At 36.6% G+C, this 117,311-nt stretch overlaps 1 protein-coding gene and 2 long non-coding RNA genes across 3 annotated transcripts; 1 reads left to right on the top strand and 2 right to left on the bottom strand.

Moving 5' to 3' along the window:
- Positions 1-4,847: 4,847 nt before the first annotated feature.
- On the bottom strand, positions 4,848-66,190 carry ALG13 (ALG13 UDP-N-acetylglucosaminyltransferase subunit). Its single transcript, XM_032475822.1, is given in 29 exon segments — positions 4,848-5,786; positions 8,454-8,634; positions 10,911-10,951; positions 14,519-14,707; positions 21,386-21,551; positions 22,910-22,981; positions 26,467-26,522; positions 26,619-26,651; positions 28,821-28,941; positions 29,317-29,473; positions 29,665-29,778; positions 30,214-30,460; positions 31,207-31,334; positions 32,366-32,466; positions 32,801-32,865; positions 34,273-34,381; positions 35,383-35,458; positions 37,769-37,931; positions 38,133-38,214; positions 41,946-42,018; positions 43,424-43,470; positions 44,225-44,275; positions 46,349-46,432; positions 46,997-47,168; positions 47,170-47,336; positions 47,339-47,372; positions 63,832-63,970; positions 64,997-65,159; positions 66,073-66,190. Coding segments are annotated over 29 exon segments (3,378 nt in total). The 5' UTR covers positions 66,154-66,190; the 3' UTR covers positions 4,848-5,520.
- An 83-nt stretch (positions 66,191-66,273) lies between these two features.
- LOC116662039 lies at positions 66,274-80,537 on the top strand. Its single transcript, XR_004318018.1, has 4 exons — positions 66,274-66,347; positions 70,950-71,014; positions 77,798-77,943; positions 80,364-80,537. It is a non-coding gene; the product is annotated as an uncharacterized LOC116662039 (long non-coding RNA).
- Positions 80,538-114,133: 33,596 nt separating this feature from the next.
- On the bottom strand, positions 114,134-116,058 carry LOC116662154. Its single transcript, XR_004318136.1, has 3 exons — positions 115,809-116,058; positions 114,983-115,061; positions 114,134-114,266 (listed from the first exon to the last, which is right to left on the bottom strand). It is a non-coding gene; the product is annotated as an uncharacterized LOC116662154 (long non-coding RNA).
- Between the last annotated feature and the right edge of the window lie 1,253 nt (positions 116,059-117,311).

Raw genomic sequence — 117,311 nt, 5'->3', positions numbered from 1 at the left:
AGAAATATATTGCATTTCTATACACTAACAAGAAATATCAGAAAGAGAAATTAAGGAAGCAATCCCATTTACCATCACATCAAAAAGAAAAAAGATATCTAGGAATAAACATATCTAAGGAGGCAAAAAGACCTGTACTCGGAAAACTGTAAGACACTGATGAAAGAGACTGAAGACGACACAAACAGATGGAAAGATACACTGTGTTTTTGGATTGGAAGAATCAATATTGTTAAAATGACCATGTTACCCAAAGCAATCTATAGATTCAATGCAATCCCTATCAAACTGCTAATGGCATTTTTCACAGAACTAGAACAAAAGAACTGTTAAATTTGTATGGAAACACAAAAGAGCCTGAATAGCCAAAACAATCTTGAGGAGGAAGAAATGAGCTGGAAAAATCAGGATCCCTGATTTCAGACTATACTACAAAGCTATAGTAATCAAAACAGCATGGCACTAGCCCAAAAACAGACATGTAGATCAATGGAAGGGGACAGAAAGTCCAGAAACAAACCCACGTACTTATGGTCAACTAATCTATGACAAAGAGGGCAAGAATATACAATGGAGAAAAGACAGTCTCTTCAATAAGTGGTTCTGGGAAAACTGGACAGCTATATGTAAAAGAATGAAATGAGAACATTCTCTAATGCCATAAACACAAATATATTCAAAATGGATCAAAGACCTAAATGTAAAACCAGATACTATAAAATTCCTAGAGGAAAATAAACGCAGAACACTTTTTGATATAATTGCAGCAATGTTTTCTTTTGGATCCACCTCCTAGAGAATGGACATAAAAACAAAAATAAACAAATGGGAACTAATTAAACTTAAAAGCTTTTTCACAGCAAAGGAAATCGTAAACAAAATGAAAAGACAACCTACGGAATGGGAGAAAATATTTGCAAACACAGAGACTGACAAGGGATTAATTTCCAAAATATACAAGCAGTTCACACAGCTCAATATAAAAAAAAAAACCCAATCAAAAAATGGGCAGAAGACCTAAATAGACATTTCTCCAATGAAGATATATAGATGGCCAACAGGCACAAGAAAACATGCTCAACATTGCTAATTATTAGAGAAATACATATCAAAATTACAGTGAGGTATCACCTCACATTGTTCTGGATGGCCATCATCAAAAAAAGTCTACAAATAATAAGTGCTGGAGAGGGTGTGGAGAAAAAGGAACCCTCCTACGCTGTTGGTGGGAATGTAAACTGGTACAGCCACTATGGAGGACAGCATGGAGGTTCCTTAAAAAACTAAAAATAGAGTTACCGTATGATCCAGCAAACCCAATTCTGGGCATATATCTTGAAAAAAGAAAACTATAATTTGAAAAGATGCATGAACCCCAATATTCACAGCAGCACTATTTATGACAGCCAAGACATGGAAACAACCTAAATCTCCATCAACAGATGAATGGATAAAGGAAATGTGTACACACACACACACACAATGGAATACGACTCAGCCATAAACAAGAATGAAATGTCATTTGCAGCAACATAGATGGACCTAGAGATAATCATACTAAGTCAGTCAGACAAAGAAAGACAAACATCATATGATATCACTTACATATGAACCTGAAAAATGACACAAATGAACTTATTTACAAAACAGAAAGAGACTCACAGACAGAAAACAAACTTATGGTTACTAAGGGGAAGGGGCGGGGAGGGAGTTTGGGATTGGTAGATACAAATTATGTTCAGAACAGATAAACAACAAGGTTGTTCAGTGTAGCACAGGGAACTATATTCAGTGGCTTGTAACAAAAAAGAATAAAATGAAAAAGAATATATATCTGTATCTGTAACTGAATCACTATGCTGTACACCAGAAACTAATATAACATTGTAAATCAACTATACTTCAATTTTTTAAAAGTTCTTAAAAACGGTGGTGATTATTAGGGAAAAAGTGAAGTTGTAAAACCTGAAGTAGTTTACTCACCTCAATTGGTTTCAACTACATATAAATGTCATGGTTTAATATAATTTAGTTTTACAGGTAGCTAGTGAATATTCTTGAGAATTACAGAATTTTAAGAATTAGTTGCCTGTAGTACAGGTTTCCCCCAACCCCTAGAAATCTTAACAAGGGTACCTATGGACCTTATGTGACAGCGTCTCTAAAATCGTAGATGTTTATTTTCAGGATTCAAGGCAAAATGTTTAAAAACCTGAACTCTTACTAGCATAAACATTTACTCTCCAGACGGCTAGTTACCAAGGTAGTTTTTCTTTTACTATTAGAAAAATTTCAAACATAGAAGTAGATGGAATAACGAATTCAGGCTTCAACAGTTATTAACATGCAGCTAATCTTCTTTCATCTATAAACCCTAAACTCACATTATTTTGAGGTGATACAGATTTATCACGCTAAAGCAGTTTTAGTTGCACAGTAGGTAGTTACCTAAACTCAGGTCCATCCTTTCCTGAAGCTACATCTCTCCACATCCAGGCACCCCACACATTTCTGAAACTGTCTTTGATAATTGAGGCAGGAGAGAAGACAAGAATTCTAAATCAAGCTGCTCTGACTGAAATTTAACATTCTAGGTAAGATGGGGGAAACAAGAGGGTTGTCTTTTGCTGTATTAGTTCTGAATTTTTATTATAAATGGAAATGTAAATGGTTTCAAAGAGGTTTCACATAAAATGGACTAAATTTGTCCCAGATTTAGAAAAAATCTAGATTAAGTTCATGCATCATCTTCCTCCACTGGACTATTTCATTATTTATGGAGATTTATGTCTGAATTAAGTTCTGAATGTCTGGTGTTCACATAAAAAAACATGATTTGTTTGTTTATACTTTTATTTCCAAAGTGAATTAAAAGGTTGTCTTGATTATAGGCTTCAAGAAAATGAAAGATGCTTTAAATTCACAAGTCTTGAACTTCAACAGTAGAACAGATTCAATATTTTCATCTGCTCTTAATCAAGACAAAAAACCACAATCAGTTTTGAGAATAAATATATGCAGCATAAAAAAAAGAATTCTAACTGATTTTCCTCACTATGGAAAAGATTCAACTTTCTACCTTTGGTGTTCCCAGATTTATCTCAGGAAGGGAATGAAAGTAAAGAACAAACCACAGTGCCTTTATATCCTCTACCACCCAACAATTCTAAATGGATAAAATTTGGGTATAACAGCAGAGGAAAGACAGGATCTCTTCTGCAACATCAAGGGCAACAAAAGAGGTAATATGTAAAAAGTCTACCACTGTGTTCATACTATAGGTTGATTAAACATGTTAAGTCTTTGTTTTGTTTTTTTATTACCAGAAAAACCACCTCCTTTTTACCTGGAAGCTGCTTTCAAAAACCACTGCAGACTTCTGCAGCACTACAGGTTACCTTCACCCTTCCTACTCCCAAAACAATAGGAGGGTCAGGGCACACTCTTGATTACTTATTAGAAGTCTAATTTAAAGCATAAACAAGTGGACTATACTTGTATGATTTAAACAGACCATAAACTGGTAACAATTAGGTTGACCTTGGGTTTTTAACTTAATAACAAGCATCTCATTAAACTGTATTAATTAGTAATGGAAATCAAGGCAAGGCAGTAATCTACAAGTTTAAAATACAAACAAATCAACTGGAAGCCTAAGGCAAACATGCTTATCTCAAGACCACAAAACTTCCAGACCCACATTCTCAAGAAGCTAATTAGTGAACTACTGACAGCTGAAAATACAGGACAATCACTTGCCATGAGTTGTGTATAATTCAGAAATGCTAGCATATTTAAAAAATGTTGGAGAGGGATTGCTCCATGTTTCAAGCTTGACTAAAATAAACCTTTACTTAAAACATAAAGCAATTTGTAGGCTGCACAAGTTGAGAACCCAGGAAGTTAGCAGAGAAGCTAACATATTAATATACAGTTAGGCTGTTATAAAGATCAGTGCACTGTTGTCCATCTTTCTTTACTAAAGTTGTCAGATGCCAATTTGCAGAGCAACTTCTTACAATCAAGGATGCAAAAAAAGACACTACTAGTTCCATGTCTATTAATGAAGCAGAAGCCTTAACTAGAACACTGACTGATTTGAAACTCACTATTATCAATCATCTTGAGAACAATATATCGAAGACAGGATATCATCTTTGCAATGGGATTCTACTCTCTGTTCTTTCAGCTATTCAAGTAACTTGAGTCTTGAGGTCTCAAAAGGTTCTTTTTGCCTGGGGTGTAGCTAAAGGTGAGAAAGAATAGAATGCTTCACAAGAACAAATAACTTTTAAAGGAGGCAATATAAATAGGTTTTGTGGCAAAGAACACTTTTAAAATAGCTGTCTGTAGGTGAGATAGAGCAAAGCATTCATGAAGAATTACCCCTCAGAGAAGAACTGATCAATACAGAAAATCTTGTGGTCTTTGAGTAGATCAAAGGGAGAAGGGAGAAGGCAGAAAGGCTAATGAAATATGTCTCAGAAAGTCAGACTAGGCAGGTCTGGAGAGATACAAGGTAAATCCAAAAGCAAAAATTATAAGATTCAACAACTATTAGAAGTATAGAACAATGAGAAAGTAAGTCTAGATTAAAGTTTCATAAGGGAATTAACAGATTTAAAAAAAACAGAAATACAACTTAAAGGAACATTCTCAAGGGAAAATAACTAGATATGGTAATATGCATTGCAATGTGTTGAGACTAAATAACATTTCAACTGACCCTGCCAGCTCATGCTATAAATTCACATTTTTTGGCAACCAAAACACCAGGGGGGAAACATACTGGAACAATCAACAGTCTGGTACTCTTCCCTGCCATGAAAAAGCAAAAGAGAAGAAAATTTCACATTTTAGCAATTTTAAATGCTAATTTTTATTTACTGCTAACTGTGCAAAGGACATCAATTCAATACTGTGCAGTAAAAGTTACATAAATCCAATATTAAACGATAGCATATGGGATAAATCTAAATCAGAGCACCATGTGCCTTCGAAACTGATTAATATCATAGAACACAACTCAGTTCAGACAATTCCTAAATGTGAAGAGCTCTCTCATTTAATATTATTAAGTTAGTTACCCAGAAGCAAATGTTCTTGGTTTTGTTGTTTTATTTTCAAGAAAAAAGTAGAAGCTTTTCCAATTTTTCATGGTTTAATATGATGTATGACATCTGAACCAAGGAAATAGTTCTTATGATTTATTCCTTTTATCAATTGGTACCATCAGCTAATACAAAGTTGACAAGCTGGCTGACAGGAAAACAGCTGACTACAATGTGGTATGCTCAATATGGGGCTAGTTGTACATCCATCTCAATTTCCTTATTCACAACCCAACGTAATATTCCTTTAAAGTACTATTTTAAATCAAAAGATAAAATAACCTTAAAGACAAATACAATAGTAACCACTGTAACTATCTAAATCACTTAAACACTAACATAAAATACTTTTTAAAAAGCAAAACAGCAAGAAAAATGGCAGTGCAAGAATACTTAATACTGCTGCATCTTACATATTCTGAGGTACATAATGAGAAGCTGAGGGAGGTGAAGCAATATAGCCAAGTGGCCCAGGACTCATAGCACCATGAATTTGAGAAGAACCACCATATGCTGCACTGACTGGATGCCAGGGTGCAACATAAGGATAATCCGGCACAATAGGAAGGCAAGAATCAAAACCTGGCAAAGGTGGCTGCCCATAGGGATCTGACATCACTGGAAAATAGACTGCTCCATGAGGGACAGAGGCAGGGTCAGCATTTGGAAAAGTACCTGAAACAAAGAACACATACAGTACACGTCATATACAAAGATTAACTAAATATCAATATAAATGGATGTTCCTATAGGTAAAAATGAAATTTACCACTAACTATAAGAAAGATCATAGCAATTATAGCAGGAGCGCTTTAGAGATGAACATTAGTGACTAAAACAGGCTACTAAAAGATTGTATGAAAATTTCCTAATTAAAAAAATACATATGTGTGTACAACGTGTCAAATGTATTCTACCTATAGACAGCTATCTTTCTGGGATGATTTAGACTAAAATACATAAAGAAACATTCTCTGGAGTCATTCTAGTCAATTAAGTTCTTTTAAGAGTTGATCACAACTGTTATGAAATAGTTTTCCAGCATTAACACATACCATCCAGATAACCATTCTGTGTAACTTTAAGCAATTAAAAACTCAGGTGGTTTTACAGTCTAGTCTATACTTGAAGGTAAATTTCTGAAGAGCATCTTCTTTAGGACCAAACATTTAAGTGTCATCTCTTGAATGTCATTAAGATGCTAGCATAATTTTAATTTTACAGCACTTTCACTACCATGAATCAGTTTCGGTGATAACAAACGATGTTCCTACCTTATTACAGTGACTATATATTTTTTAAAAAGAGCCCTTCAAGTTAATTGGGATAACTTAAGATTAGTTCATTTTGTGAAATTAAGACAGCCATTGTCTTGTATTTACTACAGTTAAAAATAGCTCTATAAAAGGTATATGGTACACTGATACTTTAATTTTTATTTCCGTGGGCCACATCACACCACCACACGAGGGATAAGATTCTATAGTGCTAGTATTCCAAAACCATTAATATACTTTAAGAAAAGAGAGGAGAGGAAGAAAATTCACATTCCTCACGTGCACCAGGCACAGTATACTTAAACATATAAGGTCTTATTTACTTCTTATAACAACCCTGGCAAGTCATAAAATATAATATTTCCCATTTTACAGAAAATCAGGCTTAGGGAGGTTAAGTAACTTAGCCAGAATCACAACCATCAAGCAGCAGTGCTAGAATGGAAAACAGATTTGGTTAGGTTAGTCCACATCGCTTCTTCTACGTCCTGTCAATTCTAAGAAGGGTAGTCCAAGATTCCATTCTTCAAAATGCTTCCCCATCTATATTATACCGTGAACTCATAAAGAGCAACTACCCTTATGGTTTGGCATGGAGATCTCAAACTTTTTGGTCTCAGGATCCCCTTACACTCTTAAAAACTGAGGATCTCAAATAGCTTTTGTTTATGTGGGTTTTAAATACCAATATTTACCACGTTAGGAATTAAACTGAGAAAGTTAAAAATATTACTTCATGTAAAAATAAGCCTATAATGTTAGTATAAATTTTTATGAAAAATGAGTCTATTTTCAAAAAAAATTGTAAGACAAGTGGAACTGTTTTACACTTGTGTAATCTCTAATGTGTGGCTTAAGAGAAGACTGCTGGATTCTTATAACTGCTTCTGTATTTAACCTATTACGATACATTGTTTTAGTTTAAATATATGAAGGAAATCTGGCCTCATACAGATATGTAGTTGGAAAAGAGAGAAGTCTTAATAACTACCCTTTTCTAATAACTGTAGATACTTTTTGATTCTACACCAAAACTAGGTAAGTGGTAATTTCTTGGAGGTCAGTAGCAATGTGAACTTTTCATATTTTGTTAACATTAAAATCTATTGTCTTATCTTGTATTTTGGATAGATCTTTAACAGAATCATGCACAGGCAACATCATAACATTGGTAACTGATAAAGTATTAGTTCACTGGGTTATACAGATCTCCCAAATGTTGACATATTTCATTTATACAATGTAAGAAACCACATTAATAGCCCTCCACTATCTATTTTATTAGAAGAGTTAATTAAGTATTGGGAAGCTGTCAAGCTCACGGTGGCAGATAAATACTAGAATTTTGGAAAACTTGTATTTGAAAGTTAGAATTTTTATCTTTGACAAAAAATACTATCAGCTGTTTTTCTTGAAGTGATAGGCTTATGTAGTTCATTTGAGAAAATGTTTGTCAGATTCCCAAGTCTGAATAACGATAGTTGGTCTATTATTCTTTCAAGTAAAAATAGAGTTCTATGAAAAGTCAGCTAGTTCAGCTCGAAACTCAAGCTCACAAATCCTTTAAAGTTAATCATCATACGTCAGTATGCAAAGTGCTTTACGAATAGTTCCTATTTTGTTGCACAGAACATTAAGTATAATTATTCAAAGATAAAAATTTACTAAAATAAGAAATGTCTTTGATCAAACAAAAAATAAATAAAACTGGCATTTTTGGATCATGAGTATTTGGCAGTGAGGAAGACACTAATTACTAGCAGTTTGGTGCCCCTGTCTTGATTTGTGTTTAGGTGCCAGCAATTCTACCCACCACTGACTTTTGTACCCTTAATGCAAATGTAATACAGTGTAAAAGATAAATAAAATCTGTGTATTATGATAAATACTTTTAACCTCATGGATCCCTTAAAAGGGTCCCAGAGACCCCAAGAGGTCCACATACCATGCTTTAAGAAATGCTGGCTTAGTATATGGACCTAATGAAATATCTGAAGGCTATTATTAAATTACACACAATAAAATTCAATTGTCTATCTTTCAGGGAAACTCATTACATACTCACCATTTGCTGATATTTCTGACTGTGTGCCATCTTGTCTCCCCACCTCACTGTACAACTGAGGAATGGTTTGATCTACCAGAGGAGGTGGCTCAGTATAGACTGGATAATTCTCTACATGAAGGTGCTGGTGCTGCATCTGTGGCACATACACCATGGAGTGCCAGTAGCTGTGGTGATAGCACTTGGGCAAGAAGGGGAAAAAACAAACACTTTACTGTTCCCTTTTCTTAAAGCAGTACCATTCTCCACTAAAAAAAAAGTTGGGCCACGATTTTCAGATGGGGTAGCAATGACTTTTGAACTAAATAATATGACATTTAAGAAATCTATTCTTTTTTACAACTTTAAGATCTTTTGCAGCATCTGTATCTCCTATTTGAACCTAGGAATTCTTTTAAAAGATAGCATCCTAAGAAAGTTAGAAATATACACAATGATCTGCATACAAAGATGTCTTTTATAGCATTATTTTTAAAGGCAAAAAACATTTAACAACCTAAATATTCAATAATAGAAAACTGGATGAATGAATTATGATATATCCATGATGGAATACAACACAGGCAATAAAAAAATCATGCTGTCAAATATTTAAAGAAAAAGTGTCCATATTGTTTAACTTACAAGTTTCCAAAATTACATAGCATAGCCCATATTTTGTAAAATAAATAAGCTGTAAGGAAGTATATCAAAGTATACAATGGTTGTACAGGTGGTTTCAGTGTTCTTTATAATTAGTATTTTCCAGATGTACTATAATGAATGCTTTTACTTTTAATATGAGAAAATATTAGAATATCTATTCTGTGTTTCCTTGTGTTCCCATGATGTAATATGAGGTAGAATATTTTAAAATGCCTCAGCCTTGTGGAATGAATCACAATGTTTCCACATGTGACTATAATAAATAAACATAACTGAAGGGGCAAGCACTTTAAATTCTTAAAACTGGTTTTAGGGAGTATCATCTCAAAGAACAAAAACCCACTCTACTACTCTTAATACATAAATATGTGCCAGTTGAGGAAGACAGTTTTCTGGAAATATGTGCAAGGTTTTAGGGAAATCAGTGTCTTAGAAAATATGAGCTAATCTGAGTACTATTTAGGAGACTATCAAGTTTGCTATCATCTCCCAAATCTTAAGATGCATCATTTCTTTTCATGAAATATGCCACTTGCTATCTTATAAGTGTATTTCAGTGGGAAAATGATCCCTGCAAGAATAAAGTAAAAGAGTTCTTATCTGAAATCACAGATGCCTTTCAGTTATAGTAAGATATCTGTCAGTACTCCCCCTTCTACCACTTAGGGAAGTGGTGAAAATCAGTGTTTGGCAAACATCTATGAGCACATGAGTGCTTTAAAAATAATACACCTTTTTAAATGTCTTTGAATTAGTCTAATTACTTTTTGCATGAAATACAGAAATAGCTACAGAAATGTTTTAGGAAGCAGGATAAATAATCCATTTGTTATTTTGAGACAGAAAAACATAGCAAAGAGTTGGCATGTGATGTTAAAGATGGAGGCCAACAAATGCTAAGGTTGTAATATGTACAGCCCCCACTTGCAGCAACCTTTTTTTTTGAGTAAAGGTAGACTTATTTAGAGATATATCGAAAGGCAAGAGAAAGGCCACGAGGTGTTGGGGCTTGGGTGCTCAGGTTAGAGTAGAAGTAAGTACACACTCCATAGACAAAGTGCGGGCAGTCTCCAAAGAGGGAGAGAGAGAGGGCCACAGCAACTATTTTATAAAAGAAACTGAAGCACTAGTAGACTAAAGTAGAAAACCCAACCTATGTTATCTTCAGAGATATTAGACAGAAATAAGTCTCACAGTGATCGTGGGTTTTAAATCAACAGATGACTGGATAAAGAAGTTGTGGTATATTTATACAATGGAATACTATTCAGCCATAAAAACGACAACATAATGCCATTTGCAGCAACATGGATGTCCCTGGAGAATGTCATTCTAACTGAAGTAAGCCAGAAAGAGAAAAATACCATATGATATCGCTCATATGTGGAATCTAAAATAAAAAAAAAAGAAGACAAATGAACTTAAATATAAAACAGAAACAGACTCATAGACATAGAATACAAACTTGTGGTTGCCAGAGGGGAGAAGGGTGGGAAGGGACAGACTGGGAGTTCGAGATTTGTAGATACTGACAGGTATATATAGAATAGATAAACAAGTTTATACTGTATAGCACAGGGAAATATATACAAGATCTTGTGGTAGCTCATGACGAAAATATGACAAGGAATATATGTATGTTCATGTATGACTGAAAAATTGTGCTCTACACTGGAATTTGACACATTGTAAACTGACTATAACTCAATAAAATAAAATTTTAAAAAAAGAATCTGATTATGTTAATACCAAAACAAGTTATATTTTTAATATAGAGTTAGTTTATCAAAGCAATTTTTACAGGATTCTTACCTGCAATCCCAGATTGAAATAGTACTGCAAAACTTTTGTATCTAAAATTAAAAATTTTAATTTTAGTAACTAGATGACATAATCAATTAAAACTACCACTTAAAAGCTTTTCTCTTTGAGTATTAAGGTAGATAACAAATATAGTCTTCCCAATCAATACAACCCTCAATTCTACCTTATAGTAAATAACCATTTACCTACCACTATAGGTAATATCATTTTCTGATCCAAGGTTTAATCACCAAATACATATTTTATTTCTATTCTTAATATTAGGCAGATGTTACACGAATGCTACTCTGCCAACATTTAGGCAGAATCTAGTAATGGCATTTTCTTGCTTGTCTCAAGACTAAAATATACTTTAATACAAATACGCTACATATGAAATCATATTGGTCTTCAGCTAATGGAGCTACTACATAGTACAAACTAATGCTCTTCAAATGCCAAGATTAGTGATGCCTACTGAGATACTTAGCACTGTTTGAAATAATTCACCTTGTTTTTACATAACATGACTAATGTACCACCACTGGAACTCCAAAGAGAGGAGGCAATGAGCATGGTAACTCGAAACAGTTATATCCAAAGATGATAAAATTTCTTCAGACACAGAACTTAATTAAAATATTTTATAAATGAACAAAAACTAGATGAGAGAAGAGGGATAGCCTTAACACTCTAATTATATCTCTAAATGTATTTTTACTGATTAATCTGGGATCCATGTATATTCTTATACATAAGATAACTTGAGTTCCACTAAGAAACTCTCAGAAAACCCCTTTTCTTATGTTGGAGACTCTCAACACATACAAATGTATTTACTGTCACTTTAAAATACTCAGCTTGTATTTTGACTATTAGGTGGGAGTATAGCATAAAGCCTGATGCTCAAGCTAAAGAATGTGAAAAGATAATAGCAGGAAGTAAATTCACAAATGGCATGGGATTCCACCCTGTGGTATATACATACAACAAAACAAAACTTGTATACAAAATATCTATAGCAATATTATTCACAATAGCATGAATGGAAACAACCCAAATGTCCATAAATAGATAATAAACATTGTGAAATGACTATATTTCAACTAAAAAAAAGATAATAAAATATGGTATATATACACAATGGAATGTTTTTCAGCCATCAAAAAGAATACTGATACATGCTACAATACGGATGAACCTTGAAAACATTATGCTAAGTGAAAGAAGCCAGCCAGAAGACAACATATTGTGAGATTCCATCTATAGGAAATATCCAGAACAGGCAATCTACAGAGACAGAAAATAGAACAGCGGTTGCCAGGGCCAGGGAGAATGAGGAGTAACTGCTAACATGTATGGGGTTACTTTTTGGGGTGATGAAAATGTTCTGGAATTAGATAGTGGTGATGGTTGCACAAATACGTTAATACACTGAAAAGCACTGAATTATACACTTTACATGGCTGTCTTGTATGATATGTGAATTATATTTCAAGCTGTTAAAAAATGTGGCAGGTAAGGACTATAAGAACTCAAAAACTCTGAAATGCAATTAAGGGGGTGGGGTCATGAAAATGACAGGGTTTAAATAATAGGAAGTTAGATGGAAGAGTAGAGGGAGAGAGAATTCGAGTAGAATCACCATGTTAGCAAAGGCTTAGGAGTAGAAAACCAAGTGACCAGAGTTCTTGTAAAAGTACAAGAAGATAAGGTATAACTTTGGAAAAATGACCTGCAGTTTCTTATAAAACTAAACAAACATGTACTATGACTCATCAATTCACCTACTATGACCCATCAATTTCACTTCTAGGTATCTGCCCAAAGGAAATGAAAGCATATGTTCGCAAAGCCTTTTACAAGAATGTTCACAGCAGCTTTATTCATAACAGACCCAAACTAGAAAATAGCCCAAGTGTCCCTCAACGGGAGAATGGACAAACTGTAGGATATCCGTAAAAAGAAACACTACTCAGCAATAAAAGCAAACAGACTACTGACATGCAGCAACATGGAAGAATCTCAGAAACATTATGTTGAGTTTAAGAAGCCTTCCATAAAGAGTACATTCTATATGATTATTTTTACATGAAATTCTAAAACAGGTGAAACTATGGCAGAAAAAAAATCAGAACAGTGGTTTTCTCTGGAGCTAAGCAGAGAAGGGAGTAGGGAAAGACTGGGAAGGGGCATGAGGGAACTTTGTGGGGTAATGGTAATATTTTATACCTTGATGGGGATTTGGGTTACACAGGTGCATGTACTCATTTCTGAAAACTGAGCAAGTCTATATTTAAGATTTGTGCATTTCATGATATGTAAGCTTCACATCAAAAGAAAAAATAAATACCAAACTCTATTTAATGATAGGTATATGCTGAAGGTTTTATGAGGAAGAATGTTGATGTCTATAATTTACTTTGAAATGCACCAAAAAGATGGACTAATTGATGGGCAGAGAGGCAGATGGAGGAAAGGATGGAGACATATGTAGTAATCCAAGTACAGTTAAAGGTTAACGACCGAATATAGGTGGTGGATATATGACTATTCATTTTAAAATTCTAATTCCATGTGTGTTTAAACATTCTCATAATAAAATGTTGGAGAAGGCAAAATCAGCATTATGTGCCGAGTAAATCTTGGGCAGGGATAGGTAGGTGAGGGGACAGGAGTAAATGGATCAGGGTTTAGACAGTGGGTAAATTAGGTGGAAATGATACCAGATTAACAAAATGGGAAACCAAGAAGAGTCAATGTTTTGCATGGCCTAAAGAGAAGAAAGGAGGGAGATAAAGTCTAAAATAAAAGTAAGAACGCCAAGTGAAAAAGTCTAGCAAGTAGGTAGAGGCCAAAGCTAGACAGATTTAAGAATCATCTACATAAAGTTAATAATGAAGTTTTAAGGAAGAGAAAAAGAACAGAACGGAGTTGAAGATCTTGGTAACTAACTTAGGAGCTGAAAAAAACCAAAACAGAATAAAGAAGCAACTAGAAAAAAATCAAAGAAATGTTACAACAACAAAAAAGTATAAATAAGCTGCAAACAACTTTCAACTACAATTTTCTTTTGAGATACACTGCCAAACTGAGGGGTAACAAAGAACTTCCAATGGAAGGCTATTCCTTAGTTTAATTAAGGAAACAACACATGGTTTTGAAATCCAAGGCAGATCAGATCCCCAATTCCTCCCCTCAAAATCTTTTCCAATTCTTCAAAATTCAGTTGGAACCCTAAATACCAAGATTGCAACAATTTCATTCACTTGGGGTAGTCATTTAAGAAAAGGAGAAAAATTTGTTATCAACTCCTGCTTTTCAAGAAAAATAGCTGAGAAAGTAGATATCCAGTTGATAATCTTCTTCAGAGCAGATGTGTAGCTACCTAGAAAAGCAGCATAGGTCAGCTCAACCATCCATTCCTTGATTATGCAGAAGATATTCCCAGCTTTCAGTTGCTCCTTTCCTTAGTCACTTACCTAGCATTATGCTCTTAAGTCAATTTCCTTTTGGTCCCTCACCTTGTCCTCAACCAAAGAGAGATATGCTCTAAGATTTTAAAAAAAAATGCTCAGACCTAAGTAACCCTCACCGAAGTCTCAAAATCTACTTACCTTGAGGCAGATCACTGCCACTTGGATCACAGGAATAAGGTGGAGGTGGTGGTGGTAAGTTTGAAGCTTCTCCCACCTCAAGAGGAGGAGGAGGTGGTGGTGGTGGAGGAGGTGGAGGTGGTGGTGGTGGTGGTAGAGAGACAGCAGGAACAGGAGCAGAGAGGTATGGATAGGATGGTGAAGCAATCACTAAAAAAGAAACAAAACAAAGTAGCAATGCACAACTGTAACAGCTTAGAAGCAATAGATCATCTTCCATTTCTTTTGTGTTCCCAATATCAAGCAACTCTAATTCTTATGATTTGACTTAAAAACAAAAACCTAGAAGGTAAATTGCCCATATTCTCTTAGACATGTCAGTTGAAAATGAGGAGTTCATTACAGGTTATTTTTGAGTTAAGGAAATTACTTGAAATTAAAAGGAAAAAAACCAGAAGCTACAGAGGTCTGATTATCAAGATTTTGAATATCAGCTAACAGGTACCATAAAAAGTACCATGAAAGCAAAAATTTTACCTAGTTTACTACAAAGTTAAGGATGTTTTCAGCCATTTGCCAAATCACAAGATGTAGAAGCTAATAAGAGAGACTAAATTGCATAGATTATAGATTTAAGCAATTTGAAGGTTTCTACTTGGTAGCATCAGAGGAATACAGGGAGGGAACTCTAAATTGCGACAGTTCCATTTCTAAGGACATACAGAATCTAAAACAGATAGGCTAGATCAACTATCTTATCCCTTTAACTTTCTATAAGTGTTATTATAGTTTAAAAATAATACTCATTTAGGAGCTTCACAGTTTTTGACATAAGAAATTCAAATACAATTATGTTTAAGTATCAATATATTCCTCTATGATAATAAAGGAAACAATGTGGTTCCAATCTAGTGAAAATAAGTATCTCCATATATACATAGTATGCTAAATAAATTTATTAAATTTTTTGAAAGATGAATGACACAATCCTTCATGTTTAATTGAACATTTTAGCTGATTTAGAAATTCAAGCACTAAATCTTACCACTGTGTCACCTGCATTATAATTTTATCCCTGAGAAGTATAGAAAGTTTAGTCTCATTGTTCAGTAAAGGTTTAATTGAGAATTTCAGAACGCTTAGTTTAGTACAGGAACAGTCCACACAAGCTGAATTTGTTATTTTGGTAATTTAGCAAGAGGAATTTAAGGCTAAGTATTAGAAGTAATCCACATTGCTTTCATTCATCAACATAAATTCTAACAATACATTTATCTATATCCTTTATACAGTCACAGGCTAATACTAATAGGAGATCTATGTCTTAGGGTGATTTAAAACTTGATAAACAACTCTTTTAGAGTGATAAAACTGTTCTCTCATGATTGTGGTGGTGGTTACACAACTATGCACTGTCAAAACCCAGGGCACCAAAAAATGAATTTTACTGTATCTAAATTAAAACAGTAAATTTTAAACACTTACTCAAATAACTGTTTTGGAGTTTTGCCTTATGTGTAGAAATCTCTACTTTTACAGTTTTAAAAGAGTAATTTTAGAACATCTCCAAATGCTCTTTAGACTTTATGGATTTGTTGCCTATAAAATAATGGCTTCAACAAAGCTCCACTCTCACTCCTTTTAAACTGGCACTCAAATCACACCATTTTTTAAAAAGCAAACTGAGTAAGTTCAATTAGCTAAAGACAGTAGAATGTATTTATGATTATTAGGTAAAAACCTACTACTAGACATAGAGGTAGCTATGTAAGTTCTCATGGGCCTGAGAAAATCAACGGTAGAAGAAATTTGGAGGTTACTCTGTCTGAATTCACCTTCCTTTTAAAATGCATATTACAATAAGCTCCATAAGAAAAAGCTTTTAAAATCCCCAGGTGCCCTAGAGATGCATGAGCACCTAATTCGAAGATTTAACGGGGCTCTATGGGCTTAACAGGTATAGTATAGTTCAAGGGATGGACCCAGGACAATGGAAGCAAATTTTTCTAAAATATTAATGGAAACCAATGAAACACATTCAAAAAGCTTATTTCCCCCTGTCCATGTAGCTGCAGTCTGCTTCAGGACATTTCAGAAGACAACATGAATATATATAGTAAGACCCGACTTCTCTAGAGATCAAAGGGCAGGGCTGGGACTAGGGTGCAGTGAGGTGTGAAATTTAAAGGGCCACAAAATTAAAGCAACAACAGCAATAAAAACCCATGATACAGAAAGTATCAAAATTATAAAAGACAGGCTCCAAGCCTGCACTTGCATGACCCCAAAAGTGAGTGCCTCACTCACCCTAAGCCTGGCCCAGTTACTGTCTTTATTTAAAATTTTGGTACTTTGTTTTTCATGGATTTTTCTGCATTGATCTTTGTTTTTTAAATAGTTCACTGAAGTATTATTTATTTTGATCGTTGTGGGTTTTTTTGACACTCCCTTAAACCTTGCATCCCGAGCAAGTGAGCCACTAGTTCTAGCCTGGGCAAAAGCAGTCCAAAACAGTTACTAAAACCCTCAGTTAACAGGATTTAATGCCTTATGAGGACACTCATAATAAAATCAATCATGGCATCTAGTTACCTGGCAGATAGAAAGTAACTTAAAGAAGGATGGGATGGGGCTACCAGATAGACACAAGAATAACAATGGAAAACATGAGTTGTTTCATCTAGAGGACTGACAGGAATGATAAAGAGCAGCCATTACCTAGTAGAGTTATAACTGAGGTTCACAAATGACTTAACAAAAAGTAAAATGAAGGCAGTATACATTTTTAGAAATATTTATAAAAAACACAAATCTGGCATTTAAAGGATAAACTTTCAATGATTCTACATAAATGAGGCATTACAATGCTTGACTCACTTGTCACTTGTTCTTAAGCTCAGACATTTGCTGGAAGCAGACAGCTAACGTTTTCCCTTATAATTAGCACAAAGTAGTAAAACCAGGGTCTACGTTAACATTTCCAATGAAAAATGTTTATGGTGTTTAATGAATATATATATTGCATGTTTTGTTCCAGGCACTGTGATTAAGCACTTAATTTCTAAATTATAAATAAAACAGATACAGAAAACAAATCGAATGAATTATTTTCAGGTGGATGCTATCCAGGTTAAGAAAGAAAACTTTGCCAGTCATTCCAGAAAATTTCCATGCACCCCATCCCAATCATGCTCCTCTTCCTCCCACCATAATTAACTATTATCCTGACTTTCATAGTAATCACTTCTTTGTAGTTTTAAGAGTTTTGTCACCCAAATGAGCACCCCTGGACAGTTTTTTAAAGTTGATATATTGAATCTCTTTCAACCTATTGGTCCTTTCTCCATTCTTCTCATTTCAATTTTTCTTTTAAAGAATCTATACCCTTGACCTGTGGGGTTTCCCAGTCTAGAGTTGGCTGATTATATATTCATGGTGCATTTCAACAGGCTCTTGTATTTCCTGCAAATAGGCAGCTAGATCCAGAAGACTGGATCAGACTTGGGGTTGACTCCTTTGATACATCTAAAAGTAATGTCTATCTTTGCGATCTCCACAGCCATTGCTGTTTAATACTCATCAACATTCAGTAATGACTGCACAATGATTATATTCTGCCACTTCTTCTTCACTGATCAGAATACTTAAATATTTTCCCGCTACTATTCAGTTACTCAGCAGGACAGTTCATATAAGACAGGATAAATACTTGATTCTTTCACTTTATTTTCCAGTTTTCAAGAAAAGTGAACTTGTTTCCTATCATTCAATTAAGGGAATCACTTTTTTCAGTTTTATATTATACATATTTTTTCAGATTATTTTTCCATTACAGATTATTACAAGATACTGAATATAGTTCCCTGTGCTATATACAGTAAATCTTTGTTGCTTATCTATTTTATGTAGTTTGTATCTGTTAATACCAAGGGAACCAATTTTTTAAGTATCATGAGAACTTTTAAATTTAATATATTTGATATGTTCCAGTCTATTGTAATTATCATTGTTGAAGCTCAAACTGTTCCATCTTCCATCTTTGGCCAGCAGGAACCACTTCAAGATGGCTCCTGAGTCCTTCTGACATGACCCCAGTACTGTTTGATAGCTTCCCTGTTATCTGGCATGACAAGATGACCCAGGCTCATCTTGAACATCTCCTACCCAGACCTGGAACCAAACATTTCTCCAGAAAGGTGTTTGGTTTTTTTAAAGTGAGAAATGGTATTTCAATACCACAAACTGAGTGCTAAGGATCATCATTATTTCTAGCCCTTTTCAGTGGACAGAGCTAGGAAATAAACAAATTTAAAGATAAAATACCTCAAGTTCCTATTGATACTTTCAATTCAAATATGAGGCCATAAAAGCTTTTCCTTGGCCTCTTTAGTACATCTGTATTTCTTTTCTTCCATACTGAGATCCTGGTTTGCAAGGACACAGGGGATAAAACTAATATCCCATACTCACTTGTTTTAGCCAACATTACAATCTCAGAATAACAATCTGAGTATCTAAATAAAAGAACCTGTGATTATTGAAAGCATCAAAAAAAATGCTCAGCACGTGGTCTCTCAATTCTCCCATTAAAAAGAAATAGCTATACTATATGTACAGTGTCCAAACATAAGGCTTTTACATAGTATATTATCAACCTCTCAGCCCTCATTTTGTGTAGCTATGTATTTCACACTTACGATCAGGTCTTATGTTGATGTCTCTCATTGTTTTCGTGGTCTAAAAGTCAAAACACATTCTCTAATACACTGTTATCCATCTAATACAACTTTCTGTGATAGCAGAAATATTCTGTATCTTGCTGTCCCATATAGTAGACACTAGCCATATGTGGCTTTGAGCACTTGGTATGTGGTTAGTGTGAAAGAGCAACAGAAGATTTACTTCATTTAATCATAATTAATTAAAATTTACAGTGCCATATGCGGCGAGTGATTATCTTACTTCACAGCGTATCTTTGGTAGATTCTTCAGGAAGGGCTCATGTGAATAATATTCTCTGAATTCTTATACATTACCCTTTAAGCTTGAAAATCAGTTTGGATATAAAATCTTTGGTTCACACATTCTTTCATTACCTTAAACGTTACTCCATTTTCTTCTAGCATGAAGCATTGCTGTCAAAGTTCAATGATTATCATTTTATTTTTATATACTCCATAGGCTTTGTCATTTAGACAATCAAAAGACTTCCTTTTTCTTTCAAGCCTAGTCGTTTTACTAGAATATCCCAGCGCTGGTTGTTCTGGCTCAATAATCTCAGGTATGCAGAGTGCTGTTTCAGTATGTAGTTCTAAAGTTTTAATTTCAGGAAAGATTTCTGAATTATAGTTATTAGTATTTATTCTTTTCCCTTACTTTGGTTTTCTTCTTCAGGAACTTCTATTAATATCTGATATCCTTTGCCGAACTTCAGTATGTCACTTTTGAACCCTTCTCTTCATTTTCTTCATTTTCGATTTCCCCTCTTTCTTACATCTTTCCCTTGCCATATATATTTGATCATGTTCTTTATAGTTTAGTTTTCATTACCAAAATGACTTTCTTCCATTTCTAATGCTTTCCTGAGTTCAGTCAACTCATCTGAGTTTTTCTAATTCTGATTTGTTATTTTTCAATATTTTGTATTATTTTATTAATGTTTTTACCTCAGTTTGAAATAGTTGTTGGTTTGGTTATTTTAAGTTCTATTTAGCATGCACATTTCTGACATGTTTTTATCGTCTATGGGGTGTTATTCTGCTTTTTTCCCCCTTAAAACATCTTTGTATATGATTTGACCTCAGTACTTTTCTTTTGTTCATTTTTATATGAAATTTTTTTCATGAACTTTAAAATGAGGTGAAATACAAGAAAGCTCTTCTAACTTCATAGGGCTCTCTGTGGCTTTTGTGTAGTGCTTAAAAACATGACTGCTTCTAGGATTCCTTGTCTCTTTTCTCCTGAACTTTAGTCTGGACCTGCTCTCTTCCCTATTCTCATCAATTATGATTCCACTCCTAGCACTTTCTCCCCAGTGAAGAATATTATCCTAAAAAGGAGCCCTGACAGGTCAGTTTTGAGAGTTCTTAGGGGCCAAACTGTTCCAAGCTCTTCAGTCCCTTTATCATATACCCAAAGCACTCACCTAGTAGTGAAGAGGTCAGATCCTTTCCCAGTCTTAGCTGCTCCTTCCAAATTGGCTGCCCCACTTTCCAGTGAATTCTTATTAGCTCTTTTGGGGTTCTTCTGTTCTCAGGTCTATAGACAACATTCCTGATGCTTTTGTCTTCTTGCTCCCGCATAGACCCTGATAGCATGCAGGTCTTGTGACTGGTGATTTGTCCCTACCTACTTAAATTTTGGAGTTCATGGGGATACCCTGTCACCTAGTTTTGTTGTAAGCATTGTCCCTGGGTTTTGGTTTTGTTATTTCCATTTTTATTTGGGGACACACACTAAAAACCTATGCTATTGCTGCCACCACTTTCCCAGAATTCTGCTGAGAATTTCAAATTATAATTAACTCATTGGAATTCCACAATCACTTCACAAATCGGTACTATCAGTACCTCAAAGCTCATAGATAAGTTCAAAAATGTGTCCAAAATTACAGTTTGAAAAACTAGTACAAGTCCTCTAAATTGTTAATGGGGTAGCAAAATGATAGTTCTGAAATCATATCAAAGCCAAATTTGCAAGAAAAAAAATCAAAAACATGGCTCTCAAATCTCATGGATTCCTCAACTACAGAACATACTTTATTAAGTAGGTTAAACAAATTAAATACTGGAGATGAAAATAATCCTATCTAACCACTAGAACTGTTTTATGTGCATGTTCATGAATAGGAAAAGAGGCTTCCAAAGTAAGCAGTCACTAATAACCTACCTGGCCTGCCTTGTGTAAGTGGAGACACAAAGAGAGGCTGTATGGCATTCTGTGAGGAAACTGAAGCAGTACTACCAGCTTGATTAGCTGCTGCACAGTTAGGTAAGACTGGAGCTGGAACATTATTGGCACAGGAAGCTGCAATTGCTGCGGAATTTACCATCACCTGTAAGCGTGGAAGAAAGTTCAGAATTCTTAAGTTTGGTTTCTCATACAATATTAGTCTCTTATCTGATCCTAAATTTCAGGAAATATTATTTTGATAACTGAAACACTGAGAAGTCAATCTTTATGTAAACCCAATATAAGAAGATTAGGTTATTTCTTTTAGAAGACCCCAGATTACTTTGAGAGCTTAAATTTTTTCCTTTAATATTTTCCTGAAAAGTAATACATTAACATGATTCAAAACTAAAGTATGAAATTGTATGCAATGAAGTTTCCCTCCAACCCCTGTCTTTCATCTAACTAGCTCCTCCCTCCCCAAACAGGTAACCTCTGGGTTTCTTGCACCATTATCCAGAGATTTATACTATATATTTATTTTTACATACATATACATTTCTCCACACATATACACACTTTTTTTTAAACAGAAAAGGTACTTTTCTCCTTTTTTTAAAAAACTTGATGAGACTGCAATTTGTTTTTCTGATTATGCCACAGCACACACTACAGGGCTGTGCACAGAGAGATGTTCAATAAATGATAACAGCCTTCTTGAACACACTGTCCTCACTGCAGTCTCCATTTTCTTATTACCCACTGCAATGTGGCTATTACCCTCTCTGGTCCTCAGAAACTGTATTCAAAGTCACAGTGGTCTCCATAGTAACAATTGTAGTAGACTCGTGTTAGTCCTTATGCTGCTTGACCACTTGGCTGCAACTGATACTTGACTGTTCCTTGAAACATTCTCTTCCTAGGGCTCCTATAATTATATACTTTCCCGCTTTTCCTTCCTCCTTGGCTATACTTCTCCACCCATTTTCTAAAATTTGGTGATCCACAGGCTCTGTTCTAGAGGCTCTTCTCAATCTCATCCCTTCCCCAGGATGATCTTATTCATTATTCATTTATACGGTTTCGGCTACCTTTTTTTTTTTAACATTTTTTTATTGAGTTATAATCATTTTACAATGTTGTGTCAAATTCCAGTCCAGCTACCTTTTTGATGCCAGCTTCCCATTCTACAGGACAGCTTTACGTTTAAGTTTCAGTAAATGACATACACTTGACAGGTAATTTATATTAACTCACTCATTATATCAGAGGTTCAGAGTAGACTGACCATGAGTAGTCTGACACCAGCACACAGAACAGTGTCTGAAACACAGTAGATGCTCAATCAATTTGTTGACTGAATTTACTAATTACTGTGCCAGGCATCAGAAAGTACAATAATACTTAAGACAGGAATAAGCAGCTTCTCTGAAGTATGATGAAGGGCACAGAGAACAAAAAATTCACTTTCCTCTGTTTAGACCGTTGCAACTGACTGCTAAATAAAACTATAAAGATTACCTTATGGGGGTAGTTGTATGAGGTAACTGTGTCCTGAGGAGACATAGAACATGGTCTTCTATCCTGAAGAGACTTTAATGAATACAGAAATACAGTTGAATAAGGGGAAATCAAGAAACCACACAACACATCAATAAAAGATCTGCTACGTTTCAAAATCTCCTGAAATTAAGCGAAAGTGATCTATCATGAAAGTATTCAAATTCGGAAGTGACTACTACGATAACGCTCCAAAAGGTATCATTCTAGTGCCTAACTTACATGATTGTTCTTATCTCCTATCTACAGAAACCCTGATCATATCCAACTCTAGTTCCAATGCAGACACTACAGTGTAACAGAGGATTGTAATATAAACACTTTCTTAGTGGCCTCTCTTGCCTTAAAAACTTCACAATCAGTAGGGTCAGCAACAGTGTTACTAAAAGAAAGCATTCCATCTAAAGACATAGCTAGGGACAAGGATGGATAACTGGTTGGTCAGCTGCATCGTATCTAAACAGAATGTAGTATAATCCAAACACCATTCCCCTTTGGCTCAAGACCTTGTCTTTGTGAAAATAAAAATGATTTTAAAAGAATCAGAATGATGCATGACAGATTGTCATGACAGAAAAATGAACCAGCAGCAGAAATTGGTACTAATAGTAAGAATACAAGAGGGACTCAGGGGAAGTAATCACAGGAAACAAGAGGAACCACCCTGTGACAAAGATGAGCCCAATTTAACATGGGCCTAAGATTACATGTTTCTAAACTTTGTTTTCCAGTACAGCCAAAGGACCTGCCCAAATGCAAACTTTAGCCCTGGCTCAGAAGGCCCAGTGTGAATGCCAAACAATTCTAAAGAAGGATTTGGTTGAGAGTTGGGCATGGAAATAAGTAAGAATAAATGTTCATGTTTTTTAGAAAGCCCTGTGTCTGGAAATCTTTAAGTCCTGCATCTGTCCTCTTCCCTCAGAATGCTGTGAAAAAAATTAGAATCTGTATGGATTTTGTGACTGGGGAGTGGGAGTGGAGCACATCATGAAGAGATTGAAAGCTACTGGGGATGTATGATAAACTAAGTTCAGAACAAAAAGGAATGTGTGACAAGTGATATTAAAGGGACAGAAAGTGTCTATTCTTGTCATCCCTGAAGGTGAGATTTTTACTTGCTTTCTCAACTTGGGTGGCTATATCAAGAGATGGTATAAAAAGCACTGTGATATGAGAACAGTAATGACAGAGTGAAAGGAAAAACTATTTCTCTAGCAGAGGCAAGGGAAAGGAAGGAGAAATAAGGGGAAGAGAATTACAAATCAGTTTTCTTCACCTTCCTAAGATGTACTGCCTAAACAGTAAAAACAAGAATTTAGTACATTAAGCTGTCAAAGTTAAGATTAATCACAGTTAAGGAATAGAGGGTAGTCATTCAACTTCTTCACAAATATTCCAGTTCTCCTTCTGGGTACATGGTAGGTTGCTCTTCCTGGCCTCATCTAAAGTTAGGTATGGCCATGTGACTTGTTTGTCCAATAAAACATGAGCAGAAATATTGAGAGCCAGTGTTTAATTTTCCTATCTTCAGTTCCGCCAATGTGATTGTGAAAACACGTGTCCATCAGCCTGGGTCCCTGAGTGACTTTTACGGACAAAGTCCTGTTACAAACCTGCACTGCACTGAACCTGTAACATTAGCAAGAACAACTCTCCTGTGTCAAGCTGCTGGGGGATTGTTGCTGCAGCATAACCTAGCTTAATTGAAACAGCAATTGGTAACTAAAACTAGGGTGCTGCTGTAACAAAAACCTTACTTGAGAAAGAGATTATGAACTTGTAGCTCTTAGGGGAAGAGGTTTGTAAAACAGAATGTTAGTTTTTTGTTTTGATTACTGCTGGCAGAGTTTAGCAAGGTATTTTAAGACAGATGTGTATAGAAAAGTAGTTTTGGGCAGGAATGAAAGGGAACAGAATCCTTGAATACTGGGACTTATAGAGTTTGAAGAGGCAAGTGCTTCAACCCAAAACTGTAAAAGATGAAACTGATAAGTGCTTTGAACAACAAAGAGCAATTAAAATTCAGCCTCAAAGGAAGAATCAAATCATTGCTAAAATATGATTGCATTCAGATATCTCAAAGCAAGAGTAAAAATAAGGATCTAACATCCAGTGAATCCTTGCACTTGGACAAAATGACTCATGGAAAAGCGTCCAAAGGTATGGCTCTTCCATCAATGCCTGATAAGCTCAAGGTATTTGCAATCAAGTATAGAGAGAGATAGGGATAAGAATGCAAAGAGTTATAGCAAATCTAAGTAGTATATTTATTAAAAAATTGTCAGTATGGCTATTGGTACATGAAACTAGTAGGAATTAGAGAAGCAGCACAGTAAATTAATCACATAGCCAAAGAAACCACGAGCAGAACTAAAACCATCCAACTGAGATAAAACAACCCTTGGGCCCTTAATTTTCTATGAGTAAGAAGCAAGCTGAGAAAGCTCAGCTGCCAAAAAGGATTATTCTCCAATGCCTACTTCAAATATGGCCAAGGAAGGAAGTGCCTTAGAGTAATCAAGAGCCCCAGAAAACAGTGAACAAAGGAGCCTCTCCAGGGAACGGTCCCCATGCCTAGGATGGGGGCCCTCACAATGTCAGTCCTTCATGATGTCAGCATTGCTACAGGCCAGTAGTTGTTTCTCCCATTTTTCCTGGATTTGAGTGGGAATTTCTACTGCAATTTTTTTAGTCCCTGCTATACCATTGTAAATTGAGTGTATAGGGGGTAAATAACTTTGTATCTTTGGTTTTAGGCTTCCAAATCAAAAGGAACCACGTCTGAACCCAAAATAGAGAGTATTATACATTTCCCAGAATCCTTGGGCCCTGAGTTTAACTACACTGAAGGGGATTTGGGGGTTGCCTCCCTTGAGGCAGAAGTATTTTGCCTGTGGGAGGGAGTTTCCATTGACAGTTGTAGTCCTTAATGCTGTTAAACTATTTCCAACTTTTTGACTTACAGGCACAGATAAGTTAGAGTTTTCAAGTAGAATACGCTCTGGCCAAATAAAAAGAAATGGAAAAGAAAGTGATATGTGTCATCTCCAGGTAGAAGCTGTAAGAGCCAGTGCACCATTCACTACCTTTTGTTTCTTGCCTTGGCAATCATGAATGGAACTTCCATCAGCCTAAGTCCCTGAGCAGAGCCCTCCTGTTGACGTCCACTGGACATGTAGCATAACCAAGAAGTAAATTTTTGTTAAAATACTGAGATTTATGGCCTATTCGTACTGATAGAAAAATCACAAAATCCTCTAAAAAATCACCACCGCCAATGTTCAAATTTCTTCTATCAACACATATTAGGAATATCTCTGGATTAATTTCCAGAAAGGGGTGTTATCTTGGATAAGTTACTTGACTGGAGTCTCAATTTCTTCATCTACAAAATGGGAATGATGTCCTAATTATCTCATAGATCATTCTGATTTAAATACATTTATATGTATAGCTCTTAAAACAGTACCCTACTACAAAGGAGCTGTATGTGTTTGCCATTATTATTAAATACCTACCAAGTTTGCTGTAGATTCAGTTGTGCTATAAACACCTGAAGTTTCATAGTCTGGTTCTAGAGGATACAGCCAAAGTAAAAATAATGAGCATTATTTTATAGTCTGAAATTTTATAAACAATGAATATCAGATTTTATCTAGATCTCACTGACCTGAAGGATAAATATATTCTTCATGATATCCCCCTAGAAAAAACGATAGACAGAAGTGTGTTTATATAGGGCTTTTTAGCTGAGCAGAGCCAGATGGCCAGCACTTGCTTTTTCTCAAGTATTATGGATATATGTTCAAAACTAAAATGTATATACATCTTTCAGACAAGTGATTTCGGCTTTCATACTAGTAATCAGATATTAAAGCCAGAGACTGGATGTAAACAGTACAAATTTCTCCTCTGAAAATTCTCTTGGTTCTTAAGAGTTCAGGCAGAAGTGAAAAACCCAGCTGTGTCAAATTTTTTTAATCTGGCAGTACAGCATGGTAATTAAGTTCACTGGTTCTGGAGTTAGGACTGTCTAGATTTGAATCCTGATTAACTACATTAGGCAGGTTATTTAATGTTTGTGCTTAAATTTCTTCACTATAAAACAGGGATAAGAGTACCTAGCTCATAGGGGGGTGAAAAGAACATAGCACGGTGTTTGACATGTAGTAAATGGTGACTATAAAATAATCTGAGCATAACCCATAGTTTGCTTAGGTGAACACTGAAGGAATATGTCACGTCTCATCTGTTTATCAGCCTGTTTCAGGTAAATAATACATTTGACATCAGTTTGTTCTCAGAGGATGGCTTAGTGGACTGAAGTATTTTGCTTTAAGACTGCTACACCACTGAAATGCAGAGAAAGTCAACCTTCAATTAGACAGTTTTCCATAAAATAAAACCCTAAAGGTGAAAACTGGATTTGATTCTTAAACACATCACTTAATCAAGCATACATGCAGGTAACCCTTCCAAACAGCAGGATTTAAGGTGAGAACAAAGATTTGGTTACTTTGAATATGCCACTACAGGTGAACAATACATCTGAAGGTACCAATCATGCTAAAAGTAAAAGACAAAAGGGTCATGCTGAGTAAAAGAGCAGAGAGTATGTATACTTAAATTAAGCACATGCACGTACAAATTCTTCACAGATCATTCTTGTGCTAGATATTTTGTTCTCATCAAATTCTTAGAAATATCTATTTTCTTCTACATAAGTAGCAGAAAGTAGCAAGAAAATAAGGAAGTCAAGTCATTCAGACTGCCTCACACCTCCTTAATCCACCCAATACCTCCAGAATTGTTTCAGTAGGCATACATCATTTCACAGAAAAATGGTAAAAATAAGCACACTCCATGATGAGAAGCACTGTAACACTATTAAGGGCACATACATAGGCTTTAGAGTCAGATAAATCCCAATTCAAAATTTATTTCTGCCAGTCACAAAGGACCACATACTGCATGATTCCTTTTATATGAAATGTCCAGAACAGGCAAATCCATTAAGACAGAAAGCAGACTGGTGATTGCCTAGAGCTGGCGGTGTGGGTAGGGAGTGCTGGGGAGTCTAATGGGGAATGCTGCTAATGGGTACAGGGTTTCTTTTTCGGGTGATAAAAATGTTCTAAAATTTATTGTGGTGACGTATGTAACTCTGTGACTATATTAAAAACCACTGAACTGTACTTTAAACATTGAATTGTACACTTTAGGCAAGTTCTATGATATGTAAATTGTATCTAAATAAAACTGTTATAAAAAATTAAATCTCTGACACTTACCAAAGATATGACTTTGACCATGTCATTTACCCTTTGAACCCAATTTCCTCATATATAAAATAAGGATATCACATTCCTCAGAGGGATAGAATTAAGTATTACATTAAATTATAATTACTTAGTACAGTATATGGCCATTAGGACACAATGAATAGAATAATAATGTTTATAGATCAAGTAAATCTCTTTGGGCAAAGAAATTATTTCATAGCAGTCTTGTAAAATTATAGTCACATGAAAAGCCTCAAGTAGTTATACAAATGGTGAGGACAACATGAATAGTGCCTCACTAATAAGGAATAGGTATTTTCCATACTGAAATCTCACCAAATCAAAACTCACTGAAGACCCATGTGGATAGCTGAAAGTTATAACAAGGTAGTGGCCTAAAGAAATAAAAGTCTGTCCTGAAAAATATCAAGACATCTTCAAAAACCTAGTAAGCTCTGATACAAGAACTGATAACTCTTTCAAAATGAGCTACCAGAACAGACTAAGACCCCTAAACCAAAACTTTAGCCCTGATATGCTAATGCCACAACAATCACCTTAAAAAAAATATTTAACTGTAATTGACTCACCATTGTCACTCTGGCCATCAATCTCTTCTGAATTCAAAGTCTGTTTGCCTGAGCTGTGTGCTCGCCTTGCAGCACAGTATCTTGAAGTAGCAGGAACCATTGTGGAGGGCCCGCCATGATTCTGTACCAAAGAGATACATACATACACATGCAGTCCTCCCTATATAGTTAGAGAAAAAGCTATAAATATTTTAAATTTACATTAGAATCAAAAATACGTGAGGAAATAATGATCAAGAAAACAAAATTTTAGCCCATACTATCCAGGCAAAATTATTTGTCCACTTCTACCCCTCTTCTCTAAGAATAGCTTAAAAAAAAAAGTTCTATTCTCCAATTTTTAGAAGCTTTAAGGTGAAAACTTACATTTTCCAGGAAGGGCTTTTTTTTGACTGTTTGTTAAAAAGTTCAAATTTATCTACATTGCCTTTACTTAAAAAAATAAAATGAAAGAGAAAAGTAAACAGCTTTTTGAGTAAAACTTTGACCTACTTACAGGCAAAGCTGGGTAAGCAGTCTCATCCCCTTCTTCAACTTCATAAAAGGTAATAGTTTCTTCCAAGCCCCTGGGCATCTGTCCACTCTCTGGAGCAAAGCTATACTGGCACTCCTTATTCATACAATGCATCTGGCGGTGACTACGTCTAAAGGAACTTAAGTAGTTTGGGGAATGAGAAGGGGGAAGAAGATAAAATATGGTAGTAAACTGTTTCTAATTTCTAAATAACAGTTCAAACATCTCAATGTTGACACTTTTAAAAAATTTAGTCCATATATTTGATGCACAGCAATAAAGCCACACTTACACATTTTCTCTAACTTCCAACACTTAAAGTTCACTTACCGAGATCTATAGGAGAAGTTATCATAGCTCTGGCAGCACCTTTTACCTGGCCCAGGGTAAAAACCAACTTTAGCGCCCACCATGTTGTGCCTGTTTATAAAGCGAGATGCATCCCTAAGAATAAAGGGGGAAAAAAACCAGAACTCTTTACTCACTAGTGCTTCAGTAGTCAGTCTTAGTAGCTAAATAGAATTAACTTTCTAAAAATGACCAAATAGAGAGCTCTTCTATCCTCACTACTGACATTAGGCCTATCCATTCTTAAAGGATACAGTGCCATATACATGGCACTCAGCTTGCTGACATTCTATCTTATAGCATCTCTTCAACTGTTCAATATTTCCCTAGACTGTGAGACTATAAATCTTCAATAAATTTGACAAGAATTTAAGTATACATCAGTTCCATCCTTTATGCTCGCTTTAGGCAGAGATTATAAAAGAAATATAGACTATTAAAATATTTCTAAATTCTACCATAATTCTGCCCAGGAATTATTTCCAATCTCTCAACAGAGATGTACACTATATTCAGTCAGTTAAGACCTACCTGGGCATCCCATATCCCCGACCTTGTCTCTGAGATGAATGTTGAGGATGAAAATGTTCATTAGACAAAACACTGCCCGCTGTCTGTGAGTAGTGCATTGGAGGGTCATGCCCATAATGCATACTATGCTGAAGCCTGGGCGGGAGGAGGGGGTCTCCCCTGCTGTAAGCCATAGTCATATAAACCTCTTTCCCTCTAACTTTCTTGAACATCTTCTTCCGTTGCTTCATGTCCATCTCCGACATAGCTTTCAAACAAAGAAGCAAGTAAATGAGCTTCATAACCAAAGCAAAAAACCCAGTGTCTCCCACAGCACTCCCACAAATATCTAAAACTCTCAGATGTTTTCTTACGACAAACCAAATGAATACAGGGAAGGAATTTCCATACTTTCAAAGGATGTACTAGATCTTCCATTTGGAAGGGCCTAATGAGCAAGTAACTTCTGTATCAATGGACAAGTCAGCACTACCTTTAGAATAGGCAGCTTTGGTCATCAAAACATACAGTCACTCACCTATGTTACTATTATCCAAGAAATTATGCCCATTAATATCTCTTCCAATATCTCAATATCTCATTGTGTCTATGAGGTGTTTTCCTAGTTCTTTGAGAAATCTTTTCCCTTCAAGTTTTAAAGTTTAAAGTCCACTCCAACTTAACTTTATACAAAGTCCCCTAAACAGTAATTCTCAGCCAGGACAATTTTTTCCTCCCCTCCTTTGGGGCACATTTGGCATTATCTGGAGACATTTCTGGTTGTCATAACTTGGGGAAGGATGGTACTGGCATCTAGTAGATAGAAGCCAAGGATGCTGCTAAGCATCCTACAACGCACAGGATAGCACCCCACAACAAAGTATTATCCATCCCAAAATGTCAGTAGTGCCAAAGCTGAGAAACTCTACCCCTAAAGCAAGACTTACACCTTTAAAAAAAGTACAATGTAGGTAAACACAAGAAGGGGAAAATAATAAAAACCAGCATACAAACCTATTTCTGGGACATAGCCCCCGGAAATTTTCTGATAACCTCTTCCTTTCCTATTGGGCATAGCATTCCAGGCAGGAACAGGTGTCACTTGGGTAACTGGTTTTAAGTTAGCCAGTGGAACAACATGCCTTAAAATTAAAGATACCATCATAAAGCCACTGCAACACATACAAGTTTCATTCGATACAGATACCCAACTCCTCCTGCTTCATTTTCAAGTATATTCTACTAAAACTGGTTGACACTAGCTTCCCCATTGAGGTTTTCTTTTTGGGTTAGAAAACCTAAGAGTAGTTACTACAATTTCACAGCTGTTTGTAGCACATATGTTCAGGATGAGATTGTAGTAAACTAGTTTACAAATATTTGTTGCCTCTCCTTGGAGCAGGATTATATCTTCTCATCCCATTGACTTTAGGCTTAGTTATGTAACTTACTTTGGCCAATAAAATGTGAGCAGATGCTTTAAGAACCAGCATATGGTTTGTCATGTTCTCATTTTTTTCCCTTTCTATGATCATGGCAGCATATGTCTAGATAGAGCCTTTGTCAGCCTGGGTCCCCTTTGCCGACCCACTATGGACATGCTAAATGAGCAAGAAATGAACTTTGTTTCAAGCTGCTGAGAATTTTTTGGTTGTTAGGGCAGCATAACCTACTTTAATGGTTCTCAAAGTAGACCAACAGCATTAGTATCACCTGGAAACTTATGAAGTTCAAATTCTTGGGCACCACCACAAACTTACTCAATCAAACTTTGGAGATGGAGCTCATCAATCTGTATTTTAATGAGCTCTCCAGGTAACTCCAGGATATGTTAAAGTTTGAGAATGACTGGACTAGCCTATCTTGATATTGGTAGAGGTTCACTTAGAAAATCAGCTTTCCAACTATTATAAATAGTTTTGTATCATAATTCTGTTGTACTTAATAATTCTAATATGCTGGCTAGCACCTAGGATTTGGAAACTTATACATAGGTATACCGAGATTTCATACTTCAGCACATGCTTTTACAATTCAAAATAAGTCATCTTAGGTCAGTACCAGATATAACTTTGGTTCTCTTACTAGCATCCTGGTAATTCTCAATTTAATACTACAAAAAGGCACCAAGAGCCAAATACTTTTGTAATTCAACAAATTATTATATTCTTACTTTTCTGCCAATTCTTCAATGAAAACTGTTACCGAATTGTTCTCATTTCCAACTTCCTGAATGTGAGCATTATAATATCTTCCACCTGATTCCAAGCGAACCTGAAAGAGGGAAATGGACAGTAAGAATACATCTAGTCTCACATCTATTGGCAGATCTGGCTTCTGCCAAACAAAAATACCACTTCTCCCCAAATGGAGTCCAGCATCTACTTATTAAAGCAGTTGATAATCAATACTGCCAATCTGGTTCAATAGAGGCAGCACATGCTGAAAGAGCTTTACATCTATTCACAAGTTTATATATAATTAAAATCCAACACAAACATTTTTAAAAATCCCAGTATTCTGTAAATTAGTTTTGTTGAACTCATATTAATGACTAAAACCACAATCTCAGAAAAAAAATGACTGATTCTTTAAAGAAGGAACTAACCTGACACTTGTCTCCCAAATAGTACTGTCTTCCAGCATACTCCATATAATTAGATTTTTGAAGTTCTATTAAAAGAAAATGAAGATTCAAGTTCAACTGAACTAGTTCTTTTCCTGTTTTACATCATTTAATTTTCTAATTTATTTTTACCAGTGTTCTTGACAATGCTACCACTATAAGCTAAAATCTGGGGGGGAAATGTCCTAACAGGTCAGTCTATCACTCTTGATAGGTTACTTCTATGGTTAATTTAAGAAGACCTGCTAGAATAGTTTTGTGCTATAAGACAAAAATAGATGGAAATTGGAGGTTGTAATCTTAGAGTTAGTCAAATACCAATAAGGTACAATTTGAAAGTAACACACCTCAATTTTTTTAAAAAAGGAAAAAAAAAGAAGCACTATGCAGCTTTTTCAAAGCAGCCTACTATAGTTGATCACTGAACAACACAGGTTTGAACTGCATGGATCCACTCATGTAGATTTTTTTCAATAGTAGATACTACAGCACTATAAGATCCGAGGTTTGTTGAATCTGATGATGTGGAACTGCAGATACAGAGGAACTATAAATACCATGGGCTGACTACAAATTATACTGGGATTTTCGACTGCTTGGAGGGTCAGTGGACCTAACCCTCATGTTGTTCAAAGGTCAACTGTGTTTTTAATAAATTACTGTGTTCTACAAGATATTAACCTCATTCTAGATTGTTAATTATACCTATGTTTACCAAGGTTCAAGGAATTGAGTATGGAACATTCAATAAAGCCTACTTTGAAGACAGAACTTTAAGACCTAATTTGATCAACTTAGTTATCTTATAAGGAGAAACAATTACCTATCTCAAGGGTTGGCAAACTTTCTCTGTAAAGAGCCAGACAGTAAATATTTTAAACTTTGTGGGACATACAGACTCTGTTGTAACTATTCAACTCTGTAGTAAAACTTTATGGACACTGAAAATTGAATTTTATATAATTTTCATTTGTTACAATATACAGTTCTTTTCATTTTTTTCCTGCCATTTAAAAATACAAAAACCATTCTTAACTCATGGACCATACAGGTGGCAAGTCAGATTTGATTCACAGGTCATACATAGTTTGCCAATACCTGACCTATTCATTTATCAATGAGTGCAGTTAACACATTGAATTTAAGATGAACTTATTTCCATTTACAAGTTTCTGGTACTCAAAGTTATCTAAAAGTTATCTCTACACAGTCTTTGCCAAGTTGAAGTCCCAAATGAACATCAGACTCTGAAAGATCCCTCCCCACTTCTAAACCTATTAGTTTCCTCCTTTGGATTTAAATCATGTATTGAGCAGGCTAAAAAGTACCACATAAACATGTAAAAATGTTTATTATTAACAGTACTTTGAAAACATCTCTTATTTTTAGAAATTTACAAAATTATTCTCCTGGATCTGTCAGGATTCAAAAATATCCTGTTAATATTTCATTACCTTTTCTGCTGTCCAACCAAACATCAAATTCTACATTACGATAGATTTCTGGATCCAGGGCTTTGAGCACCTTATAGGGGAAGAGCATCTTTGATGGATTTTCTGGAGACTAAAACAAAAATAATCATGCTACAAACTCACCATCCTTAGCTTAAGTCTTCCTTCTAAGACGAAGGAAGAATTAAGGTTCTTTTTTTCCTTTTTTAAAACTATGTACATATATGCCTTTCCTTCTTTATTAAAACAAGAAATAAATGCCACAATAAATTTTACTGTATATATTAAAAATCAGGAGTCTAAAGAAACAATATACAACAGTCTAAAAGGTTTTAGATGGCAGAAGGGAAATACTGTCTAAAGCAGCCAATAACTCATATAAATCAATGCAACACAGATCAGGATTAAAGATTCAGCCAGGGCTATTGAGCAAGTCTCATCTTGATATGCCTACAGAGGTTCAAGTGTTTCTGTACCCTAAAGTCATCTGGAAAAATATCAAAAGTTTACTTCATTTTGGTCAAAATCTGTTACAATTTCCAAAAGAATTACCTTTTTCTTTTGCTTTCTTAGAATTTCATGATAGTCCATACTGATCCCAAATCACTAGCATTTGGGGCATATACAGAGATTGTTCTCGTAGTATTTGCCCTAATTAGCTAGTCTCAAATTCAACGCCTGCTTGATTTTAGGCCTATACAGATGGTAAAATTCCTACTGTTTCTCCAACCAGGATTATTACCTATTTTCTTTGAGTAGAATAGGGATAAGCATTATACTCTTTAGTAACAAGAAGCCTTAGCATCAGAAGACCAATTACAAACTAAATATCTCTAGGATTTGTAATATTACTTTAACTTGAAAACAATAGCTTCTGAAATTTCTCAGGTGTTCAAAGTTCACTTTGAAAAAAATTTACAATTTCATAAGAATAAAAATTCAGAGAACATTAAGCCCACATTTTACATTTTCAGACCAAGACTTTCACAAAGGAAAACATCATTTCCCCACCAACTCCATATAACTAAAATGGACCATCTGACCTTAACTAGTTTAAGTTATGATGCTGTAAGCCAAGATTATGAAAATTCTTTGCCCTAGAAAATCTCAAACCTTTGCTTCTTCTGTTCCTTGATTGTACCCTTCTGGTATATTTTCAGCATTGCAGCAGGCACCCCACTCTTCGGTCCTAATTGAAAAGATTTAGAACAAAGAGCTTTATATAAATGTACCAGCTAAGGAAAGTCTTAATGACCATACCACCATCTAGTGGCAAAGTAGCTCAGCTCTAAAAATGAAGCAAATACTTTTTCATCCCAAAATTTACATTTATGTTTCCTTTTTATAAATATGTGCTACACATACCTCCCGTGGGGACACAACTTTAAGATGGTCCTTATGAGCCCCACCTTGTGGTGGTCACACTCTTGTATGAGTCCCCTCTCCTTAAGTTTGCTTCTAACCAATAGACAAGATGTATATTACCACATTATATAATATAGGGTCTGTCTTGCTGATCTCTCTCTTGCTGACTATTAGGAAGCAAGCAGCCATGTTCACCAACCCCATGTGCCATGCCACATGGGGTTGGTGAACATGGCCAAAGGGTTACCTCTGGCTGATAGCCAGGAAAAGTCTGAAATTCTCAGTCCTTCAGCTGCAAGGAATTGAATACTACCAAGAACCACGTGAGTGGGGAAGTGGATCCTTCCCCTGTCAAAATTCCAGATGAGAACTCAATCTTGGCCAAAACTCTCATTACATTCTTGTGAGGTCCTAAGCATAAGACCCAGCGAAGCTGTGCTCAGATTCCTAACCCATATAAATTATGAGATAAGAGTGTTGTTTTAAGCTGTCAAGTTTGTGGAAATATTGTTATGCAGCAAAAGATAACTAATAAACCTTGCTTCCTATTACTCTAGTTAAGCCTCAAATTCTTTTCTTTTTTTTTTTTTTTTGCATTAACTTCTTTTTATTTATTTATTTAAATAGAGGTACTGGGGATTGAATCCAGGATGTGCATACTAAGCATGCACTGTACCACAGAGCTAAACCCAAACCCCACTACAGCCTCAAGTTCTTAAGACAGATAAGCAGTGAAGAATGAAGCAAATTCTACCTTGATATATGGTTGCCACCCGCTGCATTCCCCAGTACAGTCATCCCTTGGTATCCACAGGGAGTTGGGTCTAGGACCCCTGGCAGATACCAAATCAGATTCTCAAGCCCATTATGGTCAGCCTTCCACATTCACAAATTCCACATCCAGAATGGGAGGACCAACTGTAAGCTTTTTAAAAAACTCTCCTTATCAAAAAAAATTCTTTAATGCAAGCATTAAATATCCAAGAAATAGAACTGCAAGACAAAAGACAAGGTAACACCTGATTAGCACAAAGCCTATCTGAATTTCCAGACAGAACTAAGAATCAGGAAGAAATACAACACCTACTTTATTTTCTCAACTGCAAAGTTTCTGACTAAATCTGTTCAATAATAGCTGCTTCCTCAGAGGCCACAACGTACACTCCTAAAAAGCACAAAAGGCAGACACTCAAAAGTTCCTAAAACTCTCCTTTAGCCTGAGAGATTTTTTCCTACTAGCTGGATGTATGTGTCAAGCAACCACTCTGAACCTCAGTTACCATCTATAAAATGATAGTGCTGGTTTAGGATCAGTTTTGTTCTTAAAGTGTGGTCCATGGCCTACCTGTATCAGTATACTTGGGTGTATTTGTTTGAAAAGTAGATTCCTGGCCCCACTCTGACCTCCAATTTTTTTAAAGGAAGCCCCAAAATCTGCCTTTCTAACAAGTACCCTGAGTAATTCATATGTAAGTTTGAGAATCATGGATTAGATAGTTCTAAAGTCTCTTCTAGCAATTAAAAAACTAATTTTGGAGTCTGACTTGAGATGTGTGTCAGCAGGGGGAAACTCCCCCTCTACCCCTCTTAAGTTCTTGTGGCTGAACTAATAAAAAAAAGTGACAGAAGATAGATCAGTAGGAGAAAAAGAAACATTTGTTTAAATTGGTTTTGACTTGGACTGAATCCCCAAAGCCTGAGTATTTCACAATGTAACATATCTTTTTGGTAAAACTTCTCTTCCCCCTTTAAAAAATGTATATCCCTATACATACATACACACACACACACACACACATACATACATACATGTGAGTGTATATACAGTTGGCCCCTTCATTTTAGTAGGTTCCACATCCATAGATTCAACCAATCATGATTGGAACTGGTTGAATACGTGGATGCAGAACCCATATGAAGAGGACAGACTGCATATACTGCATTATTTTATATAAAGGACTTGAACATTGAGGATTTTGGTGTTTGCAAGAGTCCTGGAATCAATTCTCCGTGAATGCCAAGGGCTGACTATATATAAATAGTCTAAGTCATAAGCTTGCCAGTCCCTTCCACTTTCAAATGATGCACAAAAACACGATGATCTTGTAGTTGACGTCCCTTTTCCCTTTATTACCTATTCGGAGTTGAACTCCTGTAGTCAATATGGACATCCTCACTGCCAGTCACAGCATTGTTCCTATTCTTCTTGGAACCACTTCGAAACAATTCAACTGCGGTCTTCAACTCTTCTTCATCCACAACAAACACATCTTTATAGAGAATTTCATACAATACAGCTAAAGGAAAAAATGGCCAAAACTCCAATTGTCAAAATAAGAGTTTTTATAACAATGTGAAAATAGCCATAACCCAGTAAACAAATTCAATACATACCAGCAAAGTTTTAAGAGAGCTATTCATGGCGGGTCCCTCAATTTAAAGACTGGCAACAAATCATCTAAAAGCACGCTCAAAACATTTATAAAACCTTCACATACCCTGACAAATAGCTGCACTTGACTGAAATTGTTTTGAGTACACTGAATCATAATGACCATTACTTGAATAGCAGAGTAGAATCTGAAGAAAAGAAAAACACAGAACAATTAAGTGAATGTCTCACTACAATGAAATACTTGAAATTAAGTTGCTAATCAGAAACTTGTAAACTAAATGCTTTCTTAAAAAAGTGATTTTTAAATTCCAAACATAAGTGACATTACAGTATTTGTCTTTTTCTGTTCGACTTACTCCACTCAGCATTTGTCAATTATATCTCAGTAAAGTTGGGGAAAAGTGATTTTTAAAATCTAAATATAGATAAATGCAAGCTATATTTCATAAAGAGATTTTCTTAAAAGTGACTTTTAAATGTCAAGATTAAAATCACTATTAAGGCAACACTGTGAGCTTTAGTCACATTCCTGTTAATATTCCAAACAAGTACTGATTTATGAATTTGCAAAAGATGGAAACTTTTACAAACTGAGAGAGTGAATATAATAGAAAGCCTTAACAGAAGTCAAAAGACCCAGCTTAATTTCTGAAAATGGAGAAAATACGTCCAACACCCAACCCCCAAACTTAGACTATGGGGGGAGGGATTTCATTCAATTTATTCAAAATGTCATCTATTGTATTGAATAGCAATGTATCAATATGCTATATAGAAGCAATACTGCTAAAGAGACTTCTTAATGAATTAATGCACTGAGATGGCTACAAAATGAGTTTATTTCTTAACTGATTCCTTCAATCTCTAGTTTTTTCAAGTAACAATTCAAAGGCCAGGCTTACTAACCAAATTATTTCAGTAAAAATGTTTCCTGGCTCCATGTGATGAAATTTGTTTACATAATTGCTCCAAAATGTTTTTGAATTTTTGTTCAAAAACCTATGTCTTGTGTAAGGGATGTCATCTCTAGTGATTAAGTCTATTTCATCTTGGAGCCGTCTCTGATATCAGCAACCTGAGGTACCAAAGACAATTCTCTGTGATCTGTAAGAGGATGTTACCAAGGTTCCTTAGCAGAAAATTATCCTAAGCACTCTCTTTTTTCTACTTTCCTACACTACTCTGGGCTAACTTATCTCAATAAACAAGTTCTCTGATCCCAGGTCTATTACTCTTTCCTAGTCTTTTTTTTTTTTTTTTGAAATCACAATTCCAATTCTATCAGTATAATCCATTTCAAGGTACTGAAGGCAAGTGTCAAGCTAAAGTAGCTCACAATAAAGTTTAAGTTGCAAAGTTTTACCCATCCCAAGGGGTATTTGCATTGAAGAGGAGTTTATTAATCTAAAAGAACAGTGAGCAGATTTTGAGCAGAGAAGCCCTTTGTGCCTTGGACTAGAAGAACTGGAAACTCCAACTAAGAAAGGTTAATAACCAGAGGCAGTTGTTAAGGAGTAGTGAAAAGAACACAGTTAACCAGAACTGATGACTAAATAAGCAGGAAAGAAAACAAAAATGAGCATACAATTTCTCTATTTAAGTGGCAAGAAGTTCTGTTTTGATTGGAAGAGGCAAAAATAGTCATGATGGCTTTTGTGTTCCTGGTGGTGTCTCAACATAAAATAATAATTCTCTCATACATACTTGTGGGTGGTATGTCTTGGGGCAGGCAGGTGTAAAGTAGTAAACTAATGAAAAAATGAGGCAGATCTGTATTACTGATGAGGATCAGTATTTGAGAAGAACAAGTAACAATGTTAAGTATGAGCCCATCTCCATTATAAATAAATAAATAAATAAATAAATAAATAAATAAATAAATAAATAAATGCAAAGAGAGTGATATGGGATACCCACCTAAACTTAATAGTTCTTACTCTGAAGCACAAGAGATTGAAGAGCATGAATGGAAACTTGGATTTTCACTATACATTTCCAGATAGAAGTTTTATTTTGTTTCCAATGTAATTATATATTTCTATTCTTTCTAGATAGAGTAAACGGGCTAAGTGAAGATGGCAAGCTTCCAGCTGCATTCACTTTGACACTGGCTAACTATGTAAAATGCAGAGTTAAGTTAGCTAAAGAAGTAAAAGATACCAAGGCGAACATTAGGCATTTATTTCTTTGAAAATCTGCTCTAAAATATATTTTATGGAAGGCTCCTTAATAATGTTCACTGCTTTTAATAAACTCATTTTTGAAAACTCAAAACAATTCAAATATAAATCTTAGAAGCCTGAACCGATACAACTAAGTTTTAGGCAAAGCAAGATGTCACACAACAAAAGTACCCTGCTGCCACCTGGCTCTTCCATACTTAAATTTCAGTTTAAACAAACATATTCACTTCATACATTCCCAAATCAGACATATATACAGTATCCTATGCAATGCAAATACCCAACTGCTGATAAGTATTATGACTTATACATGATATTCTCATGGCTGCACACACTCAAAAGGTCTTACATTTTTGTATTCTTATCCCAATGGGTGATGTTTTTCCCTTAATTACCTCAGTAATATCTCTGTAAGATATACAAGACTCATTTGAAAATGAAGCTGTATAATTATAGAAACTAGGTGGTGGGTATATGGATGTTCACTATAGAAGTCTTATAACGTCTCTCTATATGAAAATTATCAGAATAAAATGTTGGAGAAAAAAAACCTCAACAGTAGGTTTAAAGGGTCCTGGTAAAGATCTAAATGTCTAAATCCCATCTCAGACAATGCTATATACAATTGTTAAAATACAATAGCTAACACACCTTTTCCTCAAACAATTCTGATTATGTCATATCTTTGTTTAAAAACTTTGAATGAGTGTTTAGGGGGAATTATACTAATGTCTGAATTTGCCTTGAAATACATCAAAAATTAAAATGGACTGATGAATGGAAACACAACAAAACTCCAGTATTGTGTAGTCTATATTCACTAATCAAATCACCAGGATAGGCTTTCTTTAAAAACTTTCCGGAAGAAAAACTGTATGGTGGTTGGGGGGAAGGTATAGCTCAAATGGTAGAGCGCATGCTTAACATGCATGAGCTCTTGGGTTTGATTCCCAGTACCTCTGCCAAAAAAAAAAAAAAACTAGTAATAAATAAATAGACCTAATGACCGCCCCCCAAAAAAATTTTTTAAAAAAACTTTAAAAAAAATTTTTCAAAAAAACTTTAAAAAAAATTTTTCAAGAAAAAAAAGCAAATTGGAAAAATAAAACTGTATGGTGAAGAACAATTTGTTTATCTGCTAACAGTTCTCAATCAACAAAACAATCTCCTAATATTTTCCAAGCACCTTACTAGGCAGTAGTAGCACACTGTTCCTGCACTTAAGAAACTTTCAGACTAATGAGTGAAATAGACATGAAAACAAATATAAGGTGATAAACACTATAATTACTTGGGTGATGCTAGGGGAACACAAAGGGAGGAAAGACCTCCAGGAGAGTTAGTAAAGTTTCAAAGGAAATGACATTTGAAATACAAAGGAAAAGAAAGTATGAAAGTCAGACTATCTGGAAGCATAATATACTAAGGCTGAAGGACAATGAAGCTGGAAAGGTCTGGCCCTAATCTTCTAGTCAATGAGGAGCCACTTAGGGTTTTGGGTGGTTTTTTTCTATTACAGAGAAGTGACAAGATCAGGTTTGTTCAGAAGGATAGCTAACAATACTGAGGCTGACTAACTGGAGATGAAAAGCCTGGTGGTAGAGAAGCTAGGCATTTAGACTGTACTTAATTTTTTCATTAATTAGGTAAAAAAGGATGATTTTTTAACATCCTGGTAAGCCAGCAGCATTATTCAATTTTTTATTTTAGTAAACATTCAGTTATCGTCTTACCTTGTCTTCATAGCCATTATCTGTGATGTAAGTTGGAGGCTTTCCAGGATAGCGATAAAGAATGAAATCACGACTACATAGGTATAAAACAAAGGTGGATGAGATGAGGTAATTTTGTATATGCAAGAAATAGTTATAAGAACAAATATTTGTTTTTAAACTGCCTACCTTATTCATATAAAATAACCCAAATGTTTAAGAAGATAAATATCAATTCAACATAGACAGCTAACTGCCCTTAAAGTCCTATGCATTTTTTAAATGTATCTTAATTTGGGGGGAGGAGGAGTGAAGAAGACATTGCCAATCATATGTATGTTTGTGAGTTTTGAAAGCTTCCATTTATTTAAAGCAGGAGTTGGCAAATTTTTCTGGGTAAAAGACCAGATAATAAACATTTCAGCTTTTGCAGGCCATATGGTTTACTCAGCTTTGGCTTTGTAGCCTGAAAGCAGCCATGGACAAAGCATAAACAAATGCACATGACTATGTTCCAAAAAAGCTTTATTTATGGACTTTGAAATTTTATTTTTATATAATTTTCACATGCCACAAAATATTACTCTTCTTTTGATTTATTAACCATTTAAAAACTTTTAAAAAGCATTTTTAGCCGAGAGCCATCAAAAACAGAAAGCAGGCTAATTGAAAAACTGGCCCCTGATTTAAAAGCAACAACTGATTAGCTGCCTACTCGATGACTCTTCTATATTACTTCATGCTGGATATAGTGAGAAATGAGCAGACTGCAAAACACTAATTTGAACATGTCCCCATACAAGAGAGTTCTGACTCTTATCAAGGTATATGCCATCTCACCATCCTAAGAATTGTGAAGGAATCTTACACAGATCCAACTCCTTAAATGAACAAGATTCCTCCTAGCCTCCAACCTGTATATATTATATAGCTATTTTTCAAAACCCTACAGCTTTCAGAAATGCCACTTTTGCAGTTTTAAAGATCAAGCCAAAACTTCCAAAGCAATAGAGCAGTGTTTCTCAATTTTTTTCCGATTACTGCCTCCAAAAAAAGCCTTTAAAAAAGATTTTTCTTAATTTCCCTATGAAATTTTAATACTACAGATATACTGTATATGTTTATGTACTGTGACCCTTTGAAGGACCATAAACCAATGTAATGGCTAATATTTTTCTGTCCTCAGGAACCAATTTCTACCCTCTTGGAAGTGATACTGCCCTACTTAGCATGCATGCACAAAAGGCACAGTTAAACATACAAAAATTCTAACATAAATATTCTGATTTTCTACAGAAATAATACTAGCAGTAAAGTCCTTTATTCTTCCATTCAAATGGACAAAAATGTAGACATTCTCCACCCCCAAATTATGCCATATGAGCTCTTCATTTTACATACCAATACATCAAATCTCAAATATTCCCAGTCCTAAGAGGACTATTAGAAACTTTACACACATACACACTTTCTTAAAAAAAAGAAAAGATTCCACTTACTTATAAATTAGAGAAAGAGCTCTTATTTCCAGCTGGCCAGCACTTTCCTAAACATAAATAGTACATACAAGTTTTTAAAAACATTCTGTGGTTAAGAGGCAGAAGTTTCTGCAAGTTCAATAACTTTTTTTAGATCCTTAGGACTGTTTTAAATGAATCTGTAGAAAACATTTAAATTCGCTTTGAGGCTTGGGATACTGTGACAGTTACTTAGTAACATAAACTTATTCTGAAAAAAATGGACCTAAAGACCTTCTTATTTACCTATTAAGTAACAAGGACAATAATATGGGAGATTTAAAAGGCACAATAAAAATCTAATTAGTGTAAGGACACGAAGTTAGCAGAATATTTCGTGTGTTAAGTCCAGAACTGTGGGATTAATTTAATCACATAAAATTATTTTTAATTGAGTAAGTTTATGGATCTTATTCCCACATAAATGGATAACTATGAATCAGGGAAATTGTTTGATTAAAAAAATAATTTCTTAGTAACATTAATTACTACTCCCTCCCCCATTAAAGTGAAAAGGCTTAGGCTTGTCCTGTTCCCAAGCAGTGTATGCTATTTCACTAATCTATTGATGATAAAATTGTTAAAGCACAATTCTCAATATTCAACACAGAACAGCAGGTCAGCTGCCAGCCTCTAAACTTTCGCAAGAACTATCTGATTCAACACAGCTGGCTATTTAAGAAAATAAATAAATTGGGTCTAGCTAAAGTGACACACCTGAATGAATACTTAGGTTACTATTTCAAATACCCTGAAAAGATTAAACCCCATATTTGATCTTACCTTGGGGTCTCCCAACCGTTCCAGGTATTTCTCAAAAGATCCCTCCACATACTTCAAAAATAAAACAAACTTGACTTAAACCAAATACATAGCATTACTGAAATCTGATTATACTCTGCAATATTATCCTCCAATGTGTTTTTGTTCAGCTGAACAATTATGGTATTAAATTACTACTTTGCACAGCACCTCAAGAAGATTTGCACATACATAAAAGTTTTTAGTGGAGAAAAGTTGGACGATTAAAGTATTTTAGAATTGGTCCTGGCTTATCCACATACCAGTGCATTTCATCAAACAGTATGCCTTTGAGTTTCTTTTGAAATGCCAACTTAAGTAATTTTCATAAATCAAGCAAGCACAATAATTATAGGGATATCAAATTTGACAGCAGACATGCATTTACAAAGTTAAACTGAGGCATTTTAAAGGGAATTTCATTTGTTTCAAAAAAGCACAGGGAACTTTTGGGGGTGATGAAAATGCTTTGTATCTTGACCACAGTGGCAGTTGCATAACTATATTATAGCCACACCTTAAATGCTAAGTTTAAAATGGTGAATTTTTTTGTATGTAAAATATACCTCAATAAAAACAATTAAACTTGGGGAATATATGTCTAGTTTCATGCATGCATATCACTAGATTGAAAAAAATCAATTTTTAAATTTTCTCAATCCCTTTTTTAAACTTTTCTGATGTACAATTGACATAAACTGAAATTTAAATGGCACAATCAAGTAAGTTTTGACACATCTATGCACCCATGAAACCATCACAACAATTGTGACAGTGAATATATCACCCCCATAAGTTTCCTTGTGTCCCTCTATAAGCGCACTGACCCCCAAGCAACCACTGATCTGCTGTCACTATAGATTGGTTTGTATTTTCCAGAGTTTTATATAAAGGAAATCATACAGTATGTACTTTTTTGGAGGGTCTGGCCTCTTTCACTCTGCATAATTAATCTGAGATTCATCCATGTGGTTTTAAAATTTTACACATATCTCTATTACTCAAAATGTGGTCCACAAACAACAGCAAGCATCACTCAGGAATTTAACTGCAGAAATCCTGGGCTCCAGCTCAGATCTACTGAATCCGAATTTGGTTTTTAACAATGTCCCCAGGTGATCTGTATGCACAAAAATACTTGAGATGCATGGCTTTACACCATGGTCTTGCATTTGAAGTAATTTCACAAATAATCCTTTCCCCAGGTGTGGTGAAGACTAATTAACTTCAAGATAATAAGCTTTAAAATCAAGAAGCTTTCATATAGTTTTAAAATTCACTGAAAGCTGCTGAGAAAATTAAGAGTAAACCTCGAACTGCAAGCAAATACCTATAATACAGACAAGAGAACAAATAGGTCTAGAAGGGCTAGGTGTGTTAAACACACACACACACACACACACACACACACGCCACAGGAAAGGGCACACTTCAAATTAGACCTTGATAAAAACCTCCTTTTGTTAACATGAACTCAAATACTTCAACATACACTAAGATGTCTTCTAGAAATTGTTTTAAAAAGTCAATCATTAGTGGCAGAGCTCCAATTACCAGGTTTTTTAGCATGAAGACAGCTGTAGGACTACTTTGTTTCCTTACAGTTCAGTTTTTACAAGATTCTTCCTTACAGTTCAGTTTTACAAGATTCTTCAAGTTGACTAGCTGAAGATCATTGTGCACAGAATTGAGAAAGAACAGAGGGGGTTCCCATTTGTACATATTTTTAAATATGCATTTAAAAATATTAACGTAGCCAAACCTTTCAGGTATTATGATTACTATGTTACAAAAACAGTGATATGGATAATATAAAACAGTCAAAACATAGCTAAATTTTGGGTGTTAGGGGTTTTGAGCCAGGGAAAGAGTAGTGGGAAGGATACAGATTAACTGTTTCTTAATTTTTAGTTTGAGTACAAAACAATCTAATTCTGGGAGGAGATCCAGAAGCATGCTAGCTAAGAGGAAGTCAGTTGAAAATTAAACATTTGCTACTGAGGGGAGAATGCATGATATAATATTCACATGTAGGCGCTCAAAATTCATTTCCTACCTGCTACATACTCTACGAACAACTCTCCCTTGGGTATGTATTCTACTTACAGACTCAAAAGTTTGTTGATTTTCTCTCATATATGAGACACATGCCTTCCTGATTTCCAAGTGATGGACCTGGCTGCAAAACAACTAAAAAGAAGAGAAAGACCAGCTCACTGTCAGCAGTCATTTGAAATAGAAGCTTCTAAATTAAGACTATGAACTGGACATTCAAGTCCCCCCTTATTCAGAACATATGTAGATAATTGGGAAATTAAGACCTGATCTTACTAAAGTCTGTTTTTATCATCTTTAGTGATATGGTGGAGTTATGAGTCTGTACTGCCCCTCTTTTCTACTACTTATGGGAACAGCCTATAAATTTTCCTAGGCATAAAATCTAGAGGCAGGGGCTGCTTATAAAGGATCAAGATACATTTCAAAGTTTTAACCCCATTATTTTATCTCTTACATTCCCAAGTGGCATTTAGAAAACAGAAAAGATAGCAAAGGCACAGCAATATATTTGTACTAATCAGCAAAGGCACACACCAAGCTCATAAGTAGCCGACAGACCCAGATGTTTTAAACGGGGAAAAGAAAAGGGAAATTTTTTTTGTTTTGGTGGGCTACAGGTCTTCTAGCTACAGTACTGTGCCAAGTCTCAAACTCTGAAAACTCAGTATAGGAAAGATATATTTGTTTTCCTTTTACCTGCTCCGAAATAGCCCGAAAGAGGCAAGAGGCATCCTTGGCAGTCAGCTTTCGAAACAGCCCTAAGCTGCCTAAATATTCATCCATTGATGTCTCATTCAGAGACTTCTGGCCGCAGTACTTTTTCCATCCTTTATGCATTGTGCACAGCGGGTAGAGGTGGGGAGGGAGAGAAAGGAACACAAGTGTGGCAAGAAGGAAAAAGCAGGGTGCAGGTAAGAATGGGTAGCAGTGACAGGGCTTGCTTATGCAGGTATCCGGAAAGCAGCCCAAAGTCTAGGCATGAGAAGGCAGTTGGAGTCAGCGCTGCAGAATCTTGGCACTTCTCAGGAGCAGGAGAAGCAAAGGGCTGGCTTCTCCAGGACAAGTCAGGACCCTGTGAAAAGAAGAGGAAGAGCCGATGCTCCCAGGAATAAAGAACTTGACTTGAGAAGGAGACATGGGAGGGAGAAGGTACTTGCAGAGCTAACTTGTTGGGGAAGGGTGGGATTAACCCAGCCAGCCCAAGGTTGAGAGAAGTATGCATAAGCAGCTGAGCTTTGGGACCAAAAGGAAGCTGAGTTTACAGCTTAACTCAAGGCAACTGCTGCAAGAGATTGCAAAGGGACTGCAATAAGGCTCAGGTGTGTATGATACAGGCCAGCCCACATTACATTGCTTTAAAAGCTCTGCTCGAATTTTCAAGCATTCTCTGGCCAAGTTTCCTGCTCTCTTCATAGGTTCATGGAGATGAGAGGGGGAAAAAATGGAACCTGATTTAAGTAAGCTTTTGTATTAAGACTACCTTAAAAAAAAAAACCAAAGAAAATGGGAGGAGGAGGACTTCCTTGATCTACAGGGGCAGAAGTCACAGTTCAAGCAAAGTGCCAAAGCAGTTATCTGGATATTTCAGGTCTGAGGTTTAAGTAATCTTCTCATTTAGATAAAAATAACCCTCTGCTAAGATCACAGAAATTAAATCCTTTAGTTATGCTAGTAAACACTGATACAATTCCTCAGTAATGTCTCCAAACTACTGTACAGCATTAACAAAAACAAAAATTGCATAAAGTTTGTTTCTTTGAAAATGGAAACTGAAAATTTAAACTGAAGCAGAACAAAAGGAGTATCTTAGCCACAAACTTTCTAACAAGCTAAATTTAAAATGCTGTGGCACAGCACTAGAGGGGTTGGACATGAGAGGTGGGTTTCAATGTATTATTGGGACACTTCTGGAAAAACTACTCTGAATTCTGAGAAAATCAAAGTAAACACAACTATTTTGTAAGGTTCAAAAACAGGATTGGATTGGTCACTTGCATGGTTTGATTTCACTGTCAAGTGTTACTTTTAAATGACAAAATCCAATTTATTTCTTACTTTTTGTAAGTGTTAAAAAAATTCAACAGATCGAAAGCTGGCTTTGGAGAAGCTGTAAAATTAAGCTTCTTTCAAAATTGTTTTTCTGGTATCTGTGGATCCAGTAGTAATCATGACTGCCCCCTATAGCAAAAGCATCAAGAATCAATTTTATAATTTAGGAATGAAATAAAAGCAAAGTAGAAAAATAAAATCATGACTTCCTTTAGCATGCCAATTTGAAATTACCTTGACTAATTTCTTTTTTAAAGAAATCAAAACACTGGGGAAGTTATTTCTTTTGTATAAGTTCTGAAACAGTTTGGGAAAAGGGATCACCACCTTTCTTTAAGACCACAAATTCAGTAAGAAAAATTAAGACTTATAATGGAAAAGTTAATTCATTATTGGCATTTTTTACTTGTAAAAAATATAAATTCTTCATACTTATTGCTATTTAAAATAAAATTAAGATATATAAAAGTTTAGTTAATATTAATCCATACATTTCATTTTGAGAAAGGGAACACAGGAATGGATAACTGGGAGAAGGGAGAGAGAATCAGAAAATAGGAGAAAACAGGAAACAGAGAAGAAAAATTAGACAGGAAGGCAGAGAAAGAGAAGAAAGGGAAAGTAACACACAGAGAAAACACACAGAAGGAGACGCACAGAAATATGATCAACTGATTTTTGACAAGAGTCCAAGAGCAGCTCAATAAAGAAAAGGCAGTGCTTTTATCAAATGGTGCTGGAACACTTGACATCCATATGCAAAGAAAAAAATGATCCTCAACCTATACGTCACATCTTGTACAACAATTAACTCAAAATGAATCAATGACCTAAATGTAGACCAAAGCTTTTAAAAGAAAGCATAGGAAAAAACCTTCAAGACCTTGACTTAGGAAAAAAGAACTTAGATATAATAAAAAATTGATTAAATGGACTTTATCAAAATTTAAAACTTTTGCTCTGCCAATGGCACTTAAGAGAATGAAAACACAAGCCGCAGACTGGGAGAATATATTTATGTAACATATCTGATCCCAAAAAACTCTGTATTTAAAAATATATAAAAGAACTCAGAAGTCAGTAATAAAAAAAACAACAATACAATTTAAAAATGGGCAAAGACAGAGGAAAGGATAATAAGCATGTAAGAAGACGTTTAACATCATTAGTCATTAGGAAAATGCAAATTAAATCCACAATGAGACATCACTACACACCCACTAGGATGACTATGATAAATAATATAGACAATAACAAGTGTTAGCAAGGATGTGGATAAACTGGATCCTAAAGATGCCAGATGCAAAGGGGGCATGATTCCAAAAGACATGATTCCATCTATATGAAATACACCAAAAAAGCAAATCTATAAGAGAAAACAGATTAGTGGTTGCCTGGGGTTGGGGGCGGGAATAGGTATTAACTGCAAACAGGCACAAAGAATCTTTCTGGTGGATAAAAATATTCTAAAACTGTTTTGTGGTGATGTTTGCACAACTCTGCATATTTACTAAAAATTACTGACTTGTACACTTAAAACTGGTCTTTTTAAAAGTACTTTAAAATATAGTTCGCATACCATACAATTCACTCACTTAAAAGGTCATTTCAATGGTTTAGTATATTTAGAGTTGTACATATTCATCACCACAATCAATTTTGGAACATTCTTACTACCCGAAAATGAAACCCCACATCCCGTAACCATCAACCTCTAATCTTCCTATCCCCACCAACTCCAGGCAACCACTAATTTACTTTCTGTCTCTACATTATTTGCCTATTCTGGACATTTCAAATAAATGGAATAATGCAATATATGGTCCTGTGTAACTGGCTTTTCACTTAGCCCGATGTTTTCAAGGTGCACCTATGTATCAATATTTTAATTCTTTGTATAAAGTATGTTTTATGTATCCATTCATCAGTTGACAGACATTTGGGTTGTTTCCACTTTTGCCTATTATGACTAATGCTGTTATGAACATTCACATGCAACTTTTTAAGACATTTCTATTCTCTTGGGTAGTACCTAGGAATGGAGTTGCTACCATCTGAGGAACTGTCACTGTTTTCCACAGCAGCTGCACCATTTTCATTCCCATCAGTAGTATATGAGGGTTTCCAATTCTCCACACCCTATCAACACTTACTGTCCATCTCTCAGATTATAGCCATCCTAGTGAGTATGAAGTGTTCTCTCATTATGGTTTTGTTTTGTATTTCCCTGATGGCTAATAATGTTGAGCATCTCTTCATGTGCCTATTGGTCATTTGTATATCTTTAATGAGATACCACTACATACATCTTAGAATGACTAAAATAACTTTTTTAAAGTGACAAAACTAAGTGTTGACAAGGATGCAGAACAACTGGAACACTCATATGTTGCTAGTAGGAATATAAAATAGTACAGCCAATCCGGAAAAAATAGTATAGCAGATTCTTATAAAGTTAAACACAGAGTTGCCATATGACCCAGCAACCCCACTTCTGGCTATCTATCCAAGAGAAATAAAAATTTAAGTTCACACAAAAACCTGTACATGGATATTTACAGCAGCCTTATTCATAATCATGATTCTCCCCAAAATCCAAACATCCTTCAACAGATGAATGGACAAACTGTGGTACATCCATACAATAGAATACTCATCAACAATAAAAAATAATAATAAAGAGTTATGGATACATGCAAGAACATGTATGAATCACAATGCATTGTGCTAAGTGAAAGAAGACAGATTCAAAAGGCTACCTATTGTATGAATGCATTTATATGACAAACTGGAAAAGACAAAACTATAGGAAGGAAAAACAGATCAGCTGCTGCCAGTAGTTAGATTTGCAGGGAAGGACTACAAAAGAATGGTAGGAAAGGATTTATGGGTGTGGTAGAAGTGTTCTGTCTCTTGACTGTGGTAGTGGTTACATGACTATGCATTTGTCAAAATTTATAGAACTGTACAAGAAAAAGGCTAATTTTGCTGTGTTTAAATTTTAAAATAAGTAAAATAAAAACAGTAGAAAGAACAGAATTTACAATTGAGGAGCTCACAGGACAAGACTGGAGAGAAAAATCAGGAAAATTAGAGGATCAATCCAGAAAAGCCAATATCTCACCAACAGGAGGACCAAAATGAGACTAAGAAAGTAGAGTGGAATAATGATGGTGATGATGATAACAAAAATTCTAGTGCTACAGGATATAAGTGTCTATATTTAGACTGGAAGGGTCCATGAAGTAGCCAGAACAATGAAAGCAAAAAAGATGATCAGCAATGCATATAACATTTCTGAAGTCAGGGAATAAAGAAAAGATTCTAAAGCTTTCTGAGAGGAAAAACAGGTCACATAAAAAAGATCGCACATATGAACAGCAATAAACTCAAAAGAAATAGAAGCTAGAAAACAATGAAGTTTAGTATTTGAGGGTAAATTATTTCCAGCCTTGAATTCTATACCAAGCTATCAATCAGATGAGAGTATAATTTTCAAACTTGAAAGATTAAAAACAATATACCATACTTTGTCAGAAAGCTGGTGGAGGATATCTGAAACCAAAATAAAAACGATAAACCACAGAAAAGGTGGGGCACAGAGTCCTGGAAACAGAAGATTCAACACTAGAGAGAAGCAAAAGAAATTTTTAAGATAAGATTGAAGGGGAAATCCCAGGAGGACAGACATTTAAGCAGGACTTGATAGAGAACAACCAGTTCAGATAAAAGGAAAGAGAACGCTAGCACAGACATTTCAAAGAGTAAATAATAATGAAAATCATAGATAACCTAGCATGTTTAAACATACTAGGAAAGAGGTCCACCTCTGTTGGAGAGCTTGGGAATAGTTCTATAGAACACTGATGAAAAAAAATAAACAAAAATGAGGAAAAGTTTTATAGGAAAGGAAATGTAATCAATCAACAGTTACTATATGGCACATATGTGAATACTGTACTTAAGTTATCATAACAATGTCAACACTGAAAGCAGATTTCACCAGAACTGAAAAACTACATGTTTTTAAATAATATCTGAAGACTTCCTACTGTGGAAGAAAGGGAGGGAGATAAAGTCTCTCTTCCACTGTAGGAAGTGCGTAGATGGTATTTAAATTCAAAAAATAAAAAACAAGTTAGAACATACTACTTATAAAACATAAAATAATGTAGTATTGTCACCTACAGGAAGCAGGATCAGAGGTGGAGGAATGGGACATAGAACTGCTGTTTCTTGTTATAAGCCTTGTAGTTAATATTTTATATATTTACATGTATTATCTTAAGAAATGATAAAACTTAAATTAAAAATTATTCAATAAAGTGAGCAAGAAACAGACTAATACAATAAATTGGGAAAATAAATCATATGTAGAATATTACAGCTAAAAGGGACCTCTTACTTTACAGATGAAGAAATGAGTTTCAAATAATTATAAGACTTGTCCAAGTTTTCATATTCAATTGACAATAGTACTAGAACTGGGTTCTTGCACAATTCTTATGAAGAACTGCATACCAAAGAAGAAAAGATATGAACAAAGACTCAGAGATGGTTAAGTACAAGTTATGTTCTCCAAATTAGTACAATAGGGCTTTTTAAAAAAGACCCATGGGATAATACTAGAATTCATCTTGTATATAATAGAAAGCAATTTCACAGTATTTAATACTGTCCTTTGAAATATCTATTGCACTTGAAATCCCAATTAGCTGACTATTCTTCCACAGGAAACTACTCCAATCCTGTAAACCTCTAGAACAGTGGTTCTCAAGTGAAAGGCTTTAAAAACACATACTGCTCCACACCCAGAAACTGATTCAACAGGTCTGGGGTGGGTCCCTAGGATTTACATTTTTAACAAGTTCCCAGGTGATGCAGACGCTGCTGGCCTAGGACCACACTATGGGAACCAGTGCTCTAGAACAATGTGTTCCACAAGTTATTAAATAAGTATTCCTAAGGAGAGTTTCAAGGCCAGAATTTCAGGAAACGCTGCATACTATAATACTATATTTGAGGTTCATAATGCCCATTAGCAATATTAAAGGCTCCAAGGAATGCTAAAATTAACTGTTTAACTTTGACCTGGCCTTTCCCATAAAGGGAACAAAGGTTTGGGAAAGGCCAAGTCAAAGTTAAGCAGGTAACTTTAGCATTCAAGTTACTAATAGTTTTTTTTAATGCACTATAGCTACTGGTTTCAAATTGTTTCAAAGTTTGAGAAATGTTGCTCTAGGAATTTTTCTGTGACCTAAATCTAAGGCTGTTGGAATTATTACATAAGATACTGCATGTCAAGAACTTAGCATGAAAGTGCTTAATTATTGAGTGCTGTTACCTGCTACCTACCAAATAAAGTGGTTCACTAAGAAATTATTCTTTAGTCAAAAAAAAAAAAAAAAAAAGGTTTAAGAACCAGAACAATTTCACCTAAATTCTACTGGAAATCAAGCCAAAGTTCAAATATAGCTCCCCAGAGGAGCTTTCCCCAACCCTGACGAATTTCCTCCCTTGGACATCTGAAAACAATGGAAAGAAAAATAGCCTTAAAGACTTCTTAGGCACTGTACTGTGGGTACAGAATAAAACAAATTGAAAAAAATTAAAATAACTTAAAATAATTAACATTATTTGATGTCATAAAATTGATGTGCTTTAATTTTATAACTATTTTCTATATTGTATTTCAACTTGAAAATGTGATTTAACTGTTAGAATTGTCTGTTTCTTCTTTCACTGATGAAATAGGCAAATTCTTTGTAGTACAATACGTAATACTAAATCGTTTTAATTCTAAGATAGTCTTTCATGTTTCAACCAATTAAATGAGGTTGGAATTTTTTTTAAAGCATACATTATCTGTGACATACAAGGGTATAGTTGCAAATGTATACAGTTGTAAATGTACAAAAATGATGCTTTTCCACAATAAAGGTGTTAAAAAATGATGCTTTTGAGTTACTATTTTCATTTCTGACAGACAATATGGTACCATGAAAAGAACATTATGAACTTGGTTATGCCACTTTAATCTTTCTGCAACATAGTTTCCTTATCTGTAAAATGAAGGAGATGGATGGGCTGGCTGCATGATCTCTAAGCTCTCTTTCAGGTCTAAGGAACTGTGATTCTCTGTGATTCAATTGTGGATAACAGATTTGTCCTCCCAGATGGTCAAATCTGTGATCAACAATAACCATGAAAATAGCTTGTAGGGGGATTAATCTATTGTCCTGGCAAATTGTGGGGTTGAATGGCTCACATGAAAATGAATGATAAATCTTACCTTACCAAATACAATAAACAGATCTAGATTTTTAAAGATAACAAAGTTTGTAACTATCTGTGGTGATGGATGTTAACTAAACTTATTGTGGTAATCACTTTTCACTACCTACATATACAAATCATTATGTTATACACCTTAACAATGTTACATGTCAATTATATTTCAATAAAACTGAAAAAATAATAAACACATGTGTATCACAACTTGTGATAGAACCTACTGAAAAGGCAATTCGTATTTTTAAAAAACTTAATACTAAATCATTTATTTCAATTTTTTTAGTATCAAATAACATGGGGCCAATTGAGAGAAATTGCTCTGCAACTCTATAGAACTTTTTTAAGGTCTTTCATTACTGAAAAACATGATAAACTTTTAAAAACATATTTTTAACAGCACCCTAGAACTAGAACCTGTCACTTCATGGTGAACATTTAAACAAAATTAGCAAAGCAGTATTTATGAGGAAAGGAGACACAATGGCTCTAAAACACAACTTCGCCATATGTCCCTATTCAACCTCGTCAAGTTTTAGGAAGGAGACAATAAAGACAAGAAAAAGAACTGATTTCCCAAAGTAGTGATCCTTGTTTAGATATACAAAACAGAAGAAACATTATCAAGAGCCACTTGCTTTCATTTACTTCTCTTCCCTACTTCCACCTGAAGAATTCTTATAGTATAGAATTCTATAGTATTCTAGTAAACATTATTAAAAAAGGAAAATAGTACTTTGTATAAAAATACATTGACACAGAAATACTTAAGGTTGTTTTTTGTTGTTGTTAAGATACTTGTAGTGTCTAATCAGTCCACAGACAGGGGACTGAGGAAAGGTAGAAGACTAGAACATTCTTTTGTTTTGACACACTGAACAGACCCATTCACTTAAACCTAAGTAAACTTTAATTTTCTCTGTAACCCCAGCCAAAGACTGAATATTGAATTTAAATATTTGCTTTCTGTATCATTTAGGGGTATATACTGTGAATTCTAGGAAAATATCTCTAAGCCTGTTCCTACTGCTGAAACAAAAACTCTAACCAAGAGGAAATGTATTATTTCAACATTTTTTTATTTTCAAACATGCCACACAATTGTTTTTATGTCTTAGAAATCAACTACGAGGGAAATTAGTTTTACTAATTCACAAATGGAAAAACTGAGATCCAGGAAATTATTTAGTCAAAAATTTAGGAATTTTTTAATATATTCCCCTAAATTTGGGGAATATATTATCCACCCACTTCATATTGGTAATGGAGAAACCACCATTATGTTCTGCACAAAAGGGGAAATGAACAGTAAAAAAGATGCAATATACGGCCTCTCATAGACATCATTTGAACAATGCCTATCAGTTCAGTAAATACTTTAGAAGCACACTTGACAATAAATGAGTAAATTACAACACTGTTGCTTTACCAAACAGCCCAAAGTAATATATCCTGAAATAATTACTATGAATGAAGAAAACCATTTAGTTGATCAGTTAGAAACAGTGCTACAAAAGACATTATGGGTTACAGATACTGAGTTAAAATATTAAGGTTAGTTTCAAGATGTATTGTTTGGCATGTTTTAAACTTGAGAAAAATTTATAATTTGGGTTATATTATAAAAACTGGAAAGTATTAAACTTAAATGTATTTAATCAGGGGATTTAATTATAAAGGAGTCTACTAGTTATTACCAAAATATTAATGAACAATGACCAAGGAATGAAGCTGATTTCCATCTAGGGATTCTTAACTGAGGGTGGCCTCAAGGTACCTGTAAATTCCCTGAAATTCACTGCAAAATGTGTTTATGTGTGAGTAGAGGGAGAAGCAATAGTTTTAAATATTTTGAAAGGTTCCATGACCCAAAAAAGCTTAAGAACTACTGCCTTAGAGAGCAGACAGTAGTCATGAAAATAAAATCATTATAGAATGTCAATCATAATAAATAATTTTGACCAAGATGTAGTAAAAATTCATGAAGACAATAAAGATTTAGAAGTGAAATACCAAAATAGATGGTACATGATAGTATAAAAGTCCCTCAAAATATTTTTCAAGAACATCAACATCAAGAAACATATTTTACATTCCTGTTTGAAGCTAGCTAGATTTTTTTGCCCATCTTTTATCTAGCCACCTACAAAAATCTTAAAAGACTGGAAAGAACTATACAAGATTGTGCTACAATATTCATGCAAGGAATTACCCATTTAACAAAGAATTAAATTGCATCATTTGGTGGTTATCCTAAACTTTTCCCCCATGTAATCTTTCCTGGAAAAACACTATAGCTACTGCTTTTAATAAACCTGATTCTTAACATCTTAAGTTTTTCCGAAAATCCCCAATAGCTACTGTTTTGTTTTTGTTTTTTGACAGACTCTTAAATACAACTAGGATTGAGATGTCATTCCTGTAAATGCTTGACCCTACAAATGTCACCATATAATGTGATGGTCACATCTTTCTTCCAAAAAAGAGACATACTACATACTCTGGAGTCAAGTGAAAGATGGTATGAAATGAATGTGTGCAAGATGAGTGTTTCCTAGAATCAATACCTAATCCTAATCAAGATAATGAGGAGAGTACATTACAGAAGTACATTTCTCATTTATGGAAAGCCTAATGTGTTTCAGGCAGAGGACTCAAGAATGAGTAAGACATAGTTCCTCCTCAACTATACCATAGAAGTTCCTCCAAAGCAGAAATTGTGTCCTTAGTCTTACTGATACAAAAAGTAGTTTCTTACTATGCATTTTTGTTAAAAAAAAAAAAAAAAAGCAAACAAATGGGCTTGAGACATTCAGAAGTAAAGCTAAGAGTACCTGGCAACCAATCATATATAAAGGGTTGAAGATGTAAGAGTTAAAGCCTGGAGGACTGACTAAATGGTGACACCATTAATAGAGATAAGAATCTCAGAAGAATGAAAGTAAGAAATATAATTTTAGTTTGGGGCACATGGAGTTTAGGGCGCTTAAGAGAACTAACAGACTGACATGACCAACAGGCACCCAGAAACACCATGCAGAGCTTAAATCAGAGTTGGGGGACAAAGATAGGAGACTCAATAGTAGAAATTCTAGGAATAATGAAAGTACCAAGAAAAAATATATAGAGGACCAAAAATAGGGTCTAAAACACAAATATTTAAAGAGAAAACAAAGAGCAGGTACTGGGAGAGTTTCTCCACATGGGTTTTATGAGTGGCAATCAGTATGCTTTTAAATAACAATGTAAAAACTGAAATAGGTTACCCACGGCTATCATACAATCTAAATCTCTTAGAATAGTCCCCTGATTTCAAATATATATGGTTCTCCTGTCCCCATAATTGATGGAAATACACTGGGAATTCAGTGTTTCAATTACAATTTCCAGACCATCTTTTGGATACTTAAGTAGCATAAAACTGTTTCACATTATGCTCTGAGCTCAGCTTCCTCATTTGCAAAATGGAACAACAGTAACTATTTCACAGAGTTATATTGTAAAGAGTAAATGAGTTCATATGTATAAAATGCTTTAAACAGTACCTGATACATACTAAGCAAAACAATGGATGTCAACTGTTATTTTTCATTCCCCACTCCCCCATAAAAATATGGTACTAAATGTTCAGCAGAAAGTTGCTACATAGCTATCAGAACCACCCAGTCCATACTGCTCCCTATTTCAAATAATCTGCCCATACATCCCATTTCTCAGACCTTATGCAGATTTTTGGTCATCTCTAATTTTACATTGTTAACAAATCAGAGGAGTTAAGTGTTTATACTATGATAAAGAGCCAGGAAAAATAGCTACATTACTGCTGGTCATTCCTGACATTTTTTAGTCTTGGAAAACTCTTTCTCAGACTGTCAAAGTGTACACATTTTTATATTGTCCTTTGTGTCTACATGATTTGCCTTTAGAAGCTTACAAAGCAGTACTCTTAGGGATCTAAAATCAGACACTTGATAGTGCTTTGAGATGACTACTTTTAAATGTTCCAGAACCCCACATCAAATTCAACTGTACTCTTACCTACCATCAAATCCTTCCAGCTCTTACTTTCTATCCTCCGAAATTATAAGCACGTAGTCATCTAAAATCTTTATTTCCCAAAGTCAACCTATTACTTCACATCACTTTTCATCTACTCCAACATCAATCAACTTTCTGACCTGTCCACCTCCGAACCTATCCATGATGCGAATTTCTCAAAACACTAAACTTTCACTTCCTTATTCCTGGAAATCTAAATACCTTTCAACAGAAAACTGCTAAATAAACTACACTGTACTTACTGATTGATTTCAAAAACCTGAAGCCCTGTCAAGTAATAAAACTAATTTTATTTTATTGAGCAAATGTTTTAAATAGAATTTTGATTACCATTAATTTTTTTAAGGACCAATAAGACATAAACTTGGCAATTTATCTTAGCCTCTTTGTTCATCTGCAAAATGAGTGGTTTGCACTAGGTTATTTGTAAAATTCTCTACCAGTTCCAAAAATCTACAATTCTTTTTCTTAGTCTTTATTTTTTTCAATCTAGTATCAATCCTACCCGTGGTATTTTGCTAGATTCCAAAAACTCAGGAATTACTGGTTTCTAAGTCCAAGGTAAGGTTGTCACACACTAAAGGAAAACACAACTAAATGAATTGTGAAATTCCTAAAATAAACTCTAGAAATGAACAAAACCTTCCTCGGAAGGGATTAAAGTAACTAAATACTAAGCAAATGTAAAAAAAACCAAAAAGCTTACAACACATAGTATGGTATGGTAGAAAGAGCACAGGACTGGAAGATGCTTCTAGTGGCAGCTCTGCCAAAGGCTGTTATTTCAGACAAGTTGTAACCCAGCTTTCTTCATCTGAGAAATGAGATTGGACTAGATGATCTTGAAGATTACTGCCAAATCAAAATGATTCTAAGATACCCTTTGATTTTTAAATCCCACAACTGATATAAATTTCACATAGGTGTAGTTAAGAGATGTCACTACATACAACTGACACCACTGGCTTAAGCCTCTGCTAAATGTAATGATGGAATCTGGGTTATGCATTCTTGTGGGAAGAAAGCAAATTTGGGGTCCTATACTGGTTTTTAGTTGTCTAATGTTTGAGTAGACTCTTTCATTTGTTTCTGATTCTCTACAGTTAGCCCTTCATGATATAACTAAAGACTAAGTGATCAACATAAAGTTAAAGCTACAATTTTTCTCAACTAGAGAAACAGATTTAAAAGAGATCCCAGAAGTCAAATTCTCTGTATGGATCAGAATAGGGCCTTTCCTGCAACATTAGTTTAACACCGATATACAATTATGATTATACTGCTGTGAATTCTCAGCTACGCAGATGCAGATTACTCACTTTTTAGATTATTCTCAGCAAAATTTTAATCCAAGTTGGCTTCTTCCTGCTACCCAGAGTACTTCTCAGCCACCACCTTCTACCATTAATAAGAATTTATTTTAATATTAGCCTAAGTAAAACACAATCAGGAAAATAAATCTACAAAAATATTATATAATGCATCCCAAGAAAGATGTTCAAAATAACTAACAATTGGGACAACACATTGGAAAATAAATCTTTACATTAAATGCTCTATTTTTATGAATTATATCTAAACTTTCTACCAGAAAACTATGAATACTTATAATCTAGTTTATTTTATAGGTCTTGAAACTACTTATCTTAATCAGAATTTCAGAATGCATCTATCTTGAGTTATGTGGTAAATTTCAAAACCATATATTTAGGCCATTGTACACACCAGATCACTTATTCATTTGCAAAACTAATTTTCTAAGTACTTAAACTCCTCTATGGTGCCATGGTAAATGTTTCAATACCACTGTGAGAGAAGGTCCTTAAAAAATAACAGCAAGTCCTATTGGTATAACTCCTTTTTAATTTACTCTTCTCAAACCAATAAAGCTTTGACACTGGGCAAGATTATTTTTGTCATTTTCTATTCACATTTTAAAGGAAAAAAGTGAACACACTGACTCCACTCTATTCTTCAGGATAAAAGTAGTTTCTCCAAGTACAACAGATCAATTGACTTGATAGTTAATCTTGCTAATCTTTTTAAGGTAATGACTGACCTTTTTATTTCACAGAATAGAACCCATCATTTTTGCTGGTTTTTTTTTTTTTCTAACTTGGTTCCTTCGATTATGAAGCTAACGATACTGACTCAGTTTTTTTACTATTTCATTTTTTTACTCTAAGGAACATCAAACTAACTACATTTGAGGTTTTTGTCAGTCTTCATATTTTGATTCCAAATCCATTTGGGATTTTAGGATAAAATGTGTGAATGCTCACTACTTCTTTTACTAAAATATGAAGATTAGGGGAAGATTTAAGTAATTTATGAAACTACTATTAGAATTTAGACCCAGATGCTAATATTCACACCATAAAATTTTCTATACATTCTATAGATGTAGGAAGCTTATTAATTTATATTATTCTACAAATATATACTATATAATTTGATTTAACCACATTCCAAAGGTTGAATTTGAGGGGTGTTTCTAAAGTGTTGAGAGTTTAGTGTTTATTTTTGTAATCCAACAACTTTATCCAAAAATGCAGAAAATTTTTCTGGCTGGCCAGGAGGAAAACATTTCAGTGTTGATAAGTCCATTGACTGTAACAGCCCAGGAAGCGTGCTAAAACAAAAGAAGAAAAGTATTAGGTAACATGGGAGACAATTCCATAATTCACTTGCTGCCCACTTGATGACTGAATATAACTTCCAAGAATATCGTGATGCTTCTCAAACTGTATATGTGAATTTTAATGTATTTCAATATTATAGGTATACACACTAAGAATAAAGCAATACGAAGAACACTACATGTCAATATCAATTCAACAGAGATTTTATGTCAACTGAAATATTTCAGAAATGTTATTTCATGAAAGATGTGGTCATATAGCCTTGGAATACTTCTCAGGGCTGGGCAGATACAATTTGAAGCAAAATTAACTTATGAAAACAGAATAAATAAAACCAAAAGTAACAGCTGCAAGACAAGAATAAGCTAAGAGACTACTAAGACCATGCATGAAGACTGTGAAATAACTTTTTTTGCCAGTAATTCACTATCATAAATTCATACATAATTAAGCAATGTACAATCACCATGCATGTTGGAAATAAGGTTCCAAATCACAACATGAAACTATTACTTCAGAAATTCAATTAAACCACCCACTTAAATTAGAACAGACACAACCACCCAGTCTAGATTTGGAGCAAACAAATGATATATCTAAAATGAAAATACAACCCATTATTGATTTTCTTACAGCCTTCATGTGTGTGACTTTCTTGAAATCAATAGAAAAAAAAAAAAAAGATTTCTAAAACTGTAAAAATAATAATAATAAATTAGAGACTTTTACAGCTTCCTTTTCAGCCTGAGTAAAGAATCAGGATGTGTTTATGAAATCAATATTTTCCCTCTTTTAATGTACTGACATAAAATTAAAACTGATTTAATATTTAGGATGAAAACATTCATCAAAAGTATTTGGAAAATTTGACTTGCATTAACCAAGGAAGATGAGCATTTATTCCTCTTTAAAAATGGTGTTAACACCTAACAGTCTCAACTACCCAAGGACAGATATGCCCATTATCTGAAGTCCACATAATTTTGATTATCTAGCTTCTCCCCGACTCACAAAACTTTTAAGAATAGCTTCCATATTACAAAGCCACGCCAACATTCCCTCTCCTCCATCATTATGATTAGGACACTAACAATTGCTCCTGAAACAATCAATGAATCTGCCTCCTCTCAATGACAACAGGAATGTTTGTTTTGTTCCTTGATGTATGCCAAGTGCCTAGAATAATGCCTGGCACACAGTATGTGCTCAATAAATAATGAACAAGTATTTACTGAGCACCTAAGAGACAGAAGCAGTAAAGTTAAAAGAAATGCTTATGTTCTAGCCAGTTTCTTCTCAGGTTTTTTACTTTAAAATTTCAGTTTATTTATATAACACAAAAAATATGTATTTTGTAATACTTCTATGAGGTCTTTTTTTAAAACATCAGATTAGGATAGCTTTTAAAGTCAAACAATTGGGAATTACTGACCTGACCTTTGGCAAGCTTCTAGTGTCTCAAGAAGAAATAATAGAAAACAAACCAGCAATTTTCTTCATCCTCCTATTGTGTTGATCAGTTCTTGCTGAATTCTAATATACTTCTAGAAAACAATACTCCTTACCATAAAGTAATTCCTCTGCTTAAAATGCTCCAATGGCTTCTCATTAAACATAGAAGAAAATCAGAATTCTTATATGACCTATCCCCACCTAGCTTCATCTTCCCACTATATTTTCCTTTGCTCACTACCTGCCACACTAACCTTCCCTCTGTTCCTCAAACACACCAAACTCCAAGCTCATTCCCAATTTAGGTCTTTGCAATTGCTGCTGTTCCTTCTGCCTCAGAGCTTCACATGACTGGCTCTTCCTTTTCATTCAGGTCTCAGGTCAAGTGTCATATACCCAGTCATGCCTTCCCTGACCATTCTAGTTAGTCTCCAACCCAGCTATCACATCACTCTGCCCTATCTTCTTCATAACACATTGCATCCTGTGAAATTATCTTGATTGCTTACTTATGAACTGTTTACTGTCTATCTCCCACCACTGGAACATAAGCACCATGAGAGCAGGGGCTTTATCCCATGTTTACCACTGTATCCACAACACCAAAAACAATGCCACATATTAGCTGTAGTTAAATTAATGAATAAATAAATTTAATTTAGGGATTCCAGTGGATTAACTGAAGGCAAAACCTTAATTAAAAATAAGCATATGCCTTCCTTAAATGATGAAAAATAATGAACTAAAATTATATTCTTAGAGACTTGCATACCCAGATGAACATCCATCCACACATGCACACACATTCAGATATTCACACGCAATAAAATAAGCATAGATACTGAAAGAAATACAACACAGAGATCACAAAGTGGAAGACAAATACATGAGCAGGTTTTTACAGGTGAGAAAATCAAAATGTTTGCTAAGTGGGAGAATGTAAGAGGTTAAAGAAAAGATACAGGTGGGTTAGGTAGGTGGGTAAGAATAGCTAGGGCAGAATTAAGGCAAGAGGTCAAATAATGGTCTCCAGTATACCTGCAGGTACAGTAGAAGAGATGCCCGTCTTTGTGAAGCTGCTTTGCCAATTCCAGCTGATGATTGTTCATCAACTTTTCATTTATAACCACTACAAGTGGCTTTCTTTTTTCCAGAGTCTCCAAACAGCTTCCTGCACCTACAAAAATATATCAAATTTGTTAACACAGTTTAAAAAAAGTTAAGGTGCTTCACCAGGCTTTATAGCTAGAACGCAAAAGATGAAAAACACAGTTGGCAACACTACAAACCAAGCCTTTTAATTATACATTCAAAAGGACAAAAATGGTTATCAGTTGCTCTCTAATAAATGTTATAAACCTGATGTGAAAAATACATTACCACTGCCAACAATATTATGACCTATGATTCACTGTGTCCAACCTGTTCTCTAGTAGTATGCCTTAAGTATGGGCCTTGAATTCAAACATGACCAAAGTTCAACATACTGTACATGAAACCATACTACACTTTTATTCAAACGTAAGTAGAAAGGGCAAGCCTTCAATAGTGACAGGGCCAATAAGAACTTTGACCACTCCTCAAGGGCCTGCCTATGAGGTATGATCACGACAATAGTCAAAGATAAATCTCCACTAACGTGCATATATACAATATTTGGGTCAATTTTGAAATCTAAAATCATTTAGATAGTTTAAAAGGGAGCAAGGAGACTGATTAAGTGGGCAGACAAATCGTTTTTGGGTAGAGGATACCAGCACCAGACTGTTAGCTGTCTACCACTACTGACCGGACAAGTTACTTTTTAATAGAAATATAAAAAACCTTTCAAAGCCAGTTTGTCAACAACCAATCCAACCAATTAGCAGGCTGAACATTCCTGTCTAAGCCCAGATACTAATTTCAACTGACAACTCTTTACACATGTCACTGGATAAATTATTTTGCCTCTGTGTTTAGGGTTTCTGACTGTAAAGCTGGAATTTAGTGATTCATTGGTAATCCTTCTACCACCCAGAAATTATAAATTCTCTCCATTAATATTCTCAATCGTTATACTCAGCTGGTACATTGAAATCAGTATTATATTCAAATGGACTAGTGAGTTACCCTAGTGATTTTATTTTACATCAGAAAGGTTCAAGTTTCTGTTCTTACTTACTGTCTAACAAAAACCAAACGGGGAGATTCTAAGACACTTTACCTGCGTGACTAATAACAAGATCTGCTTTCTGAAGGTCTTCTTTCAATGAATCCTTGTACCTGTAAACATCCAGAGTAAATGACTCAGTACTGAATGGTTCAGGTACCACCTTTCCTCTACCTATTTGTAGGACAAGTCGGTTGTAACCAAGGCTTTTGATTATCTGAAACGGGAAAAAAAGAAAAAGCGGGCCTTTAAACAGGTTACTGCAAAAACAGCAATAACGGCAACGACCCCCACCTTCCCCAAATAGGTGTTCACATCGAAGCACGGGCTGCCAAATAAACGAACTGGGGCCGCTTTCTATTTTTCTAAGGGCCCCTTTTTCCTCGTCTGGGCCACGACGTGGTTCCTCACTGGCCCTAAAGAAGCTAAACGCCTCGGCTCACCACGTCATGAAAGAGATGGCCTTGCAAGAACTAGATCAGGCTGACTCTGAAAAAGGCGTCGCAAACTGAGGGGAGACCAAGTAACAGCTTCGTCGCGGCCCGCGGCTGGGGACTGCGCGAACCACAAGCCCGGAGGAGAGGGCGCGCTCGGGGGATACCGCACCCCGCGGGCGCCTGCGGTGGAAGGAAGGCGCAGCGGCCTCGGCCCGAGCGCGGCGGGGCAGGGCGAGGGCGGCGCACCGAGCCGGAGCCGCCGGAGCGCGTTGACGGCGCGGCCCGAGGACAAGCCCGGGCCCGGGAGGCGCGTGGGCGCGCCGGCTCGGAGAGGCGGAGCTGCTGGGAGGAGGGGCGAAGCCGGAAGACAGAGAAGCGGAGGCGGAGAATTGGAGGGGAAAAGCCAGGAGAAAGGAGGAGCCCGAGAAAGGACGGGGAGGAGCGGCCCGAAAAGGCGGCAGGAAACGGGAACAGGAGGCGGAGGACCCTGAGGAGCGAGAGGAGGGCCCAGTCAGGCGCGGGGAGGAGCCGGCCGAGGGGCGGCAGCACCCCAGAGCGAACCGCGGGGGTATTCTTCCCGAGCACCGCGGTCAAGCAAGGTTACCGAGCTTAGCAGTCAGGCTGGCAGCAGCGAGTGAGGAGCACCGCGCGGCGAGCCCAGCCGCCGTCCGCCCGCCCGCCTCCGTCACTCACTTGCAGACTGTCGTGCGCCGATACACACGCAATGAGGTCGTCAAAGCTGGTGGTCCCTACAGTAACAAACACGCTCTTCATCTCGCGGGTTCCGCAACCCCGAATCGCAAGGGCCGGATGTGACGTGGCAAAGGCCACGGGGGCTGCCGCTGCCGCGCTCGGGCGGGAGGCGGAAGTTGGCCATTGCCGCCAGAGGGCAGCGGGAACCTGGCCTGTGTCGCCAGGGGAGGGAAGGGAGCCGAAGGCGGCTCTTAGCCTACGCGCCGAGCACTGTTGTAAGCCCTTCAAGTGTAGGAGCTCATGGGACCCTCACAGTAAGGAAGTGGGGAGTAGACAAATTTAATTCAATTCTTTCAAAAATGGTATTTAAAAAAATAGTCATGAAGTCTCACACCCTAAGTGTTGTGTTTGCATCCTTGCTTGGGTACCACAGATCTTTTAATGATATAGAAGTTTGGGATTCTTTATTGGCCACCGTATTTTGCCAAAATGCATTTGAGCGATGGTTTTACTTCGAATTTGTTGAGGACATCTGGAAAAAAAAAAAGTGCCTTTTAAAAATCGCTCATTAACCCGGGTTCTTCCAACTGTGGTTCTTAAGAAGTCACAGCCCTACAAAGTCTCTTGGAAGCTGTGGAAAAACATTATCTCCATTAGCAAGCATTGTGTGTAAAACAGGCGTTAAGGCCTAAGGTGTAGTCTACAACATTGAACCCATCCATTGAACCATTTTAAATGTAAATCTACAGTAAATTTAAATTCTAATGAACTGTAAAAGTATACATTAGCATGACTAAATACCACAGATAAGTTATACTTAGGCAGTTAAGTAAACAATTGGTGATTTCTCAAGACTCCCCTTCTTTTTCCTGCCACCACTATTAAGATCCTTCCCTGCTTTATCTTATTCTAATGTTTTCTGTTTCCTACTTAAAATCTAAGTTTAGCTAATATTTATGCTTTGCCCTGCCTGGTTACATAGAGAAGGGAAACTATGAGAATAAATTCTTTTAAACATGAAAAGGGTTGGAAGCAAATTAGGCCTAGAACATAGGCTAAAAAAAAAAACTATTAAGCCTATTTTTAAAGGGACTGTTTCTTTAAATCTTGCAGCTTGAATAATTGTCTTTTTGAGGAGTGGTATGCTGCTACCCCTTTCTTGATACCAAATTTCATGAATTAATGAAACTGCAGTTTCGTAATAACAATAAATGTAGAAAGGTCATGGTTAAATAATAAAATATATAAGCATAATATTTTGTGCATAGTAAGAGGAACAAAGTATGAATATTTATTGGAATATAAAAACAAAAAAAATTTCAAAGTATTCTGTAATTCAGAAAGACCTCTTGTTGTGTCTGTAAGATATAAATAGAAGGACTACTGTTCTGATTAGTTAATACAGAGAATAAGCACACATATAAACTGAATATTCTTAAATTCCCAGAAATTAAGACAATTGAATTTCTAATGAAACAGAATCCCTAAAACCAAATTCCCTTACCGAGTTTATGATTAATCTCTCCAAAACTTTATTCTCTTGCTTGTCTCCTCTGACTTCAAACCCTTTCTTGTCCCCTCTGACCTCAATCCTGTGCTAACTGAACACTAATCAACCAGTAAGAGAACTAAGATTGCTGTTATTGTGTATATCATCATTAAGGTATAAAACTCAGGTTGTTTTTCGAGGGCAAGATGAGCTCACAGACTCCCTAGCCATGGACTAGCTGGCCAGAGAATCCTAAACCAGAGACATCTTGACTCTTGAAGCCATGATTAAGAAATGTTAGAAGACAATGATGAATTCCAGTTCCTTTGTTCTTGCCCTTTAAAACATCCCTAACTCAAAGACAGACGTGGAGTGGATCTGAGACTTGTATCCCACTCCTTTGCTTGGAGCCCTGCAAATAAACCCTTGCTTTGCTGCAAACACCTGCTGTCAGAGTTTGGCTTTCTGTACCATGGCTCTTACTTTGTTACATTAATACTTTAACTATACTCAAGACTTTAATAAAACATCTTCTATTAATTGATCCAGAAACATTTTAAGAACCCAAGATTACATAGCTAATATAAAATTTGGGCAATTAAGTCTTTTCTCTGTTTTGTCAGTGTTAAGTATAACACAAGCATGCATTTTATTTTACTTTTGTGTGTTTTTCCTAAACTTATACAGGCTTACTGATCAAATTAACTATAATTACTCCTAAAAATGCTTACAATTATGAAAAATGTACATTCCTTTTCAACTACATTAAATCAGTGTTCTGAGAAGCTTTATTTCAGCGAGCCTGAAGATAATTTCCAAGCTCTTTATGCAACTTTTTAAAAATTGTGGACTGACATTAAATTGAGTAATTAATGGATAATTGTTGCACAGCTAGAAATGTTCTAAGTAAAATAGAATATGGAAACATTGGTTTAAACTAAGCATAATTCTAAGTTTATGTATTTTTACTTCTTATTTGAAATGCTATAGAGAAGCTATATCTTGGAGTAGCATAATGAATTTGTTCATTTTTGCCACTTTAGGAAGTTATAAATAAGGATTTTGTGAGGCTATAGAAAGTTTTGTCATGTGTATTCTTAACTCTGCTAGTCTGTTAGAAAAACTTGTATATGCCAGACAGTTCTCAATTATATCCACACTGCACTTTTCTCTTTAAAATAGAAATTAGTCACTTTAGTTAAAAGTTATAATTAGTATGAGTGGCTGAGACTCTTTAAGGAGTAACAGTGACAGAGAATTACAATATTATATGTGCTTTGCTTTTCAAGGAAAAATAATAGCTTTTTTTCCCTAAAGCGGATTTTTTTTGTTTACAGAAACATTTATATTCTTAAAAATTATTGAGAACCTCAAAGAGCTTTTGTTTATGTGGATTATAATGTTAGTTATAACTTTATATTTACCGTATTAGAGACTAAAAATGAGAAAATTTGAAAATAGTTGATTCATTGGAAAGTAGCAATGATGAGCATGTTGTATGTTAACCTAGATGAACTTTTTTTATGACGATAACTACATTTTTCATAAAAAAATTTCCTGAAAAGAATAGCATTATTTCACATTTTTGCAAATCTCTTTACTATCCGGGCTTAAAGAAGAAAGCTGGATTCTTGTATCTGCTTCTGCATTTAATCCATTGCATTATCACACATCACAGAGCCTCTAGAAAACTCCACTGTGTACTCATGAGAGGATGAGAGTCAAAAAACACATAACATCTTAATATTATTATAAAAATCATTTGACCTCACAGACCCTATAAAAGAACATGAGAGAGTATAAAGAAGAAGACAAAACTTGGAAAGTGAATTTTATTTGCCTTGGTTTATAATACTTGAGTCTGAAAAGAATCTGTGAAATATATTAAAATGTTTAAAGAATTCCCTCAGTTTAGATGGTCTTGCTTCCTTTATTTAGTAATTAATGCTTCTACCTACAATATGAAAGATTATTCTTTACCTTATGTGTAATCTGCCTAAATAGAAGAGATTCTGTGTCTTATAAGAATAATTTTCTATCATTTATCATTTCTATGTCCTTGATTATTTAAGAGGAAAACATCCATAGAACATGACTCTTCACTTACAATAGTGTTACATTGTATTTTTTCAATTGCTTTATTTGTATCGTGATTAAATAGGTAGGGAAGCATTGTTTCTCAATCACTCATAATCCTATCTAAGTGTACAAATCTCTGACAACTCAATTTTGTCTTTCCAAAATCAGTTTCTAAATTTAGAACAATTGAAATAAAGTTTTCAGGCTATATTATGTAACTAAAACTAAAGCTTTTATACATAAAACCACCAAGATTTCTCAGAGGGCCTCTGGAATCACAAAGATTTGCTCTGTCACCTTATAAAAGAGATACTGGAAATAACTAGGTTTGTTTAATGTGTTACTATAGTAAAGTTGCATAGGAAAAGTCAGATCAGAAGGGACATTCAGCCTTTCCTAAATTGAGGTTGTTTTAGTGAAATATTAGTATAAACATTTCAGAAATTGCATGCTTTATAGGAAGTCCCTGGCAATTGGTCAGTGCCCTTCCTGACAAATGTGCCCTCAATAATACTGGTTTACCTTCAAGGATAACCCTCATCAAAACTCTTATGAAATACTTATATACTGTACTCCAATGCAGAATTTCATTCTTCTCTATTATGATAGAATTGGCAATAGTATTAAATTAACTGCAGACATTAAATCTCTTAATGTTCTTGTTTTACTCCAAAGCTTATCTGAAGATTCTACTATAGGCTAGAATTTGTATCATCAGCAAAGAATAACAATCTCAGAGCCTCATGGAAAAAGATCGTACCAGGCACTTCACATAATTTCAAAGAATAGGCTTCTGAGCTGACATCATTTGATAACTTTCAGACCACACCAGGAGACTGAGGAAAGATTTCCAGGACTCTTTGTAATCCAATGAAAGGCTCAGACCCCTATAGAGCCAGATAACCAAGAAAAAAGTGCTAGACAATGCCTATGCTTCTGTAAGACACCCAGTAATCTTTTTTTTTTTTTTGCCCTTTCAAAATCTTTCACAATTTTTCATGACATATGAAACCCATGTTTTCTGATACGCACTTTAGAAGAAATATCGTACATACCTGCCCAGATAAAATAAACATAGAGCTATTTATTGCTGAGAATCTAAAGGAAATATGGAAAATAAAGTAGCATTAGTAATCCTTTTGATAAAGATGTTTTCATATAGGTTTTATACAACTGAGGATATATTTTATTTTTAAATAATTCAGAAGGAGATGGTGATAATGCATGCCATAATAATTTATTCATATTCTTTCCTATTTTTTTGTTTCTGCTCTTGCTATTTCTTCCAACTCCCCATCAATATGGTTAGCTAATCCTTCAAGATTCAGCAAAGATGAAATTTCCTCCAGGAAGCCTTTCTCTGACCCTTGTAAGGTATGTCCATTATGTACAAATACTGCTCTTTGCCTACCTCTGTCATAATTCTTGATGTTTAAATTATCTATATACTTTCTTCTTCCTCTGGACTGTAAAATCCTAAAAGGGTAGAGACCATGTCTGTCATCTATGAATTCTCAGCATTTGGTGCTATTCCTAGAACCTGCTGGTGGGCAGTGTTGCAGGTGGTAAAAGAATTTACTAGAGACAAAGAGAAGTTTAGGAGACAAAGAAAAAGTTTAATAGATATGCTGCTATAGGCAACAATGGGCTACACAGACAAGAGGTGCCTGTGTGAGCACTGAGGGTCAGTTGCTGAGGGTTTTTATAGGGAAGGGGCTGTGGACACAAAAGGATAGGGGAACAGATTTTTGATTGGCTATAAGTGAAGTAAGGGGCTTTGGTGTATGGCAACATAGTGGGATTTACAACTCCGATAAGATGGAGATAAAGGGTTAAGGCAGACCCTGTTGATGTGGAAGTTTTTTATTGTGTGTTTAGACATTACCCAGGGCAGTTAATTTTGCTAGGGCAAACACATGTCAGGAAAGGATGTACTTTATCTTCTGAAGAGTAGCAGATGGATGCCTGAGGGCTGGAAGTTTGGGGGTCACAGGGCCTTGGCAGGCACCAGTTGGCCCCACAGAACCTAGAAGATACTCAATAAATGTTTATTGAAATTGAAAGAGTTAAATTATTAGGTACAATGCTAGGCGCTATGTGGACTACAAAGATAAATAAAACAGTGCCTTTTCTATCTCAACAATAGATGGTTTTGTTCATAAGCTGATCAAAGGTTTGTGGACTTTTTTATGAATTCCTTTTTATTAATCTTCTTGAAAATCTTCATTTTATAAAAGCATCAGAGCAAAATAATTATTGTTTATAAATGACAAGACTTAAAATGGCATGATTAAAGATTTGATTACAATGCAATTGACAAGCAACTTGGATATTTCTGTGACGTACAACATTTTAAGATAATAATTAGAATTACGACTGATACCAGGACATGTCAGATTTTTAGGAATTCCATACAGAATTTGGAATATTTTAATGACCTTTATCTCTACAATATAACATAAGGTTCACCTCCAATCACTTGACAATGTTTTTCAAGTAATTTAACATACCAAATAAGCCTAATTAGTTCAACATTCCTCTCTGAGATGTCTCAGGGTTCTTTTGAAGCAAGCATCCTAGAGTTAACTGGAGGTTAAGAACTTTAGTTAAAATTTGATATTTGGGAAGTGTTAAAAATATCAAAAAGGTTTTAAAACACATGCGGTCACTATGAAACAATACTTACTCAACCAAAGTGACAATGGTTTCAAAAACAGATACAAATCACTTAGAGGCACAGAAACTCACACAATATGTTATGAAAAGTAGCACTCTAAGGAACTCTCTTAACACAGAGAATCAAAACCCAGTCTTGTATCAGCTTACTTTTAAGAACAGAATATACTTATTCATTTAAATTAAATCTAAGTTTAGTCAAACCTGACTATACACAAGACTCTTTTCTCAGGGTTCCTTCCCCATTAAACCTTCCATCACTTTCTGTATCCATATGATTTTATCCCTTAATTCTCCCATTTAGAAACAACCAACTCTAGGTAACAAAATGCAAGTTCATCCTTTATACCTTCTTTTGCTAAAAACTTGCACCCTTCATTATTTGTAGTAGCTTTAATTATGTATCTAAATTAAAAACCTTAACTCTTAAAATCCTTAATTTTCAGTGAAAACTAGGAAATAAGCAATTATGAACTATCTTTCACATTAGCATTCTGTAATTGGCAAACATAAATACCAACAATAATTTCTAAAATCATGTGCTTTCTAATAGGAAATCTCTTAGGGTGGCACCAAACATATTTATCAGTAGTCCCAAATACCTTTAGTTTTTCTGTAAAGGGAAGTCAATGTTCAGTACTTATGTTTTAATATCTTATTTATTTGGGAATGACCTAATTATTTAACAAACTCCCATCATTTAACTCAATTTAGCATAATTCTAAAATTTCAAGTTACCAAATATCTAGAGATCATGTTCAAGTAGACATTCCTAAAACATAATTAATTCTAAAGAGTTTACCCAAAAGCTCTCATCTCATTTGTATTTAATTTACTTTTGTCAGCTGAAATAAAATCACACAACATGAGAATTATGGGTTAAATTTTATTTGGGCAAAATGAGGACTATAGCCTGGGAGACAGCATCCCAGAAAGCTCTGAGAAACTGTTCCAAAGAGGCAGGGAGAAAACTCAGTATTATATTTGATTTCAGTGAAGGGGGATACCTGTAGTCAAGCACATGTTTAGACAGAGGCTTGCTGCTAGTCACAAGGAGCAGGTGTCACCGTTAATGATTTTAGTGCTTTTCTAAATATGAGGAAATGCAAGAATTGGGGTCATAAAATCTTCTCCTGAAAATATATAACTATCTGAAGACCTGTTCAGCCAGTTTTCCCAGAGCACAGAGTGCCTCATTCCTGACCTCCTTCCTGAACTCCTTTCAGGGTGTGTTGGAAGTCAGTGGCTGCAGCAGCTCATGATTTAATCCAAGCAGCATTAGATGGCAAGTGCCAACGTGATACAATCCTTGTAGAGGCAGATGGCAAGTGCCAATTTTTAGTTAGCACTTATAAGAATTTTTATCATACCAAATTATTTTTTGTTGTTGACAAATACGCAACAGATATAACAAGATCTTATTTGACTTCTATTAAACCTAGGTACAGTAAAACTAGTATACTTAATGTTGATGACTCTAAAGACATGTCTATATTAATTATATCAACGAACCTAAAGTAACCTTAATACCAGGTATTAACTTAATATTGAATATTTCCCAGTTCATGTGAACCTGAAAGTCAATTTGGCCAGCTTTTATTTTAGAAATATTTAATTTATAAATGCTTCTAAGTCAATTAAATAGAGCTCTTTGATAAATTTATATTTTCTAGAGATAGAGATATCTCATACATAAAAACAGACAAAACTAGAGATCTCATAGCTTCACTTCAAAACTTGGTTATGAATTAGGTATTACAATAAAAAGTTACTAGTTATAAATAACAGTTGGAATAAATTGAATTTGCTTGCTCCAATCACTAAGGCTTACTATTTATGAAAAAGACTTTTAAGATTTGTATTAGTCCTTGATAAAGACGATAAAGATTTGTATTAGTCCTTGATAAAGTCTGAGGAAGCCTTGCCAGCAGTTTGAGTTTAAATGCCAAAAATTTTCCTTGGTTTCAGGTTGTACTTTATTGAGCTAATTAGGCTGTCAGGTCATTGTTTGCTGTATTTACATTTCTGATTTGTAGACATTTGTAAAACAAAGATAGTTGCTTTTAGTTCTTCAAAGAACTAGACGGACACCCAAGTCCAACTTTATCTTCTTTAATTTGCTTTTCTATATCAGTGAGAAGATTTCTAAATAGTTTTATGTTCTAGAACTTTATGGTTTAATTTTATCATGCCTTCAAAAGCTTGTATAAGGCATTCAACAAGGGCCCTCTTCCTGAGTTTACAAGTTAAATCCAAAGCAAATCTCTATTATTATTTATATTAGCCTCTGAATATTAGTTTTCAGTTTTACTTTATATTGCATGGCTCAGGTAACCCTATTGGTTTTCATTAGTATGTTTAATTAATATTTCCTGAGGGGCAGATTTATGTGTCCTGTCTTATAATACCAAGCAGGGGAAGCATTCCTCAGTGAAACATGTTTATCCCATAGTATAATTAAGCAAAAGACATGTAATCATCTTGTATAAAGCCTACTTAAATATACCAATTTTTTTAAACTTATCTCAGTTCATATCTTTAATTTTAGTTTTTGTTTTAACACAGATTAGATTTTTTGGCACCTCTCCGAGGTAACATCTTAACCCAGTTAAAATGCCTGTCTATAGAAGATTCCTAAGAAGTGATTCTGATGAAATCTGATGCTGGGAAGGCTGGGGCATGGGGTGGAATATTCTAGCTTCCCAGGCTTTTCAGCACCCTTTTAATTTCTCAGTGACAGTTGGGTGTTTGCCACATCTTCAGCATAGGACCCACTTTGTACTATGTGGCTGATTTGTTCAAATTTAATTTTAGTTTTTATTAGACTCAATCAACAAATCTTATTTTTAGGAGTCCTAGAAGCTGTTCCTTCTTTTATCCCCTGTCCATTTTATCTAATTTTATATAGAAGTCTCTAGGATCCCCAAAGAGGAGTTGGAACCAAGGGACTCAGGCCCATGTCAATCTTTAAATTTGATTAATTGGTCTGTTACCTCAATTGTTGGTCAAGTATCTCAGTGTAATTTTTTTCAGCCCTGTATACATGTATTTGAAACTGGGGTACATAGAGCAGACTTGCTTGGACTTTAATGTTAGGGACCAGTAGGAAGTCCCTTTGCCCTATTTAACCTTATGTAGTGTAGTAGCAAAATCTTGTATTTTAATCCAAAACTGTCTGTTTTATTTGGCCCATTTTAAATAACCATCTAAAAATTTTGTATCCATTTAGGATAAGTGCCTTATTTTTTACCTTGTTAAGAAAAGAAAAAATCTTTAGACTTTCTCTATAGTTTTTTTCCGGTTACACAACATAATAAACAATTAATTATTCTAATATTTTTATTAGCATTTGTAAGACCCATTGAGGGGAAAGCAAGAACACAAAAAGGTTTCCCAAACTGGTTTTTCTTGTTGTTTTAAACTAAAGGAGTTCTCAGGTTAACCATTAGATATATATTTTTCCACCTTTAAATTTAGCAGATTTTTATAGGCTCCAATAAAACAGCTGTTTATAATGAGAGTGCTCTAAAATTTTACCAATTTCGAAGTTCCTCCAATTTAAAGGATCCATCATCTGGCCATCAATGATATATATATTAAACCAATAAGATGAAGAGGCTTCCCCACAAAAGAGTGAGGAGACGGAGTCACCTAAATAAGATTTAAAAGTTTACTCCCCCCAGAAAGCAAAGGCCTTCATAGTACAGGCTGATGCAATGAAGATTAAGATGGCATAAAACCTGAGAAATTTACCTGAGATTGGTACAATCAGACAAAGGATTGCTCAGAATTCCAAACTGTTTGCTTGTCTGACAAATGTACACCATATTTGCGCGCGCACACACACACACACACACACACACACACACACACACACACACACACACGCCCAGAGAAAGATCAGGTAGAATATTTACATTTCCAAGGCACAGGAAGAGAAATACAAGTTCTCCCTAGAAGGGCTTTTGTTTCTGTAAGGTCAGAATTCTGAAAGTATGTTTTTATCAGGCTGGCTTTTTTAAACTTAACTGCATACACAATAAATGAGCCCCAACTTAGTTATTTCCAGGGCGAAATTTCCTTTAATTCCCAGTTAAGTAAATACTTACAAGTTTTGTTTTGGACGTACATAAACCTGGCTGGGTTATTAGGTGGAGGCTGGCAACCTGTCGTTCCTTTTTATTTTGAAAGCTTTATTCCCCATTTTAAGGTCCGCAGAATAAAGTCACTAGTGATGATTGTGTGGTGGGCCAATGTGTTGCCTGAGATCTCAGTTCCTAGGTTTTTACCCAGAGTCAACTCAGCTCCCTCTTATGTGTCTTGGGTTCTCCCTTTGGTGGTATAAGACCACCATGGGTGCTCAAGTCGCAGAATGGCCAGTTCTTATTCACATCCATGGCAGAGAAAATTTTAATTAAAATGACTGGGTTTCCCTGTGGGGAAAGTGGCATGGCATGAGGTCTTCACCTCCACCACTCCTGAAAGTTTGTTAGTCACCTGAGAAAGCCATTGCTGGCCAGGAGGAGAGTCCCATCTTCATAGCCCGTAGGCTGTTATAAGAATTCTGCTTCATTTTGACAACTCTATTAAGGTAGTCAGTTCAAGGAAAAATGACAGGCCAGTTTTCCCCCTAATTACCCAGTCCAACTCTACTCAGTGTTCTCTTAACTGAGCAAAATATTCCCAGTCTCTCAACTGAGGATAAAACCACTCAGTGTCTAAACTGTGCAAAATCTTCCCAGTGGCATTCACTAAGGATAACCCAGGTACCTCTTCTTGAAACTAACTTTCAAGGATAACCTACTCCTCCAGAGAAGAGTTGAACACCGCCAAATAAAACTTAGGATCATCAACCAATAACAGGAAATCCTAGAACCAAGAGAGACTCACCCAAATTCATCTGGACTCTCCGAGGAGTCGGATGGGACCAAGAGGCCTCTGCTGGTACCAGGCCTCTGGATATAAGTCAAGGAAACAGAACACAGAAATAAATTTAAATATTATGAACAACAGTTTAGAGGTGGGTAAGAAATTAGAATTCTCTGACACTTTCTGAGTATGTTTAAACTATTGAAATTAAGTCCCAGAGAAGATGTTTAGCATTGCAATGCAGAGAAATTTTTTCACATGTAAGCTGGGAAGAGGACATTTGCTGCAGCACTGCATGAAATAGAAAAGAACAAACAAAAAGTATAGGAAGCAATCTAAATGTCCATAACTATGTGAGTAAAGTAACAGAACCATTTACACTTCTCTATGGGCTTCAAGGCAAAATGGAAAAAAATTTAATTCTAGAGGTAGCTGCTGATCAGGAGATAACAAAGTTGTGTCCATGATTAATTAAAATCCCCTAAAGTCAGTATCCTGGTATGAATGCTGGTCATAATGATGGGTAACTTGAATAGCTGTTAGGGTTAAAGGAGATGAAACAAAGTACAACTTCTTAAAACACTTCCTTACGTATCACTTCCTTCCCTCCAGATCACCTGTCTCAAGGGCAACACCTGAGCTTCTGCCCAAGCCCAACTCCCCTCTTCGGGAACCAGCCAATGGATGTCGCCAACACCCAGGTCTTTTGGCACAGGGGCGGGATTTCATCTCCTCTGACTTCTTCATCACACAGAAGGGTGAGGCCACAGTAGCAGGGAGTGTGAACACCATTTCTCCTGGCCTGGAAGCCCAGTGTCCAAATAGGAGGCTGCTCTGTGTCCTCCAGAGAGGGAGAGGGATGGAACCCCATCCCATCCTGCCACTTATCCGACAGGTGACTTAGGCTGGTCAGCCTGACTTGGGCATCTGTGATGTGGGACTCATGACACCTTCGTCACAGAGCTGTTCTGAGCGGTGAATGAGAAAGCTTGCCCAGAGTATATGGTGTGTGGTGGGACTTCAAGGGCCCTTTAAATGCTGGGACACAGCAGTAAGGGCTGGCTGAGCCTCAGGGCTAAGACAGGCACTGTGAAAAGTCATTCCTCGCTGTTTCTCCTAGTGAGAAGATAGATATCTTTATGAAGGAAGCAGACATCTCTTTGATATGCCTTGGGTTCAAAGTTTCAAAGACAGAGGGAGCTCTGGTTTCTTGGGTGTCTCAGAAGCTCACAAGAGCTGCTCCACATCATACCTGAGGGCTGATCCTAATCCAGTTCCCCTCGCTGGGAAGACAGGCTTGCCTTTGCCTCACCTGGTGAGCTTGGTGCGAGATGGCACCAGGGCAGCAAGGTGTGGTGCTTGCCTAACTGCTGCTCCTGGGCTGCCTCCTTCATAAAGATATCTATCTTTTTTACTGTAATAAATACCTTATAATACACGCTCTTTCAATTATACAAAATAATAAAATTGCAAAGAAATTTAAACATTCTCAGCATGCAGGAAACCTACAGGAAAGCCACTCGATTCTTAGAACAGGAACATCCAGAGGCACAGGAAGGGAGATAAGATGTTAGGGGAGCCCCTTTCAGTCTGGCAGGACACAGGTCCCCAAATTCCAAACCACATTAATTATTATCAGTATTTAAATCTCTGCTTAGTTAACTAGGAAAAAAACGTGTTACCTGACCGTGTTTCATTTTGCTTTACCCTGATTGAAAGTAGGGCTGAAGGTCTTATCATCTGAAAGGCAGTAGCATACACTCGTTAGATGAAGGGCTCAGGAGCCACAAGCCTGTGTTCAAATCTAAGCCTTACCGCTTGCTAACCCTGCGTTCGCTGAGCCTCAGTTCCCTTATGTTTAAAGTCTCATAGGTTGTGGTGAGGATGAAGCAAGTAAGTATAGGTCTAGCACTTACAACAGTGTCAGGCACTAAGGAAATCAGCAATAAATGTGAATCATTCTTATCGTGCCAAAATTGACCATTAGTGTTTCTACTGCCATTTTTATTATTGTATGGGCTTATAATGACCTTCATAATATGATGTTTGTCAAAAACCAGCAGTTTACAAGGCTGTATCTAGGATATCATCTCATAACTATTCTTTAAATCTGCACAGTTATATTTGCATAGTAAAATTTCTGAAAATAAATATTCAAATGATAACAATGTTTATCTATGAGTAATAGACTTTTAAGGGTTTCTAATGTTTTTTTCCTTTCCTGCTTTATCCATTTTTATTTATATCAAAAGTGTCTTGATTTTGGATGTGAAAAAAAATAAGAATAAATAAATACTCCTAGCCCTTTCCATAGGAAAGTGGCTCAGCATCAGAATGAGGAACATCCCTAAACTGGGAATTAGGTAGTAAGGTGATCACAGAAGGAATTCATGAATCTACCACATGACATGACAGTCCCAGCTGGGCAGCTTCAGAGACACTGCAACACCTAGAGGAAGGGCAGGGAGGTCTCTCAAATAAACCCTACATTCCACAGTCCAAAGATGTCTCCACTTCCCAGAATTTTTGTGAAGGTCATGAGATGAAAATAGTTTCACAACATGCTTCTTCCTGTTCTCTCCCAAATAAAGCCCCTTGAACGGAAACTAGGCTCATAGGATTAACCACACGGTTAGCCAAGCCCAATTTGCAACTTCTCCCTCAGGAGGAAAAGTGAAGAGTGACTAATTCATACATCCAACATTCTGGCTCTTCAGGGGCTTCCCAAGGAACTGGTTTGTGTCTCACCTGACGGGAAGCACTGACGGGGAACCAGTATACTCTGGATGCCTGGAGACCATTGAGAACAAATGAGGGATCTGTAGCCTATTGTCTGACCAGAGAACCCGCAGTACCAGGGTCCGACACCAGAGGGAGCAAGAGATTACAAATTCAGAAAAAAAAAAAGAAAAAAAAAAACCCCAACAAATCTCTCAAATTGGGAAATTATATGAAAAGTCCCAACCAAGAATACTTTATCTGACAAAACTTTCTTTCAAAAATGAAGAAATAAAGACCTTCCCAGATAAACAAAAGCTAAGGGAGTTCATCAAAATTAAACCTACCTTTAAAGAAATGCTAAAGAGAGTCCTTCAAGTTGAAACAAAAGGGTATGAGACAGCACCATATGTATTCAGTGAAACCGTATTTCAAATTTTGAATTTTGATCTTTCCCCAGGCTAGTGATAGGCAATACGACACTCTCTTGTGATGCTGGACAGCGGAAGCGAGCCATAGCGCCCAGTCAGCCACGTGATCGTGGGGTAAACAACTGATACCTTTCCAACCTTTCTGTACCCATAAGCCATTTTGCTTTTCATTTTCAGTACAGTATTCAATAAATTACATGAGATACTCAACATCTAATATAAGTGCTCTGAGTTTATTTAAAGTAGGCTAGATTTGGTAGGTTTGGTAGGTTTGGTGTATTAAATGTGTTTTCAACTTACAATAGTTTTATAATGGGTTTATCAGGACGTAACATTTATGACCAATCAAGTAGCAAGTATGACCAATGAATGAATCTAGTCCCCAGACTGAATCCTCTAAACACATACCCCACTAAGAGTCCAGGCTCTTTTGGAGAAATGGCTGATTTCAGCTCCACAGAAGGAATTGTACTATATGTGTTTGGACCAAACTCTTATACCAGAAAGTATGTCAAAAAGACTCAGAAGCCAACTTAAAGGAAGGCTCTCCCACTGGCCAAAGATAGAACAATTTCACATCAAGTAAAATAATGACTACAATGGACAAATTTACAAGCATCTATGAGTCATGATAACATTCTAAGAGAAAAGGAAAACACAAAGAAAACCAATACACTGCTCACCTTTGGAGGATCCCAGGGAAACAGCTCATTCTATTAAAGGGTGGAAATACTGCAAAAAAATTAAAAACATTTATCCTTCCCTTCCTGTGCAAACTATACCTCAGCATAACCTAACTATTGATGATGGGAAGTTCCTTTTATAGAAGAATTCTGGTTAATAAATGCAGAAGAAATTATAAAATTAGAAAATCACCTTTTTACAACCTTTAGTGACAAGCAGATCTAGGCAACTATCTTGGAGGCTGCAAAAAAACATGAGATAAAAAGCAGATGGGAAATTTTACAATGGATAAATCAGGCTGACAACACCTGAACTCAGTGATCAATTTAGTGTCAGGAGAGACACCCAAACACAATGAGCCTCCTGGTGTAAGGCCATAAGCAGTACAACACCTCATCTGAAGCATTCTTGCCAAAATGCGTGAAGTGGATCAAGCCTATAAATCTAATCGCCACTTTTACGGAAATAGGGGAGGAAGGCAGAAGAACATAAAGAACATAGTAAGGATACAGTCAGCAAAATCAGGAAAGCAAACTCCACAGGACAAAAGATGCAATTTCTTAAGCAAATAATTGGAAGCTTAAAAAAATAAGGGGACCTTTTTTGCATAAAAGACACTTAAGACTTCAGTCTTAAGACTTCAGAGAGATTATAATTAAAAACACAGTGTTGAGGGGGAAGGGATAAACTTGGAGTTTGAGATTTGCAGATACTGACTGGTATATATAAAATAGATAAACAAGTTTATACTGCATAGTACAGGGAAATATATTCAATATCTTGTAGTAGCTTACCATGAAAATGAACATGAAAATGAATATATGTATGTTCACATATGGCTGGGGCATTGTGCTGTACACCAGAAATTGACACACATTGTAAACTGACTGTGTCTCAATAAAAAAAGGAAAAAAAACACAGTGAGATACTACAGCATGCTTACCTGAACAATAAAAAGAGAAATATGGAAAAAAGCAAGTTGGCGAGGATGGGGAATATAGCCTATAAAAACCACTTTTAAAACTACTTGGTAATTCCTACTGAACTCAACATATGCAAACCCTATGATGTAGAAATGCCTCTCTTAGGTCTGTGCTCAAGACAAAGGAAAATAAATGTCTACACAAAAGCTATGCACAAGATCATTCATAGCAAAATTATTCATAATAAGTCAAAAGCTGGAAAATACCCAGATCACTATTACAGATGTATATATTGTGAAATATCCACACCATATAATACTGTACACCAATAAGAATGAATAATCTACAACTACATACAACAATAGTGTAAATCACACACACAATATGTTCACTGATAGGGGCCAGACACAAAAGAGTATATGCTATATGAGTTCAGGAATTTTTTTTTCTAATCTCCCAATTGAGTTTGGGGAAAGAGAGGAAAATCAATACCCCACTTCCTTTTATTTGAAGATACTTAGTGTCTTTTTATATTACCTGCAGGTTAACCTCAGGTAAGCACATATCCACTGAGCCCTTGAAAAGTGGTTCACCACACACAGGAACAAGGCTAGTGCCATGTCTGATGGACAGAAGACTGGGTGGGAGACAGGAGACACACTTGGCCCAAGAGCCAGACTTAACCCACTAACTCTTCGTCACCTTGGGTAAGTCACCACAGTTCCTTTGGTCTCATGTATCAGGTGGATCAGATCATCCTTGACACTGAGCCAGGGAGGCCTCAGACACAGTGCAATGTGATTCCTACCTGAAAAGTACTCTGAGATAAAAAGAACTCACCATGGAAGTCCAAATAATTATTTTAACAGCCAAGTTGTCTAGTGCACAGTAACTGTAATACTTACTACTTTTTAAAAATAATATTACCTTGTCATTTTTTGTAAATAAGTACCTTCTGTATATGGACAAATGGCTACTGAAGCATAGTCTTCACCCAAATAGATATGGCCTGGGCCTAACATCAATCACCATGGGTTGATGTATCTCAACACAAGTCTTTTTCTTTCCTAAGTATACTGGTTAAGAGTGTGGGCTCTGGACACAGACAAGGGCCAAATGTAAGATCTGCCACTTATAAATTGTGTAAATGTGACTACTTTTACTTTCCCTTACAGTCACTGGATTGGCTTCTTCTGCCCTTTTGACCTCCTGTCCTAACTTTGTCTGCCAGGCTCCACCCAAGCTCATCATCTGCTCCTGGAACAACTGGTGCCCACACAGTGAAGGGCTGCGGATGAAAAGGCCTGCTCAGGCCTGGCATCCCCTTGTAAGTAGTTCAGGACTCAGCTCAGATGTCACTTCCTAAGAAAGAGCTTCACTGACAACCCTACCTATAGTAATGTCTTACCCAACATTTGCTACTCTATTAATGTGTATAAAGCACTCATCCCCATATGGAATTACCCCACTTACTGATGTACCTGCTCATTACCAGTTTTCCCAGACTAGAATGAAAGCTTCAGGGACCCTGTCTTATTCTCTGGGCTGTGTCCTCCTGTCCCTAGTTCAGTGCCTCATGTATAAATCACTAAAAAAGTTTGAATTAAGTGAAAGAATTGTTACCTATCTGAAACACAGGAGTAGACACAGATATTAAAAGCTGAGTGTCAGGAAAAACTGAAAAAATTTCGACATCAAAAAATTCCAACTTTTAAGAACACCTTGTTGCAAATCCACAGCAGTGTTTGTCACTTGGCTGAGCTAGAACCAACTGTTGGAACCAAATTATTCAAAATGTAGACATTTCCCATCCAACATGCCTGGTTTTGATTCAGCAGACCTAGGGAGAACCCAGGAATCAGCAATTTCAATAAGCACCCCTGATGATTTTGATAAAGTGGTCCACAGACCATATTTGGAAAGATCCTGACCTAAACATGTGACATTTGTTATCATTAATTTAATGCCTACCATGCAGAGTTCTGTGATACCTGTGGTGTGTCTGTTAATGTAATTACTGGAAAGTGCACTTTTTGTTCATCCTACCTATAACTACAGATGGCCTCCCCACGTGGCATGACACGTAAACTCCACAGTAGTCCTGGGTGGTGGAGAGGACTGGGTAATGTTATCCTGTTGTATAGATGAGACTGGTGGAAGAGTGGTGACTTACCTAAAGTGTCCCTATGATGGGGCCCAATTTCTTCACTCTTGCTCCAGGAACCTGTCTACCAGAATCGACATCACACTTGCTTCTTCTCTATCAGCTCCTGCTTTGGGGCTCAGAGTCCACACCCTTCTCAGATATGGAATAGGGAGGAAAGTGAGAGGAAAGGAAAAGCACATGAAACATAGAGGATGGGGTGACGATTTGCTTGCCTGTCCCCACTCAGTTCACTTGAAGCTGTGCAGTGATGCTTTGCCCCTCCCCTAGCTCCACCACATGCAGCAGTGACACTGAAACTCTCACATCATGGACAAGTGGACTTATCCCTGCTTGTGTTACATACCCAGGTGTCCTCTCTGGTAGTCATGCTATTATGTTAATGCCAGACTACCATATTGACAAGGCAAAGTTGGAACAGGAAACTAACATTTTGAGGGCCTAATCAATGCCACACAGGATAGGTTGCTATTTTCAGACCTTTTCTCTTTCAGTCCTCAAAGCATCGCTCCGATGTGGACATCATTACTTCCTTTCTACATATTAAGTGGTACTCAGGCTCACAGAGCAAAGTATATGCTCAAAGAATCCTAAGGAGGCATCAAATGCACACAGAAGTCAATTTGAAGGGGCTAAGACAGGCCAATTCTGGGACAATTTGAGCATCAAAATACATAATGATAATAATAATAATAATCATCATCATCGTCCCTTTGAGCAAAATAGGAATCTATGAGTCATACTGATAGAAATGCTTGAATAAATCCATAAATACATAAGTCATAAGGGAGAAAGGAGAGTTCTGCCACACAGTCAAAAGCCAACTAATAAATCTAGAAGGAATAACAGAAATAGAAAAGCAACACTTGACAAATACCATAGTAACAAGTGATTCAGGCAAGATTACTTAATGAATGCTCAGTCTGCATCAAATCCCGCCATAGTCATGGAGTCACTATGGTAACCATGCTGGCCAAGGAAAGCTGGGGAAAAAAAACTACCCTGATTTGGTTCCTAATATGTGCTAGGAACTGAGCAGGACTGACAAAACACACAGTAATTAACCTCAAGTATTCCTGACAATGAAGATTCCTGGCAGCTTTAGCAATATGCAAATCCATGCAGACATACCCGCATACACATGTGCTCCCTTCTTCTTTCCCCACTCAAGATCTCAGGAATTCATTGTGGTGGAATAGCTGGGGAGTAAAAAAAGAAAAATACAACAATTTAACAGATTCAATTCTAAACACACACATAATGCTGAAAGGTACTAAGCTATTTTAGTGATGGAGATGAACTGTAGAATTGTCTCTAGGACATTTTTTCCCCCTGGTTTCAGCACATTGCCAATAACCTCTAAAAGCTGATATGGAGATATAACCATGTGCATGTTTATACATCAAGGACCTTTTCTATCCTAGAGTAAGTAGCCTAAGCTTTCAACAGCTTTCAAAAATTCCTCAATGGCTACTTTTTGACATTTGGCTGCTTGACAGTTTAGTGAAAGTTAAACACATGTAAATTACAGTTAAAAATACTGTCATTCATGATAATACCAAAACCCATGAAATACTTAGGAATAATCTCTCCACATATGTGCAAGGTTTGTACATTGAATACTATAAAACATTCCTGACAGGAATTAAAGATCTAAACAAATCAGGAGACATACCATCTTCATGTGTCAGAAGACTCAGTGTTGTAGAGACATCTATTCTACTGAAACTAATCTATAGATTCAGTGTAAACCTAATAAAAGTCCAGGCAAATATTTTTTTTAAGAAATAGACAGGCTGATTCTAAAATTCATGTTGAAGTACAAAGCACATAGACTTAAAAAACAACTCTGAAAGAGAAGAACAAAGTTGGAGGATCAAAACTACTTGATTTCAAGAGTCATAACAAACCTTCAGTAGTCAACACAGTGGTATTTACTGGCATCAAGGAAGACAAGTAGATCAATGGAAGAGAATAAGGACTCTATTTCTGGACTCAGACAACTGATTTTTGACAAAGTTGTAATGGCAATTCAGTGGAGAAAAGATAATCTTTTCAACTGATGGTGCTGGGACAAATGGATTTTCATATGCACAAATATAAACTTTGATCCATGTATTGCACCATATACAAAAGTCAGCTCCAAATGGATCATAGACCTAAATATAAAATGTAAAACTTCTGGAAGAAAACACAGGAGAAAATCATTGTGACCTTGGGTCGGGTGAAGATTTCATGGATGCAAAACCAAAACTACAGTCCATAAGTAAACAAACCAATAAGCTGGACTTCCTCAGAGTTAAAAAGTTCTACTATTCCAAAGACACTATTGAGAGAATTAAAACACAAGCCATCACTGGGAGAAAATATTTTGCAAATCATAGATCTGATAAAGGTCTTATATCCAGAATGTAGAAAATTTCACAAAGGTAAATAAGAAGAAAATAGGTACTCTAATAAATGGACAAAATATTTGAATAGATACTCCACCAAAGTAGATATACAAATGTCAAGTAAGCACACAAAAGATGCTAATCATCTTTTCTCAAATATTCAAAGTCATTGGGGAAATGTAAATGAAAACTATGAGACACCACTACACCTCTCTGAGAAAGGCCAAAATTAAAAAGACTGATCATACCAAGTCTTAGAAGGGTTATGAAGGATGGAACTCTCATACACTGCTAGTGGCAATGAAAAATGGTGCAACCACTTTGGAAAACAGTTCTTATAACATTAATCTCACATCTATCGTATGATCCAGCCATTGCACTCCTAAGCATTTATCCTAGAGGAAGAAGGTCTATGTCTAGACAAAGACTAATACATAAATGTTGATAGTAGCTTTATTTACAAGAACCCCAAATTGGAAACCACCCAAATATCCATTAATAGGTAAATGATTAAATAAATTGTGTTATATCCATATAATGGAATATTTGTCAACATTAAAAAGAAGGAAATATTTGTGCATGCAACAGATGGATAAATCCAGAAATAATTAGGTTGAAGGAAAGAAGACAGACAAAAAATACACACTGTATGATTCCACTCATATAAAATTAAAGAAAAAGAAAACTATAGTGACATAAGATCAGTGGTTGCCTGGGAATGGGGTAGGATGATGTGGAGAGGGAGGCAGGAGCTAGGTGGGAAGATAACAAAGGGGCACTAGGAAGCTTTTTGAGGTGATAGATATGTTCATTATCTGACTATAGTATTGGATTCACAGGTGCATACATATATCAAAACATTAAAGCATATACTTTAAATATGTACAGTATAGTGTATGTTAACCATACCTCAAAATATTTGAAATATATTTATATTTCATAATTCTGTGATGTAAATGATCAGTTGAAAGATTCCCACAATTATGCTCTTATAGTATTAACAGGTCTACACTATGTATTATCAAATTGGTCTATACTACATATAACCAAAATAGAAATAATCATTTGCAATGAAATATATCCAAATATTTAGGGACACTTGATGTCCATTTCCATCTGAAGTGCAGAAATAAAAAAATTACATCCTAGGAAAATAATCATAATGATATTTAAGAGTAATTTTTTAAACATTTTTATTGATTTATAATCATTTTACAACGTGTCAAATTCCAGTATAGAGCACAATTTTTCAGTTATACATGAACATATATACATTGTCACATTAAGAGTAATTTTTTTAGGGAATGAGGCTGAGTATCATTATAATAGGGTAAACTCTAGGGTAATAATTATTTTTTAAAATACTAAGTTCTAGTAACTGACATGTGGGTTCTTGTCCCTGTGAGTGGTGATCACGTTGGTGTGAGCGGTCCTCACACAGGGCACCAGTTGTGGGTTCTGTTCGTCGTGGGTTTTGTCCAGCAAAAGTCCCACCACGGAAGAACGAAATTACTGAAGACTTTATTAAGTCAAGAGAGTGAGAGGGAGCCAGAGACCAACTCCCCGAGCTCCTCCAAAGCTCTTGTATTTATTGAGAAGAGTCAAACAAAGAGTCAAAGTGAAATACGTCATAGGAATGAGTAAGGGGCATGGTATACGTGCAGGGATGCAGGTCAGCAGGTTCAGTTTGTGAAAAACAGAAACATTATAATCTTGATTTATACTTAGAGAGAAGGTTACAATATTGATAGTACAAGCAATTATTTTTAGCCTCAAACAATCATGAACAAGGTTTTCAGTGTTACTGATAATGAAAACCCAGACCACCACAGAGTCTCCATACAATGATCAGAAATCATCTAAGCGTGCGAAGCAGCCCAGCTGTTCCCAGCTAAGGGCTAAGTCAGTCTTCTGTGAGCAAGGGCAGCCTGCACTGTCCACCTACGCCTGATGAGCGAAGCATGTCCTGCCGGTTAGGGCAGGGGACGCGTTACGGTTTTCCATAAGCACAAGCAGCCCTGAATCTATGACCTCGAACTAAGCAAAGCGAGCAAAGCATGCCTCTGCTTTTTACGGCAAGGAGACAGATTGTAGCCGGTTCCTGCTAGCAAAGCAGCTTCAAGGCAACTGAGCTAAGTTCCGTAGATAAGGTGGTGACTGGTATTGAGAGTTTAGTCTTTTGTGCTTTGGGACATTTTGCTTTGAAGTAGCAGTATAATGACAAATATAGAAAGCACTGGTTTTGATTATACATTTCTTATGTGTGTACATAAAGGTGAGAATGCATAAAGGTGAGAATGATTTGGTAAAAGCAATCATTACAATATCAAAGTTTGTTTACCCAAGTTTGCACTCACACACTGACATTCTAAACTAATACTTGGAAATTCTCTGCCGCTTTAAAAAATTGCATTATGTAATGGAAAAAAACGTGGTCAGCAGAGAACAATCTAAATTACAATGTCAAATTGCTAGAAAAGCTAACAACTGCATGTTTCCACACTCATCTGAGAGATATATAGGAACTGATGATTATTATATATACAGTGAAAACAATTTAGGTATATTTATTGCAAATGCTTGTTAAAGACAGAGTAAGTTCCTTCCTCAGCTGGACAATTCATTGCTTTTTAGCAATGAAAAAAAGAAAGGCATTTCTTAGATGGGCCTCAAGGGCTACTGCAAGCATGTAGCTGCTGATGGAATGGCATTTCCACCTGCTAAACCTCTTTCCCATGATGAGATCAAAGTAGCTTCTCTACTTCTAGGCTAGTTTGTGAACCTCACAGGAACATGCTTTTGTTCAGATCTATGAACTCATTTGAACCAGGTGTCATATCCAACTAAAGATGTAAGTGTTAGGGTCTCCTGGAAGCTGCTGCCCTTGAACTTGGAGTAGAAGCTTCAGGAACCACCAGGACACAGATCCTTAGAACCTGCATCCTCACCAGCATGAGGAGCTGCACAGGGAGGGACAGATCCAGCAATCACTATGCTTTACTGCTGTAACTGTGTGCCTGGCGCATATGTCCCCTTTTGCTGAAAACAAAACACCTTCCCTCTTCAGACCACCATCATCACCAGCCACCTGAGACGACCCTTCCTATAGGTTAGGTCTGGGGAAATGAGCAATCAGACTTGCAATAAAGACCTACGATGGTAATAGCTGGTGTTGGAGGAATGAAGGGGCAGTGGACACTGGCATACACAGATGGTGCCAAATAAGCATATCCATTTTCTGAGGCCCATGTTATTACAGCTGAATAACTTGAATGGCCTTTGATACAGAAGTCCTATTTCCATTAAAAGAGTTTCAGGTGAGGATCCCCAAGGTGAAAAGGATCCCCAAGGTGATTTTGACCTGTATCCAGGTTAAGGGGCCCTAGCTGAGCAGGGCAGGTAAAGGAGCTACATGAATTCTCTGATCTGCAGGGGACAGACAGCCAATATTTATGACAATTTTTAAAAAGCAGGGGCAATGGGTAGGTTCTGCCCTTTGTTGGCTGAATTTAGTCCTCACCACAGACTTGCTAGTGAGGTGTCACTCTCCTCTCTTCACGGATGTTAATGACTCCAAGCATGCATTCCTAACCACAGAGACAGATGGCAAAGAAGAAAAAAGTCCAGGTTCCCTACTCAGCCTCTAACATGGGGAATGGGGCAGGTGTGGGGGGTGGAAGGGAAGTGGCACCTTGTGACTGCCTGGTGGAAGAAGGATTTCACTCCCCACCGGGCCTCCACCAACAGCACCCAGGTAGGAGTGGGCAGGCACCTCCTCACTGACCTCTTTGTGGCTTTCCCTGACACTGTGGAGGGGAGGAGGCCTCCTTGTCTCTGGACGGTCAGGAAAGTTCCACTCTCACTTCTGGTGACACCAGCCCAGAGAAGGGAAGGGCACCTTCCCTTCCACCAGAGAGGAGGGGAGGGGGGAGCTCGTTTTCACTGGGTGTGGGAGGAAGTCAGGCTCCCTGCGTAGTCCCCACTGACACCATGGTGGGGGCGCTCATTTCCACCAGGTGGGGGTGAAAGTCCCTCTCTCCCATGGAGTCTTCTCTGATACACCCTGAAGAGTGGGGAGGGGTGCCTGCCTGCTTACAATCAAGTGAGCATGGAGTCCTTCTTGTCTTTTCCTGTTGGCATTTTTGGGTCACTTGCTCTTCCAGCACCCAGTCTGAGATAGATGAGGCAAAAATAAAATCAAAGGAATTCACTGCGTGTCATTCTTGGGTCCCAAAGTCCCAAGCCAGTATGCCTTTTCTTCTCTCCACCTTTCAGAGTCCTATATTTGTTTTACATATAATATCCAGAGATTTTAGCTACACCTTGCAGTAGTAATAGAGAGAAATGTATCTACTCCTTCTGGTCTCCAAAATAGAAGTCCTTTCCTTCTACTTTTAATATAAGTAAATCATACCATGCCATTTAAACCTTTATGTACATTGACTTTGTCACTTAACATTATATTCTAGAGATCCCTCCACAGCCCTATGTGGAAATTTTCATCATTCTTTACACCTTAGTGTACATCTTTGTGTGTGTTTGGCACTTTATTCATCCATCACACAATTGATGAATATTCAGGTTGTTCCCATTCTTTTGCTATTCAAATAGTGCCAGAGTGAATATCTGTATCTATATTTATTATTATACCTATACCTAAAATCTTTGTGTCATTGCCAATATATCCTTAGGATACTCCTGGAAATAAGATTTGTGAGTCAAAGAGTAAAGGCATATAAAAAATTGCCAGATACTATAAAATTCCCCACCATAATGACTATATTAGTTTCCTATGACTACTATAATAAATTACCACAAAGTTGTAATTTGTGGTCACTAAACAACAGAAATATTCTTGCATAGTTCTGGAGACTAGAAGTCAAAAAGTAGTTTCAATGGGCCAAAATCAAGGTGCTGGCAGACTTAACTCCTTCCAGAGATGATAGGGGAGCCTCCTTTCTTCTTCCAGGTTTTGTTGGCTGCCTGCATTCCTTGGCTTGTAGCTCCATCAGTCCAGCCTCTGCATCCTTGGGAACATTGCCTCCTCTTCTTCTGTCTATGTCAACTCTCCCTCTGCTCCTCTCTTAAAAGGGCATTTGGGTTTGTATTTAGGGCCCATTTGGATAATCTAAAATAACCTCCCCATTTTAAGATCCTTAATGTAATCAAATCTACAAACACCTTTTTTTATATAAGGTAATATTTACCTGTTCCAGGGGTTTAGGACCTGCTATCTTTGCAGAGACTATCAAGCCTATGACAGTGATTATACACTGTATGATCCCTGTGAACATCCCTGTGGGCAGGGTGTGAAAGGACATGTTTTTCCACATCCTCACTAACTGACTGTGCTGACAAACATCTGGATCATTGCTGATCTAATACTTAAATGGTATATTATTGTAGTGTTAATTGCATCTCTCAATTAAAGCAAGTTGGAGACTTTTCATGTTTAAAGATAATTTATATATTTTTTTCTGTTAACTTTGATAGGGTTTTGTTTTTTAATGTCTTTATATTGATAAGCATTTATATTGGAGAGATATTAATGCTTAGTTAATGATGTTAGCTGCAAACATTTTTCCCCCGTGTCTTTAACTGGCTAGTATGTTTTTGCCATGCAGAGTTTCATTGCTATTTTTATGTTGTAAAATATATCAATCTTTTTCCTTAATGTGCCTGGATATTAATTTATACTTAGGAAAGTTTCCTCCCCTTCCAGATTACAGAATTCACCTATATTTTCTTCTAATACTTGTATGGATATTTCTTTTACATTTCATTCAGAACCATTTGGAATTTATCCTGTTGTAAGATAGAAAAATGGATCCCCTCTTACCTTTTTAACCTTATGGTTATCTAGCTATCTCAATTCCACTTTTTTTTTCAATTGAAATATAGTTGATTTACAATGTTGTGTTGGTTTCTGGTGTACAGCAAAGTGATTCAGTTATACGTATACATACATATTCTTTTTTCATATTCTTTTACATTATGGTTTATTACAGGATATTGAATTTAGTTCCCTGTGCTATACAGTAGGACTTTGTTGTTTATTTTATATATAGTAGTTTGTATCTGCTAATCACAAACTCCTAATTTATCCTTCCCCTCCATATACCTTTGGTAACTGTAAGTTTGTTTTCTATGTCTGTGAGTCCATTTCTGTTTTGTAAATAAGTTCATTTTTATCATATTTTAGATTCCATATATAAGTGATATCATATGATATTTGTCTTTCTTTTTCTGACTTACCTCACTTAGTATGATCTCTAGGTCCATCCGTGTTGCTGCAAATAGCATTATTTCATTCTTTTTATGGCTGAGTAATATTCCATTGTATATATGTACCAGATCTTCTTTATTCAGTCATCTATCAGTGGACATGTAGGTTGCTTCCATATCTTGGCTATTGTAAATAGTGCTGCTATGAACATTGGGGTGCACGTATCTTTTAGAATTAGAATTTTCTTCACATATATGCCCAGGAGTGGGATTGCTGGATCATATGGCAACTCTATTTTTAGTTTGTTAAGGACCCTCCATACTGTTTTCCATAGGGGTTGCACCAATTTACATTCCCACTAGCAATGTAGGAGGGTTCCCTTTTCTGCACACCCTCTCCAGCATTTATTTCAATACCACTTATTAATCCTCTATCATATCTCCACTGATTTGTAATGCTTCTTTTGTCAGAGTCCAAAATTCTATATCACTATTTTATATTGTTTCATTAATCTTTTAGTCAATTTATGAACCCATAAAATAAAAATTAAAATAATATTTTACATCTACTTACATAGAGCTTTCTATTTAACACAGAAAGACGCTAAACTTTGTCTGGAGGTTGTCAATATCCTGTACCCTGGCTATCCCCCCTACTCCCTTCCACCCAGGCTTCCAGAAAGCTCTGCCTGGTGGGTGTGGGCCACAGCCCTTCCTTACCTTCCTGCTCCACAATGTTCAAGCTGCAGTTCAGGATTCTGTCACGAGGTGGCAGCAACATACCGCCATCATCAAACCTCTCTACAAAAATAGGTCAGCTAGGAGCAAAAACCCCCCAAAAAACAGAAAGAAAAAAGCAATACCCTCCTTAAAAGGCAGCCTATGAACCTCTATGTAGAATGATTCTTAATTCTGTCCGAAAAAATCGATAGTTCTAAAAGAAGACTGTAGAAACATGTACCCCGGGACCTGAATACGATGAAACACCAGGTGGCAGCAGCACCTTAGCAGCGGGCAGGCGAAGGGCAGCGCAGGGGAGGAGGGGAAGTGACAGCGGATGACAGACAAGGGGTGTGAGAAGGACTGGGCAGCCTGTACAGATGTGGGGTAATGGAGGGCGAACGCCCTGCTCTCTGGGAGAGACCTCTCTACAGTGTGGATGCATTAACCTACACTGATTAGGGAAGAGATAGCTGAATAAAAATGATGTAAATTTGGGCTCAACAGAAATTCTGTTTCCAAATAGAATTTGTACCATAGTAAACAAACCATTTAAAGACATTTCTTACTCTTTGCAAAATGTACAATGTCACTGCTGTGTGTGGAGGGGGCTGTGTGATGGAGCTCGGGGAGGGGCAGAGCATCACTGCACAGCTTCCAGTGACCTGAGTGGGGACAGGCAAGCACATCCCCACCCCTGTCCCCTCTGTTTCGGGTGCTTTCCTCTCCTCTTTCGTCTCTATTTGATGTGCTGTCTTATCCCCTTACTCTCCTCTACAGTGAAACATCAGAGAAGGCTGTGGACAATGAGCCCCAGAAACAGGAGCTGACAGTTAAGATGCACATGTGATGATGAATCTGCTAGACAAGTTCCTGGAGCCAGTGACGAAGAGATCAGGCCCCATCACTGGGACTCTTTAGGTAAGTCACTACCCTTTCCTCCATTGTCTTCTATACAACAGGATAACAATAATGCTCCCGACCACCCAGGAGTATTGTGGAGTTTAAGTATGATCCACGTGGGAAAGCAATGCATGCTTGTTGGTAGGAGGGAAGGACCAATGCATTTTTGAGTAATTATATGAACAATGACATCCCAGAACATTGTTGGTGGGAAGGTAAAATGGTGCAGCCTGTGCGAAAAGCAATAATGTCAGTTCCTCAAAAAGATAAACATAGAATTACCGTATGATCTAGCAATTCTACTTCTGGGTTTATACCCCAAACAACTGAAAGCAGGGACTCAAACACATACCTGCACACCAATGTTCACAGCAGTATTATTTACAATAGCCAAAAGGTGGAAGCAACCCAAGTGTCTATCAACAAGATGAATGGATTTTTAAAAATGTGATATCCATGTACAGTGGAAATATTATTCAGCCTTAAATGGGAATGAAATTCTGATACGTGCTACAACACAGATGAACGTTGAAAACATTATGCTATGTGAAATAATCCAGACACAAAAGAACAACTATGAATGATTCAACTTGTGTAAGGTACCTAGAATAGGTAAATTCAGAGACAGAAAGTATAAGAGGTTACCAAGGACTGCAGGAAGAGAGGAATGGGGAGTTATTGTTTAATAGGTACAGAGTTTCTATTTCAGATGATGAAAAAGTTATAGAAATAGATAGCGGTTGCACAACACTGTAAATGAACCTAATGCTACTGAATTGTACACTTAAAATTGGTTAAAATGGTGAATTTTGTTATGTATATTTTACCACAATTAAAAAAAATAGTCCTTTCAAGGGAAAGAGGGAGGCAGGAGAGTCAGAGAAAGAGATGTGAAGACAGGTGTAGGAGAAATAGTCAGAAAAAGATTAGAAGATGCTACTGTGCTGGATTTGAAGATGGAGGCCAGAAGTCTCAAGCCAGAAGGCACCGCAAGCCTAGGCATGCAGTCGCCCGCGTGAAGCTGGAGTAGGCGAGGAAACGAATCCTCCCGTAGACTCTCCAGAAGGGATGCAGCCGAGCTGACGCCTTACTTTTCGTCCAGTAATACTTATTTTTGGACTTCTGACCTTAAGGACTAAAAGAGGATAGATCTTTGTTGTTTTAAGCCATTAAACAAAGAGCAAGGTGTGGCCAAATAATGCATTTTTGTTCATTTTGAAATTCCCTTGTTTGTTCTTTTTTGGGATTTCCTCACTTGTAAATAACTAACTCAATCTCTGGCTTGTCATTTTTAGCAGGAACCATTTTATTTCTTTTATGAGACATTTCTTCCTTAGTCCAGTCGGGCCACTATAGCAAAAATACCATAAACTGCATGGTTTATAAACAACAGAAATCTGTTTCTCATAGTTCTGGAAGCTGGAAGTCTGAGATCAGCGCGCAAACATGGTCAGGAAATGCCCTCTTCTGTGTCACAGACTTCTCATTGTAGCTCCACATGGTAGAAGAATTTCTCTGGAGTCTCTTTTGTAACAGCACTAAGCCCTTTCATGACAGCTCCGCCCTCATGACCTCATCACCCAAAGGCCCCGTCTCCTAATACCATCACCTTAGGGGGTCAGGATTTCAACATATGAATTTTGAGGGGACACAAACATTCGGACCATAGCACTTCCCATATCGACAAGTTTTAGCTTTGTTAAGTAATATTTTTATATAATTAAAATCTGTATAGGTTTTTGTTATATATATATATTTTTTACCACACAGATTTTTTTTCTAAAATATGAACTGACAAGAATTAGCCTCACTAGTAGAATTGAGCATAATTTTGTATGTGTGCTGGCCATTTTATGTTTTTGTGATTATAAAGACCATTTTCACTAAGTTCTAAATATACTTAGCATTGTTCTGATGGAACAGAATGATTTCCTCTCCATGTATCTAGAATTTTCTTTACCTTTTCTTTTTGCTAGACTACATACACACACACTCACATGTGTGCGTGTGCACTAAATGCTCCTTAGATTATGGAAAATCAGTGCCCATGATTAAAGAAAAAGTTTGATGAAGTGTCAAGAAAGGAATCAGGACCAATTCCATTTTACTGGGCATTGAACTGTGATGTACTTTTCATTGTACCAAGTTAACATGGTGGGTTTTATTCATCAAACACATGCTTGAAAGTAAAAAAAAAAACAACATAACTCAACATTCAAATCTTTTGAGGAAAAAGAAAGAGCACCACCTGTTACTTTAACTGGTCACCATCATTCCTGCAAGAGAGGAAAGGTATGCGCACTGGCAGCTCTGGGTTCATGTCCATGTATATCCATGATTAAAAGCAAGCAAGCAACAAGAGACAAGCACCACACAAACTCTGAACATCCCAGAAAGTCTCTTATTGACACAGCCCAGCTAATTTTTCTACACTTGGAGGCAATGGCTGGAGCTCAGGGGCTGCAATTTCTGAAGGTCTGGGCCAGTGGGCAGTAGGGTGCGAAGCGGCTGCTCTCAGTGGAGGTTCCCATCAGTCAAATGATACATAAATACAGATCATAAAGATTTCTGGTAAAAAATGAAAGATTCTAGACTGGAAAAGAAAAGAACAGAATGATTCTAAATGAAATGAAATACACATTTTTTAAAAAATGAAGCCATATTGATATAAAAATTATGTAAATATTTGAATTAATAATGAAATGAAAGAGAGGAGACAAATTGTCTTTAGTGAATTATTCTAAATAATATATGTAGACCCCGGCCTTTATGAGGTGAACCTAAAATCTGCCTCCCACCACTGAGGGCAGGGCAAACTTAATGATTCACTTCTAAAGAACAGAGTAGGTGAATACACAACAGTTACTATACACTGGAGAAACTCGACAAACACCACCTTAACCCAGTGATGAAGGTAACATCTCCAGTGACCCACTGATGTCACGTGGATACCATCCTCCCAGATATGATGTGACAAGACGGGCACTTCAACTGTGTGGCATTCTTTCTCCAAACCCAGAATCACAGTCTAATCACAAGAAAAAGAACAGACTATGCCTGTACTTCTCAAGACTGTCAGGGTCGTGGAAACTGTGGCAGTTCCTCAAGCAGTTAAACAGAGAGTTACCATATGACCCAGCAGTTCCACTCCTAGGTACACAACCGAGAGAAATGGCAACATATATCTACATAAACACTTGTACATGAATGTATGTAGCATCATTATTCATAAAAGCCAAAAGTGGAAACAACCCAAATGTCTACCAATTAATGAATGGATAAAGAAAATGTGGTGTATTATTTGGCAATAAAAAGAAGCACTGATATATGCTACAACATGGATGAACCTTGAAAACAGTATGCCAAGTGAAAAAAGTCAAATATCTGAAAAAATAAGTGCAATCACTGTATTAAATGCCCAGAATAGGAGAGTCCCTGGGGAGAAAGCATCTTTGGTTCCTGGGGCTGGGGATGGGCATGGGCTTTAACTGCATTCAAGCACAGTAGGACTTCTGGGGCTGAGGGAGCATCTAAAACTCCATTATGGTGATGGTTGTACAAGTCTGCACAGTTACTAAAAATCATTGGACTGTGCCCTTAAAATGTGTGGACTTTGTAAATTACATTGCAAAAAAGCTGTTAAAATATGATATTGTCCTGGTCTTGTTTTACCACAGTAACAAACCAGCCTTTTCCATACAAAAGTTTAGATGCATATTTCTACATTAGTCACGTGTTTTTTTTTATATAAATATTAATTTCTATAAAGGTGTGTCTGTATCCCAGGCCTGCTGACTCTATGTCCTTTGTTCCTCCAAGCAACACTTTCCCCCCAAAAATGTTACTTCAGGTTGTGCTTGTGTGTGAAGTTTCATTTACGTCTGATCATTTCCACATCTTCCCACAGTGGTGGTGACTTGACAGTGGGTCCACGACAAAGGCCAGGGCCTGGCCTGTGTGACATAGTGTCAGCATTACTACTTCCTCCACTCCACTGTGGCCTGTCTCATGTGACTCCAGTTTGGGGAGATTACACTGGAACTACCTTTCCAGGTGTCAGGATGGCAGGACTTCTCAAAGGGTCATATAGTTGCATCCTGTTTGCACCAACAATTTCCCTTTTAGAAGTTTACATTCAGGATGCAATTAAGGATGATGATAAGGATTTGGTTATAAAGACTGCCATCTTGATAATTCCCTAACTTCACCTCTGGGTTTGAATTTAAGAAGGGAGACCAAATGCCAAGCCACACCATGAGGGCACAGAAGGAAGCACAGGAAGGAAATGTGGCTGTCAGTGCACGTGCGTGTGTGCGTGTGCGCACACACACACACACTCATACACCAAACAGGTTCTTTTATCATAATACTAGAATTCTCCCAATACAGTTTTCTAGACTCAAAGAGGACACACTCCGCTCACCATGCAAATAGCCATGAGGAATGTGACCTTTAGCAGTGTATAGACACTGAAAAGATGCCACCCACAGTGTTAATAGGGAATATCAGAAACACTCCATGTAACGCAAGGCTGTGAGAATTAATTATTTCACATCCATAGTAATAAAAAAAAAATTTCACCTTCTAAGGTATGGAGAAGTCATTCTGGCTTATACATGAGTTAACTTGAATTTTATGCTAAAACAGCCTCTTTGTGGCCTATCAAACATACATTGTACATCTGCTTTAATTATTAAACAAAAGGGCACACTGACCAGAAGTAAAGACTGTCCATGTTATAGATATTACTATATATAAAATAGAACAACAGCAAGGTCCTACTGTATAGCACAGGGAACTATATTCATTATCTTATAATAACCTATAATGAAAAATAATCTGAAAAAGAATATGTATACATATAAATGTATAACTGAATCGCTATGCTGTATACCAGAAACTAATACAACATTGTAAATTAACAATACTTCAATAAAAAATAAAAGAATGTCCATGTTAAAGATTAAATGCCTCCCTTCCTGGGACGCCACTGCTGGTACTCCTTTGATGATAAGGCTCCCTTCCCAGCTGCCAAGGCCATATTGACTCGCTGTGTACGTGCTGACCTGTTTTTTTTTTTGAAACTTTGACATAATGTATCCCTGACTTGTTTAATGTTCTTTGTTCTGACAAGATAACAAAACTGTGCTGAAAACTATGCTTCTTTGGAGCAGTTCCTCAGGATTATCTTAGATGCTGTGTGCTGGCCTCAATTTGGCTGAAATAAAACTCTTTTCTATTCCTATGATAGATTGTTTGATCATTTTCATCAACATTATGGTGGAATTCCAGACAAGCAGCAAAAACAAGTGATAATCAAAACAATGAGGAGGGATGATGTGTTGCCTATAGGAAAAGCAATGATTCACATTATTTCTAATGTATGGAGAAAAAGGCACTTTCTTACAATGATGTTAGGAATATAAATTAGTAATAGTATTTCCAATGTTGTATTAATATAAAAGATTACATTTGCAAGATATTATAAAGAAATACAAGATAGATATATATATATATGAGCAAGGGTGTTAAGTATGCTGTTGTCTGTAACAGAAAATACGGTAACAGCGCTACATTTTCACTACTTGGGTACTGGTGAAACAGTTAGGAGCATCATATGAGGAAATACCCAGTCAATATTAAAAAATTGAAATTTAAAAAATACTTAAAATATATCATAGAAATATATTTATGTGAAAAGATGGTTATAAAAGTGCGAGAGAAGACTATAAGGATTATAAGTGGCCTTGATCCATTTTGGCTAATATAGATCTCTAGCTATTTATCCAAAGGTCTCAAAGAGTAAAAATTTTTAAATGATCTTTCAGTTCCACTCATATAAAGCTTTCTCTTCAACACAGAAGGAGGCTGCACTTTCTCAGTGTCTAAGTATTCCTGTACCCTGGGAATGCCCCCTTTCCACCTAGGCTTCCAGAAAGCTCTGCCTGGTGGGTGTGGGTCACAGCCCCGCCCACCTTTCCGCTTTCACAAGGCTCAAGCTGCAGGTTGGGCTTCTGTCACGAGGTGGCAGCAATGTACCACCATCATCAAAACTCTGCAAAAAAAGGGTCATCGTGGAGCTAAAAAAAAAAAAAAATCCACCATACCCTCCTTAAAAACCCAGCTTTTGAAACTATGTACAGAATGATTACAATTCTGTCTTTTAAAAAAATAGGTGTAAAAGAATATTGTAAAAGCATGTACTCTGGGCCTGCACATGGTGAAACACCAGGTGGCAGCAGCACCTGGGCAGTGGCCGGCGGGTGGGCGGGCGAAAGGCAGCGCAGGGGAGGAGGGGAGTGACAGAGGATGGGGCATCAGAGCGGGATCTGAACAGCTGTGTCCAGTGTCCTGGACAGAGGATGACAGACATGGGCTGTTAGAAGGACTGGACAGCCTGTTCAGAGGTGGGGTACTGGAGGATGAACGCCCAGCTCTCTGGGAGGGACCCCTTTAGAGTGTGGACAGGTCAACTAACAATGAGGAGGCAAGAGATACATGTGATATAGATTTGTGATCAACAGCAAATGGAACTGCGTTAAAAGACATGAATTTTCCAAACAGAATTGTTATCTTAGTGAACAAACTGATGACATTTATGCCCCTTTGCTACATGTACTCCTTTTCCTTACAAAAGAAAAAGAAAAATGTAGATGGCTGTCATCAGGTAGCCAGATCAAGGATGTCAGCACTGAGTCTCAGACTCAGAGAGTCAGCAAGAGGGGGAGGAATGGAGGTTCAGATGTTGGTCTAATGGGTTCAGCCAGAGTTTTATGAAATTTTTTAACCTACTGGCAGCCATCCACTTGTTCCCATCATTTTCTGGGAAATCTAAACCTGAGGTTGGAAGTCTAGCTTGGTTTGAACTGAAGATAAAGCTGTAGCTGTGGCAGTGTAAGGACTTGGGGTGACAGAGCTAGAGGAGGCAGAAATACACACATGTGCAGAGACACTTTCAATTCTACTTTTTCCTACTTCATTTTTCCATGTAACTGAATAAAATCAATGCTTTTCTGAAGTAATGAATACATGTGTACATTACTTTTCTGAATCTGTTCAAATATATTCTCCTTTCAAATTTCCATCAAAATACTTTTTCCATGAATACAGTATTTCAAACAATATATGAAAGTACATCTATAAAATGAAATCATCCTCTCTCAGTGGCGTGACTCCCACCCCCTGAGCACAGGGCTCTGTTGTCACTGAATGGTGCTGCCTCTCTAGACGTGTCCCTGAGGTGAGGGCACACGGACATGGACACTTGCACACAACCAATGTATTTTCCATAATAAGAATCACACTACTCATCTTTGCATCTTGTCATTTCCACTCAATATGATTTCTCCAGATTGATACCTGCATTTTATTAATGCTTATGGTTTTGGCATACTTCGACATGTGTACTGCTCATTTATAATTATAGCATAATGAATTTGCTCTTTAAATTGTGAGCCAATCTCTTTGTTACTAAGAGTGTATCACAAGCCAGGGATACTAACCCAGTAGCTGAGTGGTAGTTTGCAAATGACTTCTCCCTTGTTTTCACACAATTCTTAGTTTACTCTCCATTTAGAATGTGTTTTAAATCTCAGTGATATTGTGACTTGAAAACTATGCAGTTCATAATTCTAAAAATACAGTGAACAACACCCCAAGAGCAAATAAGGCAGCCCTTAGAGTTTAAATCATTCAGAGACCAGGAGGATTCAAGACAAAAAGTGAAAAACCTTAGAATAATTCCACAGTTAGCTGTTGATCCTGAAGGGGAAAAAAAAAAGTTGTTTCCCTAATTTATTTAAACTCCCTTTAAGTCAGCCCCCCGATATGAATAATGTACATCTTGAATAGCTGTTAGGATTACAGGAGATGAACTATAAAATGCATTTGCTTAAAGTAGCTCTATACATAGCACTTCCCTTCCCTTTAAATCCCCTGTTGCATCTATGCTTCTGCGCCAGTCCAGTTCAACACTTCAGCAACCAGCCAATGGATGTCGCCAACACCCAGGTCTTTTGGCACAGGGGCGGGATTTCATCTCCTCTGACTTCTTCATCACACAGAAGGGTGAGGCCACAGTAGCAGGGAGTGTGAACACCATTTCTCCTGGCCTGGAAGCCCAGTGTCCAAATAGGAGGCTGCTCTGTGTCCTCCAGAGAGGGAGAGGGATGGAACCCCATCCCATCCTGCCACTTATCCGACAGGTGACTTAGGCTGGTCAGCCTGACTTGGGCATCTGTGATGTGGGACTCATGACACCTTCGTCACAGAGCTGTTCTGAGCGGTGAATGAGAAAGCTTGCCCAGAGTATATGGTGTGTGGTGGGACTTCAAGGGCCCTTTAAATGCTGGGACACAGCAGTAAGGGCTGGCTGAGCCTCAGGGCTAAGACAGGCACTGTGAAAAGTCATTCCTCGCTGTTTCTCCTAGTGAGAAGATAGATATCTTTATGAAGGAAGCAGACATCTCTTTGATATGCCTTGGGTTCAAAGTTTCAAAGACAGAGGGAGCTCTGGTTTCTTGGGTGTCTCAGAAGCTCACAAGAGCTGCTCCACATCATACCTGAGGGCTGATCCTAATCCAGTTCCCCTCGCTGGGAAGACAGGCTTGCCTTTGCCTCACCTGGTGAGCTTGGTGCGAGATGGCACCAGGGCAGCAAGGTGTGGTGCTTGCCTAACTGCTGCTCCTGGGCTGCTCTGTATGTTAACATATTTTAAAGAAAATTCTGGTCCTGACCTGCAGTCACCATTGCAGGAGTCCTCAGGTCCTGCATCATGCAGCCACGTCACACCAGGGTTTCAGCCATCTGCTGCCTCCCTGAGAGGCAAAAATCCAAAAATGACTACCATTTCTTTGATACACAATTATCCACTCTTCCATTCACTGAGAACTAAATATATATTGAGCTCAAAACCCATACTATCCCATTAGAGGCGTGTCATTAACTAAAGTGGAAATAAGAGGGAAATACAGGAAAATTCAAGGGTTAAATCTGAGCTGATATGGCTCCTGCACAGTAACTGTTATGCTTTCAAGGAATTGAAGTTTTTGTTAAAACTCTCTTTGTATCTCTCATCCCTGTACAGTCACAGGCCTTCTCTGTCTGTCTTTTCTGTCTCTTTTTTCCTTTCTCCCCTACCCTTCAAAATCAAAATCCCAGAAAGCACCATCCGCATGCCCTGTTAACAGTCTTCACTTCCCACTGACTCCTTATCTCACTGCACTGTAGCTTCCGTCCCCACGATTGCAATGAACGTGCTCTCACCAAGGTCACAAGCCTCCTTTTTGTTACCAGATCCAGATATTTTGTATAAATACATTAACATACTGTTACTTTTAATGACAACGTAAAATATGCATCTTTGTGCAGACTGCTCCCATCCTTTAACAATCAAGCTTTGACAGTGTCCCAGGCTCGGGAGCATGAGGCCCAAGCTGTCCCGCTCCCTAGCTGTGCAGTCCCGGGCCAAGTCCTTATTCTTCCCATCCCTAAGCTTTTCATCTGTAACTGGGGATTAGCAACAGCAGTTACCTCATTTGGGTGCTGGGAACACTGAAAAACTCATACCTAAAAAGCCCTTGGCACATAATACATTTTAGCCAATTTTTAATTTCTTTTTCCCTATCTTTATTGATATTACTATCCAGTTACCATGAAAAAATAGCATTTATACTGATGTTTATTCACAATCAGCGACATTTGTGGTGTATTGTTACTGAGTGTATTAGTTTCCTCAGGTTGCCATAAAAAAAAAAATACCATGAAATTCATGGCTTAAAACAACAGAAATTTTTTCTCTTTCATTTCTGGAGACCAAAGTCTAAAAGTAGGGTGTTGGCAGGGCCATATTAGAGCAGCAAACCCCCATCTCTGCCTCGATTTTCACATGGCCTTCTACCTTGTGTGTGTGAAATCTCCCTCCCCTTTCTCTCCTAAGGACACCAGTCATTGAGTTTAAGGCCCACCCTAAATTCTGTATGTACTTATCTCGAGATTAATTACATGTGCTTGGACCATACTTCCAAATAAGGTCACAGTCACAGGTATGAGTTAAGGCTTGGACATGTCTTGTTGGGGGACATAATTCAATCCACCACAGTGATATAAGCAAGTTTAAAAAACTAAAGTGAGATCTTACCTTTCGTACAGAAGCATATGAATACAACCATACATGCATAAATACACAAATTCTCATATGAGAAAACGTTTTGGAAAATAAAATCCAGGTGAAAACATTAGCAGGGATTATCTGTGAATGCTATGTTTAGGGTATTGTTATTTCCTTTTCTATGTTTTGTATTTTTGCCTATAATAAACACGTACCACTCTTGTAAATATACAAAATAATAAAACAACTGACAAGCACAAGCAATCTCTGCTCCACCTACAGGAGAGCTAAATTTAGAACAGAAACATCCTTGGGGCACAGGCAGGAAGAGTAAGATGCTGGAGGGGCCCCTTCTACGTATAATAGGATATAATTCTCCAAATTCCAAAGCATATTGCTTACTGTCAATATCTTAAATTCCTATCTATTTAACTGGGGAAAAAGACATCGTACCTCAGTTTGATATGTTTTGCTGTGCCCTGAGGAACTGTGAGGCTGAGGGTCTTATCAGATGAGAAGCACTAGTGGACACAGGATATATGTGGGGCTCAAAGACACACAGAATTGGCTTATCACTTAGTCTTGTGATTTGCCAGCCCTGCCCTCGCTGTGCCCCCACTTCCTGATGTTTAAAGTCAAGCAAATAAACAACAAGGTCCTACTGTAGAGCACAGGGAACTATATTCAATATCTTGTAATAACCTGTAATGAAAAAGAATATGAAATATATATGTATGTGTAATTGAATCACTATGCTGTACACCAGAAACTAACACAACACTGTAAATCAAATGTACTTCAATAAAGTGAAACCAGGTGGCTGTGAAAAAAAAAAAGTTGGGCAATAATACCTCCTTCTCTCCTCATAGGCTATGGTGAGAATAAGATGGGTAAGTACAGGGTTAACACCTACAACAGTATTGGACACTGAGGGAGTCAGCAATAAATATTAATGATTCTTGGAGAGGAGGGTATAGCTCAGTGGTAGAGCACATGCTTAGCATGCACGAGGTCCTGGCTTCAATGCCCAGTACCTCCACTAAATAAATAATTAAATAAACTTAATTACCTCCTCCCCTCCACAAGAAAAAGCAAAACTAAAAAAAAACTTTAAAAAATTAATGATTCTTATCATCAATCTACCTAAATGGATCATTAGAAATTATAGGATCATTTTTATTATTATGTGAGCTTATATTGATTGGCTTGGATTGACCTAAAAATTAAGTGTTTGTCGTAAAAAAGTAGTTTACAAAACTGAAAGTAGGATTTCATCTCATTGTTATTCTTAAAAATGCATGGCTATACTTGCATAGTACAATATCTGGAGAAAAAATATAGTCAAAGGTTGACAGTTCTTCTCCATGGGAAATAGACTTTTAAGAGTTTTAATGACTTTTTTCCTTTTGTCCATTATCTATTTTTAGCTACAACAAAAGTGTCTCAGTTTTGGAAGTGCAAAATATAATAAGAATAAATAAATATCCATAGCCCTTCCCATAGGAAAGTGGATCCGTGTCGAAACGGGGAATATCTGTAATTTATTAATCTACCACATGGTACTCCACTTTGGGCAGTGTTGAGAAAATCAGAGATGCCTATAGGAACAGCAAGCACGTCTCTAAAATAAACCTTATGTTCAGCAGTCAGAGGACGTCTCCACTTCCCAGGATTTTAGTGAAGGTCATGAAATGAAAGTAGTTTCACAACATGCTTCTTTCTCTTCTCACCCAAATAAAGCCCCTTGAACTGAGAGCAAGCTCATGGATTTAACCACGCAGTTAGCCAGCAGTGAACACCACAGGGGAGGGAAAGGGTGAGGGTCGGCATGAGATCACCCAGCACCCAGCCCCACAGCATTGAGAGGGGAGAATGTTTAAACAGCAGGATTCAGGGGGGAAGTTTAGTCACAGGATCATTCAGACAAGTCCTCAGGAGTAATTACCATGTGAGAATGAAATCACCTTTAAAGTACCTTCCTTACCCAACTAAAAATAATAAAACAAAAGGAAAATACACACATGCCCAGCACTTATAACACAAAATGAGCTCAAGTTCAAAATGGGGTGCATGCCCAAACCAACTGTGAGATTTGGGTGTTGGTCAGGACACAGAGAAACTCCCTCCCTGTGATCACGTCTTCTTTTACCAGGATGGCCCAGATGAGGTTCAGGACATACAGGCCTAGATGAGCAACAGTGTGATGGAAGCTAGGAAATTAGTCCCGGACAAGGGGAAGAAGTTTCATATATCCAGGAGACACTGAAGCACTGTTTAGATCTAGCTGTTTAGATACACTGGCAAATCTAAGACTTTGAAGGCAGCAGACAGAAAGTGACTAAAAACAGTATCTGCTGATTCTGTTAATGGCTCAGGCCGCACAGAAACGAAGAAAATGGGTGTGTCCGTTTTAGAAGCTCTGAAAGGAAACACACATGGCATAACATTCATAACATATGCATTCCATTTCCACCCCTTCAAATCCAAATGATCTCTATGAGTTGTTCATATTTCAGTCACTTCTTTTGTTGGGGGAGAGCACAAAAGAGAGCATATATATATTTGTTGGAGTTTTACAGTATTACGTGTCAGATACCTTCTACTGGTTTGTACATTTCTCCTCCCAACAGATCTCACAACAGTGAGGTGGGTATCAATCTGCCATTTTATAGATGACCCACTGTAGTGTCACACACATCTACTTAGAGGCATCTTTCATTTTCCATGGGTTGTTTTTTCCCAATAAAAAGACATAATTTTTAGAAATAAGAACAAAAAGTTTCCTTTAGCAGATTACAAAAATTACTTGTTGTGTCATCCCAATGCTCTTTGAAGAATTAATGTGTATAAAAAGAATGAAAGGACATATAGGTAGGTTTCATTTCCTGCTTACTCCTCCATCTACCTCTCATTTATTTATTAAATGTGAATGAGATGTCTACTGTGTCCCAGGCACTGTAAGTCCAATTCCACGCCTACATCCCAAACCTCCCCTCTCCTGATCTGTAGACCTGGATAACTGGAGATGTCCACAGGCAGTAAGATGGATGGATGTTAGTGCCCACCCCATGGGGTGCGGAGGCATGACCTCAAAAGAACTCCATTCCGAGAAAGTTGAATCCAAGCTTCACTCTGAGTCCTGGAAACCAGGCATCTGAACAGGAAATAATGCAGTTGAGTGGGGAAAGGTTGTACTTGGGAAACTGAGGCAACTTGCAACCTATACCTCTGCACTCTTGCACAGCTCTAAGAGGCTACTACTTTCTCCTGACGAGACCTCCCTCCCAGATAGACAGAGAGTAAAGGACGAGGTAACACTTGTGTGGTTTCAGTCTTGGTTCTCTCATGGGTGCAAGCTAGAGGTTTACTTTCTCTTAGTTCTTGGCCAGGTTGTGTGATAGATCTCAGGGCTGATTTTGCAGCTGTCTTATCCCTAGGAGGGTGGTCCCTCCCATTTAGTTATCTCAGGGGTCCATCAGAGTGACATGGAGTCTCTGCTTCATTTAGAATCCCATCTCCCAATTGTGGTGCCTGGACCAAGATCCACAGGAGACAGAAAGCATGGAGACAGAGTCCTCAAAGACAAGCCCAGATCAGGTCCCTGATCTGAACATCTGAGTCTCTTGATTTAGTGGATGGTTTTTTACAGATTTCTCACAAGATGGGACCTCCCGTCTGGGTTCCTCTTATGCCCGACACCCCTTAAAATCCATCTCTTTCTCTTCTCTCACCAGTCCACAGAAGTATATCCACAGAAATTCCTCTATAATCAGCTGGTGAGAAACCATTTCCAACAATGACTAAAAATCCAGAAGGAATTAGGGAAAAGATGACGTATTCATTTTAAAACTTATATTGCAAAAGGAAAACACATAAGCAAAGTAAAATGAACAATTACAAATTGGGAAAAATATTTAGAATTTATATAGTAACAAAGGGTAATATCCTTAATATGTAGAGACCTCATGAAAAAGTGAAGGGGAAAAAACAAAAAACAAAAACACCAAGAAAGAAAAAGGAACAATAGATACTAACAGGTATTTCACCAAAAAAAGGTCCTTAAGCATGTAAAAATTGTTTAACTTAACTCAGGATAAGAGATACAAGGAAAAAAATTAACTACCTCTACTCACTAATTGGGTGGTCTATGAGGAAACGGGCTTCCCCTTCATTGCTGGAGCATACATGAAATGGTCCAACCTCTGTGGATGGGGTTTAATGTCATCTAGTAAAATTACATATGCATTTCCCTTTAGAACCAGTAATTACTCATCTAAGAATCTATCCCAGAGAAACAATGCAAAAGATAAAAAGGCACAAGGTCATTCCTTACAGAAAAATTCATAACAGTAGAGAACTAGAAACAACACAGAGTCTACCCATGGGGAGCTGGATGATCACCTAAAGTACATCTACTTCCCAGTGTTCTATGCAGGTATGGAAGCAACGAAGACTCCCTCTCTGTACTGCTGTGGAGTCATCTCCAGAATATACTGTTAGTAAAAAGATCCCAGTGCAGAAAAATGTGTAGAGCTGCTGCCGTCCAATACAATAGTCACTAGACACATGTGGCTACTTAAATTTAAATGAGCTACTTAATGCAATTAAAATTTCAGTTTCTTAGTCAAAATAGCCACATTTTAGGTGCTTAACACCCACAGATAACCTGTGGCTAGCATGTTGGACACACAGATATAGAGCATTTAATTTCTGTAGAAATTTCTACTGCACAGCACTGGTGTAGAATATGCCACCTTTTATCTATGAACAGGGGAGAAAACTAATATACTTATTGTAATTGATTATATTTTTAAAAATTGGAAGGTTAAAACTCCAGGTGATAAAAATGATAACCCATAAGATGACAGAGGAGCAGCCCAGGATGGATGATATATATTCTCATTAAAAATTTAACACATAAATAGTGACTGCAGGTACTGCAAAGGACAAGAAACAGTGATCAACCCAGTAGCAACTCTAGTCCCCAGCTTGAATTAAACACATTTCCCACCACAAGGAACAAGGTTACCTTGGAGAAATGGCTGATTCCAGGACTGAGCAGGGATTGTAGCAGATAAGTCTGAACCAAACTCTCATACCAGAACACATGTCAAAGACACAACAGCTAACCCAAAGGCTCTCTCTCACAGTTCAAAAATAGAACACTTTGAACATCAAAAATATGAATGACTGCAGTGGATTAAAACATGAAATATATAAATTTCTGAGTCATGATGACGCTCTAAAAGAAAAAGAAAAAACAAACAAAACCAACTCAACGTTCACCTTTGGAGGATCCCAGGGAAACAACTCACTCTTTTGAAAATTAGAAATACTGTGGAAGAATTAAGCATTAATCCTTCCCTTCTGTGTGGACCAGACCTCAGTGCAACCTTGTAGTTGATGAGGGGAAGTTTGTTTTATAGAAGAATTCCAGCTAATAACTAAAGAAGAAATTATGGTATTTTTCTTTCTCTTTCTGGCTTACTTCACTTAGTATGACAATCTCCACGTCCATCTATGTTGCTGCAAATAGCAGAAACTAACTACTATACATAAAAGAGAGAAACAACAAGGTCCTACTGCACAGGGAACTATATTCAATAACTTGTAATAGTCTATAATGGAACAATATGAAAAGGAATATATATATTTTATATATATATATATATATATATATATATATATATAATATCTGAATCACTATGCTGTACATCAGAGATTAACACAACATTGTAAAATGACCATACTTTAATTTTTTAAAAAAAGAAGAAATTATGGAATTGAAACATCAGCCTTTGCAACCATTAATGAAATGTAGATCTAGGCCATAAACTTTAAGAGGCTACAAAATCCATGAGTTAAAAGGCAGATGGGAAATTTCATACTGGTTGGATCAGTCTGAAGGACTCAGGAGGAGAGACAACCAGACGTGACGAGGCTCCTGATGCAGTGCTACAGGAGGTGCACCACCACATCTTATGTACTCTTCCCCCAAAGCTGAATCTGAACAAGCCTCTATATCTAATTACCAATATAAATGAAATAGGATAGGTCAGAGGAACAGAATAAACAGCACAATAGAGACATAATCAGCATAATCGAGAATGCAACCTTTCACAGGACAAAGATCCAGTATGCTAGGTAAATAAATGGAGATTAAAAAAAGAGGACTGTTCCATAAAAAGAGATTTAAGAGTTCAGAGAAATTACACTTGAAACCACAATGAGATGCCACTATAAGCCCACAAGAACTACAAAATGAAAAAGATGGGAAATACCAAATTGTCTAATGCATAGGAATTGTAATGATTATTACTTTTCAGTTTTTATAATTATTATCTTCACATTTTTGTTAAAGAAATATGGTCTGTATATGCAAAAGTGCCTCCTGAAGCATAGTTTCCACCTAACATCACCCAACACGGCCCAACACAGCCCAGCAAATGTCTCTTTTTTCTTCCTAAGTGCACCGGTTAGTAGCGAGGGCTCTGGAGACAGACCAGGTCTAAACCCTAGTTCTCCACGTACAAAAGGTGTGAGTTGGAACACTTTTACTTCACATTACAGTCACTCGATTACCTCATCTGCAAAACTTCAATTATACAGTACTGACTATAGAAGAAGTTCAAAACAAAAATATTGCCTTGTGTTTTGGTTTCTACAAGGATAAAGGGTTAGGAATCACATAACTTTTAAAACTCTACTGCTGAGACAGTGGGATAGCTGGCTCTTTCTGAACCCTGGGAGAGAGAAAGAACCTCTCTGTGCCTCAGTTTCCTCTTCTGTTAGATGAGGAAAACAATCGTCCTTACCTCATGGGTGGTTGTTTTGAGAATTAATTGAGTTAATACATGAAAACACTTTCAACAGTGCAAGGCAAACAATACCAGCTCAATAAATGCTAGAGTTTTCATAAATACATGCAAGTTCAGATTCTTACAGTTTTGGTAGTTTTACAAAGTGTTCAGGTGTCTTTAATAAAGTTTGTCACTGGAGACTCAGCTCATATATTACTTCCTGAGAAAGAGCTTCATGACAATTCTGTCTACAACAATTCCTGTCCTTGTCATTTTCTAGTCAATGGATTTTATTTTGTTCCAAGCATTTATTCCCATATAAAATGGTCCTGCTTATTGATTTATTTCTCAGCTTATGGCCAGTTTTCCCCAAACTAGAATAAAAGCTCCAAGGATACTGCCCTGTCTTGTTCACCGTGTTGTGTCCCCAGTGATGGAGTTCAATGGCTATTATGGGTTGAATTATGTCACCCAAAAGAGATATTAGGAAGAATCACTGACCTATACATATTTGAAAATCCTAGAAAATCCTATATTTAAAAAAATCTTATATTTAAAAATCCTAGTAAAATTACAATAGAAAATTCTTGTGACCTGAAGTTAGGTAAAGATTTCTTAGATATGACATCAAAAGCAAAATCAAAACCATAAATGAACAAATTGATGCGCTAAATTTCCTCAAAATTAAAACTCCGGTTCTTCTAAAAACACTGTTGGGAGAATTGAAAGACAAGCCACTGAATGACTGAGAGAAAATGTTTGCAAATCATAGATCTGCTACCCAGAATAAAAAATCTCACAAAGGTCAATAAGTTTGTCCACTCCAAAAATAAGTGGACAAAAGATTTGAACAGATACTTCACCTAAGATACACAAATGCCAAATAAACACATGAAAAGATGCTCAACATCATCAATCATTAGGGAAATGTAAATGAAAACACTACACCCCTCTGAGAAAGTCCAAACTTAAAAAGACTGACCTTACCAAGTATTGGTAACGTTATGGAGGATGGAAGTCTCTCATATCTCATACACTGCTAGTGGCAATGAAAAATAGTTCCACTACTTATGAAAAAAAGTTTAGCAGTTTCTTACAAAGTTAATTTTACAACTACTATGTGACCCAGCCAATGCTCTTCTAAGTATTTACGTAGAGAGAGAAAATGTATGTCCAAGCAAAGAAGTATATACAAATGTGCATAGAAGGTTTATTTACAAGAGTCCCCTATTGGAAACAACCCAAATATCTATTAACAGGAGGATAGATGGAACAAATTGAGGTATATCCATATAATGGAATGTTTCTACATTACAGGAAAGGAAAACTAATCTACAGTGATGAAAGATAAGGGGTTGTCTGGGAATGAGATAGGGTGAAGTGGGGAGAGAGAGGCAGGAAAGAGCTAGGTGGGCAGACTACCAAGGGGCAGGAGGAAGATTTTTTTTCTTTTTCAGTTTTATTAGGTAGAATTATTACAGTTCAACTGCACATATACATTATATTGCATGTAAATACATATATACAATATACTGCACTCTTTTAGTTTACATATATGTACTGATTATTGTTTCTAAGAACAGATTAGAGCTTTAGCTTTTAAAATTTAGTTATCAAAAGAATAAAGCCAACTACAAAATAAGAATCAACAAAATGCGGTAATCCAATCATAAAGGACAGTCAAATGTGCTTATATATATTCAAGAGATCAATCATCTAAGTTATAAATAATAAATAGTTCATTTGTGTCTTTATTATTTTTTTTTAGATTCCTCATATAAGTGATGTTATATGGCATTTTTCTTTCTCTTTCCAGCCCACTTCACTTAGAATGATGATCTTCTGGTCCATCCATGTTGCTGCAAATGGCATTATTTTATTCTTTTTTATGGCTGAGTAGTGTTCCATTGTATATATGTACCACATCTTCTTTATCCAGTCATCTGTTGATGGACATTTGGGTTGTTTCCATGTCTTGGCTATTGTAAATAGTGCTTCTATGAACACTGGGATGTATGTGTCTTTTTGAATTTTATTTTTCTCTGGATATATGCCCAGGAGTGGGATTGTGGATCACATGGTAAGTCTATTTTCAGTTTTTTAAGGAACCTCCATACTGTCCTCCATAGTGGCTGTACCAAACTACATTCCCACCAACAGTGTAGGAGGGAGGAGGAAGATTTTTGAGGTGATGGATATGTTTATTATCTTGACTGTAGTACTAGATTCACAGGTGCATACATATATCAAAACAGAGCATATACTTTAAATATCCTCAATAAAGTATTTGAAATATATTTATATATTCATAATTCTCTGATGCAATTAATCATCTGAAAAATTCTTAGTTATGCTCCGGTAGAATTAACAGATTCACACTATGTCGTATCAAATTGGTCCATGCTCCATATAACCAAAAGAATTTTACAATATATATACCCAAATATTTATGGAAATTTGATATCCATTTCCTTGTGAAGTACAAAAATAAAAATATAATATGCCAGGAAAATCATGATGATATTTAAGAGGAACTGGTCATTTCAGGGAATGTGGCTGACTATCATTATGTTAGGGATAACTCTAAAGTAACAAATGTTTTTTTAAAAATAATAATAATTTTAAATAATAATAAATAAATAATAAATAAATAATAATAAATAATAATAATTTTAAATAAGTCTTCTCTCAGATGGGCTTCAAGGCTACTACAAAGCATGTACTTGCTGATGGAATGAAAGTCCCCGTCTACACCTCTTCTCTCATGATGAGACCAAAGTAGCTACTCTGCGTCTAGTTTGTGAACCTCACAGGAGCAACATGCTTTTGTTCAGATCTATGAACTCACTTGAATCAGGAGTCATATCCCACTAAACATGTGAAGTGTTGGGGTCTCCTGGAAGCCGCTGCCCTTGAACCTGGAGTAGGAGCTTCAGGAGCCATCAGAACAGAAATCCTCATAACCTGCCTCCTTCAGACACCTGATATGAGCTGGGCCACCGGCATGAGGAGCTGCACAGGGAGAGACAGATCCAGCAATCACTATGCTTTACTGCTGTAACTGTGTGCCTGGCACCATGCTAGGCACGGGGTTAGTGACAATGACACTGAAACGATTGGTTAGTGATCCTAACAATCAGATGTTACAATGGGCTTCTCACCAGGGCCTTTTCCTTGTCCATCCCCTAACAACAAAGTTGAAAAAGAATAAGAAATGGCCTGAATTCACACGACATTCACGATCCCACAATAACCACAGGGCCATGGACTTACTCCTGTGTTATCACTCAATGTTCACAGTGATCCTGTGGGTAAAGCATTCTTAGCCCCATTTTACAGAGGGGGAAGCTGAGGCTCAGAGAGAGTCGTTACTTGTCTCACTTCCCGCGCCTCTGTCTTTAGAAGTAAAGTGGCTCCAGGGCACCCCTGCAGCAGAAGACCGCACTCATGGGACCCAGGGCGACCCCAATGTCTACCTACGAGGCAGCCAGGGCACCAAATCCCAAAGCGGAAAGAGGCGACTGGGATGTGGACCCCTTTGTCTCCCCACACCCCAGGGCAGCTCAGCCTCCACCGCGGGGACCCACACCCTCATTTCTGCCCCTCATACCTAAGGGTGAAACCTGCTCCCCTCGCCAACCCGCTTCTGTCGCCGTTAAAAGGTTGCCACAGTCGCCACATTGACGTCACGTTTCTATGGCAACCGCCCCGCGCAGGCAGGTTCTTACCTGGATAAATACCTCCACACACTCCTCCAGCCCCGGGTCTTTAACTTAATGCAAAACACCTTAGCGCTTCAGGCTGCCCCTAGAGAAAACAGACGAATTAGAGGCACTAGACTGAGACCCCGGGAACTGGCGAAATCTGTCCACTTTAGTGGGAGAAAACATGTGCCTGTCGTCAAGAAATATGTTTGCTTTAAAGAGAGAGTAGGGGTGTATTATCAGAACACAGAGACCCAGGGAGGTATCCTAGGATTCTAGGAGATGAGCGGACCTTCTTCTCAGGGCAAATTTGTAAAATCACAAGCCAAGCTAAGCAGTTAGCCATCTGTGGCAGAGAAATAAAAGAATGTCTATAGTCATGTGACCGAATGATCTAGATACATATGTGAAAATGTCATTTAAGAAATCTCAGGAGGGAGGGTATAGCTCAAGTGGTAGAGCACATGCTTAGCATGCAGGAGGTCCTGGGTTCAATCCCCAGTACCTCCTCTAAAAATACATAAATAGATAAACCTGATTACCGCCCCCTCCCAGAAAAAAAAAAGCAGCTTGACTGAGATATAATTCACATACCACACAATGTTCCATTTAGGCAATTCAATGTTTTTAAAATTAAAAAAAAGAAATCTCAGAGTTATTTCAGGGAGGCAGACCTGAAATATCAGTCATTTAGTAGGCAGAAACTTAGGTCAACTGAACCATACGTTGGTTTTTCCTAAGGAATTCTCAGCCTCCATGCCAGATATTTTCTTCCACATAGAGGGACTTTAACAATCAAACCCATGTAACCTCTCTATACACACACTCCTCTATCTAGAGAATCACTCACCTGATGAGTGAGGTTGGAGGAACAAACAGGTTGTTTAGCCCAGACCATCTCCCTTCCAAGCTCTGGAAGCAAGCTGCCTTATGGAGCATGTTTGCTCTGCCCTCAGGGGTGGGTCAACAAGTAGATCCACAGCTCTTGCTATTTTTCTGTGTCTTGCTGGCTCCCAAATTATTCCAATGGTCTTGCTCCAAAACACTTGAGTCTTTAAGGGGCCCCCAAATACACCCCTTCTCCACATATTGACTCTAAACCAACTCAGAAATCTGAAAAATAAAAAGAAAAATACTTTATTCCTTTTGAAGGTGATATTGAAGAATGTGGCTTAGATTTCCCACAAGGTAAGTGAGCTTCTTAGTAATAAACCCCACAACTTGCTCCTTCCTCTGCCACAGGGGACATTTTATGACAGGACTGGAGCAGAAACTGTCTGAAGCCAGTGTTTCTTCTATCCTTTGTGAGAACTTACGGATTTATATAAAACCTATGGACTTAGATTATCAGAATGGATTTAGAAAACAACAAAAAATGGCCCAACTATATATTGTCTACTAGAAACTCACTTCAAATATAATGATACAGGTAGCTTAAGAGTAAAATGATGAATGAAGATGCACCATGCAAACACTGGTCAGTAGAAACTGGGACAATCTACATTATCAGACAATGTAGACTTGAAAGCAAATACAATTACCTGGGATAAAAAGGATCAGTCAATTCACCAGGAAGATACAATAATTTAAAGTATCTATTATATCTAACAACAGAGCCTTAAAATACATAAACTAAAACTGACAGAACTGAAAGGGGACTAGACAAATCCACAATTATCATTGGAGTCTTTAACATTCTTCTCTCAGGAATAGACTGAATTAATAGACAAAAAAATCATCAAGGTTACAGAAGAACTGAGCACCATCAACCAACTGGATCTAATTGACATTTATAGAACACTCCACCCCAAGAGCAGAATACACGCTCTTTTCAAATGCACATGGAACATTCAGCAAGATGGACTATATCCTGGGTCATAAAACAAATCTTAACAAATTTAAAAACCGAAACCAAACAGAATGTGTTATCTGACAATAATGGAATAAAACTCTAGAAATCAATAATACAAAGATGACAGGAAAATCTCCAAGATCTTGGAAACTGAACAACATATATCTAATTAGTTCATGGGTCAAAGAGGAAGTCTCAGGGAAATCAAAAATACATAGAACAGAACTAAAATGAAAATACAAATGAAAACCTACAGTTATCAAAATTTGGGGGTCAGAAAGCAAATAGGTGAGGAGAATGGGTTGACTACAAAAAGCACAGACTTTTTTGGAATAATGAAATTCTTGTATATCTTGGTTATGGTGTGGCTATACAACTGTATGTATCGTTCAAGACTTACAGAAATGTACACTAATAGAAATGAATTTTATTTTCTCTAAATTGTACCTTAATGAAAATTATTTTAAAAGTATGCATTTTGTTAAATGAAGAACATAAGTA

The sequence above is a fragment of the Camelus ferus genome, chromosome X (assembly GCF_009834535.1).
Source record: "Camelus ferus isolate YT-003-E chromosome X, BCGSAC_Cfer_1.0, whole genome shotgun sequence".
Taxonomy (NCBI): Eukaryota; Metazoa; Chordata; class Mammalia; order Artiodactyla; family Camelidae; genus Camelus; species Camelus ferus.
The sequence above is the reverse complement of the archived record's forward strand: the minus strand, read 5'-3'. Positions and strand labels throughout refer to the sequence as shown.